Raw genomic sequence first — 115,166 nt, 5'->3', positions numbered from 1 at the left:
GACTGTTAAACTAAAATGCCCATCTGATCGGGTTAGCACTAGTCACTCACAATAGCTACTGTTTACTTCACCCTTTCATTTTGTTCAATAAAACGATACTAAAGGGGGAAAAATAAAGTCAGCAGAGTTAGCGAACTTTCTAACAGTCAGTTAGCGAGCTCATTAGCAAAGCTCAGCCGCAAACGGGACAATCATTTCATGCAGATTATTCTACAGATGTAACATATATTTGTACCATCAATTCTGTCTTATAAACGTCTGCGAACCATTGTTCTTTTGTCCAACAGTTGCGATAGCTTCCTCTTTTTTGGACTCCAGCTCTCCATCCCCTCAAAGGTCAGCACTGTCAAGACGGCTTGCTCTCGGCAAACGGCGCAGATTCACGTGTCAAATTTCACCAAAGTTTAATGTTATGCAGAACATTCATATTTCAGTTTTACTGCTGGATGCTGGATGTACCAACGTTACAACCAAACTCCTCTTCACTTCCTTGGAGTCAACGAGCACCGAGCGCAGTGGTTGAAGAAGTACTCAGATCTTTCACTTAAGTTAAAGTAGCAATACTACAGTGTGAAAATACTTTGTTATAAGTAAATGACCTGCATTCAAAATCTTACTCAAGTAAAAGTACAAAAGTATTAACATAAAAATATACTCAAAGCACAAAAAGTAAAGGTATTTTAGAATCATATCACCTCACATACATTATATTACCGGATTATAATTAGTGATGCAGAAGTGTGTTTCTAATTTTCATAACTTTAAAAGTAATGAAAATAAATAGAGTTTATATATTGCTGAGTATTAATCTGAATCTGCAAAGTAACTAACTAACTAAAGCTGTTATGTAAATGTAGTGAAATCAAATATTTGCCTCTGAAATCAGTGAAGTAGAAGTATGAAATAGCATAAAATGGAAATACTTACATAAAGTACAAGTACCGTACTTAAGTAAATTTACTTAGTTACATTCCACCACTGAGCGAGCGGTTCTTGACACCGCTGCAAGCAACTCTTCCTCGGCGCCAAGCAACCAGCCTGCTACGAACAGCCACGCACTATTAACGGACACTAGCCCCCGACACCCTCGAAGTAACAATATCGGAAACCAAGCAATTGGCCCGCTCCGAACGGGCATCGCACTAGTAAGATAAAGACTAACAAGGACATTTGACACCGGACTAAGACTAAATTTAAAAGAATAGCTGCCAGAATGAAAACTACATTAGAGTAATAATGATCTTCTCATGTAACTCTCAGGAAGAAAGCAAACAAGCGTATTTAACTGAGTCGCTTTATCAGCCGCGTTTAGTAAAGGAAGGTTAAATAAGACTTGACATTAAGTGTGATGTGATCGTGTCCTTCACACTGAACCTGCCACCATCTAGATGTAAAGTCAGACTAAGCCAAGGTCTCCTTAGAGCCGGCGTCGGCCCAGCGTGTCTCTACGTCTCTTTGAGGCCAGCTGTCAAGGACATAGCTCTCCTGTTAAGTGCTCTCAGGATCTCACATACTTAACACATACAGTATAACATTTCACAACTTAACCTCTGACACACGGCTGAGGAACAAATGTAGTGCACTACATGACCTGAGCTCAACACCAACGAGTGGTCATGGGTGGATGGATGCTGAGTGTTTAAGTGTCTCAATCAATAGCTGTGACTCTGTGGCTGAGGGGTGGCTAGGAATTAGCTTTAAAATGCTGGCAGTTTATCACTAAAAATGTCAGAACGTGTAGCGGGGTCGGTGCGGAGCGGCAGGTCAGGGAACGTACGCATTTTGTTGAGATGACGTGTGTGTTTTTGGGCGTAAACTACCGTTGACTTTGGCTGAGGGAGTAAACAGGATATTGAAGATGTACTTACAGCAAAAGCTTGATGGGTCCGTCTCAGTTTCTCTGGGGGTGATTCCAAGGATGTCTGCTGTTAGATCGGAGAGCGGCAGTAATGGAGCACAGCTTGTAGCAGGAAATAGTCCCATACTTTCCATTACGGTTCGTCTCCAGAGATTAACACGTCTTGTTGATGATGACTCTGTATTCGGGAACTATAGAGCAAAGGTGATGAGTTCTGATATCTCTTGAGAGACAATTATTCACTTCCTTTTTAAAATGTATTTTCTCCTTTGAACCCACACAGTTTTTATGACTGATAGATCAGCTTCTGTACGCGCTGATGTCTCTTGTCCTTATTTGTTTTACAGTCATTTTTAAGTGAACAAGTATGAAATGCCCGCCACCATAAATGTGCTTATTGATTGATTGAAGCCTTAAGTACTAAGCAGTGCAGTTAAAAGTCTGGTGGTGCATCTAATTTAGATTCATTCCGTCATAATGTTTAAGGCAGCCAGATTTAGACAGGATGTTTTGGTTCTTTACTATCTCTGTCTGACCTCTGTTGTCCATCCATCCATTATCTGTAACCGCTTGTTGACATTGGGCGAAGGCGAGGTACTCCGTGGACAGGCTTCCAGACTATCACAGGGCTGACGCATAGAGACAGACTGACCTCTGTTGTGTCATACTATAATTTTAGATTTTAAGAAGTGATTCGTATTTAAATTGTCTCTTATTTAATACTACAGTAAAAAGAACTGTTTTGTTTATATAGAGGCAAAGCCTCTTCCAGTCGACCACCATGGGACCTTATTTCAGAAGATATATGTACGGTAGTCAACGGCGAGACACAAATATTGTTTTGATCCCGTTTGAATTGCGCCATGAATTACACATATTTGTCAATTTAAAAGATAATTTTGCAAGTCAAGAAAGTCACAGTTTGTTGTAAAATTGTTGAAGTATAAGACTGTGAAAATGCATAGCTAAGTTAGCTAAACTTAAACTAAATGATACTACGACAAACCTATGTCAAACTGCAACTTTCTTGACTTGCAAAATTATCTTTTAAATTGACAACCATCATATGTAAACTTCATGCGCAATTCAAACAGGATCAAAAAATGATTTGTCTCTCTCTGTTGACTACCGTACATATTTTTTCCAAAATAAAGTCCCATGGGGTCCACCCCACCGGAAGGGGCGGAACTTCGCCTCTCTATTAGACTCTCTTGCTCTCCTTTGTTTGAAATGGTTATTGTAACGTCGGCCTTGCAAAGGTTATGTTCGTTGTAACATTAGCTAATATGTGATATATCCGGTACTTTTAATAGAGTCTAAACAAGTTTTAAGTCCCCTTTCTAGTTTTTTTCTAGAGCTTTCAACTGTCTTCATCAGCGGAGAGTTTGCTGAGTTGTGTGCTGCTGATGAAGACCGGGATGCAGCTGTAATCTCTGGAAAAAGCCAGTAGTGATGGAGCATCTACTCCTCCATGACAAGTGAGCAAATTCCACCAACTGAAGAAGACTATGAGATGTAGTTGAATGCTCTGAAGAAGGCAAGTAAGTGAACCTTGATTTAAGATTCAAACAAGCTACTATTTCCGAGGTCAGAAAGCCCCACGCTCATGTTTTCCACACATATTTTTAAAACTAAAGACCATCTTGCGATGGGATTACACTGCGACGCCAAATTGGGTCCCAGGGGCGTAAAGTGTGGGGGAAAATGGCCCCTTCCTACACTCCTACACTCCGGCGTCCTTACTCGGAAGCTTAGTTGGCGACATCAGCCAGAGAAAGTCAGTGTGTTTCTGTGTGGAGCCACGTTCTTCATCCAATTGGTCAGCTTTCTCCCGACAGTCCAACTAGATGCGAGCGAAGTAGAGGCTTGAAATTGCTCATAAATGCAAATGTGAGTGTCCCCCTATCTGTGTTAGCCTTGATATATAGCATGGGTTGGGGGTTGTTTCCCTGATTCACACCCAAAGCATGCTGGGAGAGGCTCCAGCCCACCATGACCAGAAAAAGACAGAAAATTATTATTTATTGGCAAGACAGACATATGGAATATGGCCTGTTTGCTGATATGATAATACGTGACTGTACTGTGTGTCACTGAATGACACCAAACCTGCATTAGTAAGTGAAACAGCTTTTAGGGCGCTCTTTATTCCAGCCACAGCATCATCAGAAAGGAGACACTATGGAAGTGTTGGCCGCTATCTGCCAGGCATGCCAGAGCTTGAAGCCACTCTTCGATAGCCGGACCACTCACTCTCACTGAGAGCACTTTGATTTCCCTGCCAGGCTCCTGGGCTCTCCCGGCCTATCTCCTGCCCCGTGGCGTCATGAGTGGCCAGCACTCAGCAGCTCTAGCGGGGGAGCAGAGTGTACAGACAGTCCTGGAGGGAGCTGGTGGGGCAGCCAGAGCTCTCTGTCAGCAGGGGAGAGGAAGCAGGAGGGAGCGCTGGGGTTAGAGAGAGAGAAAGAGAGAGAGAGAGAGACAGGTGGTACAGTGTTGGCAGGTGTGTGTGTTTCCTTTGTATGACCTTTATTGTGACAGACAGGCAGTGATGGGTTATTAACAACCAGCAAACACAGTGCGCGCACACATCTGGTGCCTGATGCAGCGATGCTTCAGTTAACTGGACCTGCTAAGAAGAAAGATGTTGGCAGTCCATTTTTTCTTTTCTAATGAATATGCTTTTAAACATGTTTCTTTAGGAGATTTATGGCTTTGTGGAGGTTTGACTTCTACTGTGGCAATATAGCCAGAAAAAATATAAGCAGAAAGTACTAAATCTAAAGAGGCATCTGCATTTAAACCTTTTGACGGCAAACTCGAAAAACAAGATTATTGTATTTTCAGTTTTTCCTTTAGAGACCATCAATCCCAACTGTGCAGGAAAAACTCTCGCAGCCAGACCAGCAACATAGATGAACTCTTAAGGCCCTGACAAACCAAGCCGACGGTCAGCTGTCGGACAGTTTGGGTTCAGTGAGCGTCTGTGGGCCTAGTTTTTGCGGTGTGTACCGCTCCGTAAACATACCAAGATATACAGTATTAAAAAAAGAAACGGAAGAACCAGTTTTTCTCTATTTTCAGTAAATTTGTCATCAGGCAACATTACTACAGGTAGGAAACTTGTTTTCTGATCGTCTGTGCTGAGTAATTAAGCTTCAGTCAAATGTACATTTTCTGTTCCTGTTCCACAAACGTTGTAGCTGCTTCACGACAACAGCTTAGTATTAGTCACTGTTGTTTGTGACTTCAAACTTTAGTCCTTCAGTATATGTAAATTACATTTTCATGATTTCTTTGTCAGCAGGGAAGAATGATTAAATGCAGAGGTGCATGTGGCAGGTGGTTTACTGCCGTTTGGGTGAACCCCAATCTTCTAACATGTCACAAGGTAAGTCATAACTTTTGCCTTACTCAATTGGTGAAAGCTTTAGCTAGCTGGCCAGTGCACATTTCTTCAGGGTTCTTGTAATTTCTTGGTAGTGCATGAAAATCAAATGACTTTATAAAATACTATGACTTTTTTTATGATTTTTTTTAACATATTATACTATGGCTTTTTTTCGTGACATTTTCCGACATATTATACTATGACTCTTTTTTTCGACCAACTATACTATGACTTTTTTTGTGACATTTTTCTACATACTATACTATGACTTCTTTTCACAAAATTTGTCGACATGCTTTACTATGATTTTTTTTCACAGAATTTTTCACCATACTATACTATGACTTTTTTAACGAAATTTTTCTACATGCTATACTGTGACTTTTTTTCACAATTTTTCGACATACTATACTATGACTTTTTCACGAAAGTTTTCGACGTACTATACAATGACTATTTTTAACAACATTTTTCGACATACTATACTATGACTTTTTAACAAAATTCTTCGACATACAATACTATGACTTTTTTCGACATTCTATACTATGACTTTTTTTACGAAATTTTTCAACATGCTATACTACGACTTTTTTTTCACAATTTTTCGCCATACAATACTATGACTTTTTTCGACATTCTATACTATGACTTTTTTAACGAAATCTTTCGACATGCCATACTATGATTGTTTCGACATACTATACTATGACTTTTTTTCAAACTTTTTCGACATATTATACCATGACTTTTTTTAACAAAACTTTTCGACATACTATTCTACGACTTTTTTCGACATACTATACTATGACTTTTTCACCAAAGTTTTTGACATTGTATACTATGACTTTTCGACATACTATACTATGAATTTTTTCGACATACTATACTATGACTTTTTCACGGAAGTATTTGACATACTATAATATGACCTTTTTTTAATCAATTTTCGACATACTATACTATGACTTTTTTCGACATACTATACTATGATTTTTTTCCCCGAAATTTTTCGCCCTTACTATACTAAGACTTTTTTTGACATACTATACTGTGACTTTTTTTCATGAAATTTTACGACATACTGAACGATGACTTTTTTCATCATAATATACTATGACTTTTTCTTGAAATTTTTTCGACATACCATACTATGACTTTTTCGACATGCTATACTATGACTTTTTTTCACGAAATTTTTCGTCATACTATACTGAAACTTTTTTCAACATACTATACTATGACTTTTTTTGACAAACTATATAATTAATTTTTTTTTTAATTTTCGACATAATGTACTATGACTTTTTCACGGGATTTTTCGAAATACTATACTATGACTTTTTTTCACAAAATCTTTCGAACTACTATACTATGACGTCATAGTATAGTAGTCCGAAAAGTCATAGTATAGTAAGTAGAAATATTTCGGGAAAAAAAGATCATATTATAGTATGTCAAAAACTTTTGTGAAAAAGTCATAGTATAGTATGGCGAAAGATTTCATGAAAAAAAATCCTAGTGCAGCATGTTGAAAAACTTTGTAAAAAAAAGTCATATTATAGTATTTCGAAAAATTTGGTGAAAAGAAGTCATAGTATAGTAAGCTGTAAAATTTTGTGAAAAAAATGTATAGTATTACAAAAAAAGTCATAGTATAGTATGTTGAACGATTTTGTGAAAAAACGTCATAGTATAGTATGTTGAAAAATTTCAAAAACATGGACACTAAAGTCTTTCAAAAAGAAACCCCCAAAAAAACATCCATATTGGCTCCAATATACTACATTATGACTTTTTATGATTTTTCTATTTAATTTTTTATGGCATACATCCTATAACTTTTTATGGCATTTTTTATGACATACTATACTATGATTTTTATTTTTTTGTTTTAATTTTATGGCATTAAATCCTATAACGTTTTATGACATTTTTTATAACATACTATACTGTGACTTCTTTATTATATTTTTTTATGGCATACTATATTTGACTTTTTTATTTATTTAATTTTCTATTTTATGACATTTCTATGGCATACTATATTATTATATTTATATATTATACTTTTTTTTACAGGATACTATTCTATTTTTGTGACATAGTATATTAAGATTTCTTAATATAAAAAAATATTTTTTTTTTTTTACAGTATACTATACTATGACGTTTTTTGGGACATATGACATGTTATATTATGGCATGCTACTGTGACTTTTGTAATGACATACAATACTATGATTCTTTTTAGGACATTTAAACATTAAAATTAAACATTTTTACGAGATACTATACTATGTTATTTTTGTGACATACTATATTATGACATTTTTATGGCATACTATACTCTGACTTTTTTGGGCCATATTATATTATGATTTACTTTTGACTTTTTACAGCATCCATTTTTTTCTAACATTTTTATGGCATGATATACTCTATTATGTTTTTGTTTTTTTAATTACGGGATACTGTACTGTGCCATTTTTGTGACATATTATATTATGATTTTTTTTTACATTTTATACAGTATACTATACCAGGACTTTTTTGTTGCATACTACATTATGAAATGTTTATGACATTTATATGGCATACTATACTATGACGTTTTTCTGACATACATTTTTCTGACATTTTATAGCATATTATACTATGACTTTTTATGACATACTGTACAGTAAGAGATAACTAGTTGCATTCTAAAATACTGACAACTGAACATACGGAGGCTTTATAATGAAAGCATTGAAATACTCAACATATGAATCCACTATTCCAAACAAGTAATATTGCAATCCTTTACTGACTTGGAGGGTATTTCTTCTCTTGATAACCAGGCAGATAATCAGATGATATTAAATGTAAACAATCAATAACAAAGATTCAGATGCCATTGTAACTTTGACACATGACTAACAGAAAGCAGAGACATTCACCATCACATGCCTTTATTGCATTAAGAGATTCTGCTTCTATTAAGAATACGCAAAATGATCATAACCTGTTTGTGCTTTTCCAATAGGCTAACCCAGGATTATTTACCTAAACATGGAGCAGTGGTATCAATCTGTATTCAAATACAATTTATTTTCCTTTTTACATGTATTGCAGTGGGATATAACTGACAGTGATGTTTGTATTGTGAGGAGCTTGCATTTAGTTTTTTACAGCCACACACACAAAGAATATAGTACATGTATGTGGAGACTACAGTATATGCTAGGCACTAGGTATGCACAGTACATGTTAAGGGATGTGACAACTGTAGAGTGGATCAGTAAAAGAAAATCAGGTCCCTGACACACAAAACGCTCGTACTGTATTGTTAGTGTATGATTGCACAGACAGTGTCTGCCTGTTTGAGTCAAGGGAAATCACGGTTACTGGTGAAGATCTCAGTGTACATTATCCAGCCTACATCTGTCTGTAGTCCTTAGGTTTAATTTGGTTTTGGTGTTGGCTTTGTACTCGGTCACTGTATGAATGTAACTGACAGGTCTGGGATCTGAGAAAGAAAGCAAGACAGAGTTAAGCCAACAAAAAGCAGGGATGTAAAGGAAATAACAAATTAATACCGAATGATCAGTTTGATATTGAATCATATTGTATTGTATCCTGTTAAAGCCAGGGAAGGCACTCAATGTTTGGCATCATTGGGAAAAAAAAATCCATAATAACCTTTCAGCATATTGTAATTTAAGTGGTCTGAGAGAAAACTAGACTCATACACCTCCTTTTGGCTCTGTTTCCAGCCTTTAGAAAATCGAGTCCGTGACGGGAGACTTTGGCCACAGTAGCTACAGCAGTAGCTCAGGGAAATCATCTTTTTCTCTCCATCTCTCTAATAATGTAGCCTTCTGCGTGAGCTCACCGCTGCGGCCCAGCCATGATGGCTACAGTGAGCAGAAGGCTAAACTATGAGCAACATTTTCTCTCCATTTCTGAAACGTTTTGCTGATATTGCAGCTCGCTAGAGTGTCGAGTGTCATCTCAAAGGGCAAAGGGTTTTACAGGCCCACAAGTTTGCAGAAAGAGAACAAGACGGTAGTGCTCACAGAATTGCCACAGTATTACAACATCAGGATCACAATGATGATCGGGATGATGTTTGAAATGAATGACTAGTACTCGAACAGGTTACTGTGTGAAGCACATGCACATAGGACAGAGAGGAGAGCTGCAGGATGATTTTCAAATTCTGGCGGGTTTTTTTTTGCTTTTTTTTTTTCAGAAAACTGCCTTCCCTGGGGTACCACTTGAATTATAATATCCTGAAAGATAATTATGTATTTTTTGCCTAATAATGCTAAAATAAACTGCCTCTTCCAGCTTTAAATACAGAAACAACTAGTATAAAAAGTATGTTATATATTTTCAGTGCTGCTGTAGTCGTTATTGGGCAATAAGAGAGAAATCATCGAAACTCATTAGCATGAATGTACATGTGTGACAAAGTTAAAGACCAAAAATCACATCATCGCTCGATCCAAATGAACAGCCCTTATAGGTAAACATTTTAAACGCTCTGAATCTCCATGCTTTACCGTCATTGATGAACCTAAATTGGAACACATTGGAATGGAATATAGTTTTAACTCTGGAGAAGCTGTAGCATTGAAGACAGGAAAATTGAGGATCTATAAAGAAAGCATTTTGAAAGCACACAACTCGGCAAGCACAAACGCTTCTGTTGATGTTGTTGTTGCAGCATGTGTGCATGTGTGGTACAGTACAGATAACCATCCTTCCCAAAACCTGGAAGGTGTACTGAAAAAGTCGAACAGCTGCGTTGCTGTAACATTTACATAACCCTAAATATGTTTGTTACAAAAAGAGGGGAAAAGTGCATTTACAGAGTTCTGGGCAACATGCTAATTACATGTCAGAGGTACTGTAACGGCATAGAAGGAACAAAATCAAAAAGTAGCATAGGTCAAAGCAGCAGGACATGCGAATGGACTGGAGTGTGAGATTAGAAAAATAAACAAATAAAACATACCTAATAGAAGAAACCATGCAGACCTCACAGCAACTGGCACAGGATTATACAAACTGTGGGTGGTACTGTGAGCGACTGTAGAAAAAGAAGTGATACATCTTTTTTAATGCAAATGTTTTTGTTCTGCTTTAATTATATGTTCAAGTAATATACCAGATGATAATATGCATTTTGTCAAAGATTAAAAAGATATTCCATTTTCTATTTCAGTATGTCTACAGTCACAGTAAACTAGGCTAAATAAATAAACAAATAGTCTGGTTTACATGACGATGTTTACACATAGAAATAACAACCATGTCAATCAAGTTATTGTCAGTAAAGAGTAAATCTGAATATCTGTTCAAGTTCTTAGAAAAACAGACTTTAAACCAATTATCAGTATAGTTTGGGAAATTAATCCAAAAGGTGAAATATTGCATCTCCATCAACACCTCAAGGATACAACAGAACATCATCTGCATAGAGTGACAACTCACTCTTTTTCAAACAGTTATTGCTGTTAATGTGAGTGAGTGAGTTTAGTGTTGTAATCTCTGATTAGTACGTTTAGTTAGTGAGAATGATTCAGTCTGTGACACGTCATTCATAACTTAACATTTTGAAACTTTTGCATACAAACTTTGGTTTCACTCTGTTCATTCTTCAGCTTTTATTAAAATTGTGGGGTTGTTTGGGATCATTAAGGTTACTAATAGAGTGCTACAGGAATCCTTTTAGGAGTCCTAAAACCCGGAAATGAGTTAGAATTTTAGCACTTCCGGTTCCCTCGTCTGAAAGTCAATGTTTGAATGGGTTTTTAGTAAAATGCCTGAAATAAGGTCTGTGGTTAACACAAGCTAAAGAGATTTTAATGTTTTGTTCTACAATATCAAATACGTGAGTAAATATATGAATTTATCGGTAAATTTTGAAGCCTTTATGTCTTAAAAAAGGTGGTTGCTAACAAGTGGCTAAATGAGACTACTAAACGTCATCACACCGACTTGTCCTCCTTTACAGCCTCGTTGTGTATACTCGCGCTCATGCGACCGTGGTGTAGTTCGTTTATAGCCTAACATTAGCTTTTTACTTCTGCCGATTGCATTAACACTTCAAAAATCATAAAAGTGGTGTTCATTTGTGAAGATTATCTTACAGAACAATTTATGTATCATAAATGTTTGTTTTCCACAGAACTTATTTATTTGGAAAAATCCCATTGGCTTTTTGTCGAGGAAACCCAGGGCGATGCTAACTTCCTGGTTGGCCTACAAAAATATGTCATCCCTGTAGCACGCTACATCTGCCTGCAATTTAGGTTTAGCTATTGGCCCTTTTTTTGCAATTCTTTCTCCTGTTGCCTGTCTTCCTCTACTGTGTGCTTTCTAATGAAGTAAAAATGTCTATAAACCTATTTTTTCGTCACTAAATTAATTTTCTTGTCCTAAGACGGTGCCTCCAGGACACAATGTGAAGTTCAGTAAAATTCTACTCTCATAACAAGCCTCTATGTTAATTGTTTTTGCGAGCATCCAAATAGGTTCCACAGGGCATAATTTGGGTATAAAACAAAAACACAACAGACCTCAAAACCACTGTATAAAAATACTTACAAACCTTCAACTTTGTCCCATTCGGAACTCTCAAGGTGGAAAACAAGGCAGGAACTGAAACTAAACAAAATGAAAATGCAAAACGATCATAGAGGAGGAACTCATCATTTGCACTGAATAATGAAATCCAATCGAAGGAGAATAATAACAGTCCCAAACAGACCCGAGGGATACCAATTCCCACTCTCATTACCCAGTAATGGTTCAGGCATTAATGAGATGAGGTGAATAGAATGTCAGGTCCAGGAGAAAAGGGTCCCTTTCTAACGCTTTTGGACACAAATCAGCGGCATGCGATGAACTCGTATTGAGACATTAATGACAGAGGCACACTGCAATATACATCCTGCACAGTATCTGGACTGTCCTTGGCTGTTGATCAAAGCTGTAGCGTTTACAGTAAGGTTGAGCTTTGCAGGAGTTTCATTATCTGTATGAATTGACTTTGGCATCGTGACACATTGCCCAAACTGCTGCTGCAAGAAATGTGAGCTTCAGGGTTAGAAAAGAATGGATTGGATTATGCGAGTTTGAATGGATTTACATTTTGAGCCGTATAAAATTCTTTGTAATTGACTGGCAGTGAATTCTAATTTCTAAGATACAATAGAATAGTTTTACAAAGTGTGGGATGTTACTACTCACATGACTACAGGCCATATAAACCCATTACTTCAGATATGAAACTGATTTTAAGAAGAGGTGTCTTTTAGTCAGGTATTTTTTTATTGGATCATGAATCTTAAAGCTGCATTAATCAATGTTTGGCCACTTGGGGGAACATAAACGGCAAAACAAGCAGACAGCCCTGGCATATTATTACTTAATCAAGCAGTCATGTTGGCAAACAAATGGCTACTTACTCAGGCCCCGATCATACAGAGATGCATCGCTAGAAACGCATCGCCTGCAAAACCATTGTTTTCCTATGGTAGAGGCCCAGGCAGCCAATCAAATCAAGTAAGAGGCGGGTTTTACTACTTTACTACTTCCTTCCACCTGTTTAGATGCCGGTAGCTGTGGCCATAGAGAGAGAGAGAGAGAGACCACATTTTCCTGTTAATCACATTTGATCGCCAGGTTAGGCACACAGCTCCGCTCCACAGACGCATCAGCTGTTTTGCCCGACGCCTTTTGCCAAGGGGTGTTTTGAAGCAGCTGCACCTGTAGCGACGCGTCTCTGTCTGATTGGACAGGTCCACAGGGGCGTTTTTTATCTCGAGGGATCGCCTCGCTTCAAAGCCTTGGACGCCGGATGGGCTGCCACTAGACACAAGGCACTCGGCACCTGATTGGACGAACGCTTTCCCTCGTGGGCTGCTGCTCCCACCTTTCAAACCGGAACCAACATGGCGGTGATTGGATTTCTTCTCTTATATCACAAAGATCCGTCATGCAGTTGCTTGGAGTCGTCTTTCTGGCCACTTACTTCTATCTATTTTCAGCCTTTTAGCTCGGGTTTAGTCGACACCAACTAATGGGTTTAAAAGGAGCTTTTTTTGCTAAGCCTTTTGCTACTGGAAACACGGTTGATGAGTGATAAGACTGAACTCTAAAGAAAGTCTGTGGGCTTTAAAGCTGAAACAATGAGCTAAAAAAAGAGCTGAGTGATCATACTCAGTGGGTTCATCATGGCAAGCAACTCCCTTTACATTACCCTTAGTCATTTGATTCATTTTTAATACAACAAATATTGATTGATGCAGCTTTAAATTAAACAAACATGCAGACATTTCCTGTAGAAATCGATGGCCTGGCTGGAACTAGACAATTTATCCCACAGCTGAAATTTCAGTACGAAGGATATTCGTTGACTGTGATCTGAACATCCCCGGGGTCTCACATATATATTTATCTGTGGGGACTATGAGAGGCAGGGAAAAAGTACAAAAGAACCCAACTAGATTCAGAAAATGCCAGTTTGATTTATAAATATACTCATTCATCCATTCATATCAATAGTCAGGGGGGAAATATGGCTTTAAATATTGGAATAAAGGTCATTATTGAATATTATCCAATTTTGTGCTTACAAATTTGATCTGTAGGGATACTTAAGTAACACAAGAAAAAACACACTAATTCAATGTTCGAACTTTTTATGACTTTTTACGAAAACCATTATTATGCCTTTGTGAGAAGATCGTCTTTTTATGAGGGGTGGAAGTAACAAAAATGAACTGATAATAATGCACGTGAAGGGAACTGAAAAATGGAGGCATACAAATGGATGTGAAATGAAAAATGGAGAGATAAAGTATCAAGTGATTTAATTAATTTAAAGCTGATTTGACTGAAACAGTCGTGATAAGATGAAAACAGAGCCACGTTTCATCATTTTCACCATCTTATATTCGTCATTCACAACACAAAATTGATCATTTAAGGAAAGTGGCCTCATGGGTGGAAGTAACAGAAAATAATTGAAGAAAAGGGAAGTTATGAAAATGAAATGAAAAATAGAGTGATAAATAGTCATTTGGTCTGATAAACTTGATTGACATTTTATTTGAAACAGTGTCGCTCTGATAATCAACTATCGACCATTCATCATTCACAACACCCACCTGACATTTATCGTTTACAGCACACAATTCACCCAGGAGGCCACTTTCCTTAAATAATAAATGGCAATGTGTTGTGTTTGATGAATGTAAGATGGTGAAAATGATGAAACATGGCTCTGTTTTCAGCATATCACGACTGTTTTAGTCAAATCAGCTTTAAATGAATCAAATCACTTGATAATTTATCACTCTATTTTTAATTTTTACGGCTGTTCAATTCACATGCGTTTTCATCACCTCTATTTTGATCAGTTCATTTTTGTTACTTCCACCCCTCATAGATTTTGGTGCCTTCAAATGGGGTCGCGTTTACCGTGTTCACGAGAAGAGTCCATATGAACGCTCCCCCTCTTGTGATATTCACGATCTCCTAAGTGGAAAGTTTCTGAAAGCTCAGAGTTCACGAGTTGTGACGTGTTTGTTGACATTCTCAGAAATGGCGGAGGCCTTGGAAGTTCATTTTTCGGTGCATAATAAGTTAATACATTGTAATTTTAGTCGTTTATTGTTTTTCTCTCCGTAATTTATAATACGTCTGAGGAAAATGTTGATATTCCCAACGGCCTCATCTTTTTCCTCTGTCATCATGGGTTTGCATTTCCTGCATTACGTTACCCGCTTGCTAGCTTGCTAAATTGTTAGCCTCTGTGGCTTCTAGACGCCAATAGTAACGTTAATATTGCCGTTGCGTAGCAGCGGTGTTCTCACGACTTGAACGCCAAGCATATTGTGTACACGACTTCCCATGTTGTAAACACAAGCTCATTTGAAGGCACCATTTTACAGCCAGCCTACTGACACAATGTGGTACATACAGTAGTTAAACCCCATTAAAGTGCCAACTTCTGATATCTGAAGCAGGTCCCTGATTTTCTTTTAGTCCCATCCGACCCCAAGTTTGCATTAAGTGAGGTGAACGAGAGGATAGTGAAGCAGATATGCCCATATGTTGTTGACTGTGTTTTAAAATACAGTAAATTAAGGAGGTGGGGAGATGCTACTTTACCTCTACTGTGCAACTACTATATCTGTGAGTAGAAACATCTCAGTGCTGCAGATTGAAAAGTCACCATACAGACTTAATGTTAGAACAGTCTTCTCTCAGATTCTCCCTGCTGCAACTCGCTCAACATTCATACATTCGGATAGTCAAACCGGAGTGAAGAGAGAAGAGGAACTATAGGAGAAAGAGCAGAAATCCCCCCCGTGTCCCTGCAGTCAAGCCCCTCGTTGAGTCACTCCCCCAGAAGAGTTCAATTAAGATCACAAGTTTGAGGATAGCCTGGATCTGATTTTGCTGTGGTCTGTCTCAGGAAGGCTCACTATAGAGTCCTTCTTGGGTAGTCCCGAGTCCCCAAGACCTGTTCCCGCACCGGCACCAAAACTCTGCACAGAACCGGGCAGGGATGCTACAGGGAAGGCCCCCACAGTCATTTGGTGGGGCAGTACCACCCGAGGTGGTATAGCGCTCCAGACACCTGTGTGACCTGCTGGGGTCTGAGGGGGTCCAATGGAAGTGGAGGAGACTCGTGTAGACTGGGGGGGACTTGGGGCACCTGGTTGCACCCCCTCATGAGGCAGTGAGGGCTGAGAGGCTGACAGAGCCCTGGCGTCTTGGCTCAAACTGCCCATTTGCAGGGAATGAGTACTCTTGTGTGTGCTGGGCCGGTGTGCTGGGCTGACTATGTGCTGCTGGGCTAGAGAAAGCTGGGAGCCTGAGCTGGGACCAGCCAGGGTACTGCATCCATACTGGAACGACCGTCCTCCAAGTGCCAGCGGACTCTGGACAGGGGGGCTGGACAGGGCGGGAGCAAAGGCACCAGAAGCAAGGAGCTGAGACTGCAGTGGAGAGGCTGAAACAGGGCTGGACACACCTTCCACCACCTGGAATCTCCTCACCATCCTGGGGGACTGCAGGGTCCCCGCTCCCATCGTGTTCCCTTGCATGGGGGCACAGAAGTTCATGGCTACGGCCTGCTGAAGAGTGGCAATCGCTGAATTCTGGGGATGGCTGGGAGAACTAAAGATGCCACCGTGTAGAGGAGGCGTCATGGACATGGCCCGCGATCGCGGTTGCACATCAACCTGTTGAACCATCTCCCGATCATATTTAACGATCTCCTGGATCATCTCGTTCTCGTGGTTGTTGAAAACACCCGAGTTCAGGTCACGCTGAACTTTGTGCATCAGGATTGAGTTCTTCTTGCCTGCAATGACAAGGAGACAGAAAGTAGTAGGGCTGTAAAGATGGAATTCGATTCAATAGTCTTAGATACGGCTACATCAATACAAAATTATGAATCTGACTCAAATTTTGAGGGGATCAAAAATCGATACCCCCGTCATAAGCCGATACAGACAGGAATAGCTCCACTTTTTACATGTTATGTGTGTGTATGACATGGATGTGGTGAGAGCGGAAAGAGAGAGAGCGAGTTGTCCGTGTGTGTTATTAACGTTACAAGGAGAGAGACAGGCAGTGAGACCTGACCCCTCATCTCTGTCTCTGCTGCATACAGAGACAGAGAGGAACGAAGCGCAGCAGTCTAACGTTAGCCGTCATGCATGCAAGCAGGCTGTCACTAGAGGGGAAACAAGCGGTAGGAGAGTCACATAAACAAAAGGGATTCAAATGTGTCAGGTGATCGTTTTATATGCTGGAGGCTAAGCTATATATATACTTACTACTACACACACAAAAATAGCGCTGTCAAAGTTAACACAATGAGTTAAACTGAATTTGGATCGGAGCCAGATTGGATCGGATCGATGTATTATATCAAACTGTATCGAATCCTTAACATGGTTAACTGTATCGTTTTTGTACCGTATCGCAGACCATGTATCGAGATGTGTATCGAATCATCTTGAGAGGGAAAGATGCCCACCCCAAGAATTGTTGCTGAAGTAGTTGCTACTCGTTGCTAAAAGAAAAACAGCCATAATTGTACAAGCAAAGTCTGGTTCCCTGGCATTATCCTACACCTTCTCTTATTCTTAGTCATTTTTTACTAGACACAAAAAGAACAGCTTCACCATTTATCTTTATCCTTTATTCTATTCCTGGATATAGTAGTCTATATATGGAACTATCTGCCGTTTTCTCCGCACACAAAATCCATCACTGACAAACACAATCACACAGATAGAGAGAGAAATAGAGAGCATCTGATATTTTGCACTGATTCCCTGTTATGGGGATATGGGGAAAGTGTTTTTGCCAGCTAGTGTTTTTGCAGAGTCACCTCAGTGCTGACAATGCAAGAGAGAGAGAGAGAGAGAGAGAGAGAGAGCGTGTCTGCTGCCAAAGCATTGGATTATTTTTGCCTCTGATGATGAATATGCTCGTGTGAGTCTGGGTGTACTTGTACATGGCTGATGCTCGGCATGCATTGGCCTTCCAGGAGAAAATTATCTGGATGTAACTCCAACTCAAGTCTCAGTTTTGCTTAACCCCCCACAAGTCTGCAGCACCAGAGACAACTGATGCACCTTCCGCTGAATTAGATGGTGGGAGCAGCAAGCTTGCAGCTTGAATACTTGGCTATAATGGGAGATGCTCCCCGTTGCACGCCGTATTGGAGGTGACGCAAGGCCAAATAGAGACATTATCATCTCAGCCGTGATCGTGGTGACAATAAATCACATGCTTGAGCAGTCGCTACAGCCAACAGCCAGTTAGCATATACGTTCTGCACTTGCATGAGAGGAAATAACTCTCCACACGAGCAGGCGGTGGTAGTCTGTATTCATCATTCAAAAGGACTGTGGATATACAAGCCGTTGTGATGATACGTACATGAGACAAAGCGCCGTTTGACGACCATTTTCACACCACTCTCACTCACCATTTTGCTGCCGTCCGTTCTTACCTTTCGCTTTCTGTTTGATATTGTGTTGTGTGACTTGTTGCCGGAAGAAAACGGTGGAAATGTGAGTGAGAGTTGGAGAGAGGAGTCCCGGTGTTATCAGGGTTTGTTGTGTTGCAGTACAGAAAGCGTAGCTTTGTGTTACCTAAAAGATTTTCAATGTCGTGGCTGATTATTTCGATGATTTCGACAATGTTGATGCAATGTTGAGATATCAGAACGAGACTTCTCCGAGTGAGACACACAGTAACAAACAGAAAGTGAAAGGTAAGAAAAAGGTTTTATTTCTCTGTAGGGTACTTTCCATTATGTTGGCAGACACTTATAATAACAATCTGAGCCTGTCAGTGGCAAAAACAATCACTTTTAGTGGACGTAAACTGAGGGTGAGGAGTTGCCCCAGGCAATTACATTGCAGCCTGTTTAGCGTCTGCTGTCTGCAGCGTTCTCCTTCCAATTTAAAAAATTGTTGTCCCTATTAGTCACAGTTACAGATGCAAACAGCTTAAAGCTATAATCTGGTCACATCAAATGGGAACATTTATGTTGTACATGGTCCCTTTTACATTAAATCAATAAATAAAACTTCCATAAAAACATGGGAAAATAGGGTCCAGGTTGGAAAATACTGAAGTTACCCTTTAAAACAAAAACAGCAATTCTGAAAAGTTTCTGCAGGTAAATGTCAAATTGAATTGAATTGTAGAATCCCACTTAGTCCTGTAAAAAGCAGGGTGCACGGCTACAGCCAGGCAGAGCAATGCTACATAGAGACGTCACAGCAGGAAAGAGTGTGAGAGAATCATCACATCTGATCTCACACGGTTCATCGCGGCCTGTTCCCGGAGAAAGAAAGCAGTGTGTGCGTCACAAAGTGGTGAGGTTCAAACCCCCTGGGTCCTCACCGCTGTCAGGTAAGTAAGATGAGTGTGTTAGAGACTGCTGTGTCTGAAACCTGCGGAGAGTTAGATTTACAAGTTCCTCCTCTCTGACGTAATGACCGGGAAGTGTGATGGGGGAGGTAAACAGAGACATCTCTCCTCTTAATGAAAAGACAGAAGGAGCCTATTTAGGGAAAGATTCTTTCTCACCAGTCAATCAATCGCTTTCACATGTAAGAAGAAAGGTAACTAATGGCAAGTTGAGGCAAACACACCCTCAATATGTCAGCTGTTTTCCTTAATCAGTTAAAGAGAAGAGGAGAAAGTTAAATCAGGTGGGGTGCCTCTCAGTGTTCGATGCATATTAACCTCTCCACAGCTGAACAAGGCTGAGGTTCAGACGATGAAGTAGGAGAAGTATAGTTTTTTACTTGAAGGATGCTGTATTTTGTTTAGCAACAACCCGTTTCATCCAATTTTTACTGGATTTTCTGCAAAACGGATAGGGTTGGCACTCTGACTTTAAGGCCCAGACACACCAAACCGACATAAAAGAACTAGCGGCGACGAATGCCAAATGTTCTGTCGCTTCACGTTGCCTGTGTTTGGCCAAAAAGTTGCACTTGAACACACCGCAAAGACTACAGCTAACGGCCAACTACCACGTACGTTCTGTGCCTGCGTGACATGAAATAACTCTCCACACCAGAGTCGGTAATGGCGGTAGTCTGTATTCATCATTCAAAAAGGGAAACCAGAAGACCGAGGACGGCAGACATACAAGCCGTTGTTGAGATACGTACATGAAACAAAGTAGCGTTTGCTGGCCATTTTCATGCCACTCTCACTCACCACTTAGCTTCATTCGAGATGGCCATGTTGTTGTGAAAATATCCGTGTATTGGAATGATCAGATGAGATGAAGATGAAAAATGAGAAGAGCCTTCTGTGTTTGTCCTCTTGACTTTACTTGTTGGCTTGCTTTCCTCACATCCGTTTCTCTTCTCGTGCACTGATTCGTTTAAGCTGAACAGCCAATCGGAGTGATTTCTCTCACCACCGAGCTCCGCAGCCGGTTAAACATGCTGAATCGGCCAAAAAGCTGACGATGCAGGACACACCGCAAAAACTAGGGCCACAGAAGCTCACCAACCGCCCAAAATTGGCCGACGTTGGTGCGTCAGCGCCTTTACCCAGGCTTGCTCATGGAAGGGCTGAAATGTTGGAAAATTCTGGAGCAGCCAGCCAATGATGGTGTCGATGCTAAAGGCCAGTCACAGTGCCGCTCTCTCCCCAACAAATGCTGCAAGGGAGGAAAATTGGGACCAAAGACAAGATTCCAGCAGCTGCTTCCAGATGAGCCACCATCTGCTGTACTTCAGGGACAAAGAGGGACTCATAGGAGATGGGCATGTAGAGAAGTGTGCGTGTGCCTTTGGGCAACTTCAGTAGCGCATACATCTCTTCTGCATTATTGTCTCTGTCAGTTTGGTTCTCTGATGCAGCAGGCGGTCTCTAGAGAGCTGGCGAGAAAGTTAGGCTGTTAGTCAGTTCAACAGCCTGAGTGAGGTTAAAAAGGCTGGTGATGAACTTGTTCCTCTCTGACACAGACAGCTGCCTGACCAGAAGGAGAGACGGGAGGAGGCAGATTCAGACTGTGGTGACTGCTGTGCCCTCCTGGCATGTTGTATGAGTTCCATCTGTGGACCGAAAAACACACATCAAGGCTTGGTGACGATGTCCCCTCTCAGGGTTTAGAAGGAGGAGGAAGAACAATCCCCATTTGCTGTGCTGCAGCCTGGAAAATCCCAGATGTAACATTGAAAGTTCTTCCTCAAGGAGCACTACTAGGTCTTCCTTGTAGATGCGCTAGGGAAGAAAGAAACAGCCTGGTAGCACAATCCCAGTGTCCATCTTGTTGAATCATGGATGGCAAATAGCACAATAACTCGCTGATGGCACTTTAGGGTTAGCTGGCAAGGGAACAGGGCAAGCAACAACTTGATAGGGAGGCGGGCACATGAGTTGTCTCAGGTGCAAATGCAGAACTTCATCGGGGGTTATGAAGCCTTTTAGAGGTCAGAGCCTACAAGACATTGAAGCAGTTGTTAAGATGAAGATGCCTCTTTTGCAGAACTCACACATCAGTTGCACCTATTCATCAGGGTCTGAAAATAACTTTTTTCAGGGTTTTTTTTGTCTACCACTCAGACAAAACGTTTGAAATCTATGCACTAAATGAAGGAATAATATTTACATAATTTAGACCTCATCTAATGTGAATAATGTTGTCATTCAATGTTCGATATATTTCCATAAAAGACTACATGTATGGTAAATTCAATTTATTTCAATTTTTTTTTTTTTTTATATATATAGCGTCAAATCATAACAGAAGTTATCTTAAGACACTTTTCATATAGAGCAGGTCGAGACCGTACTCTATAATTTAGAGACCCAACATGAGATCGCCCACGAGCAAGCACTCCAGAGTAGAAGAGTAATACACTGTATATTACTCGTTTTAACAGAGAGCAGACGGGCAAAACGAAAATGCACTGAATTCATGATGCAAAGATCTGTTAATTAGCAGGAATGTAGCACAATGTGGAAGTGAAAGCATTGTTCTGTTTATTTCATACGTGAAAGTGCACTAAAAATATTTAATCCCTAAAATCAATGATAAATAATCTCAATATTGATCAAAATAATCGTGATTATCATTTTGGACATAACATACTTTCGGGTGTGCATTTTCCTTGCCTGCCAAAGTGGCGGATGGCCTGACAATTTTACCCGCCAATGCCAACAATTTACCCGCATTTGGCGGGTGCTAATTTCAGACTCTGCTATTCATTATCAAGTACCACCCACATTCCCCCTTAAATCTTCTTCTGCTGATCTTATGTGACACTGTGTTGACAATGTGATGCATTAATGGTACGAAGAGAATGGCCAAGGGATCTACTGTATGTAGGAATGGCTCACAGGTCAAAGACTGTTTTCATAAAAAATGAATGAATGGCTGCTAGAGAAAGCCTGGTTCCGTCAAAAATGTGAGTAATTATGGTCTGTCAGGCTGAACTGATCCTAAATGACTGTGACTCCTGGTCACAGATACTCACCTAAAAAATCCTGGAACTTAAAGATTTGATTGATATTTGAAGCATTAGATTGCACTGGCTTTTAAAATGAGGTTCTTATGGAGATGCATCCAACTATCACTCTTTACCCTTGAAAGGAACAAAGCTTGTGTTATTATTTTACATTTCAGATTCTTAACATGGCTTCTGTTATCCCGCTGTGTGTTTAATCCGGATGCTTTTTTCCTGACAAACATTGTTTACAAAAAGCCAAACAAAAGACCACATTATCAGTGATTAATATTCATCAAGTGCACATGGAGCCCAGTGGGAATATTTGGTCGGTGGTTAGGTCGTGAAGCAGACACGGCAGTCTCCCCCCCCCAAAATATGTGAGCTGGCTGACTGAAGGCTGCTTGTGTGTGGAATCTGGCTGCTATGGCAACAGCTGGCAGGTGGCGGATGCGGGGCTTTTGTAAACACCTGTGGTCGTGTGACAGGGGGGACGTCAGCGGCACTGCTGACCTTCGGGGGCATGATGGGAGGGGGAAGTTGTTTGCATTGTGATGATGTTTGTGTTAACAAGAAGCTCCCAAGGCTGCTGAGCAATCATTTTAACAAATCAGTAAATTCATCTAGAGAATACAGGGGTACAAAAAACTGACATTAATCAGCGGTTTCTTCCGTGATATTCACAAAGTGTCACATGTTTATATAACCGTTTTCAAAATGGCAGATATCCACGGGAAGCTTTCAATTTCCATGACAGTTTTTGAGCTCAAGAAACTACATGATAAATGATTCACAGCCATGAATACATTTTCACTGTCGACTCCTTTCCTCCGCCGCACACATCGTCTCCCTGAGGATCATTCATACAGAGAATCACAGCTGTCAGACAGCGCAGTGATTTGACAGAGACATCAAGTTAATGAATGAATACATTTTCCTTATGCTTCATCTCATCGTATGAATGACTCGTTAGGCTTATGAAGACACCGTACCTGTGGCTTTTATCGGTGAGGTGTAATGCTAATTATCCGTGACTGAATCAGACATAAATTAGGTCTAGATGGAAAGATGAATTTGTTAACTTTTAGAATAATAATGTATGTTTAGAAACATAATGCTGTTTCCCACTGGACTAAAAACCCACTAACACCCACTAACATCTGGCTTTTGGCATTCATTCCCGGGACAAATGACTCTGCAGTAGTCACAGGTATTTATCGGCTCGGGTGTATTTATCAGCTCGGGTGTGATGAAAATACGACACCCAGATGGACAGGCTAATTTTCGCCCCTTTTCCTGCACGATGCTGTGTGATGGGCGTTGAAGTGAATATATAATAAATAAAATCAACAGGGATTTGGACAATTATTATAATTTACAAATATACAAAACATACAATTACCAAAGCTACCAGACTACAGACAGACAACAGTAATTTTACCGCACTGAACATCGAAACACACTTCATTCAAACTCGACAGAAACAAAATAAAACTCATCAAAACAGTCTTGAGTAGTCTTTCCACTGTTCCAGCAATCACCAAATCTGGTTTGATCGAAATAAACCCTAAATTAACTGAGTTAGATGTGAAAAGAAACAGCCATTATATGCGCTCCTCAAAGCCACCAGACTCCATTGACAGAGACAGTGATTTTACCTCGCTGATCATCAAAACACTCTTCATTTAAACTCGACAGAAACAAAATAAAAGTAACAGTTTCACTGTTTACTAATCTTGTTTTAAGGCACGTTAGTGACGTTGAGTGTGACACACCAGAATAAAAACCCAGAAAGGCAACTTGTCTACTGGCAATTGGAAAGGAGTCTTTCGCCTATTTTTAGCGGGTTTTAAAAACCTGCGTATATGTGCTAATTTTGGTGGAAAAAGCGGTATTAGTGTGCACCTGAGTTTGAAAGGCGTTGTTCACTTCTGCCCAAATGAACCAAAACAAACAGATCAAACTAAACCGAATGAAATCTCCGGGATAGCAGCCATTCTACACACCAATCAACACTATCATGCTATATGGTTATTCATTGTTAAACAATATCGAATAAAGCTTACTTTACTGGTACAGTTTACCAATCCAGGTGGCAGTCTTACCTATCCTGTCCAATCTGTCGATGGCGACCGTCTCGAAGGCCCTCCTCATCATGGGATACTCCTCCAGCACCTCGTTGAAATTGTCCACAGAGAGAGAGTACAGGCGGCAGTAGGTGTCCGATCGCACGCTGGCTGTCCGTCTGCCACGGGTCAGCAGACAGATCTCTGGTGAGGTGAAAGACAGAGCAGACAAGAGATGATCACAAAATGGCAGACTGGCAGGTTTCAGGGTGTCAGACGGTGACAAAAGAGAAAAGAGAACAGAGATACTATAAATAAGGAGAGATTTGTTGAGCAGTCTGGTATTTGACTAGGCTTTGAGCACATGTGGGATCAGAATGAAAGTGGTTCATGCATGCAGAGGTTGTAGCCAGTGTGACCCACTGACAGTAAAACTGGGTATTTCCTACAGCGCTGACAGCTGTGTGAAGGAAGCACACTCTATATTTGGAGATGTGCAGCTAAGCTTCATTACATTCAGTTGTTCCCCTTCCCTTTCCCCTAGTATCTTTATCTCTCTGGCTTTCTTCTTCTATGGGCCGGGGCTGACTGTTGTCTTGACAACCATATGCCCTCCTTTTTTCTCCTGACTGAAAGGTCGACCTCTGACTCTCTGTGGGAAAAGGGAGAAAAAATAACGAAACTGGAGGAGATTCCATTAAGGACATGCGTAGGGGCACTATAGAGGAATGTACTGTAACTGTCTGCTGGCATCTCCAGCTGCAAACGGGGCGCTGCACTAAACAAACTAACCAGGAGGGATTCAAGAAAAATGCAGACACTGACGCAACATGTGCATGTCATTAAAAAGCATAAAAATATAACAAGCACCAGTTACTGTGCAATGTTCATTAGAGCAGTCATTCCTAAAGACGGGGTCGCGACCCACATGTGGATCGCAGGCATACTTGACAACCCTCCTGATTTTACCGGAAGACTCGCGTTTTCATTGCCCTCTCCCGGTTTCCTCCCAAGGTTACAATTCTCCTGCATTTCTCCCGATTTATAACAAACTTTTTTTCCTTTTCATTATCTCAAACTGTTTCTGGCACTGGTTTCCTTCCGTACAACAATACAGCTACACCAAATGTTGTTTCCTGGCGGAAGAGAGCAGCTCACAACAACACAACACGGTTTGAGCTGAGCTCGCCACTGTGTTGATAACAGGTTTCAGAGACGGAGAGAGAAATGGTGAATGCTAAGAAAAAGAAATACTCAAGCAGGGGCAAAAAATGAATGAATGAATGAAATGAAAGAAAAAAAGAAAAATGATTAATATTGAACCGAACTGAATCTTCGTATTGTTCTGATAATTGTAGCCTACCTATAACATTGAATCTAATATGAAAGGCTAGCGCACAAGCTGTTTGTTTTACTGATGAGAGGAAAATCAAGAGTCTGTTAACTCTGCCTAAATGCATTTATTTGGTCTCATTTATAAAGTATTTATCATGTTTGTGTTTTCAATAACACATGCATGAAATGAAGTTGTGATTTATCAAACGTATATCTCTTCTCCCTCTCTTTGAACGGCTGGTTTACCTATTGAAGATAATATGAGTTTTTGCGGAAACGGCAGTAAAATTGGTCAGGAACATTCATTTACGCACAAATTTGCTTTTATCGCAATTTATAGATAAGGCCTATTGTGAATTAGGCCGCAATGGTTTGTTATTTTTGTGAGTTCCCAGAAAAAAAGGTTTGGGAAACACTCCATTAGAGGACATCTATATCTCGATAAGAAAGCAAATAAGTGTATTTCCCGAAATGTCTCCTTTTAAGAGGATGCTGCCAGACATTCTCAGTGTGTCCTCTCCTGCATCTCTATCTACAGTTACAGATACTGTACATACAGTACATTCACATACACCCACATACATTCACTGACTATGAGTCAGGATACAGCAACGTTTATTCAGGGATTATTAAAACTGTGACCTTGATTGTTTTCTGCCTATCTGATAAAGGATTTATAGCTCCTCTGTAGATTAATGATTAATAGCTTACGCAAGATAGGTTGACGCTCTGCTGCTTATACTGTACGTTGGTGGTTATTCTCCTCATGGTCAGCTGCTTAAATGGAAGTAAAAGCTGTAGGATGATGTACCGTATGAACTCCTCTAGACACGATTATGACACATAGTCGTGGTATTACTCCGTCTATTTATAAATGTGGAGATTCTGAATATACAGCGTAGTCAAAATTAGTAAGTTTCTGAGTTTTCTTTCTTAAATACAGTCATGTTTGAGAAATGAATGTTGTTTTAAGCATTACAGATGCTCCAGTTTTTTGAAAGAGTTGTGGAAAGACTCGTCTCAGAATCCACAAGAAGCCCCAGACGTCCTTTCATAAATTGTCACTTGGGATCTTTCTGCTTATACGTACAGTAACACGACCATTTACATATTGCTAGCATCATTAGCGGGATGTGCTGGGAGAGAATAATATTCTAATGAAAACCACCGGAGCTGCATTAAAAAGCTGTTCAAACCGCTGGGTAACCATTAGGAGCTTGTGGATAGGACGACTGTCATCTTCAAATATGATGAAAAATACAGAGAAATCCTGGATGGGTAGTAGTGATTTAGCAGTGTTTGAATATTCCTAGCACTATTTGGGATAATGGCTGTCTTAACATTTTCAAGTTGCCATTAGCAGAAAATATAATGTCCAAAATGATCTTTTACAGTTTTTATTGCCTGATATGTTCACAGGGGTTTCTGGTACCCATAGAAACATATTCTATCCCTTATTCTCATCTTTTAGATTCTGAAAATGTGTGCCAGTTCATAGATAGTCAGTTAACTACATAAGCCCCTCCATCTGCACTATTATTAAAATAAATGATTCTAATTACAAGAATTAAAAGTGACAATGAGGCAACATATTGTGAAAGCTTTGGCAGTTCAGACAGTCACAACAGCAGCACTGATAGTCAGGCTGTGAAAAACTCAGTTTCCAATATTTTCAACAAACCCAATTTAGCATCAAGCAGTTATTTAAAGGTTCTCTATTCGACGAAAAGCCAATGGGATTTTTCCATTGGGTTTTGGATTATTGCAGAAAATAAGCTCTGTGGCAAACAAACAATTATGATACTTACACGTTTTGTTCAGCAAGATAATCTTCATAAATGAACACCACTTTTATGATTTTTGAAGTGTAAATGCAATCGCCAGAAGTAAAAAGCTAACGTTAGGCTTTAAGTAGGCTAAACTACATCACGGTCGCATGAATAAGAGTATACACATCAAGGCTGTAAAGGCAGACAAGTTGGCGTGATGACGTTTTTATGTTCTCATTCAGCCACTTGTTAGAAACCGCCTTTTTTAAGACACAAAGACTTCAAAATTCACGAGCTTAACCAAAAACCCATTCAAAAAATCCAAAGAGTAGGAGACGAGGGAACCGGAAGTGCTGAAATGCTAACTCATTTTCGGGCTTTAGGACTCATTCCTGCACCAGCATCAAACAACTTGTGGAAGCGTAGCGCCAACCCCCCCGGTTTCCCCTCAGGTTATCTGTTGCCGCTGTTTTCACTGTTAGCACCGTTAGCTGCAAGCCGTCGCCATGTTGAGAGCTGTGCAGAGGCAAAAGAAATGCTCCCAATCTTCACATTTAGCACCTTGAAGGTCCCATATCGTGCTCATTTTCAGGTTCATACTTGTATTTTGTGTTTCTACTAGAACATGTTTACATGATGTAATGTTAAAAAAAACTTTATTTTCCTCAGCCTGAATATACCTGTATTTACTCTCCGTTTTAAACTTTCCTTTTTAGTGCATTTCAACGGAATTGCGTTGCTAAGCAACAGTTTGGGTCCATGTTTACTTCCTGTCAGCTGATGTTATTTACATACACTGCAACAGGAAGTAAACTGGGACACATTTAGAATGTTTATGTTTAAAACCGTGTAATGATCTAAATATTGTATATTTGTGACATCACAAATGGGCAGAAATCCTAACGGCTTGTTTCAAACGAACAATTTCTGAATACGGGCTGTGTGTATTTCTCCATAGAGTGAGTGTTTTGAGAGTTTAACAGTATTTATATAGCACTTAAACCTGCTTTATAATATAAAAGACATGAAAATCTCACTTTTTACAATATGGAACCTTTAAATGAATAAATGCTAAGTCATGTGATGGCTGAACAAGTGGTGCATTATTCTGTCGGACAGCAGTTATAAAAAAACAAAAACAAAAAACAAAACAAAGGCTAAGCTGCAGACTCAGCCGCATTTGCAGCCATAGACAACAACAACATCATAAAGCGCAGATCTGGGACCTGATGTTTCCAATCACTTATCTAAACACAGCTAAAATCTAAAAATATCAATTGGGGCAAAGTCCCATGTTTGGCCTGACCTCACCATCTACTTACTGCTACTGACTAATTGAGAGATTTTACCACAAACACACTGCGGTGGTTAAACCATGTTGTCCCTCCAGACCAGACCAGCCCACTGCTGGTCTAGTGTATGAAGAGAGACCTGTGATTTCCCCCCTGGTGTTAGCGACGGCTCTGAACAATCTATGCCTGACATTACAAACGGCCCCGTCATCGCCGTTGTGCTGTGCTAATTAGCTGTTATTAACTAGATGCGTGATGTGTATGTGCCACTCCAACAGCGTCCTGAGCAGCTGGCACATCAACATTCCTGCCAGTGAACTCTGGTCTGCTGCAGAGGGCACCGGATGTTTAAAAAAAATGCAGCCCAAACCATCAACCCACGAGACTTAAAGAAGTGCGTGGGAGTGTGTTTGTGCGTGCCTGTGTGGGTTTATGGGTGGCGAGAGCAACACAGGCACCACATGTTTCTAAACAGCCACAGAGGAACAACAGACTGGGAAAGTGGGACAGTGGCTGTGAGGCAAGACTGCACAACAAGTCCAAGTAAAATGTCAGGGTCTTTCTGTTTTTTTTTCTTTAACTGCTTGTTGCTATAATTATTATTTAAATAGTAAACACACATCTGATATTACTGTAGACTAGAAAAAAATGGAAAACAATGGGCCCCATGCAAGAACTGCTCATATGAACAGATTCGTTCTTAAGTGGCTTGAACAAGCTGGTCGCATTCACCAATTTTCTCATATTTTGAATTTTCACTTAGGTACGTCACTAGGGCTGTCAATCGATTAAAATATTTCATCCCGATTAATCACAAATGAATCACACATTTTTTATCTGTTCAAAATGTACCTTAAACAGAGATTTGTCAAGTATTTAATACGTTTATCAACATGGAAGTGGACAAACATGCCTTTTTCATGCAAATGTATGTATATATTTATAACTGGAAATCAATTAACAACACAAAACAACGACAAATATCATCCAGAAACCCTCACAGGTACTGCATTTAGCATAAAAAATATGCTCAAATCATAACATGGCAAATTGAAGCCCAACAGGCAACAACAGCTGTCAGTGTGCTGACTTGACTATGACTTGCCCCATACTGCATGTGATTATCATAAAGTGGGCATGTCTGTAAAGGGGAGACTCGTGGGTACCCATAGAACCCATTTTCATTCACATATCTTGAGGTCAGAGGTCAAGGGACCCCTTTGAAAATGCCTATTACAGTTTTTCTTAACCAAAATTTAGCTCAAGTTTGGAGCGTTATTATTTCTCCCTGACAAGCTAGTATGACATGTTTGGTACCAATGGATTCATTATGCTTTCTAGTTTCATAACATACTAGTATCTTCATGCTAGCTGTAAAAGCCCACTACAACCTAAAAATAAACAGGTTGCGTTAATGCGTTAAAGAAATTAGTGGTGTTAAAACAAATTTGCGTTATTATCACATTAACTTTGACAGCCCTAGTAGCCTTATATATTATCATGGGGAGAATTAATTGTGCTAATTTACAATTCTCATGACCGTGCGTTCATTTACGCACAGGTGGCATTCATCATGTTTACGCAGGTCATTTAAACGGTTATCTGAAGTTAGGAGCGTTTCCTGAATCTGATGTGGCGCACTCGTACGAGCCCGCGGTACGAAAAAAAAGTAAGACAATGTTCTTGCACGAGGCTCAATGAATAGTAGAATTTAAAAAACAGAATAGGGCAGTAACTGATGATCCCACAGTGACAAAGACAGTGACATACCTCCAAAGTAAGAGCCGTCCATCAACTTCATGCCGAGGCTCCCTTTGGTCAGGACGCTGACCACCCCGTGCTGGATGAAGTACATCTTCTTACCGATGGTGCCCTCTCTGATGATGTAGTCTACAGGCTGGAACACCTCAAATCTCAGTTTGGTCAGCATGGCTGTCACAAAGTTGGGATCAGCGTTGGCAAACAGCGGCATGGAGGCCACCAGCTTACGGCAGTTAAAGTTGACGATTTCCTAAATTTGAACAGGAAACAGATCATAATGGTGTAGTGGATGTCGTAAGATTGCTGGGCTTTCATGTTACACATTATAAAAGTCTCAATTTGTATTCCATGCAGCAGTGCACCACTGCTAAAGAGTCACATTGCATGAATTCCAACAGTTTCAGCTTTATTTGTTTTGTGGATGTTCTGCGCTGACATTTCAGAAAGAATTTGTAAAACTATTGATTTCACAGTTGATTCAGGGTAAATACATGATGGTTTGAGTTCAATATTTTGAATTTTTGTATTTAAATAAAGGAAATGATCACTGTTTAAAGGGACAGTGTGTAGGATTTGGCGACATCTAGTGGTTTGGTTGCAGATTGCAACCAACTGAGCACCCCTCTGCTCACTCCTCCCTGTCAAAGACTGCGGTAACGTGAGCCGCCGAGATTTAAACCGTGTTAACGCCGTTCGCCTCGCTCAGAGGCCGTCCTTACCATAATAACACTACTGTAGGAGCAACGCAAGTCAAACGGCGGCTGTCGGTACCACGGTTTTGCACTCTGCAGCTCACGTTACATCAGCTTCATAAGCGTGTCGGAGAACTACAGTGGCCTTCAGGTAACACAAAACCGCGAAAGGCTCTCTCGTGTTTGGTTTGTCCATTCTGGGCTACTGTAGAAACATGGCAAAGCAACATGGCGGACTCTATGAAGAGGACCCACTCCCTATGTAGATATGAAGCGCCCATTCTAAGCTAACGAAAACAACGATTTTCAGTTTCAGGTGATTATACACAACATAGTTATGAATGTTGTATCATATTTCTGCTAATAGATCCCCGAAATGTTACACACTGTTCCTTTAACATTTGAAAAGGGTTAGATAATCAGATAACAAAAAAAACATTTCCTGAACAAACATTCATGTACACGTTTAACCGTTAATTACCTTCAGGGACCCACACACAGCTCATTTGAGTATTCTCCCTATTTTTTTCATCATTTACCTGAAGCGTACTTTGAGCTGTCCTTGAAGCAAGAGGACATTGTTTACTGTAAACTGCAGTAAACAGCGTCACTGGCAGCAGGAAAAACAACTCTTCAGTGCGTGGGTACATAAAGTGACAATGAAAAGTGAAAATCACTTTAAACCCATCTGTTCCTTTCTTTTAAAACCTAGTTATTTTACAGTGGAAACTGGTAAACTAGTAAGTAAATTGACAACAGTTAATGAGTAAATCAATACAGAGAAGGCTGGAAATTAACGTTTTTAACAACTGGGTTTGTCTTTGTTTTGAAAAAGAGACAGTAGCTGAGCATTACAGTACAATGAATTCATTCCAGTCCACTTAGTCGGTGGAGAGTTGAGAAGTGTGTGTGTGTTTGTGGTTGAATGAGCACATTACAGTGGATGCTTTGGTGTTTTCATACCTCTCGCAGAGGCTCATTAAGCTCCTCCAGGATGCTCTCTTCATCAAACATCTTGCCCTGGTATCTGTGCTCGTAGTAGTCATGGATTTTCTGTCGGAACTCTGCCGGTAGTTTGTGGAACGACATGTACTGCTCCACTTGTTTGTACTGGAGGATGGAGAGAGGAGACAGCAGTGAGGAGAAACAGAAGCAGAAATCGATCAAATCAGGATTCAGCTTTTGTTAATTGTGACGGGAAGAGAAGTTGTATCCGATCAGCAGCTGCGGGGACATCACACATTTCTTATCTATACTCAATAATACTTTTTCTCAGTGTGTCTCATCAGCTGTAGTGTTCATGTGTGCAGTTACTGGGATGTACAGCTCTGCAAACATGAAGATCCTGTGACCCATTTATACCTTGTAGCTATGGAAGGAAAACGGTGATGATGCCGTTAAGGAAACATGACAGCTCTGTTAAGCCCTTGAGGATTCATCACGCTCTACTGTCTTTAGAGAAGAAAGACATCTTATCCACTCTCTCTGTACTTTGGTGTACTAAATGCTTCATTTTGAAGGGACAAATGCACAGAAAATATCTTTCCACAGGGAAAACATATCTTATCATTGTTCTGTGTTTTCATGAGTAAAACATATAAAAACAACTCTTCCATGATCTGTGAAGTTGAGAAAAAGAAGACGCAGGTAAATAATTAAATGGAACCAGTGGGCATTTGTGTACTCGGGTTACTATTCTGAGAGAGGAAGATGTTTGTTATTTATGTTGGAATTGATAAATATGTAACTATGTGGCGAGAAAAAAAGAGCTGAAAATGGAGGTAAGCTGCAGCACATTGTGTTTGCTCACCCAAGTGATTCACACCATTACATATTGTTCGCCGCCGTTATGTTTATCTGCATCAAATGCAGCCCGAATGTCCACTTCTCTCAACTCATTATGACGCTCCATAACACATTTCATGCCTGGATTCCCTGTGAAAATAGCAGCCGCTGGATTTACTGTATAGCTTCTGCTGCGAGGTGGAATTGCATGATGGCACTGTGTCAATTGGGGAATAAATCTCTCGCTATTATTCCCCATTCACGGTACACAAATGGCTTTTGGCTTTGTTTTATTCATACCAGGAAGATGGCACATTGTATGGCTGGTTTCACACATCACTGCCTTCCTGTAAACAACATCCTGAGGGTGAGAAAAAATGGTCACGTGAGTTGTGCATATGAACAATAGGCCAACAAGATAACCCCGGAAAATAGTGGAGAGCGGTTCACTTCCTGTTATATCAGCAGCAGATTCGCTAACACTCCAAAAAGATGCAGAACAACTGGTATACCATAAAAAAGCCAAAGTCTCATTGGGTGAAAAAAAACAAACGTGCAGGAGTAAAGGCCTTTACACACCGGGGGCGTGACGAATAAACAACGCGAAAATGCGAAATATTCGCCTGCGAATATTATATGTCTAGGGCTTTTATTGTGAAAGATAAAGAACGGAAGGAGTGGATCTGGTCTGTGCTGCCTTTGTCAAGGTTGAAAGGACTAATAAAGTTTGCCGTCTTGGTTTTGACTACAAAGCCTCTGAGTTGTTGTTTCATAAATATTGGTGCAACTCAACTGATGTCTTTATTCACGATGCGGAAGCTCAGAAAATCGACCTGGTTCCAAAAAAGTGTGCCGCTTTTTCGCAGATAACGCTACATTTCCACCAGATCAGCACACTAGAGGACGTGTTGCTCTACTCAACTGGCCGCTGAAGTGGTGACGTACCCTATCGTGGAATGCATCTCATTGGTCCCTGGTCCTCTGATCGCTGTTTCAAACAGGAAACAACATGGCAGCCTGTTCATAAACTCTGTTGTTCCGTCGAAACAATCCACCAAAATCTACTCCTGAAGACATTTGAGGCAATGCCACTGCTGAATCTTGTTTCATTTTAGAACTAGATCGCTTAGTTGGTCAGCTTGGTCTTAGTTTCGTGAGCTGGACGCATTGCGCTGGACGGGCTCATTTGCATAAAGTTGAGATTTTTCAACTTTATGCACATACAGACTCTCTCCAACTCGCTGCAACACCCCCACCATGCACTGGGCGACTGCTTCTCCTGCTTTCCATTTGAATGGACACTTCAACATACGGACTGGATGAGCCGAGGATCGAACCGCCGATCTTCCGATTAGTGGACGACTCGCTCTACCTCTGACACACAGCCTTAATATGAATGAATCAGCTTTTCATGGACAAAAAGCTGTTTTAGAACAGTGGTCAATACTGTGCAACAAATCCACGTGGCCCTGTTGTTGGAACAGCTTTAAATTGTTACGTAAGGTCTCTCTCTCTCTCTCTCCCAAGTGTTTGTGTGTTTGTGTGTGTTAAGCAGTGTGAGTCATCCCTCTGTGGAATAAACTGTCAATTGGATGAGTGTAGATTTCAAGCAGAGGGTCAAAGGAGAACCTCCCCTGTTCAATAACACACCACAAGATACAACAAGACACAGCTCAAATCTTCTAAACAGAACTCAAATAGGATGGTTAGGAAACAGCCTTACAATGCCACGTACTGCCAGTGAAAAGGAAATTGATTGCATCCCGTCAAGCAAAGCTGTTGTTGTTTTCAGCTCACCTGTGGTTTTGCAACGTCTATATTAATCAGCAGAGTTGTAATTCTTTTGCCTTCTACCTTTGAAGTTATAGGTTTCGTGGCTGTCAGTTTTCATTGTTTTAACCTTTAACTGTATAATAACATGTTAGACAAAAACTGAATATGACAAAATAAAAGTTTGCTGATGAAAACCTTTCAATTATCACTGGGATAAACTAAAAAATGGTCAAGCCAAAAAGTTCATCAGCCACAGATGACAAATGAGAGGAAAAACCTGAATGAATGAGTGGAAGAACAAACAGATACCTCCATACATGGCACAAAGGGTCAGTGAATGATTTGATGAGTAATGATGAGAATCATATGCGATACAGTATATGAGTGGTGAGACTTGGAGTCAACAATCACTGGAGGCTTGTGATGCCTCAACAACTTACAAAGTCACATTCTTTTGTTTTCTCCTTTAATTTGTCACCCATCTGTATCTCATTAAGTGACTAGATGACCAATAGAATCCTTCAGAAAGACATATGTATTAACTGAGGTGATGAAATACAACAAAGTGCGATAGATATAACAGAGATCTTTAGCTGCCTGTGTGTACATACTACCAGAGGCGACGCTAGACGGTGTAATCCTTCGGGGTTCAGTTCAAACCTAAGTGGGGTCCAGGGGCATGTTCCTCCGTGGAGATTTGTTTTCCATTTACAGCAGCTATATGCACTATATTTCAAGCCATTTGATAATAGAAAAATCTAAAAATCTGTGCACCACTTGGGAAAAACATGATAGGTCCCAAGGAAAACATCATGCTGTAGAACCTACATCCTATTTTGTATCTTGTTGTTCTCCAACTGTCTTCATCATTCTGAAAACATACTTCAAATGTTGAGGATGAATAAGTTTTACTCCTGCCACCTAAAAAAGTCAAAAATTGTCTGATGTTACTATTCTCAAGTTACATGACATACATAGGTATAGGGTAGGAATTTGGCATAAATGGCATTACTAATCTTGAAACCTGTTTTTGTTATACTATGCTGGAGTAGTAGTATCTGCTACATTTGAATCCATGCAATAATAATCTGGATTTGTGGTCTTCAATACTCTGAATTGAATATTAGGCCAACAGAAGAACATTCATTCAATTACATTAGTTTTCTTTAGGGAATAGCAGTGGGCAACATTCTGGTTTTAAAAGTGAGCCAATGCCGAAGTGCCACAAAGGTGAAAGGTATTTTAAAAACCTAAATGATCCAGAGCTTTTGAGAAAACATTGGAGCCCCAGAAGCTATCCTCCAGCTCCGCCCCTGTATACTACACCCATCACTTTAATCATCTAGAGTGCTGATACCTTCCTGCTTGTGAGTTTTGACCAGATAGTCACGATTTATAAGGACACATCCTGTATGGAGGACCAGCGGGGGCGGCGACTATGACCTTGCTTGTAACAGTCGATGACACATGCATGGGATAGGATGGCTCCCTGTACAGGAAATGATATTGTGTCACACGGTAAGGTGACATATGGGTTAGAGAAGAAAATTAAGGCTTGACCCTGATGGCTTGGGTGGCACAGCAAATCACAATATCCTTTATGTAGCACATAGTAGCTGTCATGGTGGGACATCATTCATTTTGTTTCCCTACAGGAGGATTTTCTCTCCATAATATAAAGCACTGGGTGTTTTTTACCAATGAAAAAACTTTCACCTTTCCCTGTCTCTTTCTGACCTGACACTCCAGATGGTTTGTTTCACAGAATCATCTGAGAAGCCGTCGTTGGAAACTGTTGGAAAAAGGCAGGAACTTTCAAAAAATACTTGGCAGGTGATTGGATGAACCATCTGTCAATCAAACTCTTGCTGAAGCCAGTTGGGAGAAGAGAGAAAACATCTTTTCGAGAAAAGCCTTCGGTGCTGTTTTTTGCCCTTCTTTCGATGAAGAAATTCTCTCCAGTTGTGATATAACTGATGCTATTGCAGCTACACTAACCTCTTTTGGAGCCACCATTGTTGTTTAGAACGAACATCTCTGTGTCGTCACACACACTTAAACCTCGCCTGTAGCTACCAGTATCTCCTCACAGGATGCTGATTGGTCCGAACCACTGAGGTTCAGACACAAAACGCATTACTTGAAGCCTGACAAGATGGATTTCCGCGTGGTATTGCGAGAATCCAGCTGCCGTGCAAGGTAAGTCTTGCTAAGGCACTTTTGCCCAATGATTGTCCAGTATCAGACTGTTCTCCAGTGTGATGTATAAACTACACATATAAATTTGACATACACATGTACAGTATATAGTCAATGTATTCTCATACAAAGGTTCGTATGATATCTTACGAAAAAGTTATTCCTCCTTCTTCGTTAGTTTTCTAATGAATGTCCAGCAACACAAAATAAACTTCCGTCTTTACAGGAAACAACTTCCATAGGTTAAGGCAACAAAACTACTTAGTTAGGTTTAGGAAAAGATCGTGGTTTGTCTTAACATAACATTGTGGCGGGAAGTGCCGTTATTTAAGTACATAAGTTACGTGACAAATAAATCAACGTTGGCTTCTGGTTTCACACGGGACATGAACGCCGGTCTCCTGGGTGAATGTTCGGTATTTTTAGACCCACCCATCCACTCCGACCTCCTCCCAACACAGCGTTCGCCGCTCTTCATATTTCCTGGTTGACAATTAAATGAATTACACAAACTGATTTGTGAGATACACAAACACGAATTACAGTGCATTACTTTTTGTAGGTATAGCTACGAACAGTGTATGAGACCAGCCTGATACAGTACAACATGACCGTATACAGTATATGACAATATGAAAATCCAAGTGGATCACTTACTTTAATGAACTACATTATGAAATTACATCTGCAAAAACAATGTACTGCATCCTTTTCTTTCTTACGTCAACCAATTTTAATCTGAATCTCATTCAGTGTTGATTAATTGCTCGGGTCATGGTTCATTTAGCATGAAAAGCCATGGCAGCACTAAATGAAAACCTTACAAGGTGTCATCCTCAGCCATCTTTTCAGATTTCTAGCACATCTTGAAAGTAAACACATAATCCAAACAACAATAATCTGAATTTTCTTTTCAAATTGTTTAGGACATAAAAGGGGATTATCCAAACTAACCCAGCAAAACCTAAAGGTACTAAAGCAATTTCACTTAAACGTGGCAAATTCCTCCCCATTTGTTGTGTGTCAGAAACAATAAAGATGCAGCCGACGTCCAGAGTATCCAGCTCATTCAATCAAGCGTGGGGATAAACTGGGCGGCTCCTATTAACTGTGTTTCCTCCCTCAGGATTCAGTGTGTGGCAGTAAACTAAACTGAAATGACATCTCTGTCTCTCGTTCCACTTCTTTAAAAGTGTTTGTTGAAGGAGTTGAGTTTTATTGACTTTCTGATTTTCTCAGCGTTAGACTTTGATTAGTGACCACGTCACTCAAAGTCAGTGGGACGGAAAAAACAATCAAACGGCATCTGCTCACTTCTTAAGGGGAAACACTGCAGGTGAATAGGGTAAAAACTAGGGCTGTCAAAGTCAACACAATAATAACACGTTAACGCAAATCCGTTTTTACGCCACTAATTTCTTTAACACATTAATGCAACTTGCGTTTTTTTGGTTGTAGCGGGAATCTATTAATACCAATCATTTCACACTAGCTTGTTGCGAAGGAGGCTAAATAACGCTCCGAACTTACGTTAAATTCTAGCAAGAAAAAACTAGCATGGCCATTTTCAACGGGGTCCCTTGACCTCTGACCTCAAGATATGCGAATGAAAATGGGTTCTATGGGTACCCACGAGTCTCCCCTTTACAGACATGCCCACTTTATGATAATCACATGCAGTTTGGGGCAAGTCATAGTCAAGTCAGCACACTGACACACTGACAGCTGTTGTTGCCTGTTGGGCTGCAGCTTGCCATGTTATGATTTGAGCATATTCTTTATGCTAAATGCAGTACCTGTGAGGGTTTCTGGACAATATTTGTCACTGTTTTGTGTTGCTTTGATTTGATTTCCAATAATAAATACATACATACATTTGCAGAAAGCAGCATATTTGCTCACTCCCATGTTGATAAGAGTATTAAATACTTTACAAGTCTCCCTTTAGGGTACATTTTGAACAGATACAAAATGTGTGATTAATTCGCAATTAATCGCAATTAAATATTTTAATTGATTGACAGCCCTGGTATTAAGGTTGTTTTCTTTCCACTAGTCGTTAAGAGGACTTGTCATGGAAGCAAAATAGCTCGAAATCTCAAAATTGACCAGTGCATGAAAACATTATGTTTCTGCCTGGAGTGTCTCGCCCAACAACATTTGGAGTAAGACACAGTTGTAGTGAAGCTGAATGTTAGAAAAGTATCAAGTAGATATATTTTGGAAATCCAAAAAGCATGCTGTGTTACCACATGGTCATGTTCTAAAGGATGATGAGAGATGACGGGTGTCTGGCACCCTGAACTGTCAGTTAATGCTCTGAGCCACACTCAATAACCCACAAAACACACTTAAAGACATAGAACTGATGAAGAAATCCCCATGTTTATAGCCAGATACGCAGTTATACAAATTAATACTTACCCTCCAAGATGGCAAGTCTCAACACAAGCAAATACAACATGTCTGACACCGATAACATCCTCTTATATTGTATTAATAATGCAGTGTCCATTTTATAAAATCAAACTGTGTAGCCAGGGATGCAGATAAGACTGGACTTAGACCCTCCTGCAGTAGGATACTTATATAAAACTAACAAATGCATTACATTTCTGAAATCCAATCTGTTCCTCTCTGCCTGTGGGCTTAGTTAAGGGGCAGCACGGAGGGTTTTTTATGGGACATAAAGCTCCTAGTTGGTGGCTTGCGAGCATGATGCATGGCTGTCACTGTAAGCCGCCACAGAGGGAAGGGAGAAATTGAATTGGCCCTCCTATTAATGGGCCATGTCACTGAGCGTCAGGGCTCAGGATGTGACAAGTCCTATATCTGTGTATGTGTGTGTATGTGTGTGTGTGTGTGTGTGTGTGTGTGTGTGCGTGTGTGTGTGTGTGTGTGTGTGTGTGTGTGCGCATGCGTGTGCGTGTGTGTGTGTGTGTGTGTGTGTGTGTGTGTGTGTGTGATGTCCTGCGTGGATAAAACCCCAGTTGACTTCAGCAGTATCCTTTAGCTCCGTCAATCAGTGAGCTAAAGTTTAGCTCACTGATTGACGGAGACAGACCCACAGAGATAAACACACATACACAGACACACCTTAGGCGCACACACACCGGCGCATGCACTCACTACATTACTAATGTGTGTGTTGATGAAGTCATGGGGGAACTGAATAAATATGTCAGAAAGGTTTAAAGAAAGAAAAACCTCTATTTTTATGTCCTACTGTATATTAAAGGGTCAATTTTATATTTTTAAACCTGAACCCTATTTTCTATGGAGAACGGATCCTGCCAAAATCAAATATAAATAAATAAATAATGGCTCGATAAACACATATATAAATATATCATTAAATGTAGGAAAAATAACATTAAAATTAAATGTAGCCGTTAATTAATTGATAAAAAGTGACATAAGTTGATATTTCTGTTTTAATTTGCTTTATTTATCTTTGTATTAATTATCTTATTTATTTAATCTTCTGTTTAATTATGCCTTTTATTTTATTTATTAATTTATATATATATATATATATTTATATTACAAATGTATTTATTTTATTTTTCCATTTATTTTTTATTTATTAATTTATTTTTTCAAGCCTTCATAATTTTTCCCATGTTTTTGTGTCTAAGTGACAAATGGGGACAAGAATTTTTGAGATTGGTCCAATATTGAGGAAGAACGCTGCAGCCGCTAAACAGGCTGTGATGTAATCGCTCAGGGCAACTCCTCACATTCAGTGTACGTCCACTAAAAGTTGTTGTTTTTGTCACTGATTGACACTCAGGCTCTGATTTTTATTATAAGTGTCTGACAACAATATGGAAAGGACCCTACAGAGAAATTAAACATTTTTCTTAAAATAATAGTCCTTTTCAATGTGGACCATTATTTATGAAATTATTATGAGTCTCCTTACTTTATGAAAGTGCAATACTAAATCTTTGGCCCCTTTAAAGCCACTGTATGTGAAGAATTTGAAAATGTATGACTTTAGCGCCCCCAGTGGTAAAATCAAAAACTGACAATTGAGACCACTAAGAAAGCTTCAAGCTACATCTAGACTACAACTTATTTTACCTTTCTACAAACAAAAACGTATTCCATCGCAATATTTTTACAGAACCTATATATCATGAAAAACATATCTTCATATAGTGGCTATAAGGCTATAAATGTGTTGCATAAATGGAGAAATCAGTTGGTTTGAACCCTCTTTATATAAGAGAAAACACCCAACTCAAATAAATTTCAGGTGAAGCGTGAAACTACATTCTTGACCCTGGAGATAGTGGCTGATAAAAAAAAATAATCTTACTAGCTGTTTCTGGAGGTTTCAACCGTATCTGACTCACTTTCAACTATGAGATGTGGTTGAAAGCTCCAGAAGGAGCAAGCAAGTAACTGCACCCTTGAATTAAATTTGATGGATTGATTTGAAGTGTCGGAGACGCAGGTAGGCCCAGTGGATCACTGCTCATCAAATCTCCCTTCTCTCACCGTTATTCGGACACGTTGCTCTATTGCTCTTGAAGGGGGAGGAAGTGATAGGGGAGGAGGAGCGGGAGTTACAGTTACATAATGGCTAATGCCCTCTGTCCATGTGCGGTGTCCACTGGCAGATGGTGTATTGCCCAACAGTCAAGGGCGAATGGACATATGAAGCAGGGGAGGGCTGGAGATGGGAGGAGTGTTGTGGAGAAACACGGGATGAAGGCACCAGTCACCTCAACGTGAAGGAGGGGATAACAAAGGAAACGCTAAGCTGCTGTCGCTGCCTCATTGTTACTGTAATAATACCGTTTGTGGAGACACACCTGTACACCGTATTGTACACTCTCCACATCATATTCCTACATGTTTCAAAATGTTAACGTTTCTTGAGAACAGAGATGCTCTACAGTGATTCCCAACTAGGGGTACTTGTATTCCAGCAGGTACTTCTGCAGTTTCCAAGGGGGTATGTGGAAAGATTGTAGAGTGGCTTCAGTAATTTGGAAAAATAGAAATTGTAATTTGATTTAAGAAATATATGTATGTATGTATGTGCATATTTGTGTTTAGGAGGAAAATAACCATCCACACGGGATCACAAACTGGTGTATAAATGTGTCACAATAACCAGGAAACTAGCAGCTACAATAGGCTGCACTATACCTCTCATCAACCTGAGCCAGATGCAACACCTTAACAACACCTTGACACAGAGAATGCATGAAAACTAGTAAGCAAGCGAGTAGAGACGTATAGCTAAAAGTCATGGTGTCATCATGGTGTAAATAGTTAACTGAGAGAGAACATTTAATGAAAGTTTAATAGGCAAACTGTTGATATAATTGCCTAGAATTGATGGATAAACAGGTGAAATAGCTAAATGTAATGTAGAAATGGTTGAAATAGTTAGCTGAAGTAATGGATGAGAAATAATTAGCAAAAAGTAATGAATAAACAAATTACATAACTAGTTAAAAGTAATGGATAAACAAATTACATAACTAGTTAAAAGTAATGGATAAACAAATTAAATAACTAGTTAAAAGTAATGGATAAATAAATTAAATAATTAGTTAAAAGTAATTAATAAACAAATGAAATAATTAGCTGAAGGTAACAGATACATAAATTAAATAATTAGTTAAAAGTAATGGATAAATAAATAAAATAATTAGTTAAAAGTAATTAATAAACAAATGAAATAATTAGCTAAAAGTAATGGATAAACAAATTAAATAACTAATTAAAAGTAATTAATAAACAAATGAAATAATTAACTAAAGGTAATGGATAAATAAATGAAATAATTAGTTAAAAGTAATTGATGAATAAATGAAATAATTAGCTAAATTAATGAATAAAAAATGAAATAATTAGCTAAAAGTAATAAATAAACAGGTGAAATAATTAGTTAAAAGTAAGATCAATAGTTGAAACAGTTGAAAGTTAGCTAAAAGTATATGAATAAACAGGTTAAAGAATTATGTAGAAGTAATGGATAAATAAGTGAAAAAGTAATAAATAAACAGGTTAAAGAATTAGCTAAAAGTAATGAATAAATGGTTGAAAAGTCCAGTGGTAGTATTACGGAGGCAAACCGACCTAAATGCTGACAATTCAACTGTATAAAACAACTGTTGACAGTCGGGGAACCACAGCTTTACAGTCTTTTTCATTAATATCTCCCTCTCTTATCTCACATTTACTGTGTGTGTCTCTATTTATACTCCTGTTCCTAAACACGCCACTAACCAAACAACATGTGTCCATTCTGATAAAGCAGAAACAATAGCTGCATGCTTTGTCTAACTATTGAGTCCACAGTAAACATGTCCCTTTGGTCGGTGAGGTCTCTGCATGCAGACAGGAGACGATGCTTAGTGCTGGAGCTATTATGACACTTCTGTCTCAGCGCTGAGCGTGATGTGAACTGTTTACTCTGCGTTATGTCAATACAAGTCCATGCTGTCGCAAGCATTTACATTATCTTAGACAAAGAATCTATTTCGTCAGACTGGCCAGTTTCAACCCATATCTCTGTCTCCAGCCTATTATCTGCTGGCGCTATTTATTGCGGACGGCGGTCCAGCATGGTTCAGTTCGTCGGTTAATGATGAACAAACAGTCATGGGGGACTGGAGAGGGTCGGCATGTTGGATGAGTTGTCCGAGTCTAGCCTGGCAGGGTGTTGCCGCTCTGTTCATTATTTCACTGTTGTGCTTCACGGAAGAAGAGGAGAATGAGACTGATGGCAGGAACTGATTGCTGCAGACGTCACACCACTGACAGAGTACAGAGACACATAGCTGACACAAAACAGAGACTCCAGCAAAGACCCAGCAGCTCATTTGCCCTTTCTCTCAATTTTTCTCTTTAGTCTCTGAGCTCGCTGCAAGAGGACGTCCTTTAGACTGATGGCATTAATGTCAAATAGCCCATCTGGAAAACAGTTACAGTATACTTGTACCGCAACTTCTTTTCAGGTTCATCCAACTAACTTACAGACCAAATTAGGTGAAGACTGGATGACATTTGTAGGAGGATTGATTAAAAAAACTGAAAATGGTGTAGCATCTGTTTAGACAGAGATAGGCGTGGCCTTTACTGATCAATTTGGCTTGAACCAAAAAATACAGGAAACAAGAAGTATTGTTCTACGGCTTACAGGTCAGGGTCAGTGTGCTACACTTCTTATATACAGTCAATAGTCAGGGTCATGTCTAGATGGTAACCCGCGATTTGCGACCTGAACTCTCGCGAGACAGTTGGGGTTAGGCATTGACTTCAAATTGATAGGTTGTCTTGCGAGAGTATTTGCAAATCTTATCGTCTTGACACGACCACGGGTCAGAAGTTATGAGGCAAATTGTTCAGGCTGGTCTCCTACACTGTTCGTAGCTATACCTATGAAAAGTAATGCACTGTAATTTGTCGGACAAAATCAATTTGTGTAATAAACATAATCGTGAACCAGGAATTATAAAGAGAGGAGGTTGGGGTGGATGTATGGATCTAAAAATACCAGACTTTCGCCCAGGCAACCCGAATATCGTTTCCCGTGTGAAACCAGAAGTCAACATTGATGTATTTGTCACCTAACTTATGCACTTAAGTAACGCCACTCCACTCCCGTAGTTATTTTAAGTCAAACCACGATATTTTCCTAAACCTAACTAAGTAGTTTTATTGTCTAAACCTAAGTAAGTTGTTTCCTGTTAAGATGGAAGTTTATTTTGAAAAGACTCTATGCATGTAACGAGCGGAAATTAACACGTGCTGCTGGACATTTGTAGGAAAACAAACGAAAAAGGAAGAATAACCGTGTTGTTAGATATCATACGAATCATTGCATGAGAATACTTTGAAATGTTATAAATGGCCAGCTGGTAGTGCAATTGGATCAAGATTGTTGCCAAACACTTCAAAATCTGCTGATAACTTTTTGAGAAGTTCCTGCTCACTAACAAACAGAGGCGGACCCAATAATATAACCTCCTTCTTTGCAGAGATAATAAGGAAATAAGAAACTTTGAAAATTGCACTTAACTTAACAAAGTTTACAAAGTTCCTTACAGGAAAGCATAAAGGCAAGAATGAAATAATTAAGGACAAAATAATGAAGAATGAAACACAATGAAGATATAAAAATAGAAAACATGATCAAAAGGAAAAGTACTTTAGAAATTAGATTTAAAGAAAATGCATGGGGAAACACAAGGCTAAAAAGTTGGCAAGATCAAAAGGCAATTACATAAAAGCAAGACTATGAGAGGGTATTTTGAGATTTAAAAGATGGTACTGAATTAGTGAGTCTGAGTTCTTTGGGAAGGACAGTCTACAGATCCGAGGCCGCTGACTGAACAAGTACAATCACTGTCTGAGGGTCTCGGGTTCAAATCCCATACAACATGTCAGCAAAGTTCATGTGATAAGTAAGAAGGGAGTACAAGAAGTAAAACGTTTTTGAAAACTGTTCACAGTGAAGTATGCGGTTTATCCAAAGCAGCGCTTGAAGTGGAAAAAAACAAGTGTCAAAAACTATAAAATGATATCTTTATCTGTTCAATATGTACCTTAAAGGGACATTTGTCAAGTATTTAATACTCTTATCAGCATGGGAGTGGGCAAATATGCTGCTTTATGCAAATGTATGTATATATTTATTATTGGAAATCAATTAACAACTCAAAACAATGACAAATATTGTCCAGAAACCCTCACAGGTACTGCATTTAGAATAAAAAATATGCTCAAATCATAACATGGCAAACTGCAGCCCAACAGGCAACAACAGCTGTCAGTGTGTCAGTGTGCTGACTTGACTATGACTTGTCCCAAACTGCATGTGATTATCATAAAGTGGGCATGCCTGTAAAGGGGAGACTCGTGGGTACCCAGAGAACCCATTTTCATTTGCATATCTTGAGGTCAGAAGTCAAGGGACCCCTTTGAAAATGCCGATGACAGTTTTTTCTCGCCAAAATATAACGTAAGTTTGCAACGTTATTTAGAATCCTTTGCGACAAGCTTCTATGACATGGTTGGTACCAGTGGATTCCTCAGGTTTTCTAGTTTCATATGATACCGGTATCTTCACTATGGCTTTAAAACTGAGCCCGGTACAACCTGCGTTAAAGAAATTAGTGGTGTTAAACCAAATTTGCGTTAACGCGTTATTATCGCGTCAACTTTGACAGCCCTAATTAATATGTAATGTTTGTTATAGTTGGAAAACCCCCCAAAAAATATCATTGTTTCTGAAAAGAGAGGTATCTGTTGAATTTTTAAATGTAATTAATAATGCTGTAAGCACCACAAACAAAATTCCTTTCAACATTGTATTGTGATGGTGGCAGAATACTTTTGTATTTTGTGTAAAAAACAACCCTTTAAATGATGCTTTGACATCACTGAGGTGAAACACAACATCGACCTGTTATGTGTTCATGTGTATCTACTGTATACAGTTATACATGGAGTTGAGTATGCACAGTAATTATGAATGGTGTACCCCAGATCCATTGATAATGTAGCCATTCCCTGCTGCATTTACATGCTCACGAATCTGACACATATACATATACAGTATACAGTAGCTTCATTACTTTTTAAATACCACCACAGCCCCTCTCACAGGAGTGCTGGTCTGCTATAAACATCATCATGGATGCTCACTGGTATATCATGACCTAGAAAGTAGAGCAAGATGATTATCTCTTCAACATGATGCACAACAAAGCCTCAGGGAATAACATAAACAGCTACATGTTGGGGCCAAAACAGCACATGACTCAATAAGAGAGACGTAAACCTGATCACCCTTTGTTCTAAACACTGGCCAGAGGCTTCAACTGAACAACAAAGCTTGACCGATCACTCTGGTGTGCGTGTCTGCATGCACGTGTTCGAGTGATAGATAGCATAAGACATCTCCACATCATGCAGGATCTAAGGAAGCTAACAAGACGCAGAGCACCGCTGACACCGTGGCCTTATAAAGCAGGAGTGTGCTCACCTCGCCGGCCTGCACGCGCTGAAAGCTTTGATCAGCCGTCATACGGAGACCCTCAGGCGGGCCGAGGAGGCCCAGCGAGCTGCAGCAGTGAATATCGAACTGATAGGACAGATGCTGTTCCTATCAAAGTTTGTTGAAATCAAAAGAGCAAACCCTCGCTGTTCACATCAGATGTGATAACCGTATTCGCATCGTAAAGGACGAGCACTGTAGATTAATCTCCTTATTGAGTCTCCTTATGGCGGGTTGCCATGCTCTAGATAGAGGGGCCACCTGGGTACGGGTAAGGTAATCCTGTAGCTACCCTCTGATTTATTTCACCAGTGACCTAAAAATAGACTATAGTAACACCATCCCTCCTTTTTTTCAATTATTCTTCTCCATAAAAGCCAGCAGGCTGTATTATTTACTCAGATATGTTTGAGTTTAAAGGGATGGTTCACCCAAATGACAAAAACAACACACCTTACTTGAGCTATCTCATCACATTTTAGATATGTTAAGATTTCATTTTTGAGATATCCGTTTCTGGGTTTTCATACAGTGGTGGTGCTCACACCATTGACAAAAGGAATTGAAAAAATATCAGCAGCAACATCTCTTTCCAGAGAAAGTGTCCCAGTAACTCTGGATAATCCAAAGAACACACAGTTTTCATGGGGATTATTTCTCCGGTAGAAGGTAGTTCTAATGACGAGTGTTTACAGCACAGACTGTGGATTACAGAAGAGTAACCAGGAAATTGTTTCTGAAAAGAGATGCTGCTGCTGGCTTTATCTTCTCAGATGATACCACTCTCATGTCTGTCTATTACATATGAAGCTATAGAGCCAGGAACAGATTATTATAGTTTTGTAGAAGCAGGTGGAAACAGAGGGAAACAGTTTGCCTGGAAGAAATTCTTACTGCACGTAACTCCCTGCAAAAACACAACTTGTTACTAGCCGTGTTTCCATTTGATTGTCAAGCAAATTTGAAGTGAACCTTTGACATGTCTTAGGTGCGTTTCCGTCAACTGATTTGGAGCGAATAAACTCGGCTACAGCGTAGTTTGGTCAGAAGTCGGCGCTATAGGCTACGCATGGCTGTAATTCGCCGGTAAACAGAGTAGAAGAAGAAGAGGTTGCGAACCGGAAACAAAACAAGTCGGCAGGTCATCTAACCATCTACGATAGAAAAATGGAGAGATGTCTTCAGACATTTGTTTCGATTGGGCACATTTTATTTGTTCTTTCATGTCAGCTAGTATTGGTCATGTTTTATGTTGAGAGACGAAAACAAGCATTTATACATTATGGGAATATCTGTAGAAACAGCAAATCAGTCATGTGATTTAAATGTTCGCTAAGTCAGAATTTATTCAACAAAGGTGTTTTTTCAAAATCCATTTACACTTCAAGCAAGCGTAAGAACAGTTTTGCGCAATTGAGGAAGTTTTATTGTATTGTATAATTTTGCCGTTTCCATACAGCTTTTCTAATGCGATATTTCAAAATGCGCATAAAAATATGTGAATGGAAACACAGTTATTTTTACATTAATTAGTGAGCTTTAAAGGTGCAAATAGGCATATGTTTTTTAAACTTTTGACAAAGCTGGGCTAGCCTTTATGCTAAGCTAAGGTACTTGCCTCCTGGCTCTAGCATTATACTCAATGCTGGGGAGCGGTATCAATCTTCTCATCTAACTCTCTCTTGTTGAACTATTAAATGAAAAGTTAATGCTTTGAACACAAAGTTCCATTCGCCACCATTGTATTGATGAAATCTCAGAGACGGACATCTCAAAACCTGGACAAACCTGAATAAAACCACAACTACCTGCATGACGGGGTATATATCCAAAAATGTTGTTTTTTCTTTCTTCGGTTGAACAGATCATTAATCTGCTCCAAACGATCAACATTAGCTGTAAATCAGAAAACAACCGGCAGTAAAATAACTCAGGACACTAGCAAGATCCTCACCTTTTCTTGGTATTGCCGTCTGGATGAGTCCAGAGACTGGATGAGTGCTGTTGCGTGGCCGATGAACATGGCGTAGCAGGTGGCTCCGACGATCATACTGAGCATGGTCAGCCAGATGTCCGACATGCTCTCCGGGGCTTGTCTTCCATAGCCAATGCACAGCATGTGGCTCATGGCCTTAAAGAGGGCGAAGGAGTAGAGTTCGCTCCATGAGTCATTCTGCAGGGAGGGCAAAGAGACAAGAGAAAAAACAAGTTGAGAGAAAACCAAATATAAGGAAGGTGGAGGAGTTATTCTGTCCTCCTGGAATAGCTCCTCACTTTTATATTGTTACTGTCACGCTACAATGATTTTGACCTCATGACCTGAGCCTGTCGTCTCCACAAAAGGTAGACTGTTAAGGCACACTGCAGTGAAAATTTATACAAGTTAGAAAGCAACAGAAGTGGGGATAGATAGAGTAAATTATAGAATAAGAGGGCTAAAGAGTAAGACATTCCTGGTGAAGTGTCTGGTGATGTTTTAGGTTTGGTGGAGAGCCGTTATCATCATCACTGAGCTACCTCGCCTTGTCTTAGCCAGAGTAGAAAGGAGAAGAGGGAAAAAAGTGTTAATGAGGAGCCCGTACATCAGCCTGCTCCAGTCTGCCTTTGATTGGTGCTCACACACTCAGTCAACTCTAATTCTCCCACATTAGGTTCATTAGAAAGCCCTCCACAGGCACCGCTGAACCTCACATCCTCCCCTCAAACAGCTGTGGTTCACACATACACTGTCCAGGGTTCAACACTGTATGTGTGTTTCTTCTTCTGAGATGAGTGGTGTCACTTCACTCACTGATTGACTGCTTGGATGCTTGGTATCTGATTTGTGTTTTTTTTTCCCGGGGGAATTTTGCATTTCATTTGAGATTCAAATTTGGTTGGTTTTGGAGGAGGTGAAAGAGCACGTACTGACAGGAGGCTGCCGTCAGATGAAAATGTGTTTAGAAAGGTGACTGGAGGAACAGCAAAGACAGAAGATGAGATTTTAAACAGATAGTTTGGGTGTTTTGAAGTCGGGTACTATGAGGTACATATCCATAGTTAGTGTATTACCTATAGTAGATGGCGATCGGACCCCAGTTTGGAGAAACAGACAGGAGTTACCGCACAGAAGCAAAGCAATGTACTGATGTGGATGTGGGCAACAGCAAAATATATTTTAGCCACCTAAAAAACGAATTACTAGACTAACTAACTAATCTCAATACTCATTCACACACCGATGGCACAGCCTTCGGGAGCAATTTGGGGTTAAGTATCTTGGACACTTCGATATGTGGACTGGAGGAGACGGGGATAGAACCGCCAACAACACACTCTACTTCTGAGTCACAGCATGGTTAGTTTGGATTCACCAAAGACACACAAGCGGTAGATTAGAAACCTTGTGTTCTGCAAAATAAAATTACTGTTTTTTTCAATGGAGTCTGGTTGCTTTGGCGAGAGCATAGATAACAGTTTCAGTTCCCTGTAGGAAACATACACCTCATAGCTGTCTCACGGCAAGGTAAACTGGTGAAAATATTCTTAATATAGTGTACATTTTTATTGATATTGATTATTTTTTTTGTTGGACCTTTTTCTTATGTGGCTACAATACGTTTTGCTGACATTTCCGTCCACAGCAGTACATTACTTTGCTTCCGTGTGGTCTGCTTCTCCAAGCAAAGACCATGCCGACCGTCATCTACTGTGGGTAATAAACTGACGATTGATTCGTACCTCATACAACTCCACTTCAAAAACACCCAAACTATCCCTTCACAATGCACTCAGCCTCAGGCAGCAGGGTAGAAACTCAGCCCTGGCGGCTGACTGTGAGCTCCGAATGTGGCTCAAAGTTTCATATCTGTTTTGAGCCGTCAGCTGGATGGATCAGTGGTTTGGATTTGTTTGAGGAGATTGAACTGGACCTTGTAATCTCAGATGAAAGACAGAAAAACCCACGACAACAGTCTGCAGCCTTTAAGATTATGAACACCATCTCAAGCTTTGTTGTTATTTCTATACTATCTAGTACTGTAACTGCAGTCCTTTCTCTTTCTCACTGTTATCCTTAAGCCCATTATAATAAGCAATATTTCAGACAAACTGTAACAGAGCATTTAAAACACTCTTGCCTCAGTGTGATCCTTGTCCCCACCCCATTGCCCCCGAGTGGTGAACAGACCCGGAGCTGAGTCCCTCCAGTCGGCCATCAGCATGCTGGCCACATTGCTGGTGGATAAACAGCAGGAGAACCCAGAGACCAGGCACAGAAATAAACACCTTCTCACACATGGCTGCACCTGTCTGTCTCACTCTCTTACAGACACACACACATTATGATACAGTATGTCAGTGGACAGAGCACCAGAGAATAACGTCTTTCATCACCACTGAGGTCCATCCTAAATGTACTGTACACTGTACAAAGGATACTTGATTACAAAGATACTAACAAAAACTAAAAATGGAAAGTATCTATTACTGTGCTGTTGTTGTGGCATTTAAAGGACAACATTATTGTGCATGCAGTGGAGTCCTTCAAGGACAGATACAGGGTGTAACAGTATAACTCATCTACGGGTCGAAGGTGCATTACTCCTGTCAGTCTGCCTGTGTGGCTGTGTGACTGTTAGTGAAAGCCCACGAGTATAAATCAGCTCATCTCTCCTGTATTCCTAGAAATGTTTTTGTCGATTTGTCGAGGCCTATGTTGCAGGTGAGTCTCCTGTTTCTGATCTGATATCCATACAAATAAACTACACAATCGTAAACCTGGATTAGGCAGAATGGATGCTCCAAGCTTGCAAGGTGTTGAGAACAAATGGATGCATTCATACCATGAATGTTTACATGTACTGTAGTTAAAGTAAAATAAATATAGCACGTCTAGGTACTAGGGCTGTCAAAGTTAAAGCGATAATTCACCACTAATTTCTTTAATGCATTAACGCAACTTGTGATTTTTAAGTTGTAGCCAGCTCAGTTCAAAAGCTAGAGTGAAAATACTGGTATCATCTGAAACTATAAAGCCTGAGGAATCCATTGGTACCAACCATGTCATACTAGCTTGTTCCAAATGAGGCTAAATAACGCTATGAAGTTATGCAAAATTTTAGCGAGGAAAAACTGTCATGGCCATTTTCAAAGGGGTCCCTTGACCTCTGACCTCAAGATATGTGAATGAAAATGGGTTCTATGGGTACCCACGAGTCTCCCCTTTACAGACATGCCCACTTTATGATAATCACATGCAGTTTGGGGCAAGTCATAGTCAAGTCAGCACACTGACACACTGACAGCTGTTGTTGCCTGTTGGGCTGCAGTTTGCCATGTTTTGATTTGAGCATATTCTTTTATGCTAAATGCAGTACCTGTGAGGGTTTCTGGACAATATTTGTCATTGTTTTGTGTTGTTAATTGATTTCCAATAATAAATATATACATACATTTGCATAAAGCAGCATATTTGCCCACTCCCATGTTGATAAGAGTATTACATACTTGACAAATCTCCCTTTAAGGTACATTTTGAAAAGATAAAAAATGTGCGATTCATATGCGATTAATCACAATTAAATATTTTAACTGATTGACAGCCCTAGTAGTTACATGTATGCTTTAAAGAAATAGTTTGAAATCCACAAGCAGAATCTAAAGCAAAAATAAGTGTATATTCATTTACATGTGATTGTATGAGCCAGAGACAGAGTTTAAGTTCTTTAAGTTTGAGATAATAGCTGATCAGAACTGACAGTGCACTACAGCTGTCTCTTACTATTGAACATTACAGGCTTCATAGTAACACAATAAACTAATTCTACAGAGATACCACCCTGTGTGAGGGGGGGAAAAGAAAGAGGAAACAAATGAAATTAGCTCTGGTGTTCATTTTATTTGCCATCGGTCTTCACTGAGCTGCGTGGATGATCGCTAATTGTACATAATGCATTTAGGGAGGAAGACAAAGGGAGTACGGGACGTCTATGATGCATGATGGAGTAAGTATAGAATGGTGAGTGTACGTGCATGCTGGCACGTCCGTCTGGGTTTACATGCTGTTTGAGGCCCAGCTTCTGTTTGAACGTGTGTGTGTGTGTGTTAGACTTGTGCCAGTCATGCTGCCGAGCAACTCCTTGATGGGGTGCAGTCGATCTCCGACAGTCTAAAGCTGCTTTAAAGCAGGAGTTCTCCATCTTTTTTTCAGCCAAGGACCCCTTACAAGAGAGAGAATATACCGAGGACCCCCTCTGGATCCCACTTTGAGAATCACTGCTTTAAAGGACTGACATTTAGATCCCACTGACATTTAGAAGTTCAATATGTACACTTCCCTAAAAGACCTTGTTAGCAATGTTAGTATTCATTATTCAGAACCAGTGGGTACATGTTTGTATTCATTATTTAAAACCAAATGAGTATTTAAAGTTGCAAGATGGTTTGGAGTCTGCTGGAAGCACTCGACAATATTAATGAGGAATGCTGAGGCAAACAGATTTCTCCTGATTAGAACACTCGTGCATAGACTTAAACTGGATTGTGCGTTAATGTTAAAATAATGGACTAATGAGAAAAAATTAAAGGGCACCATGGTGGCTGTGAAAATGTAACTGCGACATCACAAGTTTGAATTCGTAACTTGAACTGGAACATTTTCTGTCTCTGAATATAATCAGCAGCTTATTAAAAGGTCTCGGTTGACCAAATGCAGCATTTTTCTGCTTTCTGAAAGACAGAGCTGACTTAACTGCAGCAGCATAATGCAGCGATAATGTTTTTCTTCTATAGAGTGAGGCAACATATCCTCATACAACAGCTCGTATGACATCTTACGAAACGTTATTCTAAATTTTTCGTATGTTCTCCAGCGATTGTCAAACAACACGTTATACAGTCTTTTCAAAATAACCTTCCGTCTTCACAGGAAACAACTTGGTTTGGTTTAGGAAACAAAACTACGTAGTTAGGTTTAGGAATAGATCGCTTTTTGGGTTAAAATAACTATGGAAGTGGGGTTACTTAAGTACGGAAGTTACGTGACAAATAAATCAACGTTGACTACTGGTTTTACACGGGACACAAACAGCGGTCTCTTGGGCGAAAGTCCGGTGTTTTTTGTCACCCGACCTCCTCCCTACGCGCCGTTTGTTGCTGAAACGAACTCTGCTGCCGCCATTTTGGACTGAAAACACTTATTATATTTATAGTATTTTACTGTTCAACACAGGCCATTTCAGTAGAATATAACAATAGAATAGAAATAATTTAGTTTGACTTTTGTACGGCACCTTTTAGGCGGACATTTTATTGGAGCTGGTAGTCACTTTCAGTCCAAAATGGCAGTAGCAGAACGGTTTGGGTTAAATAACTACAAAAGTGGGGTTACTTTAGTACGGAAGTTACGTGACAAATAAATCAACGTTGACTACTGGTTTTACACGGGACACAAACAGCGGTCTCCTGGACGAAAGTCCTGTGTTTTTTGTCACCCACCCGTCCACCCCGGCCTCCTCCCTACGCGCCGTTTGTTGCCGAGACAAACTCCGCTGCCGCCATTTTGGACTGAAAACACTTATTATATTTATAGTATTTTATTGTTCAACACAAACCATTTCAGTACAATATAGCAATAGAATAGGAATTATTTAGTTTTACTTTTGTACGGCACTTTTTAGGCGGATATTTAATTGGAGCCGGTAGTCGCTTTCAGTCCAAAATGGCAGAAGTGTAGCTTTGCTGCTCGACGCTGATGTTGCAATGGAACGAACAATTGACTTTTACTTCTTGGCAATATATGTTCTTTGTTGTCTTTCTTTATACTTCCTGGTTCACGATTAGGTGGATTAAATACGCATTAATTTTGTGGAATATATGCGAATTACAGGGCATTGCTTTTTGTAGGTTACGAACGGTGTATGAGAATAACTTGAGCGAGGTTATGGAACCAAGAAATGAAAAAAAATATTCTAAAGTGATCACATTAAAAGAGGATAAAAGATCTGATCCAGTGAATGTTGTAAAGTGTGGTAAATTACAAGGCTCTGGGAGGCTGTACTCGGTCACAGCGGTGCTATGAGTTAAATGCTAACATCAGCATGCTCACAATGACAATGCTAACATGCTCATGTTTAGCAAGTATAATGTTTACTATGTTCAATATCTTAGTTTTGGGTGTTAGCATGCTAACATTTGCTGATTAGCAATAAACACAAAGTACAGCTGAGGCTGATGGGAATGTTTTGCAGGTGTTTGGTCATAAACTAAAGTATATTGACCAAAGAGCCACACCGTTAGTGTACAAAGTAAAATGTGTTCTTCTTGTGTTGTAAATGCTGATTTGAGTCTTTATCTCAGTCTGGTTTATGGAAGACTCTCTCAACTGACTCGTGTGTGTATCCTTAACTGACTTCATTAGATGTGAAATGGATGTGGCAGGATTTTAATTGATTTGCGAGAGGAATTGGACTCAGTGGATCATAGCTTTGCTGCTCAATAAGCTGTTGTTATTGGGTTTGAGTTCATTAGCTTTAATTGGTTTTTCGTCTTTGACAGAGGAAGAAGTTCAACATGATGTGCTCGAGGAACAACTTCCACATAATGTAATAGATTAGATGAAAATGATCTGGACTTGTTGGTTAAACTAGATCTATTTCATGTCTTTTGCATAGTTACAGCAGAGACTCAGCAATCACAGGAGAGCTCTATTTTACTTAAATATTGTTAATTTTCCCTCTGCCGACACAAACTACAAAGGTTCAATGAGATTTGTTGCTTTGTAAATCGTCATCACACCCCTCCCTTCACTCTGCTATATTAAGCCTTTCTATATATAACAAATGGAAACCATTCAGCTCTTTTTGAGCTGGCAACATTTTGCCAGCTGTATTTTTTTGCTAGTGATGCTAGTTTTTTTTTCATCCTCCTCTCAATGCAAAACACCACAGCTTTCTTTCTTTTGCTTCTCAGCAAAGCGGAAAATTCAGCCATATAAGTGGCTTGTGTAGACAAGGTGTGCAGAGGGATACAAATTACAGGTGCACTACTGTAACAACTAGTAATGTCTGTGTCCGGTTTGCAGAGGAGGAGCAGGTTCAGTCTGGCCTTCAGGTCCTGTGGAGGACCCAACATCATAGGTTGTGTCCTTCACAGGATCCAGCCTCTGAATTGAGACACAGCTGTACATTTCAGAGCGCTGCTGATGTGCAACCGTGTGCATCCAGAGAATATGTCTAGCTGATGATGCAAGCTGTGGCCATATGACTCAAGCCAAAAGCATCTGTGCTGCTATGAGTATGAAAATCACGAAGCAGGCCTTTGTTGTAGCAATGATAAAGAAAAAGATACAAAAGAAATCTATACTGATTTTAAATTTAACAACACTGTGAAAAGCATGTCGGTCGTTCCGCCTCTTTGGTCCAGACTGTGTTGCCAACTCTTTTCCAATGAAAGTAGCCAGCACTCGCTCCAAAAGTTACCAGATGATGCCATACGCTCATCTGCATATTGGTGTCTTTGCACATCATTTGCATAAAGCCTAGTGGTTGTGTCGGCTGATTGCCTGCCTGTGCACCTGCTGCACATGGTTTTGCAGAGTTTATGTTGTTCTACTATTCCCAGATTTAAAGACAACTTGTTTGCAAACACCTGAATGTGTATTCTGTTACTTAATAAAAACATAAAACTCATTGCATGTCACTGCTTAGCTAATTATGACAAGACAACTTTTCTTCTTAAAATGGGGTTGGTTGGAGGGTCTGCGTGGATACGACCTGCACCCTCACATTTTAAATCCAAAGTGGTAAACAATACACATCCAGTAAAGTATGGAAACACTTTGGGTTTCACACATTGCAGGAAAAGGAGAGCTAGACATCACGGCTAAAGCTGCATGCTAGCTCTGTCATGGACTGGAAACGTTATCGTATCGCGGCAACATGCGGTCGAGCCAGCCGTCACTCTCATCTCCATGGTCAAATCAGCCGACGCTACAACTGTAGAGCACCCATATACTGACATTTATGTTAAATGCATTCAAACGGCCCAGATGGAGCTGACCATGGATGTATAAAGAGAACGGAGCTGACAGGAGAGCTAGAGACCACCTTGGAGAAGTTAGAGGTAGTATCCATGTGGGACTATGTTTGGTTTTCAAAAAACAACAAAAACATTTTAGAACCTCTATTTTGCATTTTTCAATACAGCATCACTACTGTATTATAGTAGTATAACACTACTGTATTATACTCCATTACCAGAACTAACATCTACCTTCGGCTATGATGGAGACAATTGTCCGTTTAAGAAACGAGGTAAGATTTTCTCAGCCAGACACACCTTTAAACAAACTTTTTTTCACCGTTACACTGATCTAGGCAAGCCTACATTTTCATCTGTTTTTAATCTTTTGTCTAAACTTTTGACAAATGCAATTACTTGAGAAGTATAAGATATGTATGTGGACTAAAACAGGGCTGTTTTTACTGTTAAATTAACAAAACCATGACTGAAAACATATTCTCAGCTTCACCAAAAGATTTTAGATCAACCTTATGTCCAAAAACTGATCTAAAACTGAAGTTACTGGCAGTAAAAATATGGAAAGCATTCTGTCTGTATAGTATAAAGGAAAGTACAGTATAAAGATGTGATTCTATGGTGTAAGGCTGAACTTGGCTAGACTCTTGTTATGAACTGAATCAGTGTGTTTAAGAAAAAGTAGCTTCACAGTGCTCTTTAAAAGCAGATGTAGTTGGCTTCAGTACTTTCAACTTTCTTTTTTGTGTATCCAACGTTAGGATGGGACTGTTTTCTTAACTTTTGCATTTGTGTCTTTCAGTCAATTGAACAAGAACTGGTTGAAGCCGCTGCTCAACATGGTCCCAACCAGGACCAGAGAACCCAGCAGGCTCCAAGCAAAGAGACGCTGAACCTCAGAAGAGCCCTGCTGGACTCCGACAAACAGATCACCAAGCTGGCCTCAGACAATGCTGCCCTGAAGGAGCAGATGGCCAGCAAGGAGTCCAGCTGGGAGGAGGAGAAGATGAGGATCCTGAAGGCTCTCAGGTCAGAGAGAGTCAACAGGAAACAGGCTCAGACTGACCTTAAGAACAAGGAGAAGGAGAAACAGGAGGAGACCGACTATCACAATCAAGATCTGCTTCACAAGCAGAACGAGATCCTCTTGGTCAAACAGCTCTGGACTGAAGAGCTAGCTAACATCTCTGTGGCATGGACGGCGGAGAAAAGAAAGATCACAGAGACCTGGGAGAAAGAGCTCAAATCTGTGGTTGATCAGAAGAATTTGATGGTTAAATTTCTGCAGGAGGAGTCGGACAGGAAGGTGAGCCAGGTCGTCCTGGAAAAGGATGATCTGATCACCCAAATGACGACGGCTAAGATGGCTCTGGAAGTCCAGAATCTGGAGAGCGAGGCCCAGCTGAAGGAGAAGGAGATGCAGCTCATCCAGAGCGAGGCAGAGTGGAAAAGAAAACTCGCCACTCTGGAAGATCAGCTGAGGAGCGAACTGGCTTCGAAGGAGGAGAACATCAAAGAGCTGCAGACAAACAGCAGAGAGATGGAGCAGCAGAGGATGAACCAACTGAGCCACATGGAAGAAAAGATCCGGCTCCAGGCCGACACCACCGCCGACCTCCAGGCACAACTCCTCATGTTCCAGGAGCTCCTCCTCCAGAAACCTGACCTAGAGGAGATGAAGGCCAAGAAGAAGGAATTAAAGAGGCTGATTAAGGAGACGGAGAAGGAGGAGAAGAGACAGAAGAAAGAGAATGAGGAAAGAGAGAAGAAGGAGAACGAGAAAAGAGAGAAGGAGGAATTGAAAAGACTGAAGAAAGAAAAGGAGGCTAGGGAGAAAAAAGAGGAGGATTTGAAAAGGGAGAAGAAGGAGAAGGAGAGGAAGGAGAAAGAGAGGAGAGAGGAGGAGAGAGAGAAGTAGCATCCTTTCTCTCCTCACTCTTCCCCCCATTTCCACTATCCCCATCTCCCTTCTGACCATCCCACCCCTTCACCCCCTACACCCTACCTGCTCTATATCTCTCCTCCCCACAATCCAATTACCGCAACTAACATCTACGTTCGGCATTGTCCGTTCAAGAAACGAGGTAAGATTTCTCAGCCAGACAAACCTTTAAACAAACTTCTTTTCACCGTTACACTGATCTAGGCAAGCCTACATTTTCATCTGTTTTTAATCTTTTGTCTAAACTTTTGACAAATACAATTACTTGAGAAGTATAAGATACGTATGTGGACCAAAACAGGGCTGTTTTTACAGTTAAATTAAAAAAAAACATGACTGAAAACATATTCTAAGCTTCACCAAAAGATTTTAGATCAACCTTATGTCCAAAAACTGATCTAAAACTGAAGTTACTGGCAGTAAAAATACGTAAAGCATTCTGTCTGTATAGTATAAAGGAAAGTACAGTATAAAGATGTGATTCTGTGGTGTAAGGCTGAACTTGGATAGACTTTTGTGATGAACTGAATCAGTGTGTTTAAGAAAAAGTAGCTTCACAGTGCTCTTTAAAAGCAGATGTAGTTGGCTTCGGTAATGTAAACTGTCTTTTTGTGTGTATCCAACGTTAGGATGGGACTGTTTTCTTAACTTTTGTATTTGTGTCTTTCAGTCACTTGAACAAGAGCTCCCTTCCATCACCCATTCATACTCTCTCCCTCCTCCCCACGGTGACATGGTTGACCCCCTACCATCACCACTCCATACTCTTTCCCGCCTCCCCACGGCAGGCATCTCTCTGCGTGGGTTTACCCAGAGTGCTCTGGTTTTTCCCACAAAGATATAAATAAATATACAAAATATTAACTATTATCTGCCAATTAGTCTTTATAAAGTGACAATCCTTAAGATTTCAGTCCTGGTTGATTTTTAATTTCTATCTGAGTGAAAACAGTGGAATTGTGTTTAGAGTTTAGCAGTCTGGAGTCTTTATTGATTCATGAGCTTCAGAATTGTGTGCATAGTTTAATTATTTGTGTTCATACAGTGGAGGGAAAACTTTAATACAGCATTTTTGTTCTGCCAAAGGCTGGGCAGCATTACATGGCTTGACCTAGCAAAACACAAATTAGATCAGATTAGAGCTAATAACCCTCTTCAAAAAAGTCAACAGTCTCCAAACTATACTTAATTTTACTTGTATTTAAAATGTATTATAATTAGGGCTGTCAAAGTTAACGTGATAATAACATGTTTCAAATTCGCAAATTCGTTTTAACACCACTAATTTCTTTAGCGCATTAATGCAACTTCCGATTTTTAGGTTGTAGGAGGTTAAATAACGCTCCAAAATTGCGCTAAATTTTGGCGTGGAAAATCTGACATGTCCATTTTCAAAGGGGTCCCTTGACCTCTGACCTCAAGATATGTGAATGAAAATGGGTTCTATGGGTCATTGTTTTGTGTTGGTAATTGACTTCCAATAATAATTATATACATACATCTGCATAAAGCAGCATATTTGCCCACTCCCATGTTGATAAGAGTATTAAATACTTGACAAATCTCCCTTTAAGGTACATTTTGAACAGATACAAAATATGTGATTAATTCGCAATTAATCGCGATTAACTATGGACAATCATGCAATTAATCGTGATAAAATATTTTAATCGACTGACAGCTCTAATTATAACTTAAATACACATAAAATTGCTTTACATGTCATCATGTCTCCTGAGACCTTCATGTCTCGAATATCCTGAGACTACTTTTATTAATTAAGGATTCAATCAATTCCCGTGCCACTCACTTGTATTGCCTTTTTTTACAAATGACACACAATATACTGTAACGCCCACTTTAAATGTTCTTCTCTGAATAATATATTTAAGAAATGGATGTTACTGAGATCTTTATAGTGCATGAACCAAATTAATACTGAAAGAAGCTGTTGGATCATAACAAGCAATCACTCAACTCACACGACAACACCTCCACATCTCACACACCGCAACTGTCCATTATTCTTATGCGCCCTGACAGGCCTGTTGACAGTTAGATCACTTCAGTAATTGAATGAATGGGGGATATCCTTATTAACTTTCACAGCAGGAGGGTTTCTTGAAGTGCAATCGCTGTGTGTGTGCATACAGTGCACATGCACAGATAATAAAGCCACACAAATTGGTGTACTATTCTTCTCAGCAGCCTCGATATTAAATACAAAAAACAGGCTGAAGCAGGAGAGGCTTTATTCTAATGAAACTGATCTAAGAGCCAATCAGGCTGAGGCAGATGGGACAAACCCACCTGTCATCCACGTAACAGAGAGCCACTTAAACAACAGGCCATGATGATCCGGTATCTTGTGATCACTGTGCTGCAGGGAGCCTGATTGCCGGGGCTTATAATAAACACCGCTGACGTCTGCGTGCACATCTTTTACAAGTCACAGATATTATTTTTGAGTGTTTTGAGGCAGAGCTGAATACATTACAGGAAGGAAGAAGGAGGAAGGAGGCTATTTTGATTATCATATCACATACACATAAAGACAGATACATGAGAGTGCCCCTTGAGCAAGTGAATGAATCACGTGTTGTTTCTATCTGGCTGAATTATAACCTAAGTGCCTGGATGATGCAAAAAGGAAAAGTGCAGGGTGTATTCCAGTAAATGTCCATCTCGGGCAGTCAGCCAGTCAGCCTGAAGCGAATGCACGAAGACGAGGATCATTTAACGCTGCGTCTCTCATTCATAGCCGCTCCGAAGAAGATCTCTGACCTTGGTTACCCCGAGACGGAGAGCAGCAAAGCACACCAGGCGGGCCGCGCCCACCCGGGTGCTCGCTGGCATTGTGGCATCTCATTCGGAAAATTGGCATAAACAACTCGCGTCACTCTGAGGCATCACAGAGAAAAGGAAAGGAGTGAAGCCTGACAGCTTAGAGAACAATATGTTTTCTCTGCGTTCATACCTTTTGTTGATATTTAACATTATGCACAAAAATGTCATCGTGCAATACAGACGCGGCATGTTCTCTGAGATTGGAAAACATCAACACAAAATGTAGCTTTGAATTGGAATTGAATACTATCAACACATCTATATATGCAGCTGTGAGCTGAGAAAACTCCAGATGCCGAGGGGGCAGGCATGTCTGAACACTATATGCAGGGTACAAGTTGGAGGTTAATAACATCCAAAATAGGGGTGGGGAAAAAAATCTATTCACCTATGTATTGCGATTTTTTTTTTTTTAACGATTTTGAAATATATTTTTTTAATGCCAGAATCGATATATTTGCTTCATTTGAGTCCATGCGGAGGTAGAAGGAAGTTACCGCTTTTATTGTTGTAGTCTGAGTAACGTGACATCACATGCGTTCCGTATCTGTCAACCAAAACAAACCACAGCGAGCCGAAACGAGAAAGTAGAAAATGGCGGAGGGTCCACATGGATATGACCTGCACCCTCACATTTGAAATCCAAAGTGGTAAACACTACACGTACAGTAAGGTATGGAAAGAATTTGGGCTTCACACACTGCAAGAAAAGCAGAGCTAGACATGATGGCTAAAGCTGCATGTTAACTCTGACATGGACAGGAAACGTTATTGTATTGTGGTAATGTGCGGTCGAGCAAGCCGTCACTCTCATCTTCGTGGTCAAATCAGCCGACGCTACAACTGTAGAGCACCCACATGACATTTATGTTAAATGCATTCAAACGGCCCCGATGGAGCTGACCATGGATGTATAAAGAGAACGGAGCTGACGGCAGAGCTAGTAACTGAGGTAGTGGCTAGAAGGGAGCCAGCAAACTGGGGAAACTCTCGCGAGATGGTGAAGGTTAGGCATTGACTTTGAATACTTAAGGTTAAGCGACCCGACGACCTGTCGGGCAGCGAGTCTCGCGAGAGTTTGTGCAGATCTCAGATCAGATTTCGCAATTTGCAAGCTCCCTTCTAGACACAAACAGCGACTGACTTGGCAGGTTAGCAGAAGTATACACATGTGACTATGTCCGGAACTGTTTATACAAAATACGTATATGGAAATAAGATTGATTGGATCATATTCACCAGAAGTATAAAACATTACATGTCCCTTATAAATTAAATAGAAAATAACACTAATTTGTGAGGGAAATGTCTTTATTCCCTCATTTTGGGGTTGCCGGAAAAAAAAAAGAATGAATGCCTGACAATGACTGATATCTTTGACTTCAGGACATCTCTGACTACATACATGCTGAAAGTCAAACATTTTTACTGTATCAGTTTAGATATTTTCCACAGTAAATGTCCCTAGAAGTGTATGATTCAACTTTTTTCCCATTGTCTACAATTGTCTACAGTTAACAAAAATCGCAATAAATCGTAATATGGAATCGCAATACTTAAAGGGACTTGTTAACAGCGACACCTTGACAGTTACGTTATTGCCTCCCGACCGCAGCCGGCAGTCGAAGACATCGGCACCCGGTCGGTAATGAGACGATAACGTAACTCGTTGAGGAGCCCCGTCACTTCACAAGACACGGAAAACCTCTGTTGGTCTGGAGGAGCTGCAGCATTTATTTCTGCACAAATGTCCACTGTACATTCACTAGATATTCTCAGAGCTAAACTAACTCTTCTGCAGTGTGGAGTGAGTGCGCATTCACGTCTAGAGGTGGGGCGTGTACGCGAGAATGCGCGCTCCGTCTGAGTGAGGGCAAGCAGGCAGAGGAGACGAGGCTCCGGCCACACGCAAGCGCGCATATGCGAACGCATATGTGTCCCGACCCGCTACATTTATACGCTTAAAAAGTTACAAACAGTCCCTTTAAAAATCGCAGTACATAATCAGAATAATAATCAGTATACAGAATCATCACCCATGTATCTTGATAGTATTGAATAGGGAGATACAGTCGGTGTATCGTCCCAGCCCTAATCCTAAATTCAGTCACTTTATTCCTTCAGTCAAACTAAATCCAAGTGTGTGGAGACGGTGAGATTGAGAAAAAAAAGATGGCCAAGGATGAAACGAGAGATGGAACGATAGAGAAGCAACAGTGATGTCCCCCAGGGTCAGTGGGTGTGAGATCCATCTGTTCCTGGAGATCACATGCACACACACACACACACATGCATGCAAGCACACCACTGGGTCATAGTACACAGTGTTTTCAGAGGACTATTTTCGAGAGCTGAATATCACAAATCTATGTGCCAGAATTAGAAGGTTCAGCATTTGATGCCTTTCTTAGAGGCGTCAGACTGCTCAGGAAACAGCATGATAAACGCACGAGGAAGGAATCATCCAGTCTGTTGAACCTCACAACAGACACAACAACTATGTGAAGGTCCGTCCAAGAAATAGTTTGAAGCCAGTTATAATTATTGGCAGCTTCAGATGCTACAGCAATAAGTAGCAGTCGACCAGTAACATCTCTTGGCTCTGTCGCAGTGCTGGACCGGTTTATAGGGCAGATGATGTTGATGTCAATCAGGAAACTGTGTCTTTCAACACTAATGCCAACTATTTCTCCTCAGCCTTAAAGGACCAGTGTGTAACAATTAGGGGGATTTATTGGTAGAGATGGAATCTCATATTGATAAGTTTGTTTTCTTTAGTGTATAATCACCTGATAATAAGAATCGTTGTGTTTTTGCTATCTTAGAATGAGCCGTTTATATCTTCATATGGAGTGGGTCCGATATCTAGTCTCCTATCACAACATCAATCTAAAATCTATATATTGCCCAGCCCAATATACTGTATGCTCAGCATCGTGGGTCACAGTATATTTCATATATATGAGTTAAAAAAAAAGAAGAAGTGTGACAGACAGGTATTGAGCAACAGACAGGCAGATGTGTTTCACTGCTCACATCCCCAGACTCCTCCGTGCCTCTGGCTCCGTCAGTCACCAACTCCCAGTCCGTTATCTCAGATACAGAGTGACGAGTCAGACAGGATGGAAGGGATTAAAAGCCCCAAATGATAAATACACAAACAGGGAGAACGTTTCCTGATGTTTCCTGACACCTGATGTAATGGTACAGCCATAAAAAGCACATTTGCTTTAATAGTGTTGTAGATACAGTTGTTAGTTTATTAGTCTCATCTGGCAAAAACTACTGCAGTCTAATACAACAGTGCTGCAATAAATCATACCTCCATTAAAGCTGCAGTCGGTAACTTTGAGCAAATATGATAACAAAAAAAAAACTGTCACTATATCCTGGCAGTACGATCATAAATCATGTTCATCTGTATCCTCCAGTATCATAATGGCAATGGCAAGATTTCACCGCGCCCGGAGGAAAACAACCAATCAGAGCCGAGCGGTCTCTAAAGCAGCTGTCAAACTCACAAACTTCAATCAAACTTTCAAACTAGGCAGCGCTGATCAAATGTGAATCAAGATTCTGTTACTATAATGCCTATTTCTCGCCTTAAATGTTTTCAGAAACATCTTGTAGTGTACTGTTTAGCTGTAAAATGAGAAAGTTGGTCGGCGGTGCTTGGTTTTGGCTCGACTGTTTTCAACATGGCGGCCGGGTCACAAACTTGAACAAGATGTTTCTGAAAACATTTGAGGCGAGAGATAGGCATTAGGCTGCATTCACACCAGATCAGGCGTTATGGCGGAAACACAAGTCTTCCCATTCATTCTGAATGGGGGTAGTGCTGTTGGGCTGCGGCTGCAGCGGCCACAGGGGGTGCCGATAAAAACTCAGCGACCCGATGTCACGGTGCGGTGGCTAATCACGTAACCGGCGATCCAGAGCTGTGCAACCCAGCCAGGAGGGACCAAAAGACGTTAATCATCACAGTTAGTGGGCCATTAAATTCACTCTCCCACACCACCGCACAAACCCTGCGGCGAATCGCCGCAACACCTGATCTGGTGTCAATACAGCCTCACAGTAACAGAATCTTGATTCATATTTGATCAGCGCTACCTAGTTTGACAGTTTGATCAGAGTTTGCCATTTTTGCGAGCAGTGATTGACAGCTGCTTTAGCATTTGCTCTCTCTGATTGGTTGTTTTCCTTTGGGCGCGGTGAAATCTTTCAAATGCCATTATGAGCACAGGAGGAGCAGAGGAACATGATTTCTTTTTTCACAGATTATCTGTCTCAATTACTATGGTCAGGATATAGTGACCGTTTTATAAAAATAACTTTTTATCATATTTGCTCAGAGTCACTGACTGCAGCTTTAAGGTTATAATGTCAATATTTGTTGGAGAGGTTTTAGAGGTTTTGATTCAACTTTATGGACATTTGGAAGCTGTAGTTTGTGATACTTCTGAATTTTATTGATTAATTGTGGATCTTTTCTTCTTCTAAAGCTTCTTGAGAGGCGATTTAATGAGAATATTGGGGTTCAAGAGGTTGGCTTAGCAAGTGATGCTCCTGTTTGTCAAAAATACTGGTTGATTGAATTTCGAAACAAACAAGCTTTTAATGATTATTCATTAATAATCTGGTTAGATCATTGTTTTTCATGCAGCTTGAGACTTTTTCTTTCATGCCAGCATTAATTTAGGAGAAAACGTCTCCTAGTGGCCCGTCTATCAGCAGATGGCGAGAAGCTGCCCAGAAGGAGGGAAGGACATCTGAGAGGAGACGTAAATAAGAGAGAGAAGAAAGAAGAAAATGGCTAAAGAACAAACCACATGACGTGCTGTATGAACTGAGTGAAAACAGGCTCTTTTGGTCATCCCTTACTCCTGCTTTCTGTACGCTGGCGTGTCTCCTGGGTTTAACTAGAGAGGGTTTAATTGAGGCCAGTCCTGCGTGTGCATGTGTGCAGACTCAACTTTAAATAAATCCTATTTCACCATCTGTCCCTGCAAATAACACACCTTTGTGCTCCATGGGGGATGTGCTTTATGCTTTGGTTTTGCAGTAATTGTTCTTTCAAACTTCACATACTGATATGTGATTGTGTGACTTACACATATACACAAGCAGACACAAACACAGCATTTCACTTACCACCATCTTGTTGAGGGAGACCCAGCAGTCAGACGGAAAGTCCTGCAGCATGGGAACAAGGAACTGGAGACAGCCATCCCAGTGACACAGCAGCAGCATCATACCAATCAGGTTGAATATTCGCATCACAGCGCTGGCCAGGTCATAGGTCATGTGGAAGATCTGTCAGGAGGAGAGGAGACGGGCAGAGAGAGGGTTACCGAAGGGGAGAGGAGGAAAAGACAGAGATAGATGTGTGAGGGGAATGAAAAATCTGTTTATACAGATTGAGGTACATCAACAACAGCTCATACAGCATGTTCACTTTATTCCTTTTAGCTCTGGGCAGGTAGCAGAAGTTTTACCCCCAAAAAATAGCTGTCTGCTGTCAAGAATTGAAGACAAGAAAAGCAAAACAATGAGCTAAAAGACGCTGAAGGGAGCTGCTGAGTCAGATGGTAATACTTTGTGAGTTTGACACAATAAAGCCCCGATCAAACAGATCACGTTTTAACAGCGCGGAAAAGCGCCCGACTATTAACTATTTGGGTTGTGTACAGTTCATGGTTTGCATTAATGTAACATTAGCACTCATGTGGTGGTTGCCTAGCAACAATATAAAATAAAAAGATGCAGCAGCCTGCAAAACGCGCTCTGTCTGATCGGGCAACAAAAACTAAATGAACATCATGCTGTACTGAAGAAGACTTGAAACTAGCGATTGAGACCATAAACTCATGTTTACTATGTTTACTGAGGTAATAAATCAAGTGAGAAGTAGGCTCATTTTCTCATACACTTCTATACAATCAATTTACAAACAATTTTGCAACCAGAGGAGTCGCCCCCTGCTGGCTGTTAGATAGAATGCAAGTTTAAGGCACTTCCGCATTAGCTTCACTTTTCAGACCCGGAGGTTGCCACCTGCCAGCAAGACACATCTAAACACACGCACACACTATCCTGCCTTATAGTTCACATGTAGGACAAATTTCTGGTCTCAAGTGAGAAATGAGCCTTTGTTTTTGATATAAGAAATCATCAATAAAGCAGGGCTTTCTAATATGCATAAATATATATTATATGCAGACATACATCCAGCATCTGGCTTACTACCCTGATAGGATAATACTCTGTCCCTGGTGGGGAATATGCTTTTGCTAACGATTTAGCGAAGCCTCCAGGTGGCCCGGCTAAGCGAGGATTTGACAGCAGAGCCCACACATTGATGTTAACCTACCCTCATGCACAGACACACACAGTGGTAACGAGGCCTGGCCAGTAGCCAGCGAGAGCCTCACTGAGTGGTGTTTACAAGGCTTTGACCACAACACCAGCTCCACGCAAATGAGCCTTCCTACCTGAGGGGAGTAAATCTAAAGAAACAGCAGAGCGAGGCCGGCCGGGGCTGCTGATCAAAGCTTCATCAGCGTCTCATGAATGAGCTCCTGTTCATTTTCCCCACCTGGTTATAATGTAGACCCTCAGCCTGACACTATTGTGCTATGATTGAGGATTGAATGACATACAGCATGTTGTTTTTATGTTATTGATTAGAGAGATCATCATACCATGTTTTAAATGGTTTCCCCTGTCATACTCATTATTTGAAGTACATATATATCAATTAGAAATCCAACTAGATTTCTCTCGTGTCACTTCTGGTTCCAAAAAAATAAGATGGCGACGGCCAAAATGCCGACCTCGAGGCTCTAAAACGGCAGTCCACAAACCAACGGGTGACGTCACGGTGACTTTGTCCACTTCTTATATACAGGCTATGCTTGTTAGTGTCAACACAAGAAACACATTCCTCCATCCAAACAGACCAACACACACATATTAAACTCCACCCGCTAATGTGCGTGATTCTTGCTCATGTCGCTCTGGGCCTTTTCTTATGGTCTGTGTTTGGCTGTTTTCACCAAGCGTCATGAACTTCTTTGACTTTAACCTGTGTGTAATTTACATGGAAAGTTCTTTAAATGCTCATAACACTAGTGGCACCTAGTGGTGTGGTTGCAGATTGCAACCAACTAAGTACCCCTCCTCCGCTCTCTCCTCCCTTTACAAGACTGCGGTAACGTGAGCCGCCGAGGAAACCGTGGAAACGGAACCACGGTTTTGCACTCCGCAGTTTCACAAGCGTGTCGGAGAACTACGGTGGCCTTCAGGTGACGTAAAAACATTAAAAGCTCTTGTTAGAGCCAGTGTTTGATTTATCTGTTCTGTAGAAACATGGTGGACTCCGTGAAGAGGACCTGCTCCCTATGTAGATATGAAGCGCTCGTTCTAAGATAATGTAAACGCAAAGATTCTTAGTGCTAGATGATTGTACACTAATGAAAACATAGTTATGAATATTATAATCCATTTCTGCAAATAGATGCCCCAAAATGTTACACACTGGACCTTTAAGTACTGCGCATCTTAGCTGTCTGTGCACTAAATATCTCCTCCTTAACCCCCACATCTAGAATATCTACATATATTCAGCATCAATGTGTGGTTTCTACTTGGTGGATATTCGAATATTTATCAAATATATGTTTCTTCTTCATTCTTCACTCTTCTTCATATTTCAAGTTTCCCCTTCCCCTTGTAAATTAACTACAGACCAAATGCCAAAGACATTACTTTCTTTACTTTTTCCCTGCTATAATGGCCTTGGCTAATTTGGAGAAAGCGAAGGGGAAACACAGTGTGAGGCTCTGCTCTGTGATTAGGAAGCATTCCCATCATGATTAATGAGGCTCCAGGACTAACGTCCCCTCCCGCCCCCCGACACCCGAACAGCACCTGGCCATGTGTCACTGTCAGACCACAATCTAGGTCAAAGCACATTACTGTGACCACAACTCACAGCCTGGAGAAACGCAGATAAAGTACTTTCTACTCTTCTGTCTGCTGCACATCGTCAAACACACGGATGATTCAGATGACAACGTTTAGAGAATGAACCTGATGAATATTACTCCCACAAATCTCCACTCTCATGCACCCGCTCCCACCCGTTCACCATCATTGTCTGTAGCTCATGAAAAAGGCATCCTCTCTAAGGCATGTGCAGCAAGTGGAGAGCCTTGATACGAGCTTCCTGCCTCAGGAAATTGCTCTGGTTATTCCCAACAGCGCTTATCTCTGCTTCTGTGTTGGCCGTACAACAAACACACACACACCGGTCTATTCAAAAGTCATGTCACAAATACACAACCTGCTCTTTCTTTTTTTTAAATTATGAGCACAGTTGTTGGCCACAGCTGAGCTAAGCGGTGAAATCATCACCACGCTAAGATGATCTTTTAGGAAACCCTGCCGCGGCGAGCTGAGCTAAGCTGAGCCGAGCTGAGCTGGGCAGAGAGGAAACACAGCCAGATGCGTTCGGATCGAGCTGAGCAGAGCAGAGCTCGGCAGAACGGAGCCGATCGGGGTAAAAGGCTGAGTCGAAGCAAAGCAGCATTCAGCTGCGAGTGTTTGAATCAGTAATTGGGGTTCTTGTGGAGCTCAAATTACCAGTCTGTAATCAGAAGAGCAGTGGTTATTTATTCTCAGAGAGAGGGAACACACACTTTGGATTATATATACGAGCACATAGCAGGACACTGTGTTTATGTAGCATATGGATGCATCTATCTTATTTCATATAATGTGATCAGAAAGCTGGTGTAGTTGCACATTAAAACAATTATAAAAATAGGGAAAAAAGCTAGATCTTGTTTTGTTGAGAACAAAAAAAAAAGGTAATTAGTGTCTCCGGTGGTTCCTTCTTTGGAAAATCCCTCTTCATTTCCCCACTAATAAGCTCAAATTAATTTTTCATGAATTCTTAACCACATCAGGGTTCTAATGAGCTATTATCCAGCTATCAGGTTTATTGCTATACAACACGGTAAAACCTCAGTTTTTGTGTGTCCTAATTAAACAGAGGGTTGTTTTGATGTACTAACAGAATTACTCATATTCTGACATAAACCACTGCACTGGAATCCAATATTGTATTATTAATTAGAGCACAGTCGGAGTCTATTTTTATGAGCAAACACAATTTAAAGTGGTGGGGAAATACTTATTATATAATATCCAAACTGCAGCTTACTTCTATACAGGAACATCAGCAGAGCTGCAACAATTCATCGATTAGTTGTCACAACTATTACATTTATCACCAATTACTTTGATAATTGATTAACTGGTTTGAGTAATTTTTTAAGAAAAAAAAGTCTAAATTCTCTGATTCCAGCTTCTTAAATGTGAATATTTTCTGGTTTCTTTACTCCTCTGTGACAGTAAACTGAATATCTTTTGAGTTTTGGACAACACAAGACATTTGAGGACATCATCTTGGTCTTTGGGAAACACTTTTCGACATTTTCTGACATTTTAAAGACCAAACAAATAATCGAAAGATTGATGGACAACAAAAATAATTGTTAATTGTATCCCTAATTGATTTCAAATTTGACATATTATCACCAAACATGTTTGTTTATGGAATATCAGCCCATATATATCATCCCATATCAGTCCGGTTACAGAGAGGCACAGCTGTACGGATGGCTTAGGTTAGCGTGACAACGACCATTGCCTAAATATAGCACACAATCTACAGCAGCGGTGCTCAGGCTGTGTTCTTCCCTCGTGTATTTCTCTCTTTCCAAGTGCCAATACATGATTTTGTCATCTTTATTAGCATAATGTTCTAGGCCATAAAGTTTAATTCTCCAACCTAACTCCTTCTGGTTTGAGTAACACCCAAACCCTTTCATTGGATCATGAATCTTGAGTCTCAGCTTACCTCCTCCCACTGGTGGATGTAACGGATGAGTCTGGACAACCTCAGCAGCCGCAGCAGACTGAGGATCTTGGTGAAGCGGACGATGCGGAGCGCCCGGGCCGTCTTGTACACCTCCGAGTCCATCCCTCTCTCCACGATGAGGAAGATATAATCCACGGGTATGGAAGAGACGAAGTCCACCACGAACCAGCTCTTCAGGTACTTCATCTTGATCTTCTTGGGGTCGAGGATGATCTCGGTGTTGTCCTCGAACACGATGCCGGTCCTGAAGTTCAGCACCAGGTCCATGAGGAAGAAGGTGTCGGAAACCACGTTGAAGATGATCCATGGGGTGGTGGTCTCTTCCTTGAAGAAGGTAATGCCCACGGGGATGATGATCAGGTTGCCCACCATGAACATCAGCATGGAGAAGTCCCAGTAGAACCTGTAAAGCAGTGGGGAGAAGATGGTTAGAGACTGTCGCCCCTAAACACAGTGACACATGGCTGATCTTTTATGCTTTTTCCACTAAGTGCACTGTATCTTCTCCTGGTGAGGTAACCTATACCATCTGACTCAGGACAAGGTCAAACCAAGGACAAGCAGAGAGACAGGAACATAACAGGAAAGATACAACAACAGACACCCACAACAGTGGAGCTACTGATGGAGGATGCCTCAGCAATTATCACAGCTATTGTGTTCCATATCTGACTACATGTTGTCCAAAACAACCGCTTACAGATTACTGAAGACCATGAATCATGTTTTCTTCATGTAGATATCAAACCTTGTCCGGTAACTTGTATACAAGGTGTGAAAATGGCCATTGAACATTGGCTGCTAGCCAAGCAAATTATTTTTAATGAACCGGAAACGAGGTAAACCAAATGGTTTTAGCACGGAGAACTGGCAAAATGACTTTATGAAATTGCTATCAATGGAACAAGCTGATCTAATTCTCCAAGACGATTAAATGAATTGGGACTGCCAATCGATTAAAGTATGTAATCACGATTAATCACACATTTTTTATCTGTTCAAAATGCACCTTAAAGGGAAATTTCTCAAATATTTAATACTCTTATCAACATGGGAGTGGGAATATATGCTTGCTTTATGCAAATGTATGTATACATTTATTATTGGAAATCAATTAACAATACAAAACAATGACAGATATTATTCAGAAACACTCACAGGCATAGAAGTGGGCATGTCTGTAAAGGGGAGACTCGTGGGTACCCATACAACCCATTTTCATTCACATACTGTATCTTGAGGTCAGAGGTCAAGGGACCCCTTTGAAAATTGCCATGCCAGCTTTTCCTTGCCAAAATTTTGCATAAATTTGGAGCATTATTTAGCCTCCATCCCGACAAGCTAGTATACATGGTTGATACCAATGAATTTCTTCGGTTTTATAGTTTCACATGATACCAGTATATTCACTCTTTAAAAACTGAGCCCACTACAACCTAAAAATTGCACGTTGTGTTAACGCATTAAAGAAATTAGTGGCGTTAAAACTAAATTGCGTTAACACGTTATTATCCCGTTAACTTTGACAGCTCTAAAATAAATCCTCAGTTTCAGCCCTCGATATGTTACAGTCATGGTTGTTCAGAAACCCTAGGTTACACTGCTCTCTGATCAGCTGAGAGTAGGTGGGAGCCTGCAAAGCAAAGCAAAAGGAGAAACTGATTGAAGAGCGTTGCTGAGTCATGAATGTTCCCTGACATAATTCCCCACAAAACCACTAATCAGCACTATATTAAATGACATTTTCATCGCAAAGTCTGAGTCACAGCCAGTTAAAGGCTCTAATAATTGCCTTCATCTTCAGACTGCTGCTGTTTAACACTTGAGAGAACTGGAGGAGCTGTCCTCGGTGCTGAAACAGATGTTCAGACGCATTCCAACTCAATGATTTAACTTTACCAACTTCACCTCAAGTTTATCTTTAAGACAAAACTCGTTAAACAAAGCCTTTTTGCTTGTTACAAATACATAAGTCATATTGTAGTTAACCTAATATTTGAGTCTTTATCAGTCCCTTAAGTTGGGAAACTGGAAAATTAGTCGACTAATTGGTCATTTTGGTCTTAGTCGACTAAGATTTCTTAAGTCGATTAATCGTTTTTATGCTTTTTTCATGCTGAATGACTTATTTCCAAGAAACTTACGAGCACATGTCTGGTAACCACAATATTTAAAGTGGAGCTTTTGTGTGATTCTTTGTGGAGAATCTCAGTTTTACAGATCTGTTGATTAACCCCCTGAGACCCACAATCCCGACTGACTTTACTGTCTCTCAGAGGCTGAAGCAGGTTCGGTTTTAGAGCTAGAGTGAAGATACAGATATATGCAACCTCTTTACAGACATGCCCACTTTATGATAATCACATGCAGTTTTGGGCAAAAACAAAGCAATTTTTGCTTGCAGTAAATGTGTAATGGCCTTAATCCTTATACACTTTCGCAATTGATTTTAAATAATTAATTAATTAATGTTTTGTTCTGATTTATGACTAGAACAATTTGACACAGTGCTGAGCTGTATTTCAAATTAACCTTCAGGTTCCCAGCTTTCAGATTCAGTACACCACTTCTATGTGACATCTGCTGTTGACCTGCTATCTCCCCCTAAAGACCCCCTGTACCCCCCTAAAAAAAGACAAAAACAGGTCTATTGTGGGTCTCTTAAATCAACTAATCGATTAGTTGACACAATCGTATGAGTGTTAGTAGAATTTGTTTTGGTCAATGACATACGTCACATCACAACTGATGATTAGATTTGGAAAGGTTTTACCTCTTTGTTATCAATAAATAATCCTTCATTATGGATCAAATTCTCCCCTGAAGTTTACAGTTTTTCCCCCAGAATTTTTAATTAAATAAAAATAGCCTATAGGGGTAAATATCTAATATTATTTGGATTTATTTAACTTGTTATTTTTGTTATTTTATTTTCATCTTGGCTACAGCTAAAGTGCCTTTATAAATACCTGAATAATATTATATTATATTTTAGTATTTGTTTCCAAGAAACTTATGAGCACATCTCTGGTAAACACAAGATTTAAAGTGGTGCTTTTGTGTGATTCTTCGTGGAGAAATCAACTAATTGATTAGTCAAGGACTGCTCATATTTGGAAAGTGTTACCTCTTTGTTATCAATAAAAAATATTTCATGATGGATCAAATTCTCCCCTGAAGCTTAGTTTTCCCCCCAGAATTTTAAGCTAAATAAAAATAGCCTATAGGGGTAAATATCTAATATTATTTGGATTTATTTTTGTTATTTTATTTTCATCTTGGCTACAGCTAAAGTGCCTTAATAAATATCTAAATAAAATGATATTATATTATAGTATTTTCTCATATAAAGTTTGATATGGAAAGGGAGTAGCAGACAGTGTGTTCAGCTCTTTATCTTCCATGCAAACTCAATGTGAGAGTGTGTGCACTGTGTTTATGAACCTAACTCCTACCTGAAGTCGCTGTACGGATGGATAATCCAGTTCCCTGCTGACTTTACGCGCTCCTGTTCCTTCTCCACCGCCTTCTGGCTGCCGAACATGCGCAGGGAGAACTTGTTGACTCCTGGCTGCAGCATGGAGCTGAACTGTCTCTGCATGTACGTCTGGTTCCCTCTGTCGTCTCCATCATCCGCCACTATCTGAGAGCCGTCCTCCGCTTTGGAAAACGTGACGGAGTTTCTGGAGTGCTGACTCGGAGTGTGTCCTTTACTGGTCGGAGGCGCGTTGGAGAAGGAAACTCTGGAGTCCTTCTTCTCCATCATCCTGACCTCTGAAGTGATGGAGCAGTCCATGCTGGCTGCTGCTGCTGCTACTCCTCCATCATCTGGCTGCTTCTCCTGCCTGCAGAGGAGAGAGGAGAGACTCCCTGAACTGGTTGGGTCCCTTCTACAGTCTCCGTTTTTGTTGCATATCATGCCGATGGCTCCGTCTCCTGTCACTGTCCCTCCTGCCTCCTGGCACACTGAGTCCTCCTCTCCAGAAGCACCATCCCCACGGATGAACAGAGCAGCAGAGGCTGCTGAGCTGCTGCTGGCTCTGGCTCTGGCTCTGGCTCTGACACTGACAGGTGCGCAGGAAGAGTCCTGCTCGTCTTGAAGGAGCCACAGCTCTTTGTTGGTGTTGGTGGAGTTTTTGCGCGTAATGGACGCAGCTCCGCCTCCTGGAGTCAGTTTCTTCATCTTGGTTCCTCCGCTGCTGCTGGTCAACCCATGGTGATCCACGCTGTTGGATACTTGAGGTGATGGAGGTGATGGAGGTGGAGGTGATGGTCGAGGCTGCTGGAATTTGGGCTCCTCCTCGCCGTCCTCAGCCTCGTCCATCACAGCCGGAACAAAGACAACACAGACAGACAGAGAGACAGATGGATAGACAGAGAGACACACCTTGAACCTGGCGAGACTGGGCGGAGGAGGAAGAGGAGGAGGAAGAGGAGGAGGGAGTGTGTGGAGTTCAAAGCAGAAACAACCCCTCTGACACTCTGACACACACACACACACACACACACACACTCTGACACACACACACACACGCACACACACTCTGACACACACACACACACACACACACACACACACACACACACTCTCTGACACACACACACACACACACACACTCTGACACACACACACACACACTCTGACACACACACACACACACACACTCTCTGACACACACACACACACACAGACTCTGACACACACACACACACTCTGACACGCACACACACACACACACACACACACACACACACACACACTCTCTGACACACACACACACACACACACTCTCTGACACACACACACACACACACACACACACACACACACTCATTACACACACTCTGACACACACACACACACACACACACACACGCACACGCGCACACAGACACACATACACACACACACACTTTAGGATAACAGCGCACAGGTGGCGTTGCTATGGCTGCAACCTGGCTGCTGTTATTGTGTGTGTGTAAAAGAGAGATGGAGATGATGACAGCCTCACCTTTGGGTTCCTACAGGTAGATTATTATTATTGGAGAAACTATGTTATTGTGTTTGTTTGTGTGTGTGTGTGTGTGTGTGCTTGTGTTTGTGTGTGTGTGTGTGTAAAAGAGAGATGGAGATGATGACAGCAGCATCACCTTTGGGCTGCTACAATTAGATTTATATTGAAGAAACTATATGTTGAACAAAGGAACCTGAAAGAAAACTATTTATCTAATAAATAAATAAATAAATACATAATAATAAACTCACCTGACAGGATCAAGGACAAAGGTGACAGATGAAGGTCACATTAAACCACCAAAGTTCTCCATCTTCTGTCCTCCACAGTTGATCTCAGGTATCAGCCAATAACCTGTCCGGTCATGGTCAGCTGATCCATAGTAATACTAGGCTTCCCTCACTGAGAGAAGGTGTTTTAACAGCAGCTGCCTGTTGCTTTAGGTTGACAGTCTGCCAGTATAGTCGAGGGTCCATCATCCTTGGTTAAATGGCTTCACCTAGTGGAGGAATAGACGCACTGCGCCTCTCAGGCTCGAATAATTCCAATATCTCCGTCGTTTGAGAGTCCATTAACAAATTATTTATGGAATAAAATCGATGTAAGCACTTCATAAATCCATGACACGAAAAAAAGTCACGTATTAAACTCCATTTGTCAGCGTTTAATCTTCCAAAACAAACATTTTCACTGAGGTCACTATTCGCTCTGCTGCTTGCCACACCCAATGAGAGGTCCATACCTGCATCTAATGAATGAGACACGCCCTTCCTGTGGCTCCACCTATACACAGTGTTACACTATAGAATGAAACAAGACTAAATAAACTAGACTGAAATAATAATTAATAATAACTAAATTAAATGATATTCATATATTTACATAAATATAATTTAAAAAATCAGTTTTGGCTCTAACACTACCCATTAGGACTCAGAGGAAATACTAATATCTTGTAATAACCTGATGCTTTTGTGACATCACCAATTCTGGACCCTAATTGCACATCAGCCCCTTAACAGATGCATTCACTGTTTTTTTTGTTGTTGTTTTTGCTGCAGTCTTATTTTATTATCTTATTCTTATTGATTTACAATAATAACTATATACATACATTTGCATAAAGCAATCATATTTGTCCACCCCATGTGGATAAGAGTATTAAATACTTACAGAAATTAAATACTAACAGATAAAAAAAAAAAGTGTGATTAATCGCGATTAATTATTTTTATCGATTGACAGTCCTAATTTATTTATTATAGATTAATCTACCAATGATTTGCTCAATTTATCATTTGGTCAGAAAATTGTGGGGGAAAAAAGTTTCCTGAAGCCGTCTTCAGATGTGTTGTTTTGTCTGACCGGCAGTTCAAAGATATTTAGTTTACGATCACATCAGATAAAGAAGGGCGGAAAATCCTCACATTGGAAAAGCTGGAACCAGGAGTATATTATTTTTTTTGCTTAAAAAATGCTTAAAGATTGATTGCAATTTCATTTTCTGTTGATTGACTAATCGCCTCAGCTCTAAAAATCAAAGGCGTGACTCTCAGAATACTTAAAGTACCAAACCACAGGTTGATTTTGTGGTGCGATTAAGAATTATGGAGCGGTTGTTTTGGACAAAATGTAAACAGCTATGAATCAGATATAACTGACTATTCTACTGCCAAGATAAATGTAATTCTAAAACCTCCTTTATACAGTAAGGAAGCACAAAGTTATATTGATAAATGGAATGACTGCCTCGCGGGTGTATGTCTCCGCCAACCAGTCAAGTTGCAGTTTACATCCATGACTGTCCAAAATGTCCTCACTTCATCATTGTATCCTGCTAGACATTAAATTGTTATATAAATTCTTGAGTTATGGCAAAAAACATGTTTTGTGAGGTCACACTGGCTTTGACCTTTGACCACCAAAATCTAATTAGTTCATCCTCGAATCCAAGTAGACGTTTGTGCCATTTGAAGAAGGAATTCCTGAGATACGGTGTTCACGAGAATGGACCAGACGGACACGTGTGCATACGAACGGACAACCCGAAAACATTAAACATAGAAAAAGGGTCACATACCATTGCTTTCTATTAGCTTTTGTTGCATGTCTATCTTGGCCTGAAACAGGAATGTGTGCAAGATAAAGTCAATAAGAAAACATGGTTTGGAGCCATTTTGGTAGAACATTTTAAAACTTTTTTTAAAAAATGGATTTGAGCACGTTTAGGCCCAATACTCATACAACTGCAGTGAATTTCTTAAGACTCTTTGCTCTTCACGTTTAGGTAAAAGACATTTGGATGTCAGGCTTGATGACATGCTTTGGATTTCTTCTCAAAACACATTTGACTTGTAGTGAAGTTTGACTGTTTTTGTACTAGTTATTCCTGGATACACTGACAGCATTAGTTTGCAGGGCAGTGAATCCTACAAACGAAAGCTGATTCTGATCTTCCGTGCAGCTATTTAGGCCTCCTTTTACGCAGTTCTTCTTCAACCTGCTATTCTAAGTCATCCTTTGATGTGAGTAAAAAGTTAAGAACACAAACATGTAAAATCGAATACCTTTATTCAGTTTGTGCAAGTTGTACAACAGATGGTGTTCCATGTACTTGGATGGTACAACAATTCACACAATTCTGGCTAGGTCTTTTTTTTTAATCTGTGTAACTCTGAAATGGTAACATCCAATCACAACACTAATCGGGTTAAATGGAACATATGGCTTCAGAATCATCTACACAGTGAAGGGAACAAAGTGGTCCAACAATCGCACACTAATGTTTTTATCTCAGATCACAGTGAGTGAGAGAAAAATGTTTATCTGCTGTACTAAACTGAAATATTAATATATAGTATTCAAGTTGCATTCAAGAGAAGTAACAGATGTTACATCTTTTGAACTTGGTCCACAATAAATTTTTTACTCTGGATGTGACAACAAAAACATGACTAAAACTTTGATTTTTAAATATGTGAATAGGAAAAAGGAAATAAAAGCTTGAATTAAAAGACTTTCCTACTAAAAAGAATTATAATTTCGTATGGCAACAAAACCTAGCAGACATTAAATCTTTTCTGCATTTCATTTGTGGTGTCACATTTGTACACAAAAGAGAAATGGTGCTTGTTAGTATTAAGGCAAAGCATAAAACTCTGCTAAGGGAGGTTTACGGTGGTGTAGGAACAGGTCAAACGTGTGAATTCAAACGCACTCCGGTCGTTGCTGTAAGAATGGCAGTGATGTGTCCGGATCAGAGCTGGTTCAGATCCTCAAAAACAGAACTTGTGCTGCTTTAGTAAACATTCCTGATTGGAGAACGTAAAAGCAAAGACCGACAATTGTGAGGTCAGTGTAGGAAGCATTAGCATCAACAGAAAAATAACCACAAAGAGGCATTCCTCACATGATCTGTCTAATGATTTCACAACAAACACACACTTTGCTATAACGGCATTTAAACTCATGCAACATTTGCCCCGCGGCCTCAAGCAGAAAAATTACTTCACGCTATGTTCTGTGGCTGCACAATGTGGAGGAGAATATAGAAGAAAACAAAAACGAGAGGAAATCAGTCGGTTCCTTAACAACACCCAAGCACAAAAAGGTACTTAAAATTTGCAGGGTGCACAGTATAATGTGCCACACAACAGCTGGATCCTGGACTGCCATCTGGATGTCCATCTAGGATAGAGATGAATGAATGAAGAATTAGAGTTGTTTCAAAAAGCTTTGTCTTGTATTCAGATTCTAAATTTGGTTTATCTTCTATATACCGTTTCTGAGTAGAGAGGTAGCCCTCAGTAAAGCTGGGCTCACACTACAGGAGTTTTAAAATTGTGTTGCATCACACACTACAGCCGTGCCAGAGGGAGCAATGCACCACCTCACGTAATCTCTCTCACCTGATCTCATGGGGAAGCAGATGTAAACAAAACGGAAATTACAAAATTGAAGTTAATTTATAATATTGATCCTTATGAATTAGGAGGACCTTGACAGTTTGCCACCCATTACAGTCACTGATGCGTTTTGGCGTTGGTGAACACCTGTCAGCAGTTCAAAATATGTAAATCTTTGGAGGCCGATGTCTATTTTACAAGCGGGTAGGTATATGACATTAAGATCTACAAGCCAAATGCCAACTACACAATTATCCGGACAAAGATAAGCTCGCTAAATGAATGCTAACAAAACGTTGGCTAATATTGCATAATTAATCTACAGGTATCTTGCAAAATGAAACCCATAACGTTAGAATACCTTTGTGTCGGACTGTATACTATATATACTACAATTACCAGATAATCAGGGCTGAACGGACTGGATTTCCCTTCCAGAAAACTCCTGTAGTCTAAGCCCGGTTCAAGTTACATTTCAAGAAGAACTTCATAGTTTCACGCACCTTTTTCAGCTTCTAATTAGAATTCCTTTGCCTCACATTCTTGTCTTTGTGATTTTCAGTAGAATTGCTCTTCCTGAAAAAAAACACATTATAGAGCAAACATGAGTTCTGTAAAAAAAATAAATACAAAATCTTTAGTGACATTCAAGATGCTGCCGAATGTACTTACAGAGGAGCAGCGCCTGAGTCGTCATCTGTAAGCGATCAATGAAGGAGGGCAAAACAAAAACAAGGGTCAGTTGATAGCAGGTTACATGTCGGTTACTGGTGTGAGCAACACATGCCCCCCCCCCCCCTCTCCCCCCCTTCCCCACAGATGATGGTAGCAAATGTTAGAGCATGACATCCTCTGCAACATGATTCCAATGAGGTTAAATCCAACTAAACATGAACTGAAGCATGCCCGCCTGTTTCTGAAAATGAATCATACAACTAAATAAATCCTTAGAAAATCATTTGCGCAACAAAGACTGTCGCTTAACTACTGTGTCTCTTGAGTTGTCTCTTTGAATCTGTAATAAGATTTGAACATCGCCATTCATGAACATTTTTGTACACTGTCCAGAGTCACCCCGTAGCATCATAGAGGCTCATGCAATACAAGCAAAGGACACCAAAGGAACACTGCAGTGGCAGAATTAAAGGCCCTGACACACCAAGCCGACGGTTGGCTGTTGGACAGTTTGGGGCTGTCGGTGAGCGTCTGTCGGCCCAGTTTTTGAGATGTGTCCCGCACCATCTGCTCTAGTCTGCTCGCGTCAGAGGCTTTTGGGAGGAGTCAGCATGTTGAATCGGCGGCGGAGCTCATCGGTGAGAGAAATCGCTCTGATTGGCTGTTCAGCTTAAGCGAATCAGTGCACGAGAAGAGAAACAGAAGTGAGGAACGCAAGCCAACAAGTAAAGTAAAGAGGGCACACACTTCTCTTGTTTCATCGTCATGTCATCTGATCATTCCAATACACGGATATTTTAACAGCGATATGACCATCTGGAATGAAGCTAAGTGGTGAGTGAGAGTGGTGTGAAAATGGTCGGCAAGCACTGCTTTGTTTCCTGCATCATAACAATGGCTTGTATATCTGCCGTCCTCGGTCTTCCAATTTCCCTTTTTGAATGATGAATACGGACTACCGCCGCCTGCTGGTGTGGAGAGTTATTTCATGTCACGCAGGCACAGAACGTACGTGCTACCCGGCTGTCGGCTGTAGTCTTCGCGGTGTGTTCAAATGCAACTTGTCGGCCAAGACAAAGGCAACGAGAGGCGACGCAACAGTCAGCCTTCATCGCCGCTAGTTCTCTGATGTCGGATTGGTGCGTCTGGGCCTTAACAGTAAACACCTTTAAACTAGCAGAGCTAACACACAACCTGGCATGTATAGCAGCAGTATTCACAGCAGAGCTAGAGCACGTATTCACAAAGTAACACTATCTCTGTGGCGAATGAGACAAATGTAAATGACGTACTGACCTTGAGAAAAGGGTTGCCTATCGTTTATCATGCATAAAGTACAAGATGCAGAAGGCATGCAGACAGAATGCTGAAACCTCGCACTTTTCAACCTGTTCCAAGTTCATGTCAAACCATTACACTAGCTTCACATGTCTCATTTGACTCTTTCATTGGCTCAAACACATGATTTTTTTTTTTAAAAAGGACCAATAGGAAGTGGAAAGGTAATATTTAAACTTGCTCTGATTGCAGGGCCAGTGAAAGAGTGACCAAATCTTTGAGCGCATTCGTCTTAGAAGTGGCGACTATGAAAGCAGTTCATTCAGACTCCCATAGCTTTTTCCACGCGGTCATCTCAGCTCAACCACTTCAGTCTGACATGCAGTTTTTGTCCACTTACCAAAATGCAAAATCAGCAGCGAACAGAGAAGTAAAAATGTAAATAATAAAAAATAATAGTTTCTATCACAGATTGTTTATACAAAAGGCGGAAGCTAACTCCTGACCTTTATCTTAAAAATGTAAATAATAGCAAAACCAAAAGACAATAAGGGTTCATATTGAATGCATGCAACTACAGTCTATACATCCCCACCTTAAAGGGGACATTCGCATTTTTTGAAGTGGGGTAGTATGAGGTACTTCTCCATAGTCAGGATAAGTACCTCATACAACCCCACTTCAAAACATCCAAACTATACCTTTAAGAGCAATGCTTTGCCTTAATAGTCTCCAACTTGCCACTGGGGGGCACTAAACCTTCTCAACTCACAGTTCAGTAAACAAGGCCTACAGTTTGATGCATTTTTGTCCCGTTGGAAGTTGAAAGACTTCTTTACATTCGTTTAGCCACATATTAAAACAGAGGACAGAGAAGTTGAGTGCATGTTGGGAAATGGCCATATCTACCCTTAAAAATGTACATTTCATACCTAACTACTCATGATGATATGAGGGTATTTTTCCAGTGTAATTAGAAAAATAGCAAAATGGCCAGTAAGTTTTGGAATTCACCAACAATTGTGGCCAAATGATAAATAAAATTCTCAGCTCTAAGTGGCTGTTCAGACCGAAAACAGCACGTGTAAAAAAAGTGACAGCACTGGTGGTGGCATGTTCGCTTCAGGCATTGGTGAAAAGATTAAATATGACCTCAGAGGCCCAGTTATAGCATCAATAGCACTTTATAGTACTATGAGACAAACAACTGGGGTAAGATATCACAGCTGTAATCACTTCATCTTATGGTTGCAAGATAAAAACAGTACAATTAACCTGTTCAGGTAGTGTGACCTTGCACACATTTGACTGATAAATGCAGTGCAGTGTCGGATGATCAACTTATGTGCCAAGACTCGCCCTTTTTTCTCCTCTTGTTTTTGCCAGAACTCTCCCACACTGTGTCAACACAGTTGTCTCATTGAAATGAATGAGAAAGCAGCGTTTTATCACACAGTGCTAATGTCAGTCTGAAAACAACCTAAGAGTTGATGTAATGTGTAGCGGTGAAGGCAGCATGGTGTACGTACCGTCGGTGATCTCATCGGGCTTTCTCCTCTTCTCGTAGATGAAGATGATGGTCACCAGGATGATGACCTCGGCCACAATGCCGAGGAAGGGCCAGAGAGCAGCCAACCGGCTGCGGACACGCAGGTGGATCTTGTCGGTGTTTGTGCCGAGTTCGTTGGTTCCGGAGCAGATGTAGTCTCCGATGTCGCCTTCGATGCTCAGCTCATTAATGATCAGAGTGGTCTTGTTGGGGGTGCTCTTGATCTCATGTTTGTTGGTAGTGCCGTTGATGATAGGCTGAGGGTTATTTTTAAGTTAGTAACGCAAATAGCAAGACAGGTGTGATCATTCTGCATTATTTATTTTACAACTGAAGTACTGGACGTACATAATTTATAACACATCACAATATTTGTGGTGACTGAACTGTTTAGTTTCATGTCCTCTGGTTTAGAACTGTGGATCAAAAATATCATGAATAATTTTAAGGTAATTAAAATGACAAGCTTGAGAAACACATACCGTTTGGTAGCCGTCTTCCTGTTTGAACCAGGTCCAGTCAGTAGGCAGTGGATAGCCATGGCTCACACAGATCATCACCCCTTTGTCGTTCTCATTGCCGTGCTCGGAGTGCTTGTAGGCAGCAACATGGGGGAGTGCTACAGCCAGGGGAGAAACGCATTCAAATTAGAACATAAAAGTTTGTGATTAAATAAATGAACTCCCCTTAAATGTTTATGCTGGAGCAAGAGGCACCTTCACATAAGAACTCGAAACTAAGAAGTGATTGGAATGAGCTACCTTCCTAATGATAAACATTGTTTTATTGATTCCCATGATCAATTCACAGTTGTTTCTGTTTAAACATTCCTATGATGCCTAATTTAAATTCACTATGAAACTGTCACCCTCGCGATTGTTCCCTTATCTGCTGCATGTGCAGAGGACACCCAGTTTTCAGATGGGATTGGCACAGAATAATTTTGCCTAATGGTGAATTGCACAACAGCACAGAGGGGAAAAATAAACATAAACTTCCTTCAAATTGTGAGTAATGGCTTGCTTATTATCATAGCTTCAAGCATAAAATAAATGAGATGTATTCCAGGTAAATGCATAGGGCACTATCTATACTTGATGTTGTGAAGAAATAGCCACATCCAGATCATGAAGTATACCTTAAATATTAGCAGTACTTAACACTGAATATCTTGACTTTGAGATTGTATCTAAGCCAGGGGTTCTCAAACTTTTTGGGGCCACCCACCCCTTAAAAAGGGGTGAACATTTTCAAAGGACCCACTCATAATCGTAACACCGACTAAGCATATTTACTTTATATAAAAGCTACCTGATCTGTAACTATAAAAACATAGCATTTGCAACCATGTAAGTTAAAAACCCCAAGGTATACATGGACATGAACGTGTAATGAAATGACTTCAATGAATGCAACTTCGATCTGTGATATTCATTAATTAACTTACTTTTGACTTCAATTGTCTGCTTCGCCTCTGGGTCTGTCAGGAACACACATTCATACTTCCCACTAGTACTGTGGGTGATCTTGTCCAAACTATGGAAAGATAAAGAAGTCATGTGAATTTTTCTCTGCAGACCTAGCAAAATAGCATTTAGCAGGTGGGGACTTCTAAGCAATTCTGCTGATGTCACTTCAATGACAGTGATTAGTTTTCCACTTAGCTAAGTAGAAAATTCACAATAGAACCGTGTTTATGCTCAAGAGCCATGGGGTAAAAATAAAGCTGCTTGTCCATGCAACAAATATTTCAAATTTCCCCTGGTAATCACAATCCCACTGTTGTTTGGTGCTGCTGTCCCGTACAGTTCTGCCTGCTCTCTCTAATGGGGAATTAAGGTCAGGGCAAGTGAGCACACTGCTAGAGGCGCTTATCCCTGCTGCCAAGACTACTGGCAAAGCTGCACGACTGCACGCTCCATCTCTCTGCTAATCAAGAGCGGTGAATGCCTGACTGGTGCAGCTAGCTTTGCTGCTAATGGAGGCAGCCAGGGACGAGGCGAGAGCACTGAAAAGGGGGAGGGACGACAGACGAGCAAAAGGCAAAGTGAGAGGGAGCGAACATTAGAGGATAAAGATGGATATTGACTGTAGTAACAGAGCCAGAAAGGGACAGCATAAGAATCAGAATAAAGGACTAGAGCAGGACATAAAAAAGGCCAACAGAGCTCACTTGGCTGTGAAAATTTCTTCTAAGTCATCCACAGGACATCTTAAAGTATTACAGCCAGCTGGGCTTGCCATTTTCTTGTATGGTTCATTCACTCAGTACTGCTAATCAGTGAATTTGCACAGTTGTCCAGAACATAAACAGGCCTCTGAGGGGAAAATAAGGAATTCTTCTGCTTTACAAGTTAGCGGGAAACAGTAGGGCTGTGCAATTAATCAAATTTCAATTTCGGCTTACAACGATAATGAAAACAAGATAATCAACATAAAACGATTATTTTGCCTCATTCCTTTTTGCAATGATGTACTCGTTTTGTCTTAAACGTGTCATAAATCCAGCGCTCCCATTTCCTTCACAGCGTGTGAGGATCCCCTCGTGAGATCTCTCCCCGGCTCTGGCTGGCCCTCGCCGGCCGTATTTCTTTGGTGCGCTGCAACTAGGCTTGCCGCGGTAGACGGTGTTACACGGTGGTCGGACCAGAGGTTTAACTCTTAAATGTAGGCTACAATATGTTCTTTCTAAATGCATATATTTCCAAAGTTAATGAAATATTGTGTTAAATAATCGTGATCTCAATATTCACCAAAATAATCGTGATTATGATTTGTGCCATATTCGAGCAGCCCAAGGAAACAGCACATAAAACACAACCAGATTCAAGACAAAGGACACTTCTATAACTATCAGAGGATGAGCGTGTTTATTGTGCTAAAATAACTGCAGGGCAGATCTGCCCATATGGCACACTTGGGTGGCTGGAGCTACTTACCTAAGGATTGTGTATGAAGCGGCATCAGCGGACTTGGTGTCTTCAATGAGTTTGCCGTTGTGCATCCAGTGGGAGCCCTTGACGGGAAGGTTGGAATCTGTCAGGTTGCAGTGGAGGACTGCGGAGGTCTGGTTGCTGACCTCAAGAGGTTCAGCAATGATTGTGGGGACTTAAGATAAACACAGAGGGGAAAATGAATTATTTATCATTCTTTTCTAGCATCTAAAATGTCAGCTTATTGGCATTAAACAACGGGTTTGCAGGTTTTAGACATCAATGCTTCCCTACAAAGGCAAAACCCAGTAACTACATTTGGTCAAAATTTTGTTTTAACCTGTATCTGACATCTGTTTAACTATATAAAAAAAATTGTGCTATTGAAATGTGTAATTTCCGTGAAAAAAGCTGACATATTGACATAAAAACCAAGTCAAACCACAGTATCTGCACTGTGATGTGTAGCTACAGCTCTCGTCTTTGTAGGGTAGAATGGTTGTCTTAATACCCTTCATTACTGACCTGAAGGTATTACCTTGAAATGTATCATTATCACTGGGTGCATCATTTTTTAGGATATCGTTTAATTTACATTTTGGCTCGACACTCAACAGTTGTCTTTACAGAAATGAATGGTTTGATGGAACACAATGTCATAGGGCATACCATGTACATGACAGCCCTGTGCCATATGCTCACACTCATTGATGATCAAATAATACAAGGTAAGCAGGGTGGAAGAGGTCAACTATGAGACATAATTGTTTCTCAGTTGTTATTCTTCTTCTCGCCAGGGTGTAAATATAGATTAGGATTTTGTTGAGATGACAATTGTTGAGTGTTAAGTGGTCAACCACTTAAGTACACCAAGTTTGAGAAGGAAAACTAATCCGTTCTCACAAATGAAACCAGGAAAACGGTACAACTTTTGAACAAATGCACAAAACTTTCCAAGAAAGGTGGAAAGAGCTCCCCAAACTGGGGAGATCTGTCCCACCATCAGCAGAATGGAGGGGAGAATAGGAGTTATACTGGAAATCTAGTAGATACTGTAGGCTACAACAAGGTCATGGGGAAAAGATCTTTAAATACATGCAGAAGACGCAACAACAGGGGGATGAATTACTATTGGCAGTATCACTGCCAATCACATGATGAAATGTAATAATTAAGTATTTTTGCTTCAAATGGGTGAAGAAATAAATTCTTCAAAATTAACAAATAATACTGGACCACAAGGCAGAAAGATTTTAATGAGTAGTTGCCATCTTCTGTGCCTACATGTCAGTAGGGTATACACCACAGGAATGGGCTACAAGCATAAACAAAAGGGGCATTGCCAATGTTAGCAGGGTTGGAAATTAGCACCAGCCAAATGCTGGTAAAACATGCAAGTGGCAGCTAGATTTGCTTCACTCCCCAGGCAAAAAAACAATGGTAATACAGTATATTGAATGGCTGGCAGATTTTGGAGTCTACCAGACACAGATGCAGGTCGACAAAGAAGTTAATTTCCAACCCTGAATGTTAGTATCAATTAAGGAAGATGCTAGGAAAACGCTAGCAAAATAAATATCTACCAAGAAGCAATACTAATCAAGAAATCTGACACCCCTTTTTTGTTTTTTCTATGAACAATTAAATATTCATATTTTGTTCATATGCAATAATTTTCCTGCAGGAGCAATTTGCAAATTTCCAACCTTCTGACCAGTATTATATGCAAGTAAACCTATCATAGTGGTACCTAAACCTTGAAACAGGGGGAAAAAAAGGCATCAGATTGAAGACAAGTTCTGTGTCGGGTAATACAGGATTAGGGAGCGGTCCGGCCACGCTCTATGACCAGGTTCGGATTCTACTACAGGACAAACTTGGAGCTTTTGAGGGGAGAAGAGGGAGAGTGTGTACTGGGTGAGGCGGGATGGAGAGGCTATTGGACCGGGAATTATGGGAGTTGAGTGTAACGGGAGCTGAATGTCCAGGACTTCACTAATGAGGAGATACCAGCCAAGCTACTTTGACCGGAGTCTCCTCATGCTTCCTCTGCCACTCACTTTCGATCACAATAACGTTTGCCTGCGAGCGGATCCACTTGATTTTTGGCGTCTTCTTCAGTTCATTGCGGTCGGGGTCATTGGAAGCGCGGCACTCATACGTGCCCGAGTCGTTGAGGGTGAGGCTAGTGAGGTGAATGGTGCTCGTGGCGTGGGCTATGTATGTGGCATTGATTTGCACACAGTTATCCCGTGCCCCGTCAAAGAGCTGGGTGAAGGTCTCGTTGGGCTCTTCACCCTCTACAAACCACCACTGCACCTCGGGGATGGGGTTCCCTATCACCTCACAATGCAGCTTTGCGCTGTCACTGATCAGCTTCATCTGAGACAGGGGACATTTGATAAAACCCGCTGAGTACCGTTTACAGTCAGCCCAGCAAACAGAGATTTCAAAAATGTTGTTGTTAATGTGGTGAGTTTAAAGCAAGCCAGGTGATTTCATGGATTGGTGATAAAAGGCCGTGATGGAAGAAAGACAAGCAAATAGGAAAAAAAGAAAGACAAAGAAACAAAGTTAATAAAACACAAATGAAATGAAAATATGAAAGTACGCACATAGAAAACAAATCAGAGCAGCATTTTTCATCCAATTATTTTGGGAAATGTTTTGATCATTCCTGGTACTCTGACCCATCAAGACAAAAATAAGAAATGCAACATAAAAAGCATTAGGGATGACCTGAGCTGATCTGAGAGCACAGCGACAAGCCATACATTTAGTTTCTAATTTATTATTTACATCAAGCTTCAATGTTGAATTTTTGTTCAAACCATTTTAGAAAGGTGTTGACTCAACGTTATAATCATTTTGGAGGCTGAAATTTGTGTTGCAGTTGAATTGTATTGCATTTAGAGTGAAGATACTGATATCATATGAAACTAGAAAACACCTAAGGAATCCATTGGTACCAACCATGTCATACTAGCTTGTCGTGAAGGAGGTTAAATAATGCTTCAAACTTATTTTGGCGAGGAAAAACTGGCATGGCCATTTTTAAACGGGACCCTTGACCTCTGACCTCAAGATATGTGAATGAAAACGGGTTCTATGGGTACCCACGAGTCTCCCCTTTACAGACATGCCCACTTTATGATAATCATGTGCAGTTTTGGGTTTGAGTTTTTTCTTGCTTGTTGGGCTTGAGTTTGCAATTTGAGCATATTATTTATGCTAAATGCAGTACCTGTGAGGGTTTCTGGACAATATTTGTCATTGATTTATGTTGTTAATTGATTTCCAATAATAAATATGTACATACATTTGCATAAAGCATCATATTTTATTTATCAAGATTAACTATGGACAATCATGCGATTACATATTTGAATCGATTGACAGCCCTAATTGCATTAATATCCTAATATTTTGCCCATTTATGTCAATGAGAGTAGACTACTATTAGGTTTGGGTGATCCTCTTATCCTTGGGTGAATCTGTTATCAGTGGACTTTTATGTCAATGTAATTTACCAAATTAAGTGCCCTTATATGGGAATTTGTTCCATTTAAAGGCTTCGTATTAGCAATTACTGAATAATAAATGTTGAAACTGGGGCCTAAAAAGATTGATCAAGACATCCCTAAAGGCAGGTATAGCAACAAAAAAAAAAACACAAAGACAACAACAAAACATTAAAAGCATCCAATAGCATTCCCATGAAATCATAACAATATGTAATGAATGAAACAGAACATGAAGAAAAAAGCAGATGAGGTTGAAATGAAAAACATTTCATGTAATAAAATTAAGTAAAGAAAATCCATGAAAGCCTTAGGACATGTAAGGATTTTGGGCTGGTGTAGGGGTGGTTGATATATTGAATATACTCAATGTATTGTGGCTCGTTCTACGTGGGATATAGTAAATGACTGTATTGCGAACATTAAGTATAAATATTAACGGTCACTTAATTTTTTTATGGTGCCGACATAAGACTTGCTTTGGCGTTTCGCTTCTCCTGTGGCTCTCTCCCACAGACACTATCTACTGGCCGATTGTGTATGGCGTATGAGCATGGATGTGCATAAGGGGCATGTGTTTTTGTACCTGAAAGAAGCAGGGAACCGGGAAAGAGCCTAGAAAGAGCGGAAGAGGTGAAACACCAAAGCTATTTTTTTTCGTGTTGAGGTCAGAAACGGTGACAGAAGATGCCAGCCTCCACTTCAAAAGACGGTCAAACTAGCCCCCACGTTGTTCTGCGGTACGAGTATATATTAGGCATTACGGTAAGAGCGGGTAAGAACTGGCTTCAAAATAAAAGCTTATAAAATGAATAAACATTAAATAAAATTAAAGATAATTTAAAATAGCGCCTGCAAACTGTATTTTGGAGAAAGAATTATTTCAATAGTGTGAATAATTAGTCAAACTTAATAAGAATACATTTCCAAAGACGAATCTGACTTGTATGGCAGTACACCACCTCAGAGTGTTCAGATTAGTTTGCTGGAATGATCACGCTAGTATTTTAGAGAAAACATTAAAATATCAAGATATTATTTATAAACCATATTGGCCAGCCCTGGGCTGGTGCCTTTTCTCTGCTGTGCCTTGTGTCACCCAACAGTGGTTAGGGTGTTAAAACCAGGTCAAAGCTATTTTTCAGAACATTGTGCTGAATGATTTTCTGGAGGCTATGCACGTGACATCAATGTACGTGGAAGTCAACACAGTCAATCTCCACTGAGAGGGAAATGCAAACATTCAGTATTTGACGTTGATACATTCACATGGGAATAACATGAAAAACACGTTTTAGCTGTTGCACAATTGACTGTACCAAGCAGATTGAAAAAGGAATATATGTATTGTTTTGAATGAAATGTGCTGGTCAGTTTGATTAGGCTGTCAAATCCTGCTTGAGTGTGTATGGGTGGCTGTGTCAGGAAACTTATTTTCTAGCTACACTTTAATCCTCACAAACCACTGACTGTTATATTAAATCACTTCTGATTAATTTACTTCTTTAGATATTTGTTTCCTTCCTAGTGTTGCAGCTCTCCAACAGCAGGCATGGGGGACTTCTTTGGCCAGTCAGTGGTGTTCAGGGGAGTTATACACTTAGGCGGGTCCAGAGAAAAATAACATTCTCACGCAACAGGCCAAATCACGGCCAGCTTGCTCCCCTCCTCTCAGAAAAAAAATCCTCAACTAACACAAACCAGAATCATCCTGTAGATCTCACTGTAAACTCACATATCTGTCTTTTTTTTTAAACATGCACATCACTTTTTCTACATTGCCTTGATGAAAATATACTTATTTTTGTGTGAGAAGTTCAATTTTCAAAACACTCCAACCAGAACTGTCAGCAGAAATCAATTAAAGACAAAACAAAACAGGCAGAACTTGTCAACAAGAGCCTGAGTCTCTACTCATATCATCATGTAACCTTTCTGGCTTAGTGGCTTCCACCACCTCTAATAAAAGGTCACCTTCGTAGCGCATGCGAAATGAAAAGTGCAAAATTAAATATAGTCTCTAGGCCCTAGTTCTAACTGTGAATAGATGTAAAACACATTGACAGTGTCGTTTACGGCCTTTAGCCCTCTGCTCTTAAACATGAGAACCGGCTCCATGTGGTTTGAGCCCTTTCAGAGAACAAATTCCATAGTTGATATTCTTTGTTTACATATGGTCAATAACAAGCTAAATGTCTGAACAATGTACAAAAAAAAGCGTGGAAATCTATACTTTTAACATACAAGGGGGGAAAAGTTATATTTGTCAAGCAAAAAAAGGACACAGAGGAGCAAATAAACCCAAACTATGGGGATACATGCTTTATCTTTATAGAGAGTTCATTGTTTCATTCAACCAGCTGGTTGAAAATTAACAACTCGAGGAGGAATTTACTGAGCCTTTTGAAAAGACAAAGGTATACATACAAAGACAAAAGCATATAATCCTCAGGCCACTTTCAACACTCGAGTAACAAAGTACATTGAAATTTTCACGCTGAACAGGAAAAGCTAGTACAATGTAACGTCCTTTCCAATAGAAGATGGATGTAGGTGGTTTCAACGTGATGAAAGCAGTGACGCATGGAAACAGACACCGTTTAAAGAGGCAATTTCAGGAATATTTGGTCAAAGTCACTGTTTTGAGATAAACAACTTGTGTGGAGGGGGGATATACTGTACTTGTCACATTCAGCCTACATAAATCCAATGGATGTGATCTGATCTTTCAAGTCTGTCTGTTTATGTGGAGTGGAATACCACAGATTTGTCACCACTATAGAGAAAGCTGTCAACTCCCACACCCAAAAAACAACAACCTGTCACTGTCAGTGCTACTGCTCAGACTGCAGGCTTTTATCATAAAAGGATAATCTAAGTGAGAGCAGGTTAAGCATCACCATTTACCAAATTACTGGGACACCCAGTGCTTAAAACATGTGCCTTTTTCACACATGGTAGCCTTGCCTACCTGCCTGCCTGTCTCATCATCATAACAACCCACTTTCATGGAGAAGAGGCTGAAACTCTAGGGAAATCTAATTTTACTCCTGATCTACTGCAGAGCTGTCGTTACCAAAGCAGGAAACGAGCGACATGAGGGCTCCTTGTATGTGTCTGACTCACATTTACACAACATCCAACAACAGACTGGTTGCTGGTACCACCTTTCTGCAAAATGAAGGTTACCCAGTTTTACCCACACTTTAGGAAACATTGCCAAATAAAGGGCACATTTGACTTTAATAGCCCATAGTTTTACAACATATTATGTCACTGACAGTCCGTAGTTGCCCATCTCTCTTAACTGCCTTGGGATGACGGAACGCAGAGAAGAAAATGACTCAGTTTGGATATTTTGAAGTTTTCTTAAATATTTGTGAGTAGCTCTTTCAGTGCTAAATCTCAATAGCAAAAAAAGCTCAGTAATTTCAACATTATTCCATTTTAAGTAAGTAAAAGGTATTAATGTGTCATGACAACACACAAGACATTAAAATCCTGACTGACCACAATGTTGTATGTGTTGACTATCATTATACTATAGAGCGGGTCGCCCTCCGGAAGGTCGGAGGTTCGATCCCTGGCTCCTCCAGTCCACATGTTGAAGTGTCTTTGAGAAAGACACTTGCAAACCCCAAATTGCTCGCGAAGACCATCGCCATCGGTGTATGAATGAGAATTTAGATTGGATCCTGATGGCCAGGTTAGCACCTTGCATGGCAGTCTCTGCCATCAGTGTATGAATGTCTTCTGACCTGTACTTATTATCTGTACCTAAGGTCCGCACAGAACTAGGTAAGATGGCCTTTAGCTATTCTGCTCCCTTCTCCTGGAATACACTGCAAGCTAAGTTGAAACTGAAAAATCTGATTGCTTTTGATGAATTTAAAACATTAATGAAAGACCTAGAAGCAGAGTCAATCGGGAGCTGTCTGTGTTTCTGAATATTTTCACTTTAACGTTGGCTTCAAACACTTGATTTTAATGTGTTTTGTATGATATTATGCCATGTATTTATTTTGCTTTTGTTTTATGTTGTGGCGTCTGAAACTTTAATGTATGTTTAAATGCTGCTGTCTTGGCCAGGTCTCTCTTGCAAAAGAGATTCTTAATCTCAATGAATACTACCTGGTTAAATAAAGGTTAAATAAAAAAATAAAAATAAAATGTGTGTTTGAATGGGTAAATGTTGACATGTAGTGTAAAGCGCTTTGAGTGGTCAAAAGACTAGAAAGGCGTTATACTGTATATATGCAAGTCCATTTTAATACTCATTGGGGTGATCATTCTTGGACAATAATTGTAAGGTAGCATTTTAATATAATTAAAAACACTGCTGCCATTTGTATTGCTAGCAGAGACAAAATAAGCAATTAAGTAGCTCTGTAAATATTGCTGCCTATATGGAAATGTCTGTTATTTGCCATAATAGCTGTCATCACAATGCTGACAATTGATTATTATGATCACTGTTACCAAACAAAGAGCTGTTTATTAATACACAGTACCCAGGTCAAACTGTGGTAGGTCATTTCTCCCTTCATTTAAGGGAGGAAGCTGTAAATGATTGTAACGTTACACAAGCCAGCCAGGTTAATATAAGACTGTGAGGACATATTTACCAAAAGATTATTTTACCTTTAGTGAAAGAGAAACTGTTAATGATAATAACTAATGCATAGCAACCGTTTTGTAACGTAAACGTTACGCAACAGCGAGTTCAGTGGACAAACTGAACCACCATACGGTTTAAATTAACGTCATGTGACCGACTATATTTGCAAAACGTTTGGCAGATATCTCACTTTAAATCCCCTTCTGTAAAAAAAAATGAGACAAAGAAAGAAAACACATTCAGCCTCATGTTAATACGGTTTAGCCGTTGTCACGAACCGGCTGTTTAACCGTCCGGAAGGATTTTTGCGACAGTAAATTAGCTAAATTATGCTGCTTAGCAACAACACTAATAATATTTGTGTTTCTTATTAAACGCTGGAGACATTTTGTAATAATGTAAGCTGAATTAAAAAGACATTAAAACACACACACAGCTCTCGTGTAACGTTAACAAAGCAGGAATCATTGTAAATGTTCGTAGTGAAGGCAAAGTCTACATCTTCACACCAACATGGCGGCTCGAGTCTCCTACCTGTGGACGCGTTGGCTCTCCAGCAGCTCAGCAGCAGCAGGGCGCTGACAGCCCACAACAGCTTCATAGTTGATTATGTAGTAGTTACTAAATCGTCGAGTAAACGTTTTAGTTAACTACGACGGGATGAATCTTCTTGTGGACTTCCAGCAGGAGATGTAGGAAGCTGAATGTGATCCAGAGTGGAGCCGATGTGGTCGCTCGTCCTCTAGTTGCACCTCACGCACACACGCCCTGATCAGCACGTACGCAATGACGTATTGCGTAGAGGCGTGGTTACGTCACATGGGTTATACATTGTATGGAAATTAGCCAAAACAGACTCAATTTAATATATTTAATGGAAAGACAAACAAAAGGAAAAAAAAGTGGTAGTGTGTTTTAGAGGGGGTTATATTTTTGAGGAATATTAATGTCTAAAAAAAAGTATGTAATGAAGTAATAAAATAATAATTATGTCACCGTTTAGTAGCACTTTTCTTTTTGAAAGAAAGTTATTCATAGTTCATTCATTCATTCATTCTCACTGTGCAATATCATTTTCCACTTGTGCAATTTTGTTAAGTATTTTTATTGTCAATACTGTATATACTGCTCCTTTTTTTATACTTCCTTCTATTTAAAAGGTTCATATTTTGTTACACTTTTGTTTAGCTCTTTTTTTTTACTGTGTGAGCTGATGCATCTTGTTTTTTGCACTATCCCCTTTGCTGCTGTACACTGCAAAATTTCCCCACTGCAGGACTAATAAAGGAATATCTTATCTTATCTCTTATCTTATATTCACAGGACTAACATAGATATCAGCCATCTCAATAAAGTGTTTAAAAGGAAAGTCACCCAGATGTTGTGTATATTAGAGCAAAAACTGCAAAAAGTGTAAGGAAATGTCTGCAGTATTCAAAGACTCACTGAATTATTAGGTTTCATCAATATTGATACATATTTAGATAAATGCTAAACACCCATACTCAGGGCTTTCTTAATCAGGTAGTCCACTGGGCAAGAAGACATTTACCAGTACCGATGGGATGTTATACTCAGCACACCATTTTAAAGAATCAAGGCTGTGTTGCAAAGTGAATTAAAATTCCAGTATATAATGTATATAGTATATAAACATTGAACTGAATTTAATAGATCTGCCTTTTTGTCACCAATAGCTGATCCAGCATTTTGAGTCAGTATCGGCTCGATAGCCGATCCGGTATCAGTATCGGTGCATGCCTAGATAACACAAATGAAATATTAGTAAAAAGTATGGTAAAAATGGTCTGCTGAAGTCTTTCTCTGGGCGTAGTTGTCAAAATCCTGACAAACTGTCTGACAGCTTGACAGTCCTTCTGTGGCCGGACTTTAATCCTGTTAAAATCCAGCGGATCTACTACCCAGATAGTCCCGATTAAATCAAACAAGCTTGAGTAACTGTATTATAGAAAATCCCCAAATCCAGATGTGCCATGTTGATGCTTCCATAAAAAGCAAGCGTGCTGCCATCCTACTGGAAATCTATTTTAATGTTTTCTTTTTGTCACAAGATAGTTTGTGTAGATTCACAAAATCCATATTAAATCCAGGCTGCAACAAAATATACCCACCTACATATTCAAAATTTTAAAGAGCTAACATTTTAGCTCTACACATTGATTCTATAGTAACTAGATATTAAAAGTGTGCCGTATTTCAGCGTACATCGTTACAAAGGCACAAATTCTTACAGTGTTAACCACAAAGGTAACAATAAACTGTGATATTTCAGCTATTTCACATTGTAAAGTCAAACTCAAGTGTATCCATTTGTCATGTAGTGAGAGCAATGTTGTGTTTATAACAATCCCCAGATTAAAGGCCTTTGAACCTAAACCCCAGAGGAGAGGAGAGGTACAATGTAGAGGAAACACACCCATATGGCTAAACAATGAAAGGAAGCACAATTTATTGGCTTATTGATAACATTTAATAGGCAAGTACCCCACTGAAAGATTTAACATCGACTCTGTTTACTATCGGCGTGCCTTTGGATCAGGCTTTACTTTGAAAGTACAAAACCGTATTATGTATTGAAATCACTTCCATCAGTGATTTCTAATGATGTTATTGTTCCCTGGTTGATGCTTGGTTGTTCTAAGAGCCTGAAAGAAGTCAATAAAGGGACACATAATTTAGACTGGGAACTTAGCGCATAACTTGCCTGTTTGCCAACACATGTTTATCATACTACTATTTGCTTTATTTGGTATTAGGACAAACACGTGTTTTTGTTCAATGATAGCTTAATTGCTGCACCAATGACCACATTTTGGAAAATGTTCTGCTTGTTTTACTGCACTCACATCTAGTGTCTAACCACAGCACTATGCACTAAGTGCAGCCAACAGACTTTGCCCCAGTTTACATACAATTTAAAACACATTTGTTTGTAGTAGGGCTGTCCCAAATACCATTTTTTGGGCTTCGAAGCTTCGGTGAGAAATATTCAAAGTTATTCGAAGCTTCACGGCACGGCAGACTGACATGTTTTTATGTCTGTCTGTCTCCATCTCCCCCGTTTCAGTGCCTCTGCTGCACTGCTGTACACACAAGCACCTTTAAACACAACAAACAGCGATATGCGTCTGAGAATAACTAATAATTATTCCTTATTTCATGGGCTATTTTGGGATTTAAACATTATTACATACTACCATATAAAAAACTGAAAAAAATGAAAAAAAATGAAGCATTTGAATAGTGATTTGGTTGAATACCATGGCAACGATCGAAGCTTCGAAGCATCCAGGTCAGCCCTAGTTTGTAGATACTGTCAGTTTTTGAAACAAGCTCAACCACGGAGGTCTTTAAGTCCATTTTATGACTACTGCTGCTCACGATTTGACCTTCAAATAATATTATATATACACAAACACACAGAGAATGCTTTACATGAATTTTGAGTGGTACCACCCAAACAGCTTTATTTTCATATCAGTTTTTTTTTTTATTTTGGACACACTCATACTGCAAATCAATAGTTTTTCAACTGGCAACTTTAGAAAATATTTAATTTACCTTTAAGTTAAAATGCACTGAATGTTCTTAAGTGTTTTAGGTTTGCAGATAACATAACAAAATCCTTATGTGTGTAATTTAGTAATGATTATCCACATCATTATCCAAACAGCACAAAATTACTACAATTTGACGCATCATTTCAAGTGCAAACAACGGTACCTGTGTGGTGTCAGGTAATCTGTGAGTGAACTGTTTTACAAACTACTGGAATTTAGTTTTGAGAACAAAAAAGGAATCAAATGAATCATTCTAAACCATGAAGACTCGTATGTGCACACTTTAACAGTGCACTTTGGGTCATTTCATCTGTGAGATATGAATGCTACTTATAAAAAGGAATAACTGTACAATTCTTTTTGCTTCATTGGCAAAAGTGGGTTTTTAAATCATACAAGTCTGGAGATAAAAAAAAATAATAACAGCGACTGTCTTGTTATCCCGAGTCTTCTACCTTTGGATTCCTTTGTTTTCTCTTCCTGTGTGAGGTGATTCAGACAGATGGAGCCTCTTGAAGTTGCTTCTCCACGTCCTGCCTGACAGAAGCTGCGCTCCAGGCCTCCGCCCTTCCTTTGTTCAGATCCCTGATGAAGGTGGGAGCAACAGGACGGGCAGAAACACACGGACGTCACGTATCACTTACCCCTGAATCAGGCTCGAGTGCTCCTGGCGAGATGCACTCGGGTCTCTACCCTCCAGCGGGGAGAGACAGCAGCCTAGGAGCTATAAACAGCTCGGTGATAAGGACAAATGGTCCTCTAGGAGTTATCAGTGGAGTTCTCATTGCTGGTCGAACTTGAGGACTGAGGGGTGGAGGAAGATGAGGAGGCCGAGGAGGAGGAAGAGGAAGAGGTAAAGTTCATCCCTGATAGTTCTGGAGGGTTCGTTGCTGTGTTCTGTCCACTCAAGCTTTTCCTGCACACTGGACACGTGTCATGCTGGAGAGAAAGAGTGGTAAAAACAAAAAGCTCTTTAAGGGTCATTGCTGATGCTTCACCATTATGAAGTTTCAGATAGCAAATGGTGAACATTTAAAGGGTAACTTGGGTATTTTTCAACCTGGACCTTATTTTCACTTGTCTTTGTGTCTGAAAATTGATCCAGTATTGAGGGAGACCGCCTCAACGAGCTGCGAGTGCAAGAGAGCAGCGTCAAATGTTGCGTCCTCTAAAAGTGCTTGTTTTTGCCACTGACCAACCCTCTCTCCCACAAAATTACGTTCCCATACAACTAAACTGCATAACCAAAATACATTTTGAGGGTACTATGTATTGTCTTCCGGATTACGGTCGCAGTTTTAAACACGTGATTAATGCAACAAAACTACTTGGTTAGGTTTAGTAAAAAAACATCATGGTTCGGCTTAAAATTACAAAACGAAAACACTAGAAATTACTATGTTTCACACGAGACACGAACAGCGGTCTTATGGGGGAAAGTCTGGTGTTTGTTGGACACATCCACCTCCTCTCCTGCCTGTCAGCAGTTGACTTTCTCGATTGTTATACCCGTTATTATTCAATAACATTTTTATTCAATGTATTTTCCTTCACTTTCGCTCTATATACGTCACCTGCTCTAAATGTCGCTCGTTGTGCTACGTAAAGGTATTTGTGATACGTAAAAGACAAACGTAATCCGCTACAAAATCGGGTCACAAGTGGTCACTGGATGCAAGGTGTGATCAGACATCCTTAAAGCTTTCCACTTGTGATCCGATCACTGAGGACGCATGTTAATGCCAGGTCTGAACAGGGTCTAAGCTATGCTTTCTGTACTCCAACACAACAAATTCTGCCCGGTTGGCACTCGTTTCCACCATGGATGTATTTCACTATTCCACCGTTCAACACGTCACCTACTGAGAATTCAGAACGACACTTTCGCTTGAGCGAGACTCTTTCCATAATGTCAGACATTATAATAACAATCAGAGCCTGTCATGGTAAAAACAAGCACTTATAGTGGACGTAAATGACGGTGCCAGCTTGCCCCACTGACATCATATTGCAGCTCATGAGCAGCTGCCGTCTACAGCGCTCTCCTTCAATACTGGACCAACTTCAGAAATTGTTGTTGCTATTAGTCAGTTAGACTCAAAAACATGGGAACACGTGCAGGCTGAAAAAGTTACCCTTTAAGTGGGAAGACTATTCAGGGCTCTAGACTAAGTTTTCCACTGGTAGCACTGGTGCTACCAACTTTCTCAGTTGATTACATGATTTGGTCGCACCCTTTTTTTTGGGTTACAGCATGGTATTAATCAAAGACCTTGCATGCTAATAAATAGTTGTCTTAATTTACATACCCCAGTGAATCATTGAAAATTCCTCGAAACTTGATATTTGCAAAAAATTTTAACTAACAAGTTTAGAGTTACCTGCAACGGACGGACCACATTGCCTACAATAAAAACACAGCACAGTGTTCCCCTCGTACCGTAACCACGGGTACTGTGTTAGCCATTGAGGCTGAAAGTGGTACTTCTTTTTCTTCACCTGTCTGTCAGCCAGTCTCTCCGTGCCTGTTGCACATTCATCATCGGTGGTGTCTGAGTCGGCACCTCTGTTAGACTCTCCCTCACCACCAGCTTCCTTCTTTCTCTCATTTGTTTTTTTTTAAATAATCAACGATAGACCCCTTCATTTTGGGGAACAGCGAAACTTTGGCGCCCTGCAGTGTGTGATGCGCGTGAGCAGGGTCTGAAATTAACTTTTTTCCATTAACTGTGGTTTGTTATTGCCATCTGTAGTGGTTATTTGCATAAAAACATAATTATTAATTGTGATTATTTAAATATAATATGTATAATCTTAATTCCCTTTCTATTATCTATTTTATATTGCTGTGAAAAAAAATAGCATTTGTTCGAAAAACAAGATTTTGCATAGGGCCCCCAAAAAGTTAGGATCGGCCCTGCTAGCTGCGCTCTAAAGTTAGAGGAGCTGCTGGAGATGCTGCTGTCATGAGGAGAGACGCAGCATGTTGGTATGGACACAATTCATTCATTGCAGCCTTGTTACCCAAAGAGGACAAAGAGAGGAGTCAGTAAGTAAATAAGTGGTTAACATCAGTAACAGGATTTGAGCTGTGGCGGAGTTTTGACTCCTCGGTAACGTGACGTTATCAGCTCACTCACTGTGATTGCAAACGTCGGCTGCTGGCTTGTTACAGTTAACATCAGACAGTCTAACGTTAGCTAACTGTAATGTTACTGGTAACTACTAGAAAGTTTAACTCACTGTCTTGAGAATAATTCCCCGTTGACGCTGCAGCTCCTGAGATCAGAGGCCGGCGGTATATGTAATGTGTGTGTGTGTGTGTGTACGTGCGGGACGGATCGGGCGCATACAGTGTGTATGTGTGTGTGTTTATGTTGTCATGGAGGTTTAATAATAACGGTGCGCTACACAAAACGTGCAGTCATTTTCATCATCGAAGGTTTCCACAGAACAGAGGAGAGTGCAGGAGAGGAGAGAGAGGCTGCGCCAGTGAGGAACAAAAAGATCTGCTTTCATCTACAACGCTCTTACCGTGTTACCAAAATAGTAATGATCATGCACTCGCAAAATAGGACTAGGTAAAATTTTTACTCGCACACTCCGAAAAAAAGGTTGCATATGCGATCATTTTGGTCGCAGTCTAGAGCCCTGCTATTAGATAGCTGATGTTTAATACCTGTTCCAGCCAGGGGACTATGCAATCATTGTGGAACATGTGATTGCATGGGAGCTGCCTCACATTTTCTCCAACACTGTAATCTTCTTTACACACTGGACATTCCAGTCCTGAAGCTGAAAGACAGAACATGTTCAAAATGTAAACAAATATATTAAATATGATCTGTCAAGTGGGTTTGGATGAGAGGTTTACAAACAGTTACATTACATTATGAACCATTCATGTTATTTAGAAAAAACATTTCATCAACAGCCTCAGTAAAGTTTAAAATGAGACGGGATACCAAAAGTTTTGTTTTCAGAAAGAGGGTTGGATGCTATGCTACTGGTCTGACTTGCCTTTAGCTATATGCAAATTGGCAGTTGCACAACCAGCTCTCTAAAACCTGATGTGATGGATGTTAAGTGACAAGGATAATCATAAAACTAACAGATAAGGAGGGGACATTATGATGCAAAATATGTCTGCTGAATATGGAAAAGATGCTGTCTACCAATTGTCAGATGATGATTTCAATAAAACTAAAGACGTGTCTTGTGGTTGATTATCAAATATGTGCACTGTTTGAGTTATCTGTCACCAGCATTTTTTTAATAGAATCATGCCACTTGAATTATTAACTGATTAGAGAACTGCAATGATTAGTCGACTATTCGATTAGTATCAACTAATTTGCTAATCGATTAATCGTTTAAGTAATTTTTCATGTAAAAGTGTCAGAAAATGCTGTTTCAGCAGCTCAAATATGGAGATTTCCTGCTTTTCTCTGTTTTATATCATATTAAACTGAATATCTTTTGGTTTTGGACTGACAAAACAAGACATTTAAAAGACGTCAACTTAAACTTTGAGAAACTGGGATGGACATTTTTTTTTTCTACCATTTTCTGACATTTTATAGACCAAACGATTAATCGATTAATCTAGAAAATAATCGTCAGATTAATCGATAATGAAAATAATGGATAGTTGCAGCCCTAAACTCAAGTCTCTGGTGAGATGCTGCAAATGAAACATTCTTATAATGTTCAAAAACTGAAGCCCAATGTAGCCAGCTAGTTTGGCTATAATGTCACTGTCACTTGCATTACAATTACACAGCAGTGTAATAACAGCACAGCAAGCATCTGTTGTAAAGAAAAGTATGCTGCTGTCCAAGTTTGCAAAGAATAGTCTATCTAAGATATAAGAAGAAAAAAGAAAACCAACGATAAAACATTCTATTACACTTGATTATGCATTAACTTACCAACGTGTCCTTCTGTAACTTGTACTGTAGGAAGAGTTTTTATTTTATCCCTATCAGCAGGCGGCGGTCCCGTGTTCTCAAATTGGTTTAATAACTAAAGACGAGAGAAAAAAGAGAGAAAAGAAATTAAATGAACTGCACATTACTGCATATTTTCTTTTAAAACATCTATATAATAAGCCCAGTAATAATCACTGTAAAAACATTTGAAGGTTTCTGATAAATACCTGAGTTATAATAGCATCTAGTCCATTAGCACCCCAGGCATAATCCATAGGATTTGAGTGAAGAACACCCCTTTAGGAAAACAAACATTTGAGCAATAAGGAGACACCTAGACACTTTTATTGTGTTGAGAATTTGTTTTCTGGTTAAATACAGCTCTGTTCCACACACTCACCAGGGTCCAACACCAATATTTGGCATTGCTGTGGGTGCAATTATTCCATTCACTAGCTGCTGAATGATTCTACAAAAGAGAAGATACAGCCATGATACAGATGTATTGAGGGAGACATGAGAAAAAGTGAGCCGCTATGAAGGAACGACTGAAGTCCCACTCGTGCTTCATTTATGACTCACAAGTCCCAGTCTGTGCTCCTTACCCCTCTAAAGTGGGAACTCCCTCATGCCTCCCTGCTTGTCGCCTTGAACCATGACGACTTCTCGGTTGCCTGGCGCCGTATCGTTGCCGTGATGCCGTTTCCCTTTCTCGCCTGTTTTCAGCATCCCTGTTATCCTCTGTTCCCAGTCCGGCCCCGAAGTCGAAGCGGTCGTCAAAGACGCCGAGGGCGAACTGACCGTAGCCAGAAGGGAATGTAAACAAGTGCTGGTCCGCATTCTGGGGAGAAAAACAGATGAAAAACGTGAGTAATCTTGACGGTAGAAACAAGTGAAGCTTTGCGATTTCTCGACATACCAGTAGCTATTTATTGTCAACATAACACACCTGAAGCATTGAGAGTTTTGTTGACTGTCAGGTCAAACTTCAACCCAATGGAAAATGCATGCTGGCATACAGAATATCCCTGTTTACGGAGGTAACGGCATCATCACAGCCCCAGTATGTTTCAGTAAAAAGTCATCCCGCAGCACTCACATAAACTACATATCAGCCTAAAAATGTTACTCATCTTTGGGCAAAGTTAAAAACAGCGAGACTGACATCTGTTGCAAAAGCAGAAGTGGAAACCCTGAGGTGACTTCTATACTAGATCAGCAAAAAATGCCAATGGAAACTATTTTATTAATAATTCTGACAGCATTATGCAACAGTGTAGTAGGACACAGAAAGATGTTGTGTGATAGAGATTAGAGAAAATAAAAGGTTAGATACCTCAAATGGTTGCTGGTTCTGGGGCCCGCTGGAGATGGTGGACATGGAGCCATTGTCAGCACTCAACAGGAAACAAGTAGTTGACAAAGTTATGACTCAGTAACGTTAAAAGGAATACTAAAAGAATGTTCCACCATGCATCATAGTTTCCATCAATTATGAAATCAAGTTTTTCTGTCCTATTTCTTCCCCTCCTCCTCGCCCCTACACCATCTGATTTCACATGAAATGACGCAGCTGTGATCCCAAATTTAACTGTAACACCTTGAAATATTGTGATAATAGTTGAAAAAAAGTATAAAGTAGAGTAACACAACATTAAGCTGACCAAGTAAGACCACAAGTATGTAATAATAAAGTATATATCCCCAAATACCCCATGAAACAAGGAATAATCCCACAACATTATCATTATTCATATTCAACATTCACTATTATTATTATTCTCAGAAGGATATTGCTGTTTGTTGTGCGTAGAGGTGTGTGTGAGTGTGTGTGTACAGTAATGAGGCAGCGGCATGTCCCCAACAATGTAACGGGGGAGATGGAGACAGAAGAATATCTGCGCCGCGAAGCTTCGAATATTTTTCACCGAAACTTCGAAGCCCAAAAAATGGTATTCGGGACAGCCCTTATTTTTAGGCTACGTCTACCTTCCGTCCCAAAATGTATTTTGTATCGACCCTGATCATTTCTTTCAGTACCCGGGACAACAGGACTCCCTTAACTTTGAGCCCTCATGTATGGAGGCAGAGACAGTGTCATGTTGATTCAATTAGTGGCAATAAGAACAGGGTCAAAGTTTGTGTTGCTAGCCCTCATAGGAGCTGGTGTAAAACAAAGTTTTGAAGTGTGCCTTAATACTAAATGTCAGCTACTGTATGTTCAGAATCAGCTTTATTGGCCAAGTATTTGTAAGGAATATGACTCTGGTCAGTGTATGTTGGTGAGTAACATAACTGTTAAGATAAGACCAAGATTTAAAGAAATTTTTTTTTTTTTTACAAAGACTATTTGAGGAATTTCATTATCCATAAAGAAGGGTGGCAGTCTCCTCGTAACTCTCTAATAGTTACAGAACAACAGTCATAATAAATGCTGCCTTGATTAGGAAAAACTATATTTAATATACAATTTATACACACCTTCTCTCCTCCAGCAGTTCCTCAATAAACCCTGAATCACATCTTGGACACGTGTACTCCTGTAAACAAAGTAAAAACCAGCACATAAGACTCATCATGACAAGCTCAACTATGTCTTTTACAAACAGTTGCATCACTTCTCATTTAAACCAGTGACTTGCATGGAAACTACAGCTACAGCCCATTAGTGTGTCAGTGGGTGGCAAATGTGTCAAACACAACTCTACTGATAGCACAGCTGGACAGAGAGATAAAGAAGACAGAAGATGATAGTCCTTGTCATGTGACTAATCATAGCTCTAACATTGAGAAGCAAAGAAAAGCAGTGTGAAGTGTTTTGAGGTCTGACAAAAGACTGTTGAGCAAGTGACACCCAATTTTCCCCATTCACTGTAGTGAATAAAACACCAAATTCCAGATGTTCCTCTCCTGGAACAACAAACAATCTGACCAAGAGGGCTCACTAGAGGATGCCTTCCCACCTCATGATCCTCAGCGTGACCTGAACAGCTGTCACTATTTGATAAGGGAAGCCCCTTGGTAAGCCCCTTCAGCTGAACACCGAGGACAGCTGAGGGGACCAACTGGGTCTCTTTCCCCTCCTTTCAGGACATCTACAGATAGAGATGTTTAGGAAAAACCTCCAGGTGGTGAATGAACACCACAGTATAAAGCCCGACACCACCAGAATGAGTGCCGACTGCTGTACACCTTACAGCAACCCGACATTTTATGTATGATGTTGTATTATGTATTTTAATTTTTTTCTTAAAAGCCTAACCAGGGACAAGGTCTGCAAATTAGCTAAGGCTAGATGTTCTATATACATTGCACCAGTTGCACTTTAATTAAGTGCAACAATGACTACATGTATTGTCCTTGTCAAATAAATAAATAAACAAACAAAAACTGGTATTGGATTGGTATCGGTATCGGGACTGAAAAAGTTGGATTGGTGCATCCCTAGTTTTAAATCCTGAGAGAAACTGTGTAAATTACCTGTATTTTCTATGGTTGAAATGACAAATTACTAACAAATTACTCGCCCCAAAAGACCTGAGGCGGCGGAGAAAGTAAATTCTTTGTTTTGTAAAAAGACAAAACAAAGAATTTACTTTCTCCGCCGACTCAGGTCTTTTGGGGCGAGTAAACAAATTCTTCTTTTGTTTTTTACTTCTGTTATTATGAGTGTTCTACAGTATTGTTATACTAAATGGTACAAGAGTTTGTCCAATACTTTAAAGTCAAAACTGCTCCACCAAATGAAAATCTGCTCAAACATTGTAGGTCAACCTCCTGAGAAATTCTATGAATCAGCCTATCATAATAACATCTTAAGGCTGGCTAACACACCATCGTCTCTGACCCCAAACCATGTTTTGAACAGTGAATATGAATTGTTACCATCAAATCTCGAGATACAGGTTTCCACGATTTACTAAGGTTAGACTGAAGCACTCTTTTGCACACCAGTCAATCCTAAAACTAAATATGGAGCCTAATCCCAGATCAAATGTACGTTGAAGGGCCCTGAATATCGTCTTCTGTGATTGTAATGTCTAAATGTACGCATCCTTGTTTCTTGTCTTTGTCCTTTCTGTGATGTTGCAAATGGAGCTGCTGTGATGCAAAACAAATTTCAGACCTGTCTGACAATAAAGTATTATCGTATTAAAGTGTGATTTTATGTATGATGTTGTATTATGTATTTTTTTTCTTTTTTTTCTTAAAAGCCTAACCAGGGACAAGGTCTGCAAATTAGCTATATGTCCTATATACGTACATTACATCAGTTGCACTTTAATTAAGTGCAACAATTACTACATGTATTGTCCCTGTCAAATAAATAAATACATAAATAAATAAACAAACAAAAACAGGTATGGGATTGATACTAGGTATAGGCACAGGTATCGGTATTGGGACTGAAAAAGTTGTATCGATGCATCCCTAGTTTAAAATCCTGAGAGAAACTGTGTCAATTACCTGTATTTCCTATGGTTGAAATTACAAATTACTAACACACAGGCTTATTCTAAATAACAAAACAGCAGTTGCACAGGTGTATGAGGTGTTATTAATGTGACAACAGGTCATTCATTACCAGCAGCCTAACCTGTGGCAGATCATTTACATTGTGAAGGGCACATGTCCAGCTCTGACAGATCAGATCATTCTAGCCTGTGACTGACAGTCATGCCACTACTGAATGGCAAAACAAGAAAAGGACGCATTATTGTTACTGCTAGATCATTCACATAAATAATTAACAATGTAGTACACAGATTAGTGTTTACAGAGTTTCCCTGATAAAGGAATTACCTGATAATTATAGCCAAGATCAGTGTTACAGATAACAGTTAGGTTGTTGCTAGTGGATGTAGCTAAGGTTAACGGTTTTAGGCTAATATACACCGCAAAAACACACAATAATACACTAATTATCCGCCTTAAATGTTGTTTTAAACATCATATAACAAAGCAGCAGTGGTGTGTGTGTAATAACTACGCAGTTCGTGTCTGTATGCTGATGGATCCGCTACAGATAACAAGCTAAGTAGCGTTAGCAAGATAAACGGGACTACCTCGTAGCAACCAGCTAAAGTGCTAACACTGATAGCATGCTAATATGCTAACATTGTTAGCAAGCAGCTAACATGCTAAAACTGATAGCATGCTAACAGTGTTAGCATTTAAGCTGGTTGCTAACGCTGCTATAATGGTTTCTATTAAAGTAACAACAACACTAACTGTGTTTTCTATTTGTCCAGCTGTCTCTGTCTTTAGTTTATGTCTCCGGTACTCACGGGAAGCCGAGGACTGATCTCTGCGGAGCATCTGTGACAGAAGAACCGGCTGGGCCATGGAGGAGCTTCAGCCATCTTTAACCACTAAACAGGTAGAGAGGAGGAGGAGGAGGAGGAGGAGGAGGAGGAGGAGGAGGAAGGGCTACGGAGCACCGCGAAGGTCAAATTAAACTCCGAGAAAATACGACGAGCATCCATGTGACTGAAATGACTGGCCCTGCATCATTCAAGATTCAAGATTCAAGAGTTTTATTTGCCATTTTGCACCTATAAGTACATTGGAAAGAAAAGAAAAAAGGTAGAAAAAGGCACAAGGTAATTACAGTACAAAATAAGTAGAACATTCAACTCAACACAATAAATAAATACATTATTAAAATATAAAACGCCCTCATTGTAGTCAATAAATAAACTACCCTCTGCATAGGAACGATACCCCCAGAATACAAATATACAGTATATATGCTCCATGATCATGTTAAAAGAACTCTCATAAAAATATTTAAAAAAAGAAATAATTAATATATTTCAGATTATTACACAGTGGAAGGCAGCATATTGCACAGCATTACAGTCCATTCAGTTCAGGTGTACTGTGTGTCAATAATGGTATGGAGGTGAGGTGTGGGGTATTTGTGTCCCTCTTTAATGTCCTTTGCCACCAGTCTTATTGTAGCTGGGAAGAAGCTGTTGTGCAACCAGAGGTGCTCTGTGAGTGGAGATGCTCTCTGGCGCGTGGTGCCTCAGGTTGTGTCCTGATTCCCTCCACCTGAACAGAGAGAGAGAGCTGGGTGGTGTCTGTCCTTCATGTCATACTGTAGATAATGTACTGCACGAATAAAGAAAATAAAGAAAAAAGTGGAACATTACTGGATGGATTATACATTATCTATTACAGAATTACAGATTAAGATTTTTCATTTTTTTTTATTTCAAAATTTATTTCGAACATGTAGAATACAAAAAATAAATAAATAAATAAATAAAGAAAAATTATGATCATACCAACAAGTGGATAGTCAGAATCAAGTAGTATTTACATACAATGAAAAGCGTAAGAAAAATAAATTGTCAACACTTGATGCCTTGATTTACATATTTGAAAAGGAGTGAGAAGAAGTATACATTTATTTTAATCCCACCCCTTCTCCATAAATCAATTATTAATTATTAACCAGCTTCCTTATTGAGCCATACATATACTCTAATTAAATCTTCCTAAATTTGTCTAACTATAATTATTATTATTTAGAATTATTCTAACTGTAATTATTACCTTTAATTTGTGTCATGATGAATGTGAAATGGATTATTGAATTGTTTTACAATAAGGTGTAAACATAAGGAATAAAAAAAAAAAACATCTATTTTACTGTGAAGAGTTGAATTATTAATTTATATGCATTTGACAAAGACTGTAATGTAAATGTGGGAAAAATGTGTAAAGAAATGTATAAAGAAAAGAATACAGAAATATATAAGTTTGGGGAAATAAATAAGGGATGAAATGCAAAGGGAACATTGTGCATAAATAAATAAATGCATAAATAAATAATTGCAAACATAAGTAGAAAATAAATGCAAAAATTAATAAAATAAGAAATGCAAAGTTAAATACAAAATAAATGCAAAAATAAATAAATACATTTTAAAATTAATACAAATAAATACGTCAATAAATAAAAGGGAAAATTAAACGAATAAACAAAATAAATTAGGGAATTAATACAAAGATAAATAAATAAAGAAGCAAATTAAAACAGATATCAATTTATGTCACATTTCATCAATTAATTACTAGCTACATTTTAAATATTATTTCCTACATTTTATGACATATTTATAGAGTAATTTATTTATTCATTTATTTTTATATTTTGGCAGGTTCCGTCTTCCAAACTGTTATTGTTATGCATTGATTATAACATGAACGATCTATAAAATATGTCACTTAGTCAGGGGTTGTCTCAATGATAGAAAATGGGTCTCTTAAAGAAAAAAGCTGGGAACCGCTGTTATAGAATATTACCACATGGTGGTGCTTGTGTGTATCAATTGTTGAGGAGTGTTACTGTATTTGACATTGTAGCCCGGGACTGAGGACACAATACAATTCTGGTAAATTTCCTTTGGAATCTATGAGATTTTCACTCAGGTTATATTATATGCTGGGGAAAACCAGGCTATGGTGTCCTGGCTTTATTCACACTAGCATACCGATGCAAAAGCCTCCCCAACAAATCTGTATCATGTATCACCACACTGTGTCTCCACTGAACTCACGTCTTGTCCCTGCAGGTTCAGGCCCCCCCCCCCCCTAGCTCTCCCAGTTCACATATAAACCAGAGATGTGTTTTTGCAATCTGGCACCGCACTGGATTTATTTTGACATATTTTACTTTTCCATTGGATTCCTGTCAACCACCTCTTGAGCCCAAACAGACATACCTTAAGAGTCTAAAAAAGTAAGCATCTGTTTTTGAGCAATGCATCTCGTCTAAGGTAGATTTGTGTGCTGTCCTTGATTATTTGACAGTAGCTGTTGGAACCATTTAATCAAGTGTCAGATCTGAGACATAAAACAGTAAATAAATAGCCCCCTCACATGGGAAAGACATTGTCTCGTTTTGTGTGAGCACAGCAAAGTTCTTGTTGGCGTCTATCTGGCGGCCCTGAGATAGCAGCGAAGGTCTCAGAGATCACTTAGTTACACAAGAACTGGAGGGAAAAAATGATTGATTATATTTTGTTTGCAGGTCTGTTTTTATTTTAGCGGTTATAAATTAAAATGTTCTCAATGTTTATTTTTTCTTCACAGGTATCTTTAATGTGATAACCATAACTGCAGATTGACGGCTATAAACATGTCACACAAGTCTGGAGTATCCCTGGTGGTTGGCAACACATGTTGAAAGTGAGTAGGAGTTCCCATCCGACCGCCCATCAGCCAATCACATCTCTCAAACCATCTGGCCTGATTTTTATTTACAAATGTCCAGTTTTATGCGCTTGAGGAGAGTAGCCCTGGATGCAACCGGCTCCTAATGGTGTTCATTATTATGCATTATTTCTGTCACATGTTCTAATGGAATAACAGCAAACTTTTAGTGACCTAATTGGTTTAATTTCCCAACATGGCATGCACGACATAGATGTGATTAGTTCTAATAAGACTGGATGTTTCCTCACAGCAAAGCTCACAAATGTAACCTAGTTAAGTCCTCTCTAGGCCGGCGTTGTGTCTGATCTGGCCATGTGGGAGCATGAAAGACACGACTGTCCCATGGGCTGAGATTAGAGGGGGTCTGATAGCACTGAGGTTTGCTATGTCTGCCTGGCTGAGGTAAGCTATTGTCTCTCTGCGCCCAGTGCGTCACCGCCATCCCAGTCGAATGCTCATTGTAGCTATGCAATCTGGGGAGGGAGTGACTTTGGGTCAGAGACAGGTCGTGTGAGCAGAAAACAACTCTACCAGACACATCATGTGGTCACTATTAATCTGTATTTGGAATAGTAGATGGTATAAATAAGTATTTAGTAGACTTATTATAATAAGTAGTAAGGCTTTAATCAATCAGGCTTCAATCACAATTAATCGAATATTAATCACAATCACAATTTTAGCTTCCCACAATTAAATGAACGTGATCGACTGCAATATTGACATTTAAAATGCTCCGCTCATAGAAAACTCTTCCTAAACTAACAGCTAGCCACCAGCTGGCGATCGAGATGTTTTGGCTTCACTTTTGGGGATAGATATTATCTATACAACCAATGTGTTTATGATTAGATTGAGAGCATAACATTGTTTATCTAGCCTCTTAATGTTGGTAATTTTGCTCTCAAAGTGCACCAGATTGATGCATTTAACTTTAAAATGTAGCTAGCAAAAGGGTAGGGTGAATATTCCTGTATTTCTTCATGTTGCAATATATATAGCAAGAAAAAATTTTTGCAATGTCAGTTTTTTTTCAACATCGTGCAGCCCTAATTTGTACATTAGCAGGAATTATAGCACAGCATGGAAGAGAAAGCAGTGCTCTGTTTATTTTAATGTGAAAGTGTAATAAAAATACGTTGTTGCTAAAATCAGTGAATAATCGGGATCTCAATATTGATCAAAATAATCGTGATTATCATATTGGCCATGTTCCGATACTATTTTTTCCTTCCTGATACTGATTCCGATAGCTGAACTTGCGATATCAGCTGATATCGAGTACTGATCTGATACCAGCGTGATAAAAAAAATATATATATATACAATAATATTTACTGCCAAATGGCTGACATTTTCCTCGCTCTGATTACCGTTACACTCTCCTCTAGCACGGCACTGTTGTTGTTTGCTATCGTCACGTGACAAACTACCTGCAATCAGTTCTTCTTCACTGCTCTAAAACAGTTGCCAGTGGCAGCCACGATACATCCAGGGTGACAGCACCGTGAAGGCTACTGTTATGGAGCTGCAAAAATGTGATTTCCGGTTAAACAAGTTGATTTTTGACTCGGTTAATAAATTATGGTATCGGATCGGTGCATAGAGTGGTGTACTCGCTGATACTACATTTTGGGCAGTATCGGACGCATTTCCGCTACTCATATCAGTATCATAACAACTCTAATAGTAAGTATAAATATAGTAGATGTTTTCTTACTGTAATGTGGATTAAAAGGCATGCTGTAAAACACTGCAAGGGGTGGAAGTCACTAATTGTATTTCTTCCTGCCGCTGTAATTAAGTGGCTTTTAGCCTGCATGTATGTGCACATGCACCCATACATCCAAGTACAGTGTGTTGTTGTTTTCCTGCTTTTTACGGTTTCTATTACACTCGAAGCGTCAATAAAGTGTTGCAGCCAAGGCAGCAGACAGATATGCTGCAACGGGACACTGCTGCTTTTGTCACTCCATAGAGTTTTTCCAGACACTCCAGCCGGGATTGCCCCACACAGTCCCTCTGGGCCCCCCAATCACACTCCCGTACGCACATAAACACACACAGACACACACACTCAGCAATAACAGCCGCCTGCTGGAACTTCCTGGGCCTCTTAGTCATGCGTCACTTGTTTTCAGTCCCACCCATCGAAGACTCTCTCTCCCTCCAGACACACTCTGTCTGAGGCCATGTGTCACAAGAGCTGTGCATCCGACACACACACACACACACTCATACACACACACACACACACACACACACACACACACACATAATCACACAAGCTGTAAGATCTCTGGTCAAACAGCTAAAAGGCTGTAAAGGTCAACATTAGTAACAGACGAAGCTGCCTTTAAGAAAATAAACCTAATATATCCTCAACATGTATATACACAGGTTTGAATCACAGCAGGGATCCCTCAGTGTTTTTCTGCTCTGCTTGTGTTCCAGAACAAAATCCCGTGGTACTACGTCGGTACACGAAGTGTTTGGGATTACATCACTTGGCAGCTAACAAAATATAGATGTTGCTAGAGGAACGTATGTGTACAATTAGCAACTCGGGTTCAACCTCCTTTGTTGTAGCTGAGTGTTTGAGGTCATTCACCGCAGATGCTTCAGCAGAGTTTGACTTGGTCTGCTTTTATTGACCCACTTCTTTCATTAGATCACATCTGTCCTAATCACATGCAGTGCACTCTGTTCAAAACATTGTTGTTTTAAAGGAACAGTAACATTTCGGGGGAATCTGATGGCAGAAATGGAATATAATATTCAGATGTTTTCATTAGTGTAAAATCACCTGAAACTATAAGAATTCGGCACGATTCGAGGGACGGGGCGTCACGATAGCCAAAGTTGAGGTCTAGGCTACTTTATGCAAATCAGTGGCGTCCGGCGTGACTTGCCACCTCTGGAAACTCCCTAGAAACTTTTAAACTACAGTGATCGTTGTCGATCCAAAAATAACGACAGATTCAGCAGCTGCATGGCTCATTTCTTGCATAAAATGTTTTCAGAAACACATTTTGGTGAACTATTTACGTGATATAAGAGAAGAAAGTTTCCAAGCGAGTCGCCATGTTGGTTCTGGTTTGAAAGCTGGGAGCAGCAGCCCACGAGGGAAAGCGTTCATCCAACCAGGTGCCTAGTGTCTAGTGGCAGCCCACGAAGCATCCAATGCTGGGAAGCGAGGCGATCCTTCGCGATAAA

General features: G+C 40.1%; 4 protein-coding genes and 1 long non-coding RNA gene across 9 annotated transcripts; 2 read left to right on the top strand and 3 right to left on the bottom strand.

Annotated features, from left to right (window-relative positions):
• Positions 1 to 15,079: 15,079 nt before the first annotated feature.
• Positions 15,080 to 76,205, bottom strand: hcn2b (hyperpolarization activated cyclic nucleotide-gated potassium channel 2b). Its single transcript, XM_037771010.1, has 8 exons — positions 75,171 to 76,205; positions 71,695 to 72,118; positions 66,921 to 67,082; positions 48,915 to 49,133; positions 32,140 to 32,286; positions 30,494 to 30,734; positions 24,367 to 24,531; positions 15,080 to 16,623 (listed from the first exon to the last, which is right to left on the bottom strand). Exons 1-8 carry the CDS (start codon positions 76,037 to 76,039, stop codon positions 15,680 to 15,682), a joined length of 3,171 nt encoding a protein of 1,056 aa, XP_037626938.1. The 5' UTR covers positions 76,040 to 76,205; the 3' UTR covers positions 15,080 to 15,679.
• Positions 57,101 to 59,787, top strand: LOC119488950 (DNA ligase 1-like). The gene is made up of 3 exons (XM_037771011.1): positions 57,101 to 57,252; positions 57,780 to 59,061; positions 59,590 to 59,787. The coding sequence occupies exons 1-2, from the start codon at positions 57,220 to 57,222 to the stop codon at positions 58,893 to 58,895; spliced, it is 1,149 nt and encodes a 382-aa protein (XP_037626939.1). The 5' UTR covers positions 57,101 to 57,219; the 3' UTR covers positions 58,896 to 59,061; positions 59,590 to 59,787.
• Positions 76,206 to 79,284: 3,079 nt separating the features above from the next.
• bsg (basigin) lies at positions 79,285 to 95,990 on the bottom strand. Of its 4 annotated transcripts, none has more exons than XM_037769694.1 (9): positions 95,744 to 95,990; positions 89,131 to 89,481; positions 87,077 to 87,245; positions 85,585 to 85,673; positions 84,620 to 84,756; positions 84,118 to 84,394; positions 81,308 to 81,320; positions 81,139 to 81,211; positions 79,285 to 80,417 (listed from the first exon to the last, which is right to left on the bottom strand). In XM_037769694.1, exons 1-8 carry the CDS (start codon positions 95,808 to 95,810, stop codon positions 81,151 to 81,153), a joined length of 1,164 nt encoding a protein of 387 aa, XP_037625622.1. In that variant the 5' UTR covers positions 95,811 to 95,990; the 3' UTR covers positions 79,285 to 80,417; positions 81,139 to 81,150. The 4 variants fall into 4 exon arrangements, with proteins under 4 accessions (XP_037625622.1, XP_037625621.1, XP_037625624.1 ...); XM_037769693.1 differs by having other exon boundaries at positions 81,308 to 81,332; positions 95,744 to 95,989; XM_037769696.1 differs by lacking the exon at positions 89,131 to 89,481 and having other exon boundaries at positions 81,308 to 81,332; positions 95,744 to 95,983.
• Positions 95,991 to 98,657: 2,667 nt separating this feature from the next.
• LOC119488819 (E3 ubiquitin-protein ligase RNF126-like) lies at positions 98,658 to 109,170 on the bottom strand. 2 transcript variants are annotated; one of them, XM_037770752.1, is made up of 9 exons: positions 109,010 to 109,170; positions 106,203 to 106,261; positions 105,058 to 105,118; positions 104,327 to 104,562; positions 104,122 to 104,190; positions 103,949 to 104,018; positions 103,722 to 103,815; positions 102,470 to 102,585; positions 98,658 to 99,729 (listed from the first exon to the last, which is right to left on the bottom strand). In XM_037770752.1, exons 1-9 carry the CDS (start codon positions 109,082 to 109,084, stop codon positions 99,550 to 99,552), a joined length of 960 nt encoding a protein of 319 aa, XP_037626680.1. In that variant the 5' UTR covers positions 109,085 to 109,170; the 3' UTR covers positions 98,658 to 99,549. The 2 variants fall into 2 exon arrangements, with proteins under 2 accessions (XP_037626680.1, XP_037626681.1); XM_037770753.1 differs by having other exon boundaries at positions 105,058 to 105,085.
• LOC119488820 lies at positions 104,535 to 109,200 on the top strand. Its single transcript, XR_005207037.1, has 2 exons — positions 104,535 to 104,587; positions 108,974 to 109,200. It is a non-coding gene; the product is annotated as an uncharacterized LOC119488820 (long non-coding RNA).
• Positions 109,201 to 115,166: the final 5,966 nt, after the last annotated feature.

This window comes from Sebastes umbrosus, chromosome 5 (genome assembly GCF_015220745.1).
Source record: "Sebastes umbrosus isolate fSebUmb1 chromosome 5, fSebUmb1.pri, whole genome shotgun sequence".
NCBI classification, from domain to species: Eukaryota; Metazoa; Chordata; class Actinopteri; order Perciformes; family Sebastidae; genus Sebastes; species Sebastes umbrosus.
The sequence above is the reverse complement of the archived record's forward strand: the minus strand, read 5'-3'. Positions and strand labels throughout refer to the sequence as shown.

Coding starts and splice junctions, on each gene's coding strand:
- hcn2b (XM_037771010.1), bottom strand. CDS start 76,039: ATGGACGAGGCTGAGGACGGCGAGGAGGAGCCCAAATTCCAGCAGCCT. Junction 72,119..75,170: donor CATCCGTACAGCGACTTCAG/GTAGGAGTTAGG, acceptor ACTGCTTTACAG/GTTCTACTGGGACTTCTCCA. Junction 49,134..66,920: donor TCTCCCTCAACAAGATGGTG/GTAAGTGAAATG, acceptor CCCTCCCTGCAG/AATGACTCATGGAGCGAACT.
- bsg (XM_037769693.1), bottom strand. CDS start 95,810: ATGAAGCTGTTGTGGGCTGTCAGCGCCCTGCTGCTGCTGAGCTGCTGG. Junction 89,482..95,743: donor GAGAGCCAACGCGTCCACAG/GTAGGAGACTCG, acceptor AACGGTACTCAG/CGGGTTTTATCAAATGTCCC. Junction 87,246..89,130: donor AAACGTTATTGTGATCGAAA/GTGAGTGGCAGA, acceptor GTTTATCTTAAG/TCCCCACAATCATTGCTGAA.
- LOC119488950 (XM_037771011.1), top strand. CDS start 57,220: ATGATGGAGACAATTGTCCGTTTAAGAAACGAG. Junction 57,253..57,779: donor TTGTCCGTTTAAGAAACGAG/GTAAGATTTTCT, acceptor TGTGTCTTTCAG/TCAATTGAACAAGAACTGGT.
- LOC119488819 (XM_037770752.1), bottom strand. CDS start 109,084: ATGGCTGAAGCTCCTCCATGGCCCAGCCGGTTCTTCTGTCACAGATGC. Junction 103,816..103,948: donor TAGATGCTATTATAACTCAG/GTATTTATCAGA, acceptor TCTCGTCTTTAG/TTATTAAACCAATTTGAGAA. Junction 99,730..102,469: donor TAGTCCCCTGGCTGGAACAG/GTATTAAACATC, acceptor CTTTCTCTCCAG/CATGACACGTGTCCAGTGTG.